Raw genomic sequence first — 144,179 nt, 5'->3', positions numbered from 1 at the left:
TATTGAGTGACCCATGTTATTCATCAAAATGCCTGTCTAGAAAAAAAAAAAAAAAAAAAAGAAGCTCATTGCTGGAAGAAATAATGCTTTGGTGTTCATACCTCCTCAAAGGGAAAATGTCCAAGGCTGCCAGATTTAGAAGCCTCTCCTTGGCCTGACTCTAAGATCCCCTAAGCCTATAAGCCGGGACCATGCCTCCATCCTTGCTGGGTCCACATCACGCAGTTGTAGCCAGTCCTTCAAAGTCAGTCTAGTGAAAATCTCCCGCTCTCAATATCTACTTAAGTTCCTCATGCCCCAGGTGCTCAGGTGATATCTGATTACCCCAGACTGACTTTAGCAAGAACCCTATCAAGTCAGTTTAACCAGGACCCCTTTGCCCCTGATGTCACCTTTTAGTAATGTCCCATCCATGGACACACTCTCCTTTTTCCCTGATTCAGCTATATTCAGAATGAAACCCATTTCTACAATGAAATCACTTTCCCTTATTACAACAGGTCCTGAATAAAATCTGCTTCTGACAGATTCCATTTTTCTTTAACATTGCCAATAATCCATCTCCCAGAGCCTCCTGTTCAACGTTAAGGATTCACAGAGATCATGAGAGGTCCTGGGAAAGAAACGAGAGGCTGCTGATTTCTACACAAAACCTCTATTGAATTGAAATGGCATTTACTTTAAAAAGCATGTTGTATCGTTTGACAATGACATGTTTTTTTTTTAAATTACTTAAGACCAACATACTCGTTTAAATCTGCGCTCAATATGATAGATGAAACAGTAATTCAGAATGCCCACGCTCTTTTCTACAAAGTAATAAAAACTCTTTTTAGCATGCAATAATATTACCGCTAAATGGCCTCTCTAAATTTTTACAAAATAAGGAAAAGAAAGGATATTAAGGAATAAGATTGGTCAAATTATGTTATGTACATGCACAAATATGGAATAATGAATCTCACTATTGTATATAGTTATAATGAACCAATAAAAGAGAAAAAATTTCACAAAGTGAAATAATGGAGGGAGAAAGAAATGGAGAGAAGAAAAGGAGGAAAAGAAGAAAAAAGAAAAGTAGGAGAAAAGAAGATACAAGGATAAAAAGAGAGAGGAGAGAAAGGGCAAAATCACATGTTAATAATAAATACAATGCTTGGTTAATCATGTAGAAAATTAGATCAATTAATCATCTTTGTGGGCTTTTCCCTGTGCAATCAAAATACTAAATGATTTTGATTGTGTTAACCATGTCCATTGAAAAACTACTAACATCACTCTTTCCATAAATTTTTATTAACAAGTCCAGGGAAAATACAGGATTATTTGAAAAGTTAAATAAATGCTTTCCAGGTAAAGGATCCTAATTTGAAATTCATTGCATCTGTGATTTTTATTCCAAAACACAATCAGAAAATGGGATCTTTGTTGCCGTCATACTATTTCAAGTGCTCTCAGGGAGGCAATCATGAGGTTCTCCAATTCTAAATTCAAACCCCATACTCCCAAGGGAGACCTGGAGTTCTCTGTTTGCTAATAAAGACACAATTTACTCCCACAGTCTTATTTCTTAACAACCACAGCAAAATGTGCCTAGTATGTGTCCTAGTACTTCCTCAATGCTCCTCATTATGTTGAAAGCAATTATTGTCTGTGCTTTGAAATATTCCTCATGAACTATAGATGAGGGAGATACTCTAATGAAAACAAAAATAAAACCAGTAACTACCAAAAAAGGACTACAAAAATTCAACTTACATATTAATATTTGTTTTGTGTATTAACAATATATTAATATTTGTATTTAATATTTGTTCATTTTTCAAAAAAATCTGTATTTGTAGGAATTTGGAGGAAAAGTCAAAATGAACCTGTATACCAGGAGTTTGTTGAGTGTCACAGGGAGCATTCTCATGGAAGTGGAGTTGGAGGGGGAGATGTTCATGAGGAACCAAAGCCTTTGAAAGGTAGGAAGAGCACTGTGCAGAAGTCACTGTGGTATGTAGGAGCCTCAAAGATGGCCCATGGGCCTTGCTTCTGCAGAAGGAAATATCCTAGGAATGCTTTGGAGACATTGTATTTTAAAAGTTGGGATGGATCCTTAAAATGTCCCATCTCATTCAACTTTCTTAAGCAATATTTGTAAAACGTTTTATTTAAAAAAAAAAAAGCTTTTCAAAAGAAATTTTTTAAAAGGAAACTTTTCATGCTAAGTGCAAATGAACCGTGACTGTGAACCAAGCAAAGATTCTCTGCTTGGCCAAGCTTTAGTGAGGTTCCTGAACCTTCCTTCTGCTAAGCCCATCTGTGCAGTTTTTTGTAAAATCCAGTTTTAGCAGTAAACAACCCTGCTAAGTCAGTTGAGTAAAATTCCACGCCCCCCTCTCCCCAATAGCTGATTAGGCTCCCCTCCGAGGTAAGGTTTGCTTACCCTGGCCTGTCTTCAGCAAGAATCTTATTATCTCAGGTTAGCCAGAATCTGCCTTACTCTTTGGGGTTTTTTAAGTGCTAGGGAATGAACCCAGGGCCTTTGGGAATGCTATGAGGTTACCTCCTGGTAATTTTCCATCCACCCTCTTCTTTGGCTATAGGTTCCACTTGTCCATGCTGTATTTGCAACTGAGCCTAATCTACCTTCACAGCAAAATCCTCTTGCAGTGATCCCTATACCTATTGCAATGATACTGAATAAAGTCTTCCTTACCACACTTTACAGAGGGTCATTGAATAATTTTTTTCTTTAACAATTTGTAGGAAAATGCACAAAAATACAGATGATCCTTGACTTACAATGGTTCAATTAAAGATTTGGGGACTTTATGGTAGTGTCAAAGCCATAAGTATTTGGTAGAAAATGTGCTTTGAATTTTGATCTTTTCCTAGACTACCAATATGTAGTAGTATTTCCACATGCTGAACAGCAATGGCAAGCAGCAGCTCCCAGACAGTGAGAAACCACCAACATTCACCAGTGTACTACTGTGTTGCTAAGCTAGAATGTATTGAACAGTAGGCTAGGTATATTCAATGCATTTTTAACCTGTGATGGGTTTCTGGGCTGTCACTTCCTGGAGATGGAGAAGCATCTGCATTAACATTTTTACCTGCTTCTGTATATTTTTCCTCATTTATAGGATGATCTACAGTGAACATGTTGTAATTTGTAAGAGAGTTATAAATATATAATAAAATCCAGCACTGAAAAGGATGGGACATTTGTATTAGGAGAGGTGGTATGGGATGACAAAGTTTTGATTAAAATAAATAAAAATTACCAATGGCTCACTTTGGTTGAGTGTAACCATAAGTGATTTTTATTTTCTTTTTACTCTTCCAGCTTTCCCATAATGAGAAGTTTCATGAAAAAACAAAGCAAGTCCCCCAAACCCTTCTGAGTTTCAAAATAATATTTATAACACAAGCTAATGAACCTGGCTGGAGAAGTTAACCTGGAGAATTGGGGACATACTTGTCTGAGCTGAAAGAAGGAATTTAAAAGCTGAGACAGGCTCCCTGGAATGCAAGGTGCAGTAGGAGGCAACACAGTTTCCAATAGTAGGAGGAAACAGCATTGGGGTGAGGAAGAAAGCTCCAGTGCAATGAATAGATAATATTTCAGGATTCTCAGGACTTTTGATAATGAAAGTGCCTTACCATACCGGTGCTCCCTTTGAAAGAGACATCAACCTATCTTTCTTCCATGCAGGGGGCTTTCCAAGAGCATCATATGAAAATTGCAGTAAGCGGCATCTGATTGAGAGTCCTGTTAACACCACTTTCCCAGTGAGTCATTCTGGGGCTCATCACACCTGCAGACCCTCCAATCACACCCTCACCTCTCACCTTTGGGAGGTTTTGTGTAAGGTGCCACTAGCGGCCTACTGGATTCTCTCCTCATCCACCGATGTATCTCTTAGCCACCTGGCCCAGCATGGTGTGAACCACCCCAGGGCTGCATTCTGCCCCAGGGACTCAGAGACTCTTAGAGGTGGTCACAGAATTAGTCAACAGGAACTTGACTCTGCTGGGGGAGCTTTCCAGGCCTTCTCTCATCTCTCTCAATTCCAGAGACCGAATTTGAGCAACAAACTAAAACTTCACAAGTATTGCTGCTGTAAAACCAAAAGGAAAATCACAAATGTAGGATGCAAAACTTGAAGCCATTTCAAATGCCAAAAAATACCATGTTTCCGGTCAATTGCTTGGTTATATTCTATCTCATTCAAATCAAGCAGTGGTAATCTGAATAGGACTGCATTCTACATTAAAATACTCCTGAAGTAGAGATTAAATGGATTCTTTTTTGAATTTTAGAATCTTGGAACAAATTAATTACCTCTAAAATATATACCTCTTTCAGAAAATGACTATGACTAAAACTCTCCAATGAAAGAACTACAAGTCTGTGCTGTGACTGATATTGGAAATTTCTGATTGGCTGTGTGATGTAATCTGTTAATAGTCTTAATTATAATAAGTGTTTCCTTGTTCTAAAAGTCTGCCCTTTCATTTTTTAATTTAGAAAATTTAATCATCTTATAATTTAAGTATTCTAAAAATCATTTTAATCTAATATTTGATTTTATGGAATTAATTTTTTATTTAAAACAAATTGAGTCTTAACTAATTTCAGGAAGAATTGTCTGTATGTTAATTTAACCCTCAAATTAAAATTCAAATAGTTATAAGCCTTTAAATGTCTGCCTCATGAGGATATGGAACATTATTTATGAAAGAAATCTAGTGGTCAAGCCCTAGAGACCTGCCCTTACAAGGACACAAAATTTCTACTAACTGAAATGAAAAATATATTAATGAGAGTATTAAGTGAGCCAAGACATAATGGGTAGGGGGTGTTCTTTATTTTCTGCAAATATTAATTCATATTAGTTGTACAAATTAATGGTTTCACTGTGACATTTCCGTACATACTTTAATTGTGTCCACTTTCCCGATTACACTTTTGTGCCCTCCTCCATTCTCCACCCCCAATCTCCTTTCTTTGGGGATGTTCTTTAATAAAATTCAAAGGAGAATTGTTCTAGAATGTACATATGATTTGCCAAATAGAACTGGGATCTTCCAGTGGGATTTTGAGTGGTACACATACTGATGCCAGGGAAAAGGGTTTGAGGAGAATGAAAATATCTCCACCCAAGAACATGGGGTGCAGGTGGGTGGGCATGACCCTGCAAGAGAGTTAAGGGTTTATTCCAGGTTTCAACATTTTCTGGCAAATAGAGGAGGAGAATAGTGTTTGGCATGCAGTGGGTACCACATGGTGTTATTATTGACAGGTTAGAAGACAAAAAGAACATTATGCAGCAGGGGCTAGGACATCACTCAAAAGTAACACCAAGTATACTTGAGGTGATGATTCTAGGTATATCCAGAGCCAGTCTTCCAAGATATTTGTAAGTCAGGTGTGGTTCACTGCTAAAAAGAAAGCAAATATACTTTTCAGTAGCCTTCTCCTTAATTTAAATTTGTCATCGTTAATTGCATGAAAGTTATTTGTAGCATAGACACAAGAGCAGGTGGCCAGGTACAGAAAGACAAATGCTGCACAATCTCACTTATAAATGGAATCTAAAAAAGTCAAACTCATTGGAAACTGCTGAGGGTGAAAGGAGAACCAGGGAGATATTGGTCAAAGGCTCTGACATTTCAGTTAGGAGGAATAAATTCAAGAAATTTGTTGCACAACATGGTGACTATAGTTAATAACAATGTATTATATACTTGTAACAGCAAAGAGGGTAAATTTTAGTATTCTCAACACACACACACAAAAAAAAGATAGGTATGTGAACTAGTACACATATTAATTATCTTGATTTAGCCATTCCACAACATACACGTACAAAAACATTATCTTATATATCATAAATATGTACAACTTTTATTTGTCAACTAAAAATAGGAAGAATTCAGTTAACACAAATTCTCATCTGAGACACTATCCAATTGAATTCACCGTTATTCACAGTTATATCCAGCCTTGAGGTTTTGCTGTATTCTTAGGATGAGTGATTTCAAATCCCAGAGCCACAGAGCCCTGGCTTGAAGGAAAAGCCCAAGGGGAACCTTGGATTTAACAGTGAGGGCAACAGACCCAGAGAGTCTAAGGGTAAGACACAAAGAGCTGGGGAGAACAAGCAGGCCAGGCCAAAGGTTAGCTTTAATGGGAACCTTTGATTAAATCCTATTGCATGTGATGTGACCATAAAAGAAGGAGGAAGATTTGTGATTGAAATCAGGGTGCATGAAGTTCACTTTGTGTTCACACTTATGTGTGTGATATTAAGTATATTTATTGCTGTCTTCTTTCTACAAAAGGCAAGGGACCTCTTTTTATGAACCTGCTTAAAAATATATAAAAATCCAAGGCAGCTTTCTTGATGGGAGTTGCTTTATAGCTATTGAATAGAGATGATCAGTCCAGTGGAAATTCTGCACACAGGTAAGTTTGAAAATTTCCATTGAAGCTATATGTAAAGTAAAACAAAGTTCCTCTTATGTCTTATAGTCCTCAAAAATGTAGGTAAATTCGAGAACATGGAGATGATATTGTTCTTTCCTTGGGATGGATTTATGTTTGAATATTTAAGCATCAACTAAAAAGACAAACTTTTTAGGATTCTAAAGCAAGATACTGGTCAAGAACTTTTAAGAGTGCTTGGAATTTTGAGGAAAATAAAAAATAAATTCTATAACTGCAAAGAAATCACAGTCTTCTCCAAAAATGAACTAACAATTCAAAATAAAAGTTTCAAAGGCAAGTTTTGAACTATTATCTTATTTTTCTTTGAGTTCCATGTTTACCCATTTCATTAGTAAAAACCACCTGATAGTGTGAGGACTAATTTTCTGTGTGCACTGGACTGGGCCATAGGGTGCCCACATGTGTAGTCAAACATTATTCCAGGTGTGTCTAGGAAGGTGCATTTGGATGCAATTAATATTTAAACTGATAGATTGAATAAAGTGGATTTCCCTTCCTACTGCAGGAGGAACTCATCCAATCAGCTGACATTAGGGACAGAACAAAAAGGCTGATCATTCCACAAGTAAGAGGGAACTCCACCTGCCTGACCACCTTAAGCTAGGACATTGATTTTCCAACCCCTCTGGATTCAAACTGAAACAAACATTGGCTCATTTTGGATCTTGAGTTTGACAACTACAGACATGCAGGCTTCACAGCCTCTATAATCATATGAGCTAACTCTTCTGGAGAATCCTTGTTAATAAAACAGTTACCCCATGATCTTGATGAAAATATTGGGCATGTGCCCAGATGAATTGCCAAGCTCTAGTGATCTAACCCAACCCAGTACCTGTGTCAGCATTTAACCTATTTCTTGAATGCAGAGGTAAATGGATACATGAATAAATAAACACTTGGCTGCATAAATAAATAAATTATTAATGTTAAAGTGATAGAGTGGTTTCTGAGAATAACCATCTGTGATACTTCAGTCATTCAGAACTCAGAAGTTTACAAAACCAGTGCTCAGTGAACACCTCATTTCCCTCATGTATAAAAGAAACACCAAATAACCCAGAGTGGTTTCTGGAAACTGCAGGTTAGCTATGTCCATGTGAATCAAATATCCTGTTGAAAATTCACTAATACAGTCTATCTTCCAGATTGTTGATATCAATCAAGAGCAGCCAGTGTGTTCCATCAAAGAATGGTTCCCAGAGGTAACAGCAATCAAAATCTGGGCCTTGTTAGGCAATTCCTGTCCTCTCTACTAGCTCAAAGTTGACTTGCTCCTGTTTTATTTGCTGCATCCTTTCTTGCCTATAATAAACGGCCATCTCTTAAAATCTCAAAGTGTGAAACAAAAAAATGGAAAGCACACACAAAAACCTGAAACACAATTTCCATCATACTAAAGAGAGGAGAAAAAGACTTTCATTTTTTAAAATAAGATTATCATTTCCATCATACTAGAGACCTGGAGAAAATGAAATCATTGCATTTAAAAAAATGAAATTCAAAACCAAGTGGAAAGCCATGTTCTTCTTACTATAAGCTCTAGTATATGCGTCTACATTGGTTTAAAAGTGTTAGAAATAGAAACTTATGTGTCTGTGGGTTCCACGTCCACAGATTCAACCAAACAAGGAACCAAAACATTTAAATTGTGTGTGTACTGAACATGCAGAGATTTTTTTCCTTGTCGTTTTTCCTGAATAATATAGTATAATAATCATTTGCATATGATTTACATTTATTAAATAATATGAGAAATCTAGATATGATTTAAAATAGACAGGAGGATGTACATAGGTTATATGAAAATACTACACCACATTTTATAAGAAACTTGTGTACCTGCAGATTTGGGTTCCCCATGGATACTGAGGGATGATTGGAACTGAAAAAATTCCTTTGAAAGATTCCAAAAGTTATTGAGTACAAAATTTGTGTCAGGTAATTTCATATTTCTTTTCTCATCTAATCTTTAAAATAATACTTTTCAAAAAATATCATTAGCTTCATAATAAAACCAATATTTTCCCATATTTAAATTAATTAGTGTCAGGGTCCAAATTCATCCTGGTCTCTTTGACTCCTAAAATTTGAATTATATCATTCTGATTTTAAATACAGTTGTATAGTAAGGCTTTTGTTAAAGTTCTAGTACAAATGTAACAATGATTTTGACCTCTGCAGATGCTACTATAGATATTCAAGCAACTAACACCTAATAAAAGGTTTTCTGCGTTAAGCAATTTGGAACTGTGTCCCTTACCATTTTCTAATGCTTCTGATGAAATCCTTAACTCATTGAAAACCTGCTTTAGGATCCTAGGTAAACATTCCTAACTACAGGACCAACATCAGACAGTCAGACACAGAATTCAAGCAAAATTCATGACGCCTCCCTCATGGATTATATCATGGGTCTGAGTCGGGAAGAAAATAGAAAAATTAAATTCTAACCTTTTGAAATGTTGATCTGTTTGAATTACTTCACTCTTGCTTCTCAAAGTCACACCAAAAATCAGGCCTTCAAGTGTCCTTGGGAGGTCTCCAAGTATTGTGTGCATGCACGCATACACACACACACACACACACACATTCATTGCTCAACCTTTTCGTTATTTCATTGTCTAAGTGTGTGATCTCCAACTTGAGGACACTCTCAGGAATTTCAAGCAGTTATTGACTTCTGAGTCTTTGTTAACCAAACACAATGAAATAAAACCACAGCTTCCTGCCCCTGACACTTTACCACATGGTGTTGGTGCAGTGCCTAGCCACAAAATGCCAGATGGCTCCGAGACATCAATTGTTGAAGAATAACACGGTACACACTCTGAGGATAGGTAATTTTAATGTTGTCTCTTTTGCTATTATGGGCAACAAGTCTGATAGCCGCTTCATTCTTGAGCTTTTGTAACTGGCACAGATCAGAAGCCTCTTTAGAAATGCTTTCCAAAAGGTTTGTACTACTTGGCATTTATTAATTTTTCCTTGCAGCACTGAAGGTTTATGCCCAAGGCCTATGATCAAATATTTATTTTAGAAAAGTAATATTAAGCACTCATGTCATGAGTCATCACCTTGACAAACTCCAATTATACAGTGTTGCATCATTGAAAATTTTAATGCTAAAACATATCCTACCAGTATCTCCAGAGGATGCTAAACTATCTAAAGATCAGAGTGGAGAGGACATTTATCAGTGAAACTACCTAAGGAATAAAAACAACTACAAATTCAGGTAACACTCATTAGATAAGAAAATTTGCTACCAAATGGGACTCATCCTGGTAGGTAGTTTATTATACATGGTCCAGATCAGGGATTTATTTCTACAAAAACATTAATTAAAAGCAGAAATCTAGTGATCTGTTAATTTTTATATTGAATAAGATTTTAAATAAAAATAGATAGTCTGTGGTATATTACTTACCACAAATCTACCACAAGTGACTTTATGTCCTCAAGAAGTAACCAACAGACCTTGGGCAAGAATCAATATTGAATTTTTAGCATACTTCCAAGGGATTCCAAGCCTGGATTGATGTAATCTCCTTTATAAAATGAGCTGTAAGAACCATATCATTTTAATATACTGTCCCTCTGATTTCAGTTCCATGATGGCCAGGCACTAACATCTCTGCCAGCTAATCTGAATTTTCAGCAGTTGAGCTAGAGATATTTGAGCAGAATTTTTCTCCCAGGCAATGAGCATGAAGAATGCATGTGAATATAAATGTACTGAAGTGTGTTGCTGGAGGAAAATGACCAAGTCAAAATAACAAATGTCGGGTCTTCATTCATTCACACTTTGTGGAGCAAATTGCAAAGTAATGCTTCTGCTGTTGTCAACAGATGTTAAAACGTAAAACAGATTTTTCCCTGAATCTCCCACTTTCTCTTTCCTACCTGCTCAGCCAGTTCAGACAATTTAGTGCATTCTGAGTTATTTCCTGAGAATGTGGGTGTGACAGAGTGGGGTGGAAAACCAAAACTTCCTATTAGTCTCTGGTTTATGTTTTCAACTTTAAGGGGCAAAAATGAATCTGGAGAGAAATGATCAAGATGTACACCGGGAGGGATTTTCCCAGAAGATTATGAAAAGTACTGCACCAGATTGGGGGATGGCAGAAAAAAAGAAAATGTATGGTGGTTTAAGAAAGAGAGAACATTGGCTCTACTTTCCAGATTAGAACTTCAGGGTGGGGGAAAACATGAATGTGTTTGGGGAAATAGAGAACAAATTTGGATATTTGTTCCTCTCCTTAGATCATAAACCCATAGAAGTTATAAAGCCACAAATTAGGTATCAGGGAAAATGGGATCACAGAGATGTATAGGAAGGTCCCTTTCCAGGGAGCAGAATGGAAGTAATAGAATAATACCCCAGTTCTCAAGCCTGGTGTGGAAGTAGCAGAAAGATTCGCTGGACCTGATGCCCTCTTAGATGAGAATAAGAGATGTCTTAATAGCTTATTGCATGGATCAGTGAGCAAGGACCAAATGGCACAACAGATTGGACAGCAGATACTGGTGTGACAGAGCACTCAAGGACAAAAAGGGTCACACAAGCTTGCAATTATGTAAATATCTCTTGAACTGAGACACATTCAGTGAAAAAAAAAGTTTTAGCATCTGATATGTTGGAGGAATGAAGGAACCAAACACAAAGTTAGTTAAAATACAAAAAAATAAAGTTATATTTTTTACACATTTGACATATTTTGTACTGAAATCTGTGCCTGTTATGATAAATAATATAATTAAAATTCATATCTTGAATTACAACTTATAAATTACCTTCAAAATACCCAGTCCTCTCGATTCCCCTAATATTGTGAACATATGAAGCCTTTATTCAGGACCTGTAGGCCCAGCTAATTTACATCATGTTCTTGTAGCTTCAAATATTTGCTCACAGAGCATATGTCACTTCTCTTTTATTCCTGCTTCCCAGTTTTAGTGCTTCCCAGTTTTAGTGAACACCTACTATGTGCAAACATAATAGTATAATAGTCTTCAAAGCCTGTAACCTACTAAGTCTTTTATATGAGCTATCACTTATTGCACATCAACCATATCAGCTTTACAAGACTCGCTCTTCTTTATAAACAAAAAATGCACTATCAGCATAACGATCCTCTTTTTACAGAGAGAAATCACAGGCGTGAAAAATAATAATTTCCTCAAAATAAGGGAAGCAAACTTCAAAATATTTTCCATCTCTGAGGCTTTAGCCTAAATTGATCTCTACATGGTAACCTAGTGAATGCATTGTCCATTCTACCCAACCATCACCTCAATATGTACGACTTCCTTTTCTTTCCTAATATGCCAAGACACTTAATAGAAGTTTCTTTGTCCTCGACATTATTTAATATTAAATTTGCCTTTCAAACCAAATTGGAAGTAATTAAAGTTCACAGATGAGGCATCATTTTAGAAAATGTCTGTGAGGATGGCCTTAGGCCTCAGCCTAAGCAACACCATTTTAAAAACTCCAGTTTGAAACCTCCAGTCTCACCAGGCATGCCTAACAGAGCCCTCCAGTATGGCTCTCAGGCACAAACAAGTCACTTCTCTCTACCCTGATAAACTCAGAGTAAAGCCTCTGGCTGGCTGTCCTCATAAGAGGGAAAAGCATAAGATAAAAGAAAGTAAAAAAGATCAGGGTGGGGCCCACCAGACCAGATGTTTTAACCCCAGGGTAAATTATGTCACTGAAAGATCCAGTGGCAGCTGATAAGGATTGAAATGGGAGTCAAAAGCTCCAAAATTTGGTATAAATAATAGAGCAAATGAACAGACATTCAGCCAGCCGATACTGATGTCCTCGTACTGAGAGTCTGATGAGGACTTGCTGATCCTCTGCATCTTCCTCACCACTCTCAAATTCTACAGCCACACCTTGACCCTGGTGAGAGCCACAACTTCTCCCTAGGACCCTCTCCTCAGCCAGCTGTCAGCTCCACCCCAGGAGAAGCCTGCCTTGGTTAATGACCTGATCACAGCAGTCTGAGTGAGTGTGCATCTGCTGGACTTAAAGCCTAAGGCTTGAGACTTTCGATCTGACACTTGAACTTAGCACGCAGAGGGAATGTCTGCCCTGAGCCTGTCATGATTAAGTGTGTTTGCAGTGCTTAGAATGAATCTAGAATTGTTTGCTGTGAATTAATTAATCTAGAATTGTTTGCTGTTAATTGATTATGTCTATTGCAGTGCCTAGCATCAAGGATTGTCATTTTCTTGGTTAAGAACCTATAGAGTGATGTTGTATTAAGTGATTTGAATGAATAAAGCATTGAAAAGGGCAGAAGCAGGTGGACATTCTTTATTTCTTCCCCTCGACTGCATAAGTAGCACCTTTTGCCCATCACAACAGCGTCTTTCCTTTATTTTTATCCTTTTCCCTAAGTAATAGTGCCCTTCCAACAATTTGCCACAGTCTCCTCTCTTTTAAAAGGAAACTTCCTTTACTTCTCTTTTCTTCTAGATGCTAATCCTCCTCCTCTTTCACCCTCTACAGTAGGAGTGCCGGCATTCACTAGCTCACCTCTTATATACACTGCAATCTCACTTCCTCTCCCACGTGCCACCAAGGGCTTTTCAAGATGAACTCCTGTTGCTCAACTCTGCTGAGAGCCATTGTCAAGTAGGAATGACGCGTGGCAATTTCTTTGTCAGCCATGTTGCTTAGAGGGAGGACTCTCCATTGTGGAAATGGGCTTGCCTTGGACCCAGGTCATTTGCAGTGACATTGCATGAATGTTTGAGAAATGTGACCCTGCTCAAGGACCAGGGTGGATCCGGGTTTAGGGAGGATCCTGCTGGATTAGGGTGGGTCCAGGTTTAGGGTGTATCCTGCTGGGAATAGGGTGTATCCTGCTGCCTCAGGCGCCCGCCCGCTCCTTGAGTTCCTGTTGAGTTCTTGCGGGATTCAGAGAGTATTTGGGATGTAGAATGCCGATGAATTTTCCCCAGAACGTGCATGTAGAGTGCCTGCTGTTTGAATCTACAAGGCTGTGAGTGGCTCGTGATTTTGTGCCCAGCCAGACTGCGGCACAACTCATTGAACATTTTTTGCCTTTGTGTACTTGATTGTTATAGCACAAATACATAGTTTTTGGGGAACAAGAGGGATTAGCTGCCTTGAACTGTAAGGGTCCCGCGAAACGTCGGAGAAAGAGACCACCAAGTGACCACTCATGCAGTTGGCAGAAGGGGGATTTATTGAACCAGCATGCTGGGGCTCCGTGCCCACTCAAGAAGGGAAAGCAGCCAGAGCCCGGAGCAGGGGCTGAGCACTGCTTAAGTACACTTTTTGGGTAGGGCGGAGGGCTTTGTATACATCAGAACAAATCATCATTAGGCGCGGGAAAATTGAACAACAACTCCTAAACATGATTGGTTCATTCATTGGCGGGAACAGATCAGGCTGGAGTGATAGGTCATTCCTAAGGAGGGGGTTACATTTAAACTGATTGGTCCAGGCCCTGCAATGCCTATGTGCGACCACACAGAGCCCTTATTACTGGGCAGTTCCAAGCATTGTCTTAACAGCTACAGAAATTTAACTCAGACCTTGCAGCTTAGAAACTTTACAACACCCAGTCTTTTACTCTTTAACTTTTACGCTTTAACTTCAATTTCTTTTACCCTTACAGAACACTTTTTCCAAAAGTGAAAACTTTAAAGTATCTGATATTGAAGTAATATGATCACATAACTAGGACATTTGTTAAGAAACGATGGTGCAAAGAAGTAGAAGAAACAGTGTGAAAAGTAGATAGCCAGACACAGAAAGAAGGAAATTAAGGGTTCAGCTCCTTTTTGAACATCTGATTCCCCCATTACCATAGGGTAGCCACCATTAAACTTCTCTGTTGATGCAAGAACTTGGAATCCTCTTAAACACTGTCTGTCCCTTGGCTCTGGGACACCTCTCAACCACAAGTCTTCCCCGTGTACCACTTCCATTGCCTGGACCTCTGTTATCCTGGTTAATTTCTACTCATTTTTCAAGTCTTCACTTTGACATCTCTACATCATAGAGCCTTCCATGATTCTCTAGGATTAACTAATTCTCCTTGATTCAGATAGTTTTATAACCTCCTGTGAACACACATCACTGTTAGAATTACTCATTGAATGTATTTGCTGACTGTAATCTTCAAGAAGACAGATACAGACCATCTGTCCTGTTCACTGATGTAGGCCTAAGTCATAATAAAGTGTCTGGCACCTTATAAGTGCCTGAACCAACATCTTAAATAGACTTTGCCATCACATTTCAGAAGATACATTTGTGATCTAGGTAGCATGTTAGTCACGCTGGGCTTCCATAACAAAGAACTATAAACTGGGTGGCTTAAACAATCAACTTTTATTTCTGAGTTCTGGAGGCTGGAAGTGTGAGATCAGGTTCCCAGCATAGTGGGGTTTTGATAAATACCCTCTTCTGGGTTACAGACTGCCAGATTCTACTTGTACCCTCACATGGTGAAAAGAAAGCAAGCTAACTCTCTGGCCTCTTTTTTAAAGATACTAATCACATTCTTTAGAGTTCCACCCTCATGACCTAATCACCCAAAAGGCCCTGTCTCCAAGTAACATCATAATGGGGATTAGATTTCAATATACGAATTTGGGGTGGGGAAGGTTACAGAAGCATTCAGTCTATAACAGTGCTGAATAAAATGCTTAGAAGTACTGTCAGCATAGAATAGTTGAGGGGCCTGGGAATATTGAACCCATAAGACGAACAGGCATTTAAAGCTTACATGTGTTTATCAAAGGGTACAAAATTTCAATTAGACTTGAGAAATAAGTATCAGTGATTTATTATGCAGAAAGTCTACTATGATATTTTGTACATTTCAAAATTAACAAAAAAGTAGATTTTAAATATTTGCACCACGAAAAATTGATAAATATGTGAAGAGATGAATTTTTAGTTAGGATGACTTTATCACTCCACAATGTAAACATATATCACAGCATCACATTGTACCCCACAAATACAAAACATATCCCAACTATTATTGTCCACTAAAAATATTTTTTTGGCTAGTGTATATGAAGCCTGAATTCAATCCCCAGCACTACAATAATAACATAATAAATAATAAAATTTTAAACATGCTTTAAAGAAAGTGTTTAGAGACAATTGAACTACTGAAAAAAGGACTGTGTATTAGAAAACAGTATTCTATCAGTGTTGAATTTCTTGAGTTTGATTACTGTACTATAGAAATGAGAAGAATATTTTGTTCTTTTGAGAAACTCACTAAGTATGAAGGAGTAAAGTGTCATAAACTATGTAAAGCTACAGTGACAAATTCTTCAATGATTAAGTAAAAAAATATGTAAATGTAAATGTAAATAAATAGAACCCACCAAATAGAATAGATCTTGGAAAAGAATCACTCCCTAAGATAAAACTAGAACAAGGAGGAACAATTCAGCTCAATATGATGAAAGACTTTCCATCAACCTTGGTGGAGACAAAAGTGGCATGCATGGAAGAGAAGCAGTTCCTGGCCTCTGCCCCAGCTCAGACAGACATGACTTACGAAAGGACTTCCTCACTGGACAGGCCGGTGAAGGATATGAGTGCTAAGGTCTTTCCATGCTTTTAGGTTTCCTCTGTGAGTGAATGAAAACTAATATACCAATTCTTCTTCTTAAGCAATTCCAAGTTTAAAAGGAAAAGTTGCACAAAGAGAAAAGATAGACAAGACCTTTTAGACAGAACTGTTTAACACACACTCTGGCTCATGATTCTTTTTCCTCCAGGCAAACTGGACTTGTTCTAAGATAGAATGAATTTGTTTCATACTCAATTTGTTTTCGTTTGAGGTTTGATTGGCTGCTTGGTTGGCTGGTTTGTCTGTTGTTTGATTGGTTGGATGGTTGGTTGGTTTTTTGTTCCTCTGGATGTAACGGTTGGTTGGCTGGTTGGTTGGTTTTTCTGTATCTCTGTATGTATAATCCATTCAGTGACTTCATGTATTTTGCTCTTTCTTCTGAATTCTTTAGCCCCAGTTTGTGTTCAGCTAGGAGCAATTGCTCAACAAACATGGAAATAATGATTGTTTATTGTTGGTATATAATCTTATTATTCAAAAATTCAATAAACATTTTCATAGAGGTTCAAAATTTCCATTCAGTTCACATCCCTTGAGACATGGCTGGTAGAACAATGAGGCTTGACAGAGATAGTTAAGAGAGAAAAAATTATTTTTGAAAGAAAATCATGGAGCCATAATATTAGTGTAATTGATATTAGGATTCTGGGGTTAAACACACTCTGTGCATTAGTATCCATTCTGTTTGGCATCCTTTTTGTATGTCTTTTATTGACTTCCAATACCCAGAAAAAAATGGTTAATGATGGTGAATATTGAAGGATCTGGAACTAAAAATAATTATACAAGCAGTTTTACTAAGACAGAGACAGCATTTAAACTGATATTTTTTCATGTATTTTATTATTTAGTGTTTCTCTACTATTAAGCAATAAACTGCACATGTATGTATGTGCGTGCACACGCATGTATGTGCGTGCACACACACATTAGTTTTCTCACAAAGAGATTTAAAATTTTTTATTTTGAAAAAAAATAGCTATTTTGTAAAATTCAAAATAAACCCATTTGGAAATAAAACCATTAAATGATAATTTTAAATTTTACATAAATATGTATGCCAAATTATAGCATAATTTAAATTATTTTTATCCTTTTTGGTACTCAGATCATAGAGAATTTTAATGCAGACCTTGCAATACAGGGCAGATAGAGTGGACGTACAGGCCAATACAGGGTAGATGCATAGGCAAGAAGAGCACAACCCTAATACTGCCAGATACCCCATCATAGTTCACAATTGTCCTAAAGTAGTCACCAGCCAGAAAGCAAGTGTGCTCAGAGCCTACTGAACTTCCACAATCCCAAAGGATGGTTAGATGGGGTGTTAGCCCAAAGACTCCAAACCACTCTTTTTTATTTCCACATTTTTATTGGTGCATTTTTAGGTGTGCATAATGATGGAATTTGTTGCTACATATTCGTACATGCACACAATATAACAATATAATTTGGCCAATGTCATTCCCCAGCACTTCCCCCATTCCTTCCACACCTCCCAACCCTTGTTTCCTTTCGTCTTCTGCCTCTCTTCTTTGATTTTTAGATCACTCTCCAACTTTCTTTTCTTTTTTCCTATCTTCCACCTATGAGAGAAAACATATGACCTCTTGACCCTCTGAGTTTGACTTATTTTGCTTAGCATGATGGTCTCTCTCTCCTCCAGGAAAATTTGGTTCGTTGAAGTTCATGCTCAATTTATTTTCAGTTGAGGTTTGTCCATTCATCCATTGATGGACACCTAGGCTGGTTCCATATTGTGAATTTTGCTGCTATAAACATGCATATACATATATCATTAGAGTAAGATGATTTAATTCTTCAGGATAAATACCAAGGAGTGGTATACCTGGGTCATATGGTGGTTCCATGTCTAGTATTTTGAGGAAGCTCCATACTGATTTCCATAGTGGTTGTACTAATTTATAGTCTCCCCAATAGTAAAGCACTCTATCTTTAAAAACATCAGAGAGAGAGTTCCATTACTGAAAAATGCAGTGTATGGACCTTTTTATATTCTTCTAATAACTACAAGATTTTTTTTTAAAAAAAAGGCATTGTGTACAAAATAAAACTGTGCAAGGTAAAAAGAAGTTAGACTGCCTAGGGACTTTGCAACCCACAGAAACATTGTAGTGAGTTTACTAGGGTTTTGTTTGGAGGGAGGGAGGGAGGGAGGGAGGGAGAAAAGAGGTTCTTGGCTTCATAATGGGCACCCAAACCCTCCCACCAGAGTGGTATCAGAAAAGACTGAGGTGAAAGCAGGGATTTTCATTACGGCAGGCAATGAGAAGACCTCACCTCATCCTCTGGACTTGCAACCCTCCTTTCACCCTCCTATTGGGTGACATCAGAGGAGGCTAAAGGAAAATTAGGACTTCCATTACTCCTTAGTGGTAAGCAGGATCCCTGCTTAGGATCCTGCTTACCATGTGAGGAACAGTGATAGGGCATTCCTGCCTCCCCACGCCAAGAGTGATATCAGCAAATAGCTAGGGGAAAGTCTGCCCTCCTCCCACACCCAGTAGTGATAAAAATCACCTGCTTCCTGGGGCCTGGGAAGAAGAGGCTATGACTCTCACCACCAGAGTGAGGTCTGGGGAGGTCTATTATAACACAGATGTAAAGAAGATGCAGAGTCTCAGAACATAATATCTCAATTCCAGGATTCCGCTAAGAATCATTCATCATACCACACATCATACTCAACATAAAAGAAAAGATCATCAACAAACACCAACACCAACATGACAGAGGTAGAAATATCTAATGATAGTTGTATAGTAAAATTTCTAAAAATGCTTTAAAAAAACAGTGATGAATATGATAAAAACTAAGAAAACACAGAAAATCTCAAGCTATAACAAAGAACCAAATGGACATTTAAAAATTTAAAGATGTAATAATTAAAGCAAATGAAAATAAATGAATGACCTCAACAGCAAAATGGAGAAGATAAAGAATCAGTGAACTTGAAACTAGAACAATATAAATTTCCCAGCTTGAACAATAAAGAGAAAATAGATTGGAAATAGGAAATTGAACAGAGCCTCGGGGACTTGTGGGACTATAACAAAATATCTAACATATGTGTTTTTGGAACTCCAGGAAGGAAGGAGAAAAAGAGTGAGGCTGGAAAAGTATTCAGAGAAAGAATGTGAGAGTTTGACTAATACTATGAAGTTCTCACTCCACCTAGCCTCAGAAGCTACAATCAATTTAGGAAAATTATATTGACCTTCTGATGGAACATCAGGAGGGCACTCAATGCAGCATCCCAAGTCCAATCAGAGACATGTTATTCTAAAGGCTGTATAAATTTAAAAATCCCTCTCTGACTCAACAATGTCAGTTCACTCCCTAGTTTGGTTCCTTACTTGGAAAATCACCAGAGGCAGAGTGGGGTTGTCAATGGGGCCACACCCCAAATTATGACTATGGAGGAGAAACAGGCAGGTGGGATAAATTATCCTCAGATTTGATATTGTGAGAAGGATTTTATAAAGAAGGTTGTTGCTATCCTGCTTCCTGTAACCTAGTGTGGGAACCATAAGAATTACTTCAACCTTGAAATCCCGAAGAATTTTGTCTTTAAACAGTTAAAGAAATTTCAAAGTTTTTACCAGTTCTTGGGTTATTAAATATGTGTCCCAAACTGTCAGTTTGTTTGAAAGAACATATTACTGGGACTTTTTGTTATAAAGGGTAAAATCTAGGTTAGAGTCTAGAATGAGAAGGTTGAAAAAAAAAAGAAGCTAAACTTATTCCATTGAACAAATTATCAGTAAGACAGTAATACCAAATGCAGTGATAGTGTCCATTTGGGATTGTTTCCAAATTTGTGCTATAATTGCTTGCCACTGCTACTGAGCCTTCAGATGATTTTCTCTGTAACTGATCTAGGCTGATGCTACTCGAGAATTTAGAGGATGGTTTTCTGGCTTTGAATGAACTGGTATGGACAGGTACCAGAGGAATGATAGACTTAGAAATAATAAAAGTGAACTAGGAAATGGAAACTAGGAAGCATGAAAAAACAGTTGAACATATGAGCCCAAAGCAACCTGTATCCATTCCCTTTTACCACCTTATTCCAGGAAATTTTTTATATCATTTTTTAAAATTTGAACTCAATATACCAAATTTCTATTTGGAAAGACAGGGTAACTGCAGAAGGCTGAGGACTAGAAAACATTTAGCTGCATATATCTTCTTCCTGAAGATTCTTGGAATCTTATAACTTATTGTACCAACCACTGAGCATCAAAAATGTTTCCAAGATCTGGGTGATATCTTCTCCCTCAGGCTATTGCAAGGTCTTGTGTTTTTTTCTTGCCCAGGTTTCTCTCTTGACAAATGACACAAAAGCAAAAATGGCATAAATCTTGCCTACCTAAAAAGGAAAATATACCCCAAGACTTTAAAAAAAAAAAAGATGTTAGGTTATCCTTGACTAAACCTAATCATCAGTCAGGAAGTACAGGCAAGCTTTGAGGGAGCCCATCACAGGTGGGTACTGTGTGGAATTCTAGAGTAGGGAAAGTATTAGGTTACTACCTAACACCTCTGACACGAAGGCTGCTCTCTTGGTTTGACTCTTCTTGATAGCCCAGCCTCAGATGGAAACAGACTTGAGTTCACGTGGTTATTGGAATGAAGATCACAGCAAGCAGGGATGAAGAAGTGGAAAGGTGAAAAGAAGGAAAGAATTCTTAAATGGGGGTATCATAAATGGAGTTTGATTCTGCCAGGCCCACTGAGAAATGGACCAAATACCCCACAGAATCACACTCCCAAAAGATAGGAGGCTGAAATATTTCTAAAATTGCTTGTCAATGTCCTTGGTTAAGCATTGCTCCCAGACACAGAAATCCCTGCCACTTCCACTAGGTACTCAACTGAATCATTGTAACCAGGTTGGCAGAGAGATAATGTCTGTCACTGCCCTCAAGAAGTATATGATTCATCAATAGCAACAGACACATAAAGAAATCATTTTTAACAACATGGTGAACACAATGAAAGAGATATATCCATGGGCATAAGAAACTAAAAGAGGGCAGAGATGGGCCCTTTAGCCTCCTTGCCTAGGGATTGCAACTTTGCTCAGTGAAGTCTCCCTGAAGGGGGCATTATAGTTGTATGGAAGAGCATTTAAAAGAACATATGTAAAAACAAACCACCAGTTACGATCTGGACAAGGTTTGAACTCCAAAGGTCCAAGTACTGGACTCTGGTTCCTCATTATGCTAGCATTGAGATGGTAGAAACTTCCAGATGGGGCCTAGTGTAAGGAAATTAGGTTATAAGAACTCCCCCCTTAGGAATGGGTTAATTGTATCTCATGGGAGTGGATCAGACCTCATGGGACTGGGTTTATTCTCCATGAGAATGGGTGTTATCAAGTGAGGTTAGCTTTCGGGGCTCACTCCCTTGATTCTTCTCTCATCATGTGATCTTCAGCATGTACTCCTGCCACATGATGCCATCCATCATGTTGTAATGCAGCCAGGGGCCCTCTCCAGAGGCCAGCAGCAGGCCAAAGAAGCCTCTCTGCTTTATACATTCATGGTATCATGTTACAACAACACAAAACAGACTAAGCCACCACCATGCTCTGAGCTTCTGGTTTCCTCATTTGCTCCCTCCAACATTTTTTTTTTTTTGACTAAAAATTGTACATATTGATGGTGAGTTGATTTTGTTACATATACGCATTATGGACCAACTAAATCAAGCTATTAACATTTAACTACCTCACATATTTTTTGTGTGTGATGAGAACACATAAAGCCTACTCTCAGCAATTTTCAAGTACATAATACTATGTTGTTATGAACTGTAGTCACCATACTGTACAATAGGTCCCTTGAGTTTATTCCTCCTATTTAACTAAAATTTTCTTTCCAATTGTTGCATCTAATGAGAGCTTTCCCTCACAACGATTTTTATTTATAATAACATTTCATTTCATTCTAGGCAGTCAGGCCATTTTTATCCTTTTTACTTCTCTACCCACTTTACAAACCTAAAAGACTCTCAATATTCGATGAATTATTTAAAGAATGAATGAATGAGGAATTTTCTTAATCTCATTAAATTCTATAATCTATAAGGATATTAAATGCACTTCTTCATAGACAAGACACAAATTCATCAATTAAGGGCAAACAAGTTACACAGGGGGCCTAATGTTACATCTCTAAGACATTTTATTATCTACCTTCTCTGGAACAGTAGGGAATTAATGTTCCAGGAAAAGTTGTCCACTTTATAGGCACTTTCAGAATCTAAAATATGTAAGTTCTAAGTGGGTCTTTGGAATCAGCTGAATATATATGAATATTAAGCCTTTATCCATCACAAACTTCATCTCGATATAGAAATGAGGGTGGGTATACAAGTCCAGTAACTCCTCCTAAATTATTAGCCTCTTTCGTATGTGTTTGTTGGTCCTTGAGCCTGTATGTGTTTTATGGGGGTAGGTTGTAGGCACGTCCATCTAATCAGGATTCTCAACGCACAGCTTATGGGCATTGATTGTTGAATTAAACTGACTTGGCAAGTATTGTCAACAGCACAATAGCATTTCTGCATTCTCAATTCAATGACAGCCATTTGCAATAAACTTAGGTGTTTTATTTTCTCTCCTAGTTTTGTATACTTTGGTAAAGTTTATTTTCTATGTGTCCCTTACTATTTAATTTGAACACCAACTAATATATGATATACTTATTCACAGAAAATAATCCTTGGTCAATTTTTAAGTCATTTTTGTAGAACTGATGATGAATTAGTTGAGATACATCAATACTTAAGAGGCCTGAGTTAGAGCAGAAAACTGAAAAATACTATATAAGTTTAGGAAAGTTGTCTATTTTCATGGAGCAAATTAAAGCTAACCAATAAATTTGGAATGGTTGATTTGAAAGTTCTTTGCACATTTAGTAGTTGACCAGACTACTGGTCAAATATTGTACTACCTGTCAGTTCCAAACATCAAGAGACTCACAATTAAATTTGCTATTTATATTACACTGGAAAATATTATGAAGCTTCTAAACTCATGCTAGGTCTACAAATACACTAGTATGAAGGACAATAGTCAGACAATATGAAATCCATTTTTTGTATTCAACATCTGATTGAACCAGGGAGGAAGAAAGTGATGTTTGAATTCATCAATATGCGCTATGGTTTGTCTTCTGTAGCTCATGCTGAAATTTGATTGTCACATGGTGTTGTTGGGAAGTAGGGCCTTTAGGAGGTGATTAGTTATTAACAGATTGGTGCCTCTCCCTTAGGAGGGGGTTTGTTCTGACAGAGACCAGCCTTTGTTTATCCAGTCCTTGTTTGTCACTTCCAGTTGTGCCCACTTGTCCTGCTTGCTCATCTTTTCCATGATGCTGCATAAGACACTCTCTAGAAGCCATACAGATACTGACGCCATGCTCTCCGACTTCACAGCCTCCAGAACTATGAACCAAAATACACTTTTCCTTATAAATTACCCAAATATTCTATTATAGCAACAGAAAACAAACTAAGATGATACGTTACATATCTGTAGGAATCAGAAATGAGTTCAGTTCCAAGTCCTACTAGCTTAACACATTACAAACCAGAGAAAGATCAACAAAGGAAAATTAAGTAGCCACATGCAGAGGGATGAAACTAGACCCCTATCTCTGTCCAGCTACAAAAAATCAACTCTTCATGGATTAAAGACTTACATGTAAAACTCAAAAACAATTGAACAAGTAGAAGAAAATATAGGTGAAATATTTCAAGACACTGGAATGGGTAAAGATTTTTGGACAAACACTAAAAGCACAGGAAATAAAAGCAAAAATAAAAATAAATCAGATTGTGTCAAATTAAAAAGCTTTTTCCCACAAAAGAAATAATCATCAGAGTTAAGAAACAACTTACAGAATAGGAAAAAATATTCTCACACTACTTATCTGACACAGAGATAATACCCAGACTATATAAGGAATTTAAAAAATTCAATGGCAAAGCAGCATGTAAACTGGCTTAAAAATGGGTAATAGACATTACAGACATTTCTGAAAAGATGTACCACAGGTATATGGCCAACAGGTACATGAAAACAAAATGTTCAACATCACTAATCATCAGAGAAATGCAAATCAAAACTACAGTGAGCTGTCATCTCACTCCAGTAAGAATAGCTATCCTCAAAAAGACAAAAGATAACAAGTGGTGGCAAGGATGTAGAAAGGGAATGATTCCATGGAAATCTAAATTAGTTCCGCCATTGTAGAAAAACAGTATGAATGTTTCTCCAAAAATAAAGTTACCATGTGACCCAGAAATCCCACTTCTGGGTATACACTGAAAGGAGATCAGTATGTCAAAGAGACATCTGCATAACCATATGTATTGCAGCACAATTCATAATAGCCAAGAAATTGAAACAGCATAAGTGTCCATCAACTGATGAATGGATAAAGAAAATTATATATATATATATATATATATATATATATATATATATATATATATATATTTACATATTATATATATATATACACATATGTGTGTGTGTGTGTGTGTATATATATATATATATATATAATGCTATTCAATTATTTTTTAAAAAAAGAGTTAAATTCTGTCCTTTGCAGCAACTTGGAATTATATTATTATGCTAAATGAAATAAGCCAGGCACAAAAAGACAAGTATCTTCTGTTCTCACTCCTCTGTGGAATCTAAAAATGCTGATCTCATAGAAACAGAGTATGGTGGTAACTATTGGAGGCTGGGCAGAGCAGGAGACAGAGAGAGATGGGAAAAGATATGCAATGGGTACTAATTTTCAGTTAGACAGGAGTAAGGACTTCTAGAATGTGATTGCCCCGTAGGATGCATATTGTTTACTGCAATTGTGCACTGTGTTTCTGAAAAAGCTAGAATAAAAGATTTTGTTTTCATCATAAATAAATGATAAATGGGTTTTCTGGTTTTGATTTGTTTTGTTGTTGCAGTGCTGGGGATGGAGACTCATGTGTGTTAAGTGCTCTACCACTGAACTACAGCCCCAGCCACATGGTAAATGTGTGAGGAGATAGATGTTTAAGCTGACTATACAATAGTACATGTATCAAAATATCACATGGTACCCAATTAATATGTACAATTTTATGCTTTTATATATCAGTGTAAAAATAAGTTTTTAAAATTCAGAGAAAGATTTTTAAATTTTTAATGATTTTTAAATTTTTTTAGTTGTAAATGAACACAATACGTTTATTTTATTTACTTATTTTTATATGGTGCTGAGGATTAAACCCAGGGCCTCACACATGTTAAGCAAGTGCTCTACCACTGATCCACAACCTCAACCCAGAATATGATTTTTATAGGAAAATAAATGTATTCATACAAATTTTAATGTGAAAATAATAGTTTCAAATTTGGCACCATCTTGGCCCTATCTCTGTAGTTACTTTATTTTTCATTATTTTATGGTAAAACATTCAAATAGCTTTACTCTTAACTACTTTAAAACTTTTTAGAGAATTATTCTGATCTAATTCATTGATCTAATATTATTATAAATAATTACATCAATGTTACTGAATCATTTTTAGCAACAGAGTGACCACTTTCATAAATGAAGGAAAGCACAGTCATACAATCTAAATAGTATTGAATTGGGTTAAAAGTCTGTGATCAGAATCTATTATTTCTTGTTCTATGTAATCACAGAGCTTTTAAGGGAGAGGAAAGAGAATGTTTAAATTATTGTGAAAAACCCTTCCCATCTATTTCTTTCTCCTAAATATTCATTCAGAGTCATTTTTTTCTCTTTAGGATTATTTTCAGCTGAATTTTATATTTTAAGTGTAGATAAGCATTTTTTTATTCACCAAAAACTCTCCTTTCTCCTCCCTCAAATATTCCTCTCTCATTCTCCTATTCTCCTCCCCCACTTTCTCTCTCTCCCTCCCTCCCTCCCTCCCTCTCTCTTTCTCTCTCTCTCTCTCTCTCTCTCTCTCTCTCTCTCTCTCTCTCTCTCTCTCTCCCCCCCACCCCCCATCATTCTTACATGCACACATACCGGAGTCCTATGATCAATGAACCATGAAACATTTCTTCTTTGTCACTTCCCTTTTTCACTTTTTAGAAAAAGAGTGTGATGTGATTCTACGTCAGAAAGGCAGTGGAAATTTGAAGCACATCTCTAGATGACTATCCATAGTACACATTATTAAAAAAAAAAAACAGGAAACTGAAGCACGTGTCAATTTTCTACCATTCATTGTTCAAATTTTACCTTCGTTATGCTTACACAAAGGGACAGTTGTGAATCACAGCAACATTTTTAGCCCTTCTTTTCAATTATATCTTTATTATGGAGATGCTAGAGAGGGGGACAAAAAGTAGTACTTTCTAGTTCTTGAATCCAGATTTCTTCTCTCAAAGAATTTTTTCGTATTGGTTGCCAAGGTGATAAATTCCTGACATCCATTCAGCCAAAAAAAAAGTGCAATTGACAGGAAGAACTAAAATTTTTTCAGAATTTTTCTGGGTTCTCCCATTTCTATTTAGAAAGTCACTGAAGTGTCAAGATTTCAAATAAGGAAATCCCCCTCTGATGGTAACTTACTCTGGGTCAGAAGAACCTAGAGGAGTTGAAATGGGCTGGGGACATATACTAGAAGGTTTCCACTTATATGGTAATTGCCAATGGGAATACTTTGGACTTCCTGCGCCACAACAAAAAGGGCCACAGATCCCCTTTTTCCTTCTGTCCTTCCTATCCCTAGCCTCAAAGAACCAACCTATTTCCAACCAAGTCACCTTTCTCTTATTTTCATAACCTAACTATAACAGGAAATACCATTCTGCTGTTTATTTTTGTGTATATTTATAACCACTAAAATTTTTAAACTTTGATAAGAAAAAAAAGCAATAGATCTTTGAAAATACACAGAAAGTAAATTTTAAAAGAAGGAGAGAGAGAAAAAAGAGACAGAATGCAGGGAAAACAATAACTGGAATTAAAATGTTTTACTGAAAATAATGTGCCCATCCATAAAACCACTTCTTCTGTCATTAAAGACTAGCTTTTGAATAGAAAAGGGCAAGCCCAGGATATCCATTGGAGTAGGAAAACATTACTGAAACAAGATTATACCTCTTTTCTTTTGTTTCCCCTTCTAAATCTCAGCTACCACCTAAACAAATATCACAACCTCCTTAAGCATAGTCTTAGCAGGTACCACACCCACACAACAGGAATACATGGTGGTCACCTTCCTCTCCTCCGGCAGGATGTGAGCTATGTGAAAGGCATTCCAGACTTTCCAGTTTCTACCAATTTATTCTGAATCTCTTGGTGTTTCCTGCACAGAACAGAGGCAACAGAGAAAATGCAATGGGTCAAAAAGTCAGAAGCATATTTTCCAAATACATGACATCCATGGGTCCCCACACTCTCCAAAATATGAAACACATATCTTGTAATTCCTGCAGTTGGTCTCATCTTGGAACACAAGGCCTGGGAAGGGGTGAGCGGCAAGAGCTTAGTGAGAGTCAGAGCTTTAACTTCATTGCATACTTCAGTGGTGGCCCCCATCATTGGCAGCTTGTGACAGAGCTGGGATTTAGAACATGCCTCTTTGATAGAATACAGAAGTGAATCAATAAAGCACAGAAGTGGCACATCAAAAAAAAGCTAATGTCTGAGACAGAAATATGCCCCTGGGTCATTTCTTTCAGGTAGACTAAGATAAAACACTCATGCCATTGACTTGTGTTAGTTTGAACTCAACCACATCTGCCGCTTACTTTGTGTGTATTTGTAGCCACTAAACTTCCATAAGGAAAAAAAGAAGCAATAGATCTTTGAAAAATACAAAGAGAGTAAATTTTAAAAGGAGGGAAAAGAGAGCCCTCATCCCTCACCTAGCAAAATTCCTGCCAGATTTTATTAGTTTCAATTTTTATCTCTCTTTTTTATTTTTTACTTCAAAATTTTCTCCTTCTTAAATAATTTATTATATTTTGGATCAAAATACTCAATTGTGATGAAGAAATCAACATGCAAAAATAAAATTCTTTTTAGGAGCACTTCAAGGACTCAGTTGCTGAAAAAATTTCAAACCAGACTTTCAATATTCTGACATATAGCCCCAAATAGTATCATAATTATTATTTGACCACCAAGAGGCCTCCCAAGTGATTTTATCCAGAATAGAACTTAGTCATTTCTTAACCAGACAATACACAAACAAGTCTGTGTACATTCTGGGATTGAGCTTTGTAGTAGGTAGGAATAAGGGAAATAAATTACTTTTGCTCAAATCTATGAAAAAATTGTTCCCTTTTTGTGTAGATTCATACCAAAACAAAATTTGTTTGTTTGTTTTTATTGAGTAGTCTTTATTTAGGATTCAGTTTGGATCTTTTGAAATAAAAACCATGAAAGTTTAAGGAAACTTTGCTCAATACCACACAAAACATTTCTTCAATACAGAATTCACCATTCCAGGATTCTTTTTCTAATTAATTGCACAAATCTAACTGTAGTAGATTTTAATGAAGGTAATTATATTCAGAATTAATGACATTCTTCAAATTGTGAGTCATGAAATGTTTGCTAAACATCCCATTTAATAGTTCCATAAAAAATTTTCCTATTCATTTCTTAACCAGAGTTATGAAGAAACACTTTAAATAAGATTAAGTTTAAGTGCTAAATAATTAACAAACAAGAAGAAAAATATTTATTTAGTATGTTTGTTTTTTTATGCCCCACAATATTTAATGCATTTAAATCTCATATTCTAATTATGAATACTAACATTATTAAATAAACTTAAGCTGACAATAAACACAAATTCCCAAATAAAGATTGCACCACTCTGGAGTAGTACATTGCTATTTCTACTCTGTGTTTATCTATGTTTTGGTTTTTATCTTCCACACTGATATTTTTTAAAAGTGGACACAATAATTATAAAATATTTGATCTTCACACAAGAAATATAAATCTAGGTGCTGTCTTCACAGTACACATGTGCTCCTGGGGGATAGTGTTTTCACACAGTTTAAGGGAGTTACCGATCTGAATGATTCAGCCTAAAAGAAAGGCTGAAAGGGGAGAGGTCCCTGTTTGCTGAAAAACACGAAAGTTCAAGAAAGGGTATGAGTTGAGCCTGTGGGATGACAGCAGAGCTTCAGTGGGTTGGGGCTCCGGGGGCTCCAGAGCACACTTGTAGATATGACGCACTTCATCACCAAGGTCATGGGCAAAACTCTTAAGAAGCTAAAGCCCTGTGAAGGGATTAGTGTAAAAAGGAGAAGAGAAAGCCAAGGACTAATCCTTGAGAAACTCCAGTGACTAGGATGTGGGAGAAAAAACAGGTAGCGATGCCAAAAAGATTGAGGATGTTGTGATAGTCCAGAAAGGAAGGGTAAGAGGTTTTTCAAAGAAGGGGTTCTCTCAACAGCAGCATCACATGGGGCTGAATAGTCCAAGAGGGGAGGATTTTTAAAGGCCATTGATTTTCACTAGAAATAGGTCACTTGTCAGCAACAACTTATTTCAGGAGTCTCAAGTTTCAGGAAACTAAGATTCAATTTCAAAGTTTACAAACAGAACAGATCATGAAAAAATGAGTGTGAGTATAGACTACTCATTGGAACATTTAGTCAAAAAGGAAGGAAATACATTCAAAAATCACTAAATAAGCATCAGGAACCAAAGAAAAAAATGTTGATTTATTTAAGTCAAGAGAATGACTGATGTCAGGAAATATCCAAAGAGGGAAGGCTGGGGACCCTAGGAAAGGTGGAGCCTAGAGAAATGTGGAGCAAATTCTGAAAAGCTACAACCAGGGATAGATCACAAGGCAAGGGAGTAAAGTTGACTTTAGAGATTAGAAATAATGGTGGTTAACCTCTATTGAGCAGTTATTATGTGCAAAGAACTGTTCTAAATGCTTCATGTACATTGTCTCCTTAAACACAAAAACCTCATATGGTAGATATCCTATTCCAGTTTACTATTATGAGGAAATCAACAGTGAAAGAAATTAAGTAAATTGTCCAAACACAGGCCTACCGGACTTCAAGTTCAACCACTGAGAGTTATTATTTCTCATAAATGGTCCAAGGTCATAAGGCAAAAGAACATAATTCTGGTTTTATCTGATTGGCAGAAGTTATGTTCTTAGAACTAATCTACAAACTCACAAAACTTGGACCCACACAGATCCTGATGCTGAAAATACAGATTCATCAACCCATGTTTGTTGCACAGAATATGCTCAAAGAGGGTACCAGAGACGAGAAGAGAAAAATTCTTATTCTTATGGCAATCTCTTCTATTGAAGAAAAATCCCTTGATTTCCTTGAGGGGGGTACACTAATAGAGAATTATACAGTGATCCCCCATTATTCACAATAGACAGACCCCTGGTGGATGCCTGAAGCTGCAGACAGTACCAAACCCTTTAGGATGCTTTTTCCTATACATATGATAGTTTCATATTTACATTAGGCACAGTAAGAGATTCATAATAATAATAATTAATAATAAAATAAAGTCATTATAATAATATACTATGATAAAAGTTACCAATCACCATAAAATATATATTCTATGGTATGAAATATTTTACTTGTCAGAGGTAAGAAACACAATCCTTCAAATACAATTCATCTGTGGATTCAGACATCTACCAGGGGTCTGTTCACTGAGGTTAAAAGGGGATTGCTGTTGTAATTCCCTATTTGTGTACCCCACCCAAGGAAATTAAGGGATTCTTTCTTCATTAGAAGGAGATTGCCTAATAATAAGATTTTTTTTCTCTTTCCACTTTCAGTGCCTCCTCTGAAAATAATTTATGTATGCATTGAGCCTCAGAAACAAAAGTTGTCATTAAAATGAAGAGCTTTATCTCAGTCATTACCCTCTTCCTCAACGTAAAGGACATTTTTCAGCTTTCTCTCAGTTCTCTGCAGAATGGAAGCTGTTCCCCACACACCCCTCCGGGAACTTCTCACCTCTTATGATTTTGACTACAGTCAACTGAATTGCTCTCAACCTGCCTCACTTTTCCTTTTCTGTTCTTTTCACAACAGGCTCTTCTTCTTCCCTTCCTCTAAATGTTGGAACTTCCTCTGTAACTCCTCTCCGTTTTCTTTTTTTTATACTGGCTCTTTAGGACCTCGTCCTCTCTAGGGATTTGAAGCACCAGCTATATACCAATGAGCTCCAGAAACACAGCTGTACCTTGGGCCTCTTTGCTGAGCTCAAGCTTCATATGTGCAACTCCAGGGCCCCTCTCTGAAAGATCTGCAAAGATGACCCATCATTTTCCCAATAGCCTTCCCCCCATTTGAAGTGACTTCTTCAATGAGGCAGTCAAAGTAGATTGGCCATTGTCTTTGAGTTTTTTCTTTATTCATCTCCTCTTCATAATCAAGTTGACCACGGAACTCAGGAAATTCTGTTCTCCAGTATTGCTAAAGTCTCCTCTTTATTCACATTATCACTGACTTATTTTTGGATTCATCTCTTCTTGCATAAACTACTTTTTAACATCAAACTCGAGTCTCCCTGGCTTCAGTCTTTGTCACTTCCTATCTAATTTCATTTCTAAAATTAGAATCTGAACATGCTACTCTTGTTCATGAAATCTCAAACTCTTCCTATTGATTTATGGAAAAAAATTCAATCCTTGAAGGATGCCATACAATGGTGCCACACCAGGACCCCACCCACTACTCTCATCCTGGATCACTCTCCAGTTTTCATTCTGGGTCCCAACTCCACCAAGATAGTGTGTCATTTCCAGCTTGTGCACATGTCCTTCCTGGTGCCTGTAAAAAGATTTCCTTCCATTGCTCCTGGCTGGTGATTTTTAATCCAGTACAGTCACCTTCTCTAGGATAACATAAACCATCCTATCAGTTCTGTTTAAGTACCTCCCCCAGTATCCTCCTAGAATCTAGGCTGTTCTCCACCATAACCTGCTTGATTGATCACTGACAGGTTTACCAGTATCACTAGAATTTTAGTCCTTAAACACACACACACACACACACACACACACACACACACACACACAATAAATAAATAAATAAATAAATAAAGGTATTTAGAAGCAGGGAGTACATTAGTTAAGGACACCATATTTGGAATGAAATACATTTAGATTTGAATCCAGAAATTTACATTTAATAATGTCATTTGTATGGAGGGGGATAGGCTATTTCACCTCTTGGTACTCCAGCTTCTATATCTATAAAACATATTCAATAATACTTTCTCTTTAGGAAGTTTTTTAGTATTACAATGAAATAGTATGTAGCAAAGCCTTGACCAGTGTGTGATATGATAAAATGACATATTTTTACTTCGTTTTTCACAACATGTAGCTAACTATTACTTAGTAGGTATTTAAAATTTATATGTATTTGCTACTAGTGCCCCTTGTTGATACCGTGCCTGATGAATTTGTAAAGCAATGGAAAGAAGATGAAGAACCAGTGGAGCTTTCCCAATTCTAACATGCTTTACTGATTGTAGAGGGACTGAATGACTGCAGGCATTAGCAAGAGCCATGCAAAGTCTCAAGGTCAGCTCTGAAGAACACAGTCTGATGAGGATTTTGCTTTTATTCCTGAATAAATAGTTCCTTTTAACTCAGTCACTTTCCAATCACCATAAAAAATCTATATTCTATGGTATGAAATATCTTACTTGTCAGAGGTAAGGAACACAATCCTTCAAATACAATTTTGCTTCCAATTCAGAAATTTTTTCTTAGGGGCTCTAAATAAGAGATATTGGATTTGTATAGACTCTTGATGTCATTTCTCTGCTGGTCCTTTATCTCTAGTAAAGGTCTGAATGGCTCTGGGCCCTACTGATAACTAGTACAGAGGAGAACACATGAAAAGATGAAGATATCTGCCCTGGATAAGCTGAACAAATATTACAAAAGGAAATGTGGGTCACCTCCAGATCTCCTTATCCACAGATAAAGAAGTGCAACGCATTAAAAATCTATGAAAAGGTGATGTTCAGAAATAAAGACACATCTTCTGATTTCAGATGTTTATTGCTTAAGTTCAGCTCCATCTTTCTTAAGGCCTATGAAATAACTTGAAACAAAATAAATGCATTTATAATATTATCCAGTATGTTCCTAGGCCCTAGGAGAAAAACTTTTCTACAAACACTTTGTACAGCTACAGGGCTTAATCCTTGTCATATAGAATGAGTCTCCAGGTGTAGACCAGTGGTTTTATGGCTGCACAACTGAAGTTTGAATTGTGGTTAGAGGTAACTTCTTCAACATTCTATTTATAGGAGGGGCTTAAATGACTCCCTTCTGAAAAGAGAAAATCCAGATGAATGACTTCTAAATGCCTGCATATTGTGAATGAATAAAGTTTGCTTATGCATTTATGCTGCTTGTCTAAGTCCCATTTAACAGATATATTTCAAACCTCATTTATTTTTCCTGCTGGGCTACTGGCGTTTTACAGTCAATCCAATTGACCAACATAAAATATATTTCCATTCTGAAAGTCAAGTTTCATGAAAGAAAAAACAATTCTCTTTTCAAACAGCCTCCTCTCCTCATCTTTATCTATGTAATTAACAAACAACAAAAACAAATTTTATTAGACATTTTCCCGTTTAATTCTTGTCTTAAGACCTGTCTTGAGAGATTGTTTAGGGATGAGGAGAAGACTTTTCCCAAATAAAGGAATTTTTAAAAAATTATCAGAAGACTACAAAGGCAATTTAATATGTAAATAGGTGCAAATTAAAGTATGGCAGATCCAAATTAAAGTATGGCAGACTGGGGACTGGAAATTCAGAAGCTCTAAATTCTCTCAGTTGGTATGATTTCTCTTTCCTTCTCTCTACTACACTTTACCTCCTGATTTCTAGTCCAATACATTGTACTCATTGTTCTCATTTAATGTGGGTCAATGCCAAGAGCCACAGCCAAGTTTTCAGGAAGATACTGACTGCTTCAGGCCATTTTCTCTACAGAAGAGCTGAAGGTATGGAAGTTCCCCGATTCTCCATAAACTCCTCCATCCTATTTAGAAGACAAGACTTCATGACCCTTGGGAGTTCATAACCCACTTGACTCTAATGTATGAAATATGATATGTCAAGAGCTTTGTAATGTTTTGAACAACCAATAAAAAAAAGACTTCATGACCCTTGACAAATAGCATATTTCCTCCAACCAGTCCACAACTTCCAAAGGAAGATAGTCATATACAGAAAAAGAGATCGACATTCTAGTCAGCAGACTCAACAAGTCAGTCTTCCTTCAAAGTGTTTCCTATGACCCAAAGAACAAATGAGCAAATCTTCTTTTTTCAAGGATTGAACCATAAGGAAAATCTCTCTTGTGGTCACAAATGGTCAAGTAGTAGAAAAATTTATGTGGCCCAACTTAACGAAAAAGGTTATAACTAGACAAGTGATCATAATTATTAATAGAGACAGTAAAATTTTGTCAAATATTTATTTATATACTTGAATTAAACAATCTTGCTTTTGACTTCTTCATTTCTACAAAATATATTTATTTAATATATTTATCTTGAAGCATATAGGGAACCATCTTTTTATGCATTCATGAAAGTTGTTCTCAATTTCTTAAACCTATATATTTCTTTTATTTAATCAGAAATGTCCAGAGTTCCCAGTTATAGGATCATCAGAGGTTATTTTTTTCTTAATCACATTTCATAAAAATTAGTCAATGTTTAAAAAAAATGCATTCTCAGAGGCAAATAAAATCACATAAAACTTATATTTCCAAGAAGAAGAAGCAGCTAGTGAGGGTGGGAACTTTCACGTGGTGGTTGTTTTCCTCTTAAGAGAAAATAATGTATAAAATCTAGTGTGGGAGTGCACAACACAAGATCTGATTTCAGCTCCAAGTTCTTCCACTTTCTAGTTTTGCAATCTTGAGCATACTGATAAATCAACTGAACCTCTCTGGGTTGATATGAATGTTAACTGAAAGCAAGCGTTCATTTGCCAAGCTGGTATTTTATGCCAACATCTTCCCAGGGAGAAAAAAGAAAGTGAGGGAAAAGAAAGACAGGCCCTTGGGACTTCTTGGCATTTGGGTGAACACAGAAAATAGCCAAAGAGTCACATAAAAATAAATCCCAAATTTATGAGACATTTGGAATGTCCCATAAATTCTCTGAAGAACAGTTCCCTGAGACTATGGTGGGTGAGAGACAGACAGAAAGCACATGATAGGAACAAGGAAGTGACAAAAGACCTGTGTGGCCAAGTGAAGAGAAATCTGATGAAATGGGGCTGGAGTAGAAGAATGGATCCAGAAATTATGACCTTGCCTTAGGGTTCCTAAAGCAAGGATGTTTCAATTTTATCCAATAAACACAAGAAACTGCTGAATATTTTTAAAGGAGTAATGATATGATGTGATTTGAAATGCAAAAAATACTAACCTGGATACAATGTGGATAAAGAAATTAGAAAGAAATGAAAAGTATGAAAGGAGCTAATTCAATGATCCAGATGAGAGAAAACAGCAGCTTTGGATTAAGTGGCACGAATCTTAGGTATTGGTAGGTTGGATTTGGAGAATAAAGAAAAATAAGAGATAATTCAAAAGTGTCTGGATTTGTAAGAAGATGAAAAGTGGAAACCCTGAAAAAGAACAAGGTGTATGTAATAGGGGCTTGGAGATTATGAATATGTTTTGGGACATGTTGAATAGGAGATACCCTAGAGACATATAAGAGGAGGCCATCAAGTCAGTGTCTTGTGATTCAGCCCGGAACCCAGTGGAAAGCTTGGACTGCAGATGCGAATCTGTGAGTACCAAGTGGCGCCTGTGATAACATTTTGAAAAGAAGGATCCTCAGCAGGTCTGAGTGATGCTGAGCTCTGGAAAAATGAGCAACAGAATTGGCACCCAGCACTGTGTGTGCCAGTCACCCACCAATCACTCACCAATTAATGCAAAGTCAATCAAGCTGGCTGAATGTCTTAGCCAAAGAATATTCTGAGATCCTCTTGCTGATCTTCCTGGGGAAACACAGAAGACAAAGCCCTGGGAAGAGGGTTTGATGTTCCTTTCATAGGAAATCATCCCTTTCCAATGAGCTCTTAAGGATCTGTCCTGCCCTTATTTGTCAGGATTCTTCTCAGACATGACCTTCTTTAACCAATATGTACTGTCCAAGCAGTATTCTCAATGATAAATGGATTTAAATGGATTAGATCATTTAACTCTCATCACAATCCTATACAGAAAGTTTAATTACAACTCCATTTTACAGATGAAGAAAACGAGATACGGAAAGGTTAGGTTTCTTGCCGTGAGTCACCCATTTAGGAAAACATCAGGAAAGAGATTCAAACCCAGGCATTCTGACTTCAGAATTTGTGTCTTAAGCATTTGTCTTTCCTCTTTAAGAAAAGAGTCTGTGTTTATTTTATTTGTTTCCCCAGCCTGGTGCATAGCTAAGGACTTAATACATGTTTGTAGAATCAACAAAAGTTCTTACGTTACAGACTTTATCAACTTTTTGGTTTATATTTCCCCTTGATAAATCAAAGCATCTGTAAAAGCCTTCCCCGTCAGCCCTGAGCATATCTCTCTGTCTTTCCAACATGCTCCCTTGGCACTTCATGCATTCATGTTTTATGAAATTGGCACTCTGCTTCAATGCATGTCTAGAACAGCAGGTGAGTGATGCATATCAGGCATCACTTTACATTTTTGAGTAGCCACATTTTATAAAGTAAAAATAAATTTTATTGAATCCAGTTGTGATTCAATATTTCATGTCGACTCAACTAGTCTATGGTGCTGTCGAACAGGAGTCTTAAACAATCAGCAGACACAGAGTAAATCATACTACCTTCCATGCTGGCAGGAAATAGAGGGGCGGGGGCGTTGGGGCACAAGCTCATTCAATTATTGGAGTCTCTAGAGCTAAAACCAAGGTTTCCCAAAGAAGGAACTTGCCCTCAAGATTATAACATGCAACTCTGCCTATAGTTGACTGGGGCTATCATAACAAAATACTGAAGGCCGGCTGGCTTAAACAAAGGAAACTTATCACAGTTCTGAAGGTTGGAAGTCCAAGATGGAAGCACCGTTGGTTTCCCTATAGTCTCTCTTCTAGGGGTCTCACTGTGTCCTCGTGTGGCCTCTTCTCTATGTGCACACACGTCCCTGGTGTCACATTGGATTGGGAGCTTATTCTTATGACCTCATTGTCTTAATTACCTCTTTTAAGGCCTTACCTCTAAACATACTAACATGGAGGGTTAGAAATTTAATATTTTAATTGCAGGGGGGAAGGGACAATTCAGTCCCTAACACTGCCTTATTTGCCGACCTGCCAGGTTTTGCATTAAAAACTGGAACACCAACTTTCACCTGAATCTCCAGCCTCTGTATCTGTTTTCCTGTCTTTTCTCTTTAAGAAAAGAGTCTGTGTTTATTTTGTCTTTGTTTCCCCAGCCTGGTACATAGCTAAGGACTCAATACATGTTTGTGGAATTAACAAAAGTTCTTATGTTATACAGAGTTTATCAACTTTTTGGTTTATATTTCCCCTTGACAAGTCAACTTTTAACATGCTTGGGCAGGATTTGCAAGTTATGGAGCTCTTGGCATGGTAGTGGGTGGTCCAGTGGAGAGATGAGTCAAGGTTCAAGTTTGGGGATTTGAGGAAAGAGCCTATTAAGCCAAAGGAAATGTGGCAGCATCACAAATGACACAAACCAGGGAGGATGCACCACAGACATCTCTGACATAAGAGTACACCAAAATTTTAAATTCATTTCCATGTGTGATTTTCCATTACTGAGGATTAATTGGACAAGTGTTAATGAGATGGGATGTGTCCTCATTAAAGAAAAAAATAAGAAACACATTCACCCTGATTTACAAAACAGCTAGTTCAGATGAAAACAGTTTTCCCTGCCAGAGAGTACATTAAAGGCCTCATTCATTTGCAAAAGTAAAATTTCTAGTAATGTGCCATAAAGACACCTAATGTATATAAGTCATGGGTCTCCAAAAAAGCAGAACCAATAGGATATGTTATATCATTTATTATATGGAAATGGCTCATCCTGGGTCAGAGGCTGACAAGTCCCAATATCTACTGTCATCAAGCTGGAAACCCAGGAGAGCTGAAGGTATAATTCCAGTCTGAGGGCCAACAGGTTTCAGATCCAGAAAAGAACAATATTTCAGTTAGATTCTGAAAGCAGGAAAAAAAAATAATGTTCTAACTCAAAACACACATGAGGGAGGAGCTGTCTTTTATTCTGTGCTATTTGGCCCTTTTACTGATTAGATGAGGCCCATATACCTGTGGAGGTCACTGGCTTTATTCAGTCAGTATACAATTCAAATGTTGACCTCATCCTCACTCATCCAAACATATTCAGAATAATGCAAGATATTTCTTTTGGAGTTTAAGATAACAGTAAATCATTATCTTCAACAAATGACACTCTTTATTTTTCCTACTCTGCTTCTTCTCAAACACACAATTTCTTTTCCCTTTTTCTATGAGTTATTGCAGGGATTGCTTTGGGATGGGAACTGTTCATGATAAGCCACTGACTTTATCAAGTGCTGGTCACACTGCATCCCCACAAGTAGGGAGGACAGGAGGATCCTTAAAAGCAGTGATGCTTTAGGGAAACCACTGCAATCCAAAATCTGTGGCTCAGGTTTGTCAGTTCAAAACTTAACCTTGTCAATGCACCAAACTTGGTCAAACTTGGAATGGTTATTTACACAAATTAGATTCAGGAGCCACCTGAACAAACCAGGAAAAAACTTTCATTAATTATCATAAGAGATAACTGCCAAGGCACTCTTCAGCCAAAGTGTTCCTACCTTGGAAAGTTATCTCAGAAGTGAAATTATAATCAAAATATCTTACTGAGCATGAGCTCAGAGTAAGTGGGAACTGATTGGACAAGATCTTCAATGGCATCAAGAAAGAAAGAAAAAAGCTATTGCTACAGTCTCAGCAAGCAGCATTAAAAAATCTGTACCAAATTTCTACAGAATTGTACATCAAGAGTACCCCCATAGATTCTTTGTTATCTTCTTTCCTATGCCAGGCTGACCAACTCCTTTTCTGCTTAACACATAATTTTTTGAAAAAAATATTTAGCTGGTTACAGGTCAGATCATATTGGTTATAAGCTGCTTTATCTCATGAAGATAACTTCCATATTGCTTAAATTTCCTTCAAAATGAATCTCACTGGTTGACTTTCTTCTCATTGGTATCCATTTAATCATCATGACACTTGCTGTTTGATTATCGTAAAACATGGTGACCTAACTAGTTTTATCTTAGTGTCATTGCTCTTCTCTGTATGTCCTTAGTGTCATTTTCAGTTCAGGTCGTTGGTGTAACTGACATTGAGGTGTTCTCATAGTTGCAAACGGTGTTTCAGGGATGTACTGTTAATTTAGAAGGAGTAGTGTTCATCTTTTTCTCCTGAATATTCTTCGTACCACACATGCTGTCCTACATACATTTTTTTTTAACTCCTTAACTCCTGTGTTTTGAACTCTTAGGAATCCAGAGTGACTGGCTAACTGTTCCGTCTTACAAAGTTAACGATGGTCAAGAACAGAGAGTCCTAGCAATTACGGAAATGTAAATCAAAACTTCTCTAAGATTTCATCTCACTCCACTCAGAATAGCAACTATCAAGAACACAAGCTGGGACTGGGGTTCTGGTTCAGTGGTAGAGTGCTTGCCTAGCATGTGTGAGGTAGTGGGTTCAATTCTCAGCATCAAACATAAATAAATGAATAAAATAAAGGTCCATCAATGTCTTAAGAATTAAAAAAAAAGAATACAAGGAATAATAAGTGTTGGCAAGAATATGGGGAAAAGGGTACACTCATACATTGCTGGTGGGACTGCAAATTGGTGCAACCACTAAGGAAAGCAGTATGGAGATTCCTCAGAAAACACAGAATGAAACCACCATTTTACCCAGTTATCCCACTCCTTGTTTTATATCCAAAGGACTTAAAATCAGCATACTACAATGATGCAGCTGCATCAATGTTTATAGCAACTCAATCCACAATAGCTAAACCATGGAAACATAGATACCCTTCAACAGATGAATGGATAAAGAAAATATGGTATATATATATATATATATATATATATATATATATATATATACACACACAATACTACTAGGCCTTAAAGAATAATAAAATTATGGCATTTGCAGTTAAATGGATGGAGCAAGAGAACATCATGCTAAGCAAAATAAGCCAAACCAAAGAATGAATGTTTTCTCTGTAAGCAGATGCTGATCCATAATGAGGGGTTAGGGTTTAAGGAAGAATGAAGGAACTTTGGATTGTGCAGAGGGGAGTAAAGGGAGAGGAGGGAGTGTGGAGATGGGAAACACAGTGGAATGAGATGGACATTATACCCTATATACACACTACCTGTGTGACTGCACCATGTACAGCCAGAGCAATGAGAAGCTGTGCTCCATTTGTGTACAATGTATCAAAATGCATTCTACTATCATGTATAACTACTAAGAACAAATTAAAAAATAAATAAAAATAAAAGAACTGAGAACCAATACTAGTTATCAGTGAGAATAACTTCCAATGCTCAATAGCACAGTATGGAAATCACGGTTGACAATTAAGTGTGTATTTCAAATAGATAATAGGGATGACTTTGAACCTTTCCTAACACAAAGAAATGATAAATGTTTGAGGCAATGGATAAGACAGTTACCCTGATCTAACAATTACACTTTTCTTATGTGTATCAAAATATCACACCATATCCCATAAATATGTGCCATTGTTATGAATCAACTACATTAGTTATTTTTTTTAATTCACCTCACACATACAAACAGAAGGTGATATTCTTTCTCTCTTTGATAAGAATATTTGTAATGCTTTAACCTGAAAGAGTTGGTAAGTAGGAAACAGGAGCAACAGTTGATAAGTTGAAAAAACGCTCTGGTCTGAGAAGGAGAAATTCAAAGGCAAGGAGTTAATTCTTTCCCAGGAAAAGTCAGAGTGACCCATAACATAATTCTTTGACAGAAAGTGACATTTGATGACAGGCAGTTTAAGAGGAAAATTATTCTTAATAGAAAGCTATTTTAAACCCTTTTAATTTTAAAAATCATGTTAATCTTTACAAGGAACTCATAATCTCTGACAAAATTCCCAATTAAGTGCTAGGAGTCATGGAGTCCTTTAGTTTTAGACCGCACACATAAGAATCACTATCTTAAGAATCCCATAAGAGAAACTCAGAAGATTCCCAATATGTCATGATTACCAGAATGCTGACACCTCAGAAGAAATTTTGTTTTTTTCTTGTAGATTTCCACGAAAACCCATGAAGTCCAAGAATTTGTCTTTAGGTTACTGTATTCATTTATTCAACAACTATTTGTTGCGCGTTGCTATGTGCCAGGAACTGCGGTAAAAGATATGCCACACTGAGCAGGCGTGACCTTTCCTAAGGCAACTTGCATTATGAATAAAGTCTCTCCAGACCCAAGCCATGCTGAGACCTGTCACATTTTTGTCTGTCTGTCTGTCTTTTCACCTATCATCAAATTGCAATTGTAATGCACTGATTAAGAGAACAAATTCCAGAATTGGAATTTGTCTATAACCCAGTTCTGCTAAGATAAAGAATCTTTAAAAGAGTCACACATAATTAATCAATAAGTAAATGCTGGAAGAAATCATTACCAAAGTTCTTGAGTGAAGCAGAACTCTGACAATAGTCACTTAAGTATTAGAGTAACTTTCTAAGAGCTTTTTTTTTTCCCGCATAGTCTTTCCTTAAGAGATGTTTTTTTCAATATTCTCACATAACACCCCCAAAATATTTTAAATATTTTGTAAATCATTCCTTTCGACCTCACTTTTTCCTCTCCCCTGTGAACTGTTGGCCAAAGAGACAGTTTCATTTTCACTTTTTCAAAATGATAGTATAAAAAAACAGAAGTGAAAGTATGAATCATAATATAATAAGGAGCTCACAGCAAGATATCCATTTATAACTCAGAAAACCATGGGGTATTTCCAAACTGATGTCATTCATAGAAAGAAGGCCATGTGTTGTGGAAGAATAAGAAAATTTACCTAGGCCCATAGGGGGATTTAGAATACATATGGGATATTCCCAGCTAATTATTTTTATTTTTTAAAAAAAACTTTTTTTGTAAAATTCAATCAACATATCTTAAATACCCACAATATTAGTCATCTTAGAAATCACACACTGAATTCTGAATTATACTTTTAATTATAATAACTGTGATAATGTACACTGAGATTCTGCTTTAGAAAGCATAATACCAGTATATAACTCAAGGTTTTCTTTTATTTTCTTTAAGAAGCTGTATAAAAGCCAAAATTACCATAAAATCACATGCATTTATTTTACATATAAGGAAGAAATTATATAGAAAAAAAGTAGACTCTGTTCAAATTATTAAAATAAACCTCATATTTTCAAACCAAAGAATTAAAAGAGGATTTTTCCCTTCTCTCCACTATATTCCACTACATTAGTTGTGGTTTTTTTAAGAATTTTAAAGATTCGGGTATATGCTAAGTTAATGTTATATTACAGAGAAGAAAGAATTTTTCCTTAGGTTGTCTACCTGAGCTTGCAAAATGCTTTGGCTATTAATTTTGCCATATTTGCTGCCATGTTTGCTGATTGATTGCTGTTTTGATACAGATCCTGATATTCAGCTGTGAGGCCAGCCAGTTCTACCTCTATTCAATTAATCAATGTTCTAACATGAGGAAGAGGTCATTCCACTCACTTTTCCTGGTAATATGCTAGTCTGCCCTTCTTCTCCCGCCACCCCTTCTCCTTCTCCTTTCTACCAGGGGTTGAACGCAGGGGTGCCCATCCACTGAGCAACATCCCTAACACTTTTTATTTTTTTTTATTTTGAGACAGGGTCTTGCTAAATTGCATAGGGCCTCACTAAGTTGCTGAGGCTGGTTTTGAACTTGAAATCCTTCTACCTCAGCCACCCGAGCTGCTGGGTTTACAGATGTGCACCACCATGCCTGGCTGCCCTTTGGTTTCTAAGGCTTATTCATGAGTTCAGTGGCTAACCCTGAATGTTCTGTCCTGACACCTGCTCTGAACTACTTTGTCATCTTTTAGTGGAAGCATTCATGCATCTGCCAAAAAAAAAAAAAATTGTTCTTTAGTCCATATGAATGGGGAACAAAATTTAAAGTGTTTCATAAAAGTACCTTCTCATTCCATAAGCAATCAGAAATCCACGGGCTATGAAGATTTAAAGACTAAGAGCAACCCCTAAAAGTTTCATAAGAAAGCATAGGAGACTGTCTCACAACAATAAAGTAAGAAAAGATTTCCTAAGATATGAAGAGATTCATCAGTTTCAACAAATGTACAACAATGACAATGAGAGAGGCTAAACATGTGTGGGTGATATACATGGGAAATCTCTGTATGTTCTGCTCAACTTTACTCTGAAACTAAAACTGCTCTAATAATATAGGGTCTATTCAAAGGTGCCAAAAACATACATTGAAGAAAAGATAGCCTCTTCAATAGCACTATTTAGTGCTGGGACCTCCTGAACAAGACTACTAAAGCACAAGAAATAAAATCAACAATCAATAAATGGGATGGATTAAAACTAAAAAACTTCTTTTCAGCAAAAGAAACAATCAATGAGGTAAAGAGAGAGCCTATAGAATGGGAACAAATTTTTACCACATGCACATCAAATAGAGCACTAATCTACAGGATATATAAAGAACTCAAAAAACTTAACACCAAAAAAAAAACAAACAACCCAAACCATAAATGGGCCAAGGAATTGAACAGACAATTCTCAGAAGAAGATATAGAATCAATCAACAAATATATGAAAAAAATGATCAACATCTCTAGTAATTAGAAAAATGCAAATCAAAACTACCTTGAGATTTCATCTCACTCCAGTCAGAATGGCAGTTATCAAGAATACAAGCGTTGGCGAGTATGTGGGGAAAAAGGTACACTCACACACTGCTGGTGGGACTGTAAATTGGTGCAGCCAATACAGAAAGCAGTATGGAGATTTCTTGAAAAATTGGCCATGGAACCACCATTTGACCCAGCTATCCCTCTCCTTGATCTACACCCAAAGGACTTAAAATCAGCATACTACAGTGACACAGCCACATCAGTGTTTATAGCAGCACAATTCACAATAGCTAAACTGTGGAACCAACCTAGATGCCCTTTAGCAGATGAATGGATAAAGTAACTGTGGTATATATACATGATGTGATATTACTCAGCATTAAGAGAAAATAAAATTATGTCATTTGCAAGTAAATGAATGGAGTTGGAGAATATCACACTAAGCGAAGTAAGCCAATCCCAAAAAACTAAAGGCCAAATATTTTCTCTGATAAGTAGATGCTGATCCATAATGTGGGGGAGGGGGCATTAGATGAATGGAGGAACTTTGGATTGGGCAAAGGGGAGGCAGAGGACAGGAGGGAGTATGGGGGTAGGAAAGATGGTGGAATGAGATGGACATCATTACCCTAAGTACATGTATGATTGCACAAATGGTGTGACTACTTCGTGTACAGAGAAGTGAAAAATTGTGCTCCATTCGTGTACAATGAATCAAAGAGCATTCTCCTGTCATATGATTAGAGCAAATAAAAAGATAGTCTATTAAGAAAAATAAATTAAATAAATAAAAGAGAAAAGCATTACATATAAACTGAAAGATGAACAGATTTGATTATGCCAACATTTTAAATAACCATACATTAGATATCATAAACAAAACTAAACAGCAAGCTAGAGACAGAGTAAATATTTACAAGGCATTATCATTGCAATCTAGAATAAAAAAAAATTTCCATAAATAAGGAAGAAACAAAAAGCCCAGTAAAAAAAAAACGGATCCAAACCTTCAGTTTACAAGAGAGAAGTTCTACAAGACCAATAAAGTTATAAGCAAGGAAAAAAACTGTAACTTGGTAGTAGTGGAAACACACAGATTAAACCAGATATTCTTTCATGTCCTCCAGACTGGAAAATTTTCAGAATTCTGACAATGATGAATCATGGTGAAGAATTAGAGGAAATAAGAACTTTAAAATTCTTAATGTTAATTACTGATGATTAATGAACATCAAAGTTCTAACATAGAAAATATATCGTAGTCTTGAGAACAAAAATATGAGTGGTTGAGAGAGTAAATTGGTATAATCTGGAAAACATTTTGGCCATATGTATCAGTTTGAAGTTGAAGACCCAGCAAGTCCATTTCTGAAGTATAAATTCCAGGAAAATTCTTGCACAGGTACAGAAGAATGATAATTGCAGTCCTCCCGACCCCAAATCCAAAATGTCCACGCTTGGGAGATGTATCCTCTTAGTTTCATTTGCCTTAATATGAAGCATACATTTCATCTTCAGGTTACTCTTTCTTTCTTTCTATAGTTGAAAGTCAGAGACTGACCCTATCTACCTGACCCTGACTTCCCCTATCCTTCTCCCTACACTTCCCTATTCCCATAGGAATAGAGCTTGGAATGTTCTCTTCTGATCCTGTCTCCTATCCAGATACTTTATCTAGGCCATAAATTCTCCTTTATTTTGCCTTTTCTGACAACCTTGTCTAACTTCTCTTTAGATTTAAGTTAATGGAAATTGGTAGCCAGAAACATCATTTGACTCACACTTTCCGGGGTCAAGACCTGTTTGAATGAGGAGGAACACAGAGAGAAAGACCTATATAGAGACAAGAAAAGGTCTAGATTAATAGCTTCAAACATTACCCTACCAAGTGTTCTCCTAGAAAGTTACTGGTCAGTAACACTCTTTTATACAAATTGATACCCGGCTCTGTAGGTAGGTTGAGGGAGGAAAGCCTGGACATCTGGCAAATTTCTTGACTCATCTGGGAGTTTCTCCTCATTCGTAGAGTAGCTTTGCCCTCATCCATCAACATCCCTTTATTCTCTTCATCCCCCCACCCTAAGATCTCAAGCTTGTCACAGGTAAGGGAATAACCTGCATCAGGATATTACTGTAAGTTTCCACATAACTGGGATAACACTGTCCTGAGCAACTTTAAAACAATGGTATATCTTCCAGCCATCTTCTCTTTCTCCTTAGATAACATTCACTTCCAAATCTCTGCTCAGTCAAGGCAGCCCCAAGCTCCTATGTAGGGGGATATCATAAGTTTGGCTGCCAGTTTGGTATCTAGCCAAACTCTCACCCAACATCTTTCAACATTATGGTATTCCAACCTCTTCTTTTGTTCTCTGTGTCTTCCCTCTTCTGATTTAATAGGTGAATGAATGAAAAACTAAAAATCCTCTCATACCTCCTATAGGTAACAAATGTAGAAAGTCAGATATGTACTTGATAAGACACATACTTGTAGTCATTCACATATTTTTAGGTTTTTACTTTTTTTAACACATCAATATTATTTCACTCTGCATTTGCTTTTTTCCAACTTGCTCCATATTGTGAAGATTCCTCCCATACATATATTTGTATGTCCCAAAATATATACATACACAATAGAAAATCAGTGCATTCTTCTTAAGAGCTGCATCCTTTTCCATGGTGTATGTATGTGGGGGAGGGGCACACATGTGCACATGCTATGATTTATTCAATTATCTATTAATAGATGTTCAAATTGCTTATGGTTTAATGGCACTATAAACAATGTTATATGTAGCATTTATGTCTATTTATGTTCTTTATCAAATGTGATTTTTAAATCTAAATTAGAATTCAAAACTGGAATTTGCTGTACAATATGTTGTAGTTTTAATTCAAAGAGTGACTAGCTAGATTTAGTTACCAAAATAAATGAAGGAATTCACACTCCTACCACCAGTATGGGAATATTCATACGCCTGAGTATTCGCCAGCAGAGGTTGCTATTGCTGGTTTAGACCATTTGCCAGACAGGTGAAAATATCTCATTATTGTTCCAATTCTGCATGGAAATGGGGTAGAGGTAATGATATAAATTCCAAAGAGAAGAATTCCTGAGAACCTGAATTATGTGGTTGACACACTGGTATTTCTTTCTCTATCTGATCCTGGTATGAGACCTACATTTCCTCCATACAGAGGTCTGAGAAAGTTGGAAATATCTAATGTTTTCCTTAGAAGTGTTTTCTTGCAGGCAATAGGATTATGTCAACTGTTATTACAAGGAAAGGCCATCAACATACCACTATAAAAAGGAAAAGGTGTGTCCACTGGCTAAAATAAATAAAAGGGCAAACACAAGTTTTAAAACCTAACAGCCACAATGGTATTGAGGAAGTGGGTAAGACAAAGCCAAGCTTGATGCTTATAAATCAGGGTGTCTCCTGAATTTTTACATCCAACTGGGGAAATTAACCACAGGACATCCTTGAAAATGACTGATCATGGCACTGATATCAGAGGGTTTCAAAAGTGTATTAATTACGATCCTAACTTTAGCCCCATGTGATCCCAATGATTTCAGAACTAGTAATCAAGCATAAATTACACAACATCCAGATATATGGACACATCCAATTTCATTTTACATCAAAACAAGAAAATGGATATAAATGTAAATTTTTAACTCTTGTTTAATTTTAATTAGAAGTCTGTGAGAGAACATGCTCCATAATAAGAAAGTGATTCTGTTCCAGTTAAAATCATTCCTATGTTGGTGTGCGCTATGTAAGGGGTAATAAACCAACTCTTAGAGAATGTGAAGAGAATCTAGGCATTCCTAATCACATTGCTCGCATTTAAAGAGAAAGAAAAGGTGGTGCCACACTGACGAAAACCAGCAGAAACTCTTGTACCAAATCCTACTCAGTGCAAGAATAAATAAATTTTACCTACAATAAAACATGGTTGGTTGTGGCTATTGGACAGTTCTTGTCACACTGGGGATGAGAGCAGAAAATGGACTACTACTATGTAAACAATTTTTAATTTTAAATTAATAAATATTTATGGGAATATAGTATTAAAAGACATTCTTCCTAGAACAGCATTTGCATGCTTCTGTTTACCTGTCACATAGTATTACAATGTTTATTGGTGTACATGTCAATCTTGACCAGCCAGCTATAAACTTAAAGGCAGGACACTTTTTTATTCATGCTTATAAATGACCCAAATCTAGCACAGAATAAGGTACAGAATACTAAATGTATATATTGAAATGTATATACAGAATACTAAATATATGTATTGAAATGTGGTACACAACACTAAACCACTGGAATATTGACATAGTTTTTTCAATGTATTAATGCTATGAACTCAATTATGTTGCCCCTGAAAACTTGTATATGTTAAAGCCTAACCTCCCATATCGCTGTATCTAAAGATAAGCTTTTCAGAAGGTAATTAAGGTTGAATGATGTCATAAGGTGCTAACCCAATAGGATGGAGACCCAGTAGTAAGAGGAAAAAAGAAACATGCACACATCTCTCTCCGCTCTCTCTCTCTCCCTCTCCCTCTCTCCCTCTCCCTCTCTCCCTCTCCCTCTCCCTCTCTGTCCTTCCCTCTCTCTCTCTCCCTCTCCCTCTCTGTCCTTCCCTCTCTCTCTCCCTCTCCCTCTCTGTCCCTCCCTCTCCCTCTCCTTTCCTCTCTCTGCCTCTCCTTCTCCTTCTCCCTCTCCCTCTCCCTCCCCCTCTTTCCCTCTCTCAATGCCTCTTTCTCTCTCTGTGAGTCCAGAAGAAGACGGTCACCTGGTTACCTGCAAGTCAGAAAGCAGACCTTCACCAGCAACTAAATTGGACAAAACCTTTATTCTGTACTTCCCAGTCTCCAAAAAGGTGAGAAAATAAATTTTGTGTTATTGAAACTACATAGTCTATGGTATTTTTTTTAGCTGCCTGAATAGACTAATATAATCACATAACCCAGTAAAAATACCAATGCTCTTAATTGGTTTCAAGACAATTAACAAGATCAAAGAAAAATGACTGTTTTCAAGTTATTCTGTATTTTAGTGATCATCCAAAATAGACACAGGCACAATATTTGCTATGTATGCATTAAAGAGAACCCAAAGGCTTGAGAATAAATGTAACAAAGTAGGAAAGTGTTGAAGTCTAGATATGACTTGGTCCCCAAAAGTTCCTGTGTTAATGCAGAAATGTTTCAGAGTTAAAATTATTGGACTGAGAGAGCTGTAACCTAAACAATCCGTCCTAGTTTGAATGGACTACCTGGGTGGTAACTGTAGACAGGTGGGATGTGGCTGGAAGAGGTGGGTCACTGGGGGCATGCGCTGGAAAGGCTCCTCTTTCCTATTGCCCCTACCCCTCCTCTTCACGTCCTGGCTGTCTTTAGCTGAGCACCTTTTCTCTGCCACACCTTTCCACCAAGGTGGTCTGTCTCACCTTGGACCCAAAGTAATGGAGTCAGATAACCATGGACTGAACTCTGAAATTATGAGCTCAAGATAAATTTTTTTCTTCCCTAAATTGTTCTTGTCAGATATTTTGTTCATAGCAGTGAAAACCTGATAAACATAGAGAAAAAAATAAGGAAATATGCCTTAAGATAACTTTAATAAAAAGGATTGTGTGCTATAGTTATGTGAGAACTTTTACTAAGGCTGCATCTCACTTGACAGAAAGTCTTTAAACTGGTTAACTTTGACATGGTTTGAGAAACATTTTGACCTAATGCCAATCTTCTGTTCTCAGATTTCTTCAAAGATTGATCACATAAATGTTATTTTCAAGCCATACCCCAGTGCAGTTTCTAAATTTGAGAAAGGGAATGCTTCAAATGAACTTTATGAAGTGTAGAGACTCATAGAGGAAAAAGGTCATCTATTTCTCATATTTTCCTCAGGAGATGACATATTTTTATGAAAAGCTGGTCATCAGAAATTTGCAACCCCAAATTAGCAAGAAAGCAGTGTGCTATAACCTCATCCTCCCTGCACAGTCCTTAACTGAAGGTTGACTTTACAGAGTAAAGTGATTAACTACGATGCATGCTTTAGATACTTGCCGTGGGGACACCCCAAGTGAACATGCTGTTGTAGAATCAGAAATCCAGATCTAAGGGACTTTCTCACATCTACTAACTTTTTTAAACAATTTTTAACTGTATTATTTATTTATTATTTGTATGTGGTGCTGAGGATCGAACCCAGGGCCTTGCACATGCGAGATGAGCGCTCTACCGCTGAACCACTACCCCAACCCCACATTTACTAACTTTTAAAATAGTAAATAGGAGAAGGCTCTAAGTATTAGCACAGAGTTACCTGACATTTCCATAACAACACAAGCAATTTAAGAGGGATGTGCCATTTGTAATAGTTTGGGTTCTTTGAAAATAATGACTTCTTGGTTGTTTGTTTGTTTTTTTTCTTCTTCTTCAAAATTCTAATTTTCCTCACTGAGTTGCTAGACTGATAGATATCCTTTAGAGCATTCCACTGTATTTGTCATCATCTTCTCTCCAACCACTCTAAGACTTGTCACCATGATAAAGGAAATTTGAACACTAAAACTTAAAAAAAAAATTTGTTTTTCTTTATATGCTTTTTATTGATAATTCTGAGCATTTTATGAATTGAATTTTCCTGTGGCAAAAACTTTGAAAGTAAAATTTTGAGCTTCAATCTTTATTATATCATTTTACTCTAAGACAAGTTCAAATGGATTTCCCATACTGTGAAGCACTGTAACATACAGAGAATATTTGTATCTAGGTCAACATACACTGTTTCTAGGCACCACCAAGGAAATAATATTGTTGTGCCCATAATGCCATAACAGAACATTACCAGGTAACGGGACTACAGTGACTCATCGGGCCCTTTGCTGGGATGCTCTGTGATGTAGATGGTGTCAAATGGAGGCTCAGAAGGCAAGTAATTATGAAAGTCTCCTCTGAGAGGTCAGAAGTGACTCTCTTACAAAACACAAACTACCAAATGGGACAATGTGTTGTACCTAGAGAAAGATGTGGCCCTGTTTCTTCTCTGAGAATGGACGTGTTGTTCAACTGCTCTGTGAGTCGTAGAGGAAGTAAAAGAAGCCGGTCCACACAACAATGTCTTGTCCTGCATGATCTGGGAGGGTAAGAATAACCAATTGCTGCCTGTAGACTACAGTGCCAATATGAGAATGACAGAAGGACATCTGAAAGAAACCTGGAACTGAAAAGGAAGAATCCATGCATCTTCTACCACAGTCCATGAGGAAAAGGACCTTCACACAGATCAAGAATTTGGTGGCATGGAAAGAGGGGCTCTGTGTCTAATCTGAATGTTTTGTTCACTTACCCTTACTAATTATTGCTGTCTGTCAACTAAATACTAGAAAAAGATACAACACTGAGCAGGCACCTATAGTTCCTGTCCTGATAGAGCTGACCAATGAAGAGACGTAAATCTGGACAACATACTTTATTCAGTTCCTTCTCTCACACACTTTGCAGAAAATTTGTCATCAAACCCTATTATCTTTATCTTTAAAATAGATTTGACTGTTAATCACTCAACTGCAACTTGGTCCAAACCCAATTGTTTTTGCTTGCATTATTGCAACTGCTATTTTTCTGTCCTTCTTGTTTAATAGGTTTGTCCAGCTTCAGCATACTCTCCCAAGAGCAGTCAGGGAAATTCTCTAAAATATAACCCCACTCCTCTACTCACAGTCTTCCCATGGCTTCCCATCTCAGAATAAAACTGAAAGTCCTTCCATGAGATACAGAGACCTCTGTGATTTGGTCCTCATTACTTCTCTGACCCTGTCACCTAAACTAAACTGGCCTCATCCTGCTCTTTAAGGACATGAGGCAGTCCCCATGCTCAGGACTTTGCACTTAATGTTGCCTCTACCTAAATGTCCTTTGCTCCTCCGATACTAGACAACCTCAAAAAACAGTGCACATGGAAAAGTTCTTTTAAAGTGTTTACAACTCAGACTATTCGTTATTTGGTATTTACTTTATACTTAATTTGGTAATATTAGCAAGATTCTCTATATACAAGTGCTTTGTAAATACTTTAAGTCTAGCTTTAAACCTTTTTCTCCAATTACATCCAGGGGAATATACTTTGGTTCTAATTCTACCCATCAACATTGTGTAGTTAACATGCATTTTTGCCAAACCCCCAATTTAACAAAAATCCTAGTTACTACAGCCTAACCAGTGGCATTAATTAAACGCATGAAAGCCAAAATTGAAATAGTTTGCTTCAAATTCTCTCAAATCAAAGTGGCAGACTTTGAGAAATCAGAATGAATGGAAATGAGTTCATGAAACAAAGCAGGGAAAGCTTGAATAAACAGCCAAGTAGCTACAAAGTCAAAAGCTAATCACAAAGAGGGAACATCTTGCCATGGTTTCTTTAACTTGTTTTCCCAGAGCAATCGTTAGCTCAGCCCCTTATTCCTTCACAAAATGTGCTGATTTGGAAGACAACTTAATGACTATTATGTCTAAGAGCCCCCAGAGAAGTTTTGGACTTATAACAAGCAAGGAAACAGATACAGGTGTTCTAGAAAGAACTCTTCCCCACCTGGCAACCTTAATCAACTTCCACTCTGGGGGTGGGGGACAGTGTTGAGAAGCACAAACACAGATTTGGCAGCTATTTACATGGAAACTAGAGTTGAAGACATGGAATTAGATGGCCAGGAGGAGAGCTCAAAAGAGTGAAGAAAGGAGGTAACCAGGGACAGGTCCTCCTAGGACACCAACATCTAAACAGGTGGCACATATCAAGGGGAAAAAAGTAATTGAAGGAGTAGCATAAGAATGAGAAAATAAAAAGAAGTCCCTAAAATTTTGAGATGATGGCCAATCTAAGTATCTTGAGCTGATCCATATACAATGTATTAAAACATCACATTGTACTCTGTAAAGATGTACAATTATTATCTGCCAGTATAAAAAGGAGTAAAGTATCTAAAGAGATGCAAAGGAGAGATTTGATCAAAGAAAAAGGGTTGGGGGTGAGTTGATGAACAGTGTCCATTGGTGCAAGAGGTTAAAGAATATGTCAACTGAGAAATTAGCTCTTGGATTCAGTGAATAGCAAATTACTGGGGGTTTGAAAATGCAGTGTGAACATTATGAGGACAGAAAATAAATTAGTACAAATTTAAAAACACCTATAGGTGCTGATGAAGTGAGTATTTATGATGTTCATAGGTAAAGGGGAAAAAAGAAATAGAGAAATAATGTTTCTTAGAGGGGAAGCCATATATATTTGTAAGTTACTGTGAAATTCAACGGGAGTAATTGAACATTTTAGGAAGGAGGGAAAGTTTGGAATTAAAAGCACAAATGTTTAGTTTTGAGGAATACATCATTCTTCAAAATTGGAAAAAAGTATAAGATGTAGTGTAATATGTGGTAAGAAATGATAAATTTGAGGATGATTCTCTAATCACTGAAGAGTATATGTGCATTTTAATGTCAAAAATGTTCATGCAGAGAAGAGTTCTTTTGAATAAGAGTTGACATGATTGCCTTATTCACAGGAACACTGGAGAAGAGAAACCCCTTTCTTCAGTCTGCAGAAGAGGTGTTCATAGACTAAGGCCAAACTTTTATGATGGACTTTGTTATTTTTGTTCACACTACATTTCCAAGACATCCGCATATGCTCAGTTAAATACAATATGAAAACACAGTTCAAATAGAGAAATTTTATTTGGGGATCATCCATGGACTGTGGTCTATTTATACTTCTATATTGAGCACTGATGGCAAGTAATTATTTTTATTATAGTAAAATGTATTTTAACTGCTGGGTTTTTATTAGAGCATTATAATTATATATAGTATTTGGATTCATTTTGGCAAAACAATGCATGCAAGGAATTTGATTTGAATCCCTATTTCCCTTCCCTTCTCCCTCCCACTATTTTCTCTCCTTTCCTCTATTGATTTTCCTTTCCACTCCTTTATTTATTTAAATAAAGTGTATTTTTAAGTTCTATAATAATTTATGCTGCAAATGCCCAAAATTTAGAATCAAGAGCAAAATAAGAAAAATAAGTATCCTGGAGAGAAATACTATGTAATTTGGTCTTCATTTCTTGAAATCTCTGAAGAAAAAAAAAACTGACAGCTTCTCCAATTCCCTGGTGTCTGTATTTCCTTCATATACTAGTGCAAGAATTAAACTGAGGAATTTTACGTTGAGAACACTAATATAAAATGTCAGTGAATCATAATGTGAATTATACAAGACAGGCACGTATTTTTTTTTTACCTTTTTCTGAGCATCAGGACAGTTTCCCTGCCTCCAGCTTCATGCTCCCCAAAGAGCATCAAGAGAAAAATATGGGAGGCTGGCAAGAGAGAAGGAGCATGGTCTGAGGCTTGGCTTTTTATTATTGGGGCGAGTTATTCCATGGAACATTCTATCCAAAAAAGGGCAAAGGGTAGGATTACAACAAACAGGTGGGTATAATTCAACCCCATCGAGCAATGCCTGCTCCCAGAGCTGCACCTTTCTATCCAAGCAGAGACAAGTTCAAATGCATTGCATTGGATGCAATGCCACACCAGTACCTTCAGGACTTAAAGATGTGTGCATAACTCCTGTTATTTTTCAGGGTGTCCCCGAACAAATCTATGAAAAATTGTTATCATTATTATTATTATTAAACCTAATGTTGATGTAAGCATGGGGAATCAGTACCTTAAATATTGATGGGTAAAAGTAAGTCAGTAGTATTGTTTAGGACAGTGATCTAATAAATTATTTAGGAAACTTTAGAATATTATATTGCATTGACACAGCAATGACATCTCAAGGAACTTATGCCAAAATAATCTTTATGTATAAGGGCTGGGAGCCAGGTGCAGTGACACACTCCTGCAATATCAGCACCCAGGAGACTGAGGCAAAAGGATTGCAAGTTCAAAGCCAGCCTCAGCAACTTAAGAAGGCAGGCAAGATTTTAATACTCCAAAGGTTATTTCCATCCACTAAATAACAGGAAAGCACTAGTATACTTTTTGCTTTGTTAAATTACTGTCTTTTTTGTCTAATGACAATTACTATTATAATTGGAAACTTAATTAGTTCTCACAAATAAAGATATTTTCTTCCATCTAAAGATATTTCAAAACAAAAAGTAGTATGTTAACAAGTAAACCTATCAAGATGGGAAGAATATTGATAATTATTGAAGTTAGATGATGGGCACATGGACTTCTTTATACTGTTCACTCATATACTTTCTGTATATGTGAATATATTCATTTGTAGATAAACAAATAATAAATATTTTTTTCAGATGTTTGTGAAGTCAGCTTTTAGAAAAAAAAATCCTGCTCTAGAATTGAGGAATGTGGCAGACAGACCAAATACTGAAGACTTCTCACTGTGTGGTAGGCAGCATGAAGTGTGATCCCCCTACAGACCTCTACACCCTGATTCCTGGAACCAATAAATATGTTACCTCCTATGGCAAAATGGGACTTGGCAGATGTAATTTTGTTTTCAGACCTTAAAATAGGAAGGTTAGCTTGAATTCTTCAGGTGGGCACAATCTAAACACATGAGGCCTTAAAAGTAGAGAAATTTGTCCAGCTAGTGGCAGAAGACATCGGCAGAGAAGTGGTGGAGACCCAATGTGTGAGAATGAAAATGGCAGAATTCCCGCAGCCTCAGAAGCTGAGGGAGGCTCTTGGCCCCAAGCCTGAATGGAAATAGGGACCTCACCTCTCAGTCCAGATAACTGGATTCTGTCAACAAACTGAAATAAGCTTCGGAGCAGATTCTCCCTCTGAGCCTCCAGATAAAGAGTTTGGCTTGCCAACAACTTGATTTCAGCCTGTGAGACACGGGCCAGAGCATACAGCTGAGTTCACCCAACCTCTGAGCTGCAGAACTGTGAGATGATAAATTTACATCGTTTAAGTGGCCAAGTTTGTGGTAACTAAGAGGCAGCAACAGGTAAGAAATACTTCCTACTTTATAGAAAAAGACCCAATAGCCAAACAACATTTTAAAAGGCATTTTCTTAATTCAGAAGGAAAGACAATGAGAAGTAATTATAATTGAATGATTTATCTGTCAACATGGGAAAAATATACAAAAGAAAGTTCTGATAGAGATGTGTTGTATCCTGGTACTCCCAGGATATATCAGAAGAAGCAGCTAAACAAATACTTTTCTGAATGTTATAATCTGATACAATGGTAAATATAAGATGATTTTGGTTGTATATAAAGTATATTGACACCAATTCATGTCTTTATACATGTACTTTGGATAATGAATACCCAAGTTGATACTCCAAAGAAGTTCAGATGGAACTTTCTGTGATTATCATTTGTCATTATTTAATTTCTCCATCATTATTATTTCTGTTTAAAGTATCTATTCTGTTTTGGTGCTGGGGATTGAACCTAAGGCCTCATGCATGCAAGGCAAGCACTCTACCAACTGAGCTATACCCCCAGCTAAAGCATCTATTCTTTTAAGAACAATGTCTATAGTAAGAAAACAAGAACATTCATAAGCTCATGGTGGGCACAAAAATTGACCCAAGGCTCTGGGAGAGTAATTGGTAACATGTTTAAGAAGTCTGAGTAATGTATTTTTGAGAAAAATAATCTTAAGGAAATAATTCTATCAGCATTTCTTACCTGTGACCCAGTAACTCCATATTCACAGACTAAGGACATAATATTAGACTTAGCTTATATGAAAATAAATATTAAAATATAAAGAAAAGCTATAAAAATGGTCATCACAGCACAACCTGCAATAGTGAAAGTTGGTAATGAGCTAAACATTCAGTGAAGTTGGTTAAATTAGGGTCCACCCACATAATAAAGTGCTATGAAGCCAGGGAAAAGGAAGTGGTAAACATATACTTATAGATATGAAAAATTATTTCAAGGGAAAAAATCAGAGAACAAAACAGCATTACTAGAAATTATCCAAAAGTATTTTGCATGAAAATGTCACCAATTTTAGGACCTTTTTACTGATCTGTATCTTTTGATGTTTTTATTATAATCATAAACTTAGTAATAATAAACCAACAAAACAAGTGTTTTTTTAATAAATAAAATTTATATGCCTGTGCTTTTATATAATCATCCAGGAAGTTGTCTATTCAATTAGGACAAAGACAATAGCATATATTTAGGGAAAATGAATATATAGTTCAAGAAAATAATAATTTATTTTAACTTGGAGTGAAGATTAAGACAAAGAACATCTTCCAAATCCTTAGATGTTTGTGGCTATGGAGTAAGAAAATTTATTATTAGGTTTATCACTAATCAAAAATACATCTACTACCACTTGACTAACATCACATCTTTAATTTTGTATATTTGCCAAAGTTCACTAGTCAGACTCTTTCACGAGAACTCAAATGTAACACCGTTTAAGAGCTTTCACAGAACTGAAACGTCAATAAGATGCACTCATACATTTAATCCTCACTGCTCCCTTTATCACTACAGAACTTTCTCTGAGTTCCATTGGCCAGTGAACCAAACATGATTCTATGACTCTGAGGATATTAAAGACTGTGTAAAATTTGGTTTCAAGGGAGAAAGGGAGTGAAAATTGAGTTTTGGACAGATAACCACCTATCTGAGACAAATCTGAAATGTATATTTTATGAGATCTTTCTCAATTTCAACCTTCAGTTCCTGTATTGACTCTCATAAGATGACATTTTACCAAAAAATCAAAAGGACGTCTACTGATCCAAGGGAAAGTATGTGAAATATGCTGTGTATTTAATGTTGCTAAGTTTCTAAATGTTACTGAAGCATAGGAGCAAAAATTAGGGCTCAAGGCTCATGACCTCATCTAAATCTAATCACCTCCCAAAGCCTCACCTCCTGAAACCCATTGGGGTTAGAGTTCAACAATCATATTGGGGGTAAGATAACACAAACATGCAATCGATAAAACTATCTAGTGAGCTTGCTTGATAATTAAATCAGGTAATGCATATAACCTAGAATGTGATACAACAAGTGCTTGGTACTGGGTAGCAATGATAACTGCTAGAGGAAGCCAGTATTAGAGAAGTGACAGAGGTGAGACTGGACTGTTTGTGTTCAGAGAATGCCAAGCAGTCAGCCAAGCCAGGATGTAATAATCATGTTGGGGAGGAGGAACATATCGGAGGACCTGAATGACAACTGGAAAGAACCCTGATTTCCTTGGTACTCCTTTCTTCCTAATTTTCTAATGTTTCCAGTAGTTATTGGCCTCTAGTTCCTCTCAAAAACGCCCACTATTTCTAGAAGAGCAACAGGAGTGCTCAAATAACTAGACAGCAATCATAAACGTGGAAATTATTTTAGCTGCTCATTCAAAGCATGTCCTAAATATAATTGAGCAAAGGCAAGTTCGGTGTTCCCCAGGCAGAAGATCAGTGAAAACTCTATATCCAAGAACTCTATTAATGTCTCAGGAGGACCCTGACAAAGAGGATACAAAGGAACTATATTATAAAGAGGCTCTTAAGCTTCCTTTTCATTAAGCTCAGGCTGAGAGCTGCTTACCTTTTTGCTTTGTAATTGACCCTTAGTGATTTGCAGTTGATTTTAGAAATGCCCTTTTTAGTAGATAGATCTACCCTTCCAGCTCTTTTTTGCTTTATGATATTATGATTTAATTTGGTAGAATTATGCAGTAAATAGAGCAGGTATGGTCACCAAGTTTCAAACTGCTGAAGTACAAGAAAGTCAGATAAATTTATGATTAGGAAAGCAATACCATTTGTTGGTGCAACTGACCAGATAACAGTGTTCTAAATCCTTGCCACTTGAAGTACTGAAAGTTTGCAACTCATCAGCAACACCATGTGACAATTATTAGAAATGCAGACTCTCAGGCACCACACCCACACCTACTAAATCAGAATTTGTATTTTAACAAGGTCCCTCGATGATTCATATGGACTTTGAGAAGTACTATTATAGGCATTCAAGTTTTTTTTATTGTTGCTTTAAAAAAGTGTTCCCAACATCTCCCTGCCCCACTTCCACTTTCACTCCCACCCACACGTGCGCACACGCATGCACGCATGCACACACACACACACACACACACACACCCCACCACTCATCCCTTGGGATTTGTATTCAGCTGCTAGTAACAATCCCTAGTGTTAGTGGCTCAAATAAATTAGGGGTTTCATCTTCTGACATATGAAAGGTCAGTAGTTAGTGCAAACCTGAGACAGAAGCCCCATAATGCCATCAGAAATTCAAGTTCATTACATATTTATACTCAGTTCTTAGCATGCATTAGTCACTCCATGGTCAAAAAAGGAAAGTTCCTCTTCATGTCTGGGTTTCAGACTAAAGAAAAGAAGAGGAAAATCACAGCACCTGATTCTGCCTTCTTCTCCAGGGCATCCCTAAAAACCTCCCCCAGGGATGTTGACTTTCATCTCTTGAGTCCACAACCAGACTTTATGGGTTCAATGCCACACCAAACAAATCTGTTTTCTGTGGATAATAAAGAAAAGATAAGTGAGGATCCAGTAGGCAAAGATCAGTGTCTACCACACTGGGACCCCCACTCCTTAAATTTATATTTGCAGCAAATCTAACACAATTATTGATCCCACAATATGTTTCCTGTTGCTTTACACAGGACAGTTCAAAAACAAGGATGAGGTTCTGGAATTATCATGGTATTCATTGAGCACTTGCTGTGTATCAAGTCCCAGATTAAATACATTATCTTATATAACAATGTGAAATATAATATTTGCTTTATGATTTATCTGATAACAATAAGGAAATATAATAACTGCTTTACGATTTATCTGATAACAGTAGGGACTACATTTCCCAGAATCATCTTCTTACCCTAAGTTAGAGTTGGCCAAAAAGAGAACTTGTGAGAGATTTGGGGGCAGAAGTGAAAATAATAAACCTCATTCTTTGAAAGTCTTTTTGTGGTCAGATGCAGTGGCTAACAAATGTAGAGCTGACCTTGCTCTCATCTGCCCACAACCTTCTTCCATTCTGGTCAAGAGCAGCCCCAGCGTCTCCACGGATGCTTGGCCGAGGATTCACACAAAAGGCTGCTGCATGGAGGGAAAAGCTTTCCATTGACTTCTCCTCACCTTCTCCTTAGGGTTCCACCAGGGATGGACATGCCTGGGATTTTGGCTTTCCCCTTTAGGATATTACTTGTCCACTGACACCAGAACTTCATGAAGGCTAGTTAATGAATATGACGCTCATTCTCCATTTCCCACTTGGGGGCCAGCACTACCCCAGTTCTCCCACAATTGGTAAAATCTAGTTCCTGTCACGGATCCCCTATTTCAGAACACCTTATTTCAGAATGCTCCCCTGATGGAGCACTGGCTGATATAATCCCAACAGTGAGGTCTTTCAAACCCATTGTAAAACCAACTCAATGCAAATAAAAGTTAGATAAGCATATATTCAGGTATGAAAGAAATTGAGCACAAAATTTTTATTTTTTATTTAACTTCAGTGAAACAAAATCTTCCCTAATATTTATATAAAGTAATTTTCACTGTGCTTAGTTGTATACCATCTGTTTTGATCTTCCTTTCAGAGGTATCTTCTCCCCACTCAGGTGTATCCACCACCCATTGCCAGGATGACCTAAAACTGGTCAGTCCATTTTTTAAATCCTTTGATGGCTATACACTGTCTAGTGGATAGAATTCAAATTATTATATGGCAAAGAAAGGTCCTTCCCTGAAACTCCCAATACTCTTTAGAGCAACAGTTCCAATGACTGCTCCCAAGAACTCTGTGCTCCCCCGATTCCAGGCTCATCCCTCTTTCCACACATCTTGCATCTCCCCACCACCATGATTTTGCATGTAACATAGCATGCCTTTTGCTTAATCCTGCTTCCCTTCTCTAGTGAAATTCTAATTTGTACATGAAGGTCAAATCCAAATACTAACTTCTCTGTGATTCTCTAACTTCTCTCTAGGAGTATAATAAATATTGGCTTCATTAGTTAATCTACTTGGACATTTTGAGAAAATGTTCTTCTTCTCTAGGAGTGTTTCTTTAGCTCTTTGTAGACCATTCAAACACATGGTAGAAATTGTGTTCAAATATACATGTGTGGTTTTGAATACGTAAAAATGTGCACAAAAGTTTAAGAAAATGGATAAAAACTGTAAATATATGCTATGCAACCATAATGGAGAGGTCATTTTTTTAAAATGTGATGAGGATGAGATTGAATAGACTTACTCCATAATTTAAAACCTTTTGACAAAGAAAACCCCAGGGCTAGAAGAATCCTTACCAAGCAAATATTCAGGTATGAAAGAACTTGAGCACCAATATTTAAGAAATAAATCCTTACCAATATTTAAGGAAGAAATAATAAACTCACAAGCTCTTTCAGAGATTAGGGGAAAGGGGATATTAAACTCATTTTACAAAGATGGCAAAATAATGATAGATTCGGGAAAAAAACGTGTAGGTCAGTATCTTTCATAAACATAGAAATAGAAATTCTTTTTAAAAATTAGCACATAGAATCGAATGATATATAAAAAGTACAATAGAAAGAGAAAGTGCAGTTTATCCCAAGAATACAAGGTTATTTTCCCAACACTGTTTATTGAAGGAAACCATCCTTTCCCCATTGTATATTCTTGACACCTGTAGAAAATCAACTGACCACAAATGCTATTTTTTTTCTGTGTTCTCTGTCTGGTTCCATTGGTCAGTGTATCTGTTTTATGCCAATACAAGGCTGTTGTAGAACCTTTGCTTTGTAACATATTTTATAATCAGGCAGTATGATGCCTCTAGCTTTTTTTTTTTCTTTAGTTCAGATTGCTTTAGCTACTCAGGGTCTTTGTGATTTCATACGAATCTAGGATTTGTTTTTTCCTATTTCTATGAAGAATGTAATCGCCATTTTCACAGATATTGCATTGGGTAGTATGGGCATTTTAACAATATTAATTCTTATAATCCATAAGCAGGGGATAGCAATCCACTTATTTATGCTGTGTTCAATTTCTTTCACTAATATATTAGAGTTTCCAGTATACAGATCTTTTACCTTCTTTGTTACAATCACTCCTAAATCTTTTTTGTTGAATTCTAAGTGAAATTGTTTTCTTAATTTCTTTTTCAGGTAGTTTGTTGTTACTATTTACAAATGTTCCTGATATTTCAATGTTAGTTTTGCATCCTGCAAATTTACTGAATTTATTTGCCAGTTCTAGCAGTTTTTTGGTAGAGTCTTCAGGGTTTTCTAGTGATAAGATCATGCCATGAGCAGAGATAATTTGAATTCTTCCCTTCCTGTTTGGATGCTTTTTTCTTTCTTTCTTTTTCTTTCTTTACTTGCTCCAGCCAGGACTCCCAGTACCGTGTTGAATAGGAATAGTGAGAGTAATACCCTTGTCTTAGTTCTGATCTTAAAAGAAAAGCTTTCAGCTTTCCACCACTGAAAACAATGTGAGCTGTGGGCTTCATTGTGTTGAGGAACTTTCTATTCATACCTAATTTGTTTTTTATACTGAAAGAATAAAATTAGGATAATTAGAATTAGAATTTTGTCAAATACTTCTTCTGCATCTATTGAAATGGTCATAGTTTCTGTTTCATTATTATGTTCCATTTGGTGAATCACATTTATTGATTTGTACATATTTAGCCACTGGAATCCCTGGAACAAATCACCCTTGATTCTGGCAAATAATCCTTTTAATTTGCTATTGATTATGGTTTTCTAGTGTTTTGTTGAGAATTTTTACATCAATGTTCATCAGGGATATTGGCCTGAAATTTTCTTTCTTCTACTGTCTTTATCTGGCTTTGGTACAGGGTAATGTTGGCTGCATAAAATGAGTTATGGAATTATTGATTAAACAACATATCAAATAAATATTGATAAATATGATACAGCAAGCAAAACAATGATCCCCAATGATGTCCACATCTCAGTCTCCCAGAAGCTGTGAATGTGTTAGGTTTTATTGTAAAAGGGAATTAAGGTTGCAGATAAAATGAAGGTTACCAGCTTTGAACATGGAGAAAGGGAACACAATCCACAGAAGGCAGTCAACCTCCAGAAGCTGAAATTATTGCCTTCTCTTCATTATTTTGGAATAATTTAGAAGGTTTGTTATTAGCTTGTCTTTAAATGTTCAGTAGAATTTAGCCATGAAGTCATCTGGACATGGATTTTTTTTATTATTGATTGAATCTCATTCATTATTAATACATTCCTTTTTTTAAAATTCATGATTCTATCTTTTTTTTTAATTTTTATTGTTGGTTGTTCAAAACATTACAAATTTCTTGATATATCATATTTCACACTTTGATTCAAGTGGGTTATGAACTCCCATTTTTACCCCGTATACAGATTGCAGAATTACATCAGTTACACATCCATTGATTTACATATTGCCATACTAGTGTCTGTTGTGTTCTGCTGCCTTTCCTATCCTCTACTATCCCCCCTCCCCTCCCCTCCCCTCCCCTCTTCTCTCTCTGCCCCCTCTACTGGCATTCATTTGTCCCCCTTGTATTATTTTTCCCTTTCCCCTCACTTCCTCTTGTATGTACTTTTGTATAACCCTGAGGGTCTCCTTCCATTTCCATGCAATTTCCCCTTCTCTCTCCCTTTCCCTCCCACCTCTCATCCCTGTTTAATGTTAATCTTCTTCTCCTGCTCTTCGTCCCTACTCTGTTCTTAGTTACTCTCCTTATATCAAAGAAGACATTTGGCATTTGTTTTTTAGGGATTGGCTAGCTTCACTTAGCATAATCTGCTCTAATGACATCCATTTCCCTGCAAATTCTATGATTTTGTCATTTTTTAATGCAGAGTAATACTCCATTGTGTATAAATGCCACATTTTTTTATCCATTCGTCTATTGAAGGGCATCTAGGTTGGTTCAGGCGGTATAGCGATACCAGACTTCAAACTATACTACAGAGCAATAGTAACAAAAACAGCATGGTACTGGTACCAAAACAGGTGGGTGGACCAATGGTACAGAATAGAGGACACAGAAACCAATCCACAAAACTACAACTATCTTATATTTGATAAAGGGGCTAAAAGCAAGCAATGGAGGAAGGATAGCATCTTCAACAAATGGTGCTGGGAAAACTGGAAATCCATATGCAACAAAATGAAACTGAATCCCTTTCTCTCACCATGCACAAAAGTTAATTCAAAATGGATCAAGGAGCTTGATATCAAATCAGAGACACGGCGTCTGATAGAAGAAAAAGTTGGCTACGATCTACATACGGTGGGATCGGGCTCCAAATTCCTCAATAGGACACCCATAGCACAAAAGTTAATAACTAGAATCAACAAATGGGACTTACTCAAACTAAAAAGTTTTTTCTCAGCAAAAGAAACAATAAGAGAGGTAAATAGGGAGCCTACACCCTGGGAACAAATCTTTACTCCTCACACTTCAGATAGAGCCCTAATATCCAGAGTATACAAAGAACTCAAAAAATTAGACAATAAGAAAACAAACAACCCAATCAACAAATGGGCCAAGGACCTGAACAGACACTTCTCAGAGGAGGACATACAGTCAATCAACAAGTACACAAAAAAATGCTCACCATCTCTAGCTGTCAGAGAAATGCAAATCAAAACCACCCTAAGATACCATCTCACTCCAGTAAGATTGGCAGCCATTATGAAGTCAAACAACAACAAGTGCTGGCGAGGATGTGGGGAAAAGGGTACACTTGTACATTGCTGGTGGGACTGCAAATTGGTGCAGCCAATTTGGAAAGCAGTATGGAGATTTCTTGGAAAGCTGGGAATGGAGCCACCATTTGACCCAGCTATTCCCCTTCTCGGTCTATTCCCTAAAGACCTAAAAAGAGCATGCTACAGGGACACTGCTACATCGATGTTCATAGCAGCACAATTCACAATAGCAAGACTGTGGAATCATGATTCTATCTTGGTAGGGTGTATGTTTCTAGGGATTTATCCATGTATTCTAGTTTATTCAAGTTGTTGGTACATAATTATTCATACTTCTCAAAATCCTTTTTACTTCTGTAGCATCAGTTGTAATGTTTCTCATTGAACCAGAACTGTCAGCCAAAATAAAAATAACATATTTTCTTCGTAACTTATCCAGTCTGTGCCACTGTGTTGTTAACAACAGAAAACAGACTGACACTATAGTTTTGTTCCAATTGCTCTATAAATATAGGTTCTGACTTTGGAATTTCTTCTCTTTATTCTTGTGTGAACTTTCTAAGGAAACCATTATAAATTACCACAAACTGTGTGGCTTCAGACAAAGAAATATATTTTCTCATAGTTATTGAGGTTGAAGTCTGAAATCAAGGTGTCAGCAGGACCATGCTCTCTCCAAAACCTCTAAGAAAGAATTCTTTCTTTGCCTCTTCCAGATCTTGGTGGTTTCAGGCATTTCCTGGCTTGGATTATTAATCCAGTCATAAAACCCCAATGACCTCTTAAAGTTCCTACTTCATCCTTAACAGCTCATAATGGGGATGAAACTTCAGCATGAGTTTTGGAGGAGATAAATTATATTCAAATTATGCAGACAGCAATGCAATTTAGCTGAGAAAAGATGATTTTCTTCATGATTTGGGGTCAACAGAATATTCATAAGGGAGAAAATGACCCTTATACATACTATGCATGAAGTTATTTTATATGATTCATTAACCTACCTAACCATGAAATCTAAAACAATCAAAATTATAAATGAGAATATCAAAGAAAATATTAATAAATATTATACAGTAAGCAAAACAATGGTCTTCCCAAAGATGTGCCCCAGAACCTGTGAATGTGTTAGGTTTTATTGCAAAAGGGAACTAAGGCTGCAGATGGAATGGAGCTTACCAGCTTTGAAGATGGAGGAAGAGAACAAAAACATGCCAAAGAAAGCAGTTTGTGTCCAGAAGCTGGAAAGAAGAAGAGATGGTTTCTATTTTAGAGCTTCTAGAAAGGATCCTACCTGCTGACAAGTTGGTCTATCCCAATGAGACCCATGTCAGGCTTCTGATGTAGAGAATTGTAAGATCATGTTGTTTGTAGTCGGTAGGTTTGGGGGTAATTTGCTACACCAGCCACAAAAAAACATATGCTCATATCCTACAATAGATTTTCTATCCAGAATACAAAGGGAACTCAAAAATCTATAATAAAAAGATAATGACCCAGTTTTTTAAATGGACAAAAAATGTGAATAAGTTCTTCACAAAAAAAGAAATCAAAATGGGCAATCAAATATGATCAGGTGCTTGATATCATTACTCATCAAGGAAAGACAAAAGACAAGATAAATCCATATGACACAAATGAATAGACACAAGGTTGTCTAAAGTTAAAAAAAAAACTGACTGCCAAGGCAAGAGATAGGGATTCAGAACACAATTGAGGGGGACAGGTGTATGATAGGAGCGAGGACACCGCTTCCATTGTGACAAGATGGAAGTCAAAGAACGTAGGTTCAGATGAAGACATGTTGTTGAACGTTTGTGATGGAACAATGAAGGTGTTCATATCAAACTGAATGATTTCTCTCTATGGAGTGTGGTGAAAACTTACCCCAAGAGTATGCATGTACAAGGAACTGTGGAGATTTGAGGATAAGATAAATGGAATAAACAAAATGTAAATAAATGTGTAGATAATAAAATGAAAAAGACTGAAATGTAAAATTTTGGCAAAGATAGGCAACAAATGGAACTCTCAAACATTGCTAGTAAAGTGTAAATTTCCACTTTGGAAAACTGGTAAAATCTGCTTAGGCTAGACATATTTTTATCACTAATCCCTAAAGTTTACATGAGGGATTTGTTCCCAGACCCCTAAAAGACACCACAATCTTTGAATACTCAAGCCCTTTTTATAAAAAGTGGCATAGTTTTTGCACATAACCTACCTACATCTTCCCATATACTTTAAATCATCTCTAGACTGCTTGTAATACCTAATACAGTGTAATGCTATGTAAATATATGTTGTATTGTTAGAGAATAATGACAAGGAAAGAAAGTCTATACATGTTCACTCATTTTTCTGAGAATTTTCTATCTGAAGTAGGTTGAATTCACAGGTACAGAGCCCAAAATTATTGAGACCCAAATATAATACCCAAGAGAAATTAGTATATGTGTCCATAAAAAATAAGAATATCTAATACAGCTTTATTCAAAATAATGAAAAGTAGGAACATTCCAAATGCCTCAAATAAGGAAGAAATAAATGTTAGCATACTAATACAATAGAGCACTATACTGAAATTTTAAAAAAGCAAATACACACTCAGGGCATAGATAAATCTGATGGCCATTATGTTGAGTTAAGTAAGTATACGGCTATTCAATATAGTTCTCGAAATACTGGCCAGAGCAATTAGACAGACGAAAGAAATTAAAGGCATAAAGATAGGAAAAGAAGAACTTAAATTATCACTATTTGCGGATGACATGATCCTATACCTAGCAGACCCAAAAGGTTCTACAAAGAAACTACTAGAGCTAATAAATGAATTCAGCAAAGTGGCAGGATATAAAATCAACACGAATAAATCAAAGGCATTCCTGTATATAAGTGACAAATCTTCTGAAATTGAAATGAGGACAACCACCCCATTCATAATATCCTCAAAAACAAAAAATACTTGGGAATCAACCTAACAAAAGAGGTGAAAGATTTATACAATGAAAACTACAGAACCCTAAAGAGAGAAATAGAAGAAGATCTTAGAAGATGGAAAAATATACCCTGTTCATGGATAGGCAGAACTAACATCATCAAAATGGCGATATTACCAAAAGTTCTCTATAGGTTTAATGCAATGCCAATCAAAATCCCAAAGGCATTTCTTGTAGAAATAGATAAAGCAATAATGAAATTTATCTCGAAAAATAAAAGACCCAGAATAGCAAAAGCAACTCTAAGCAGGAAGAGTGAATCAGGCGGTATAGCGATACCAGACTTCAAACTATACTACAGAGCAATAGTAACAAAAACAGCATGGTACTGGTACCAAAACAGGCAGGTGGACCAATTGTATAGAATAGAGGACACAGAGACAAATCCACAAAATTACAACTATCTTATATTTGACAAAGGTGCTAAAAGCATGCAATGGAGAAAGGATAGCATCTTCAACAAATGGTGCTGGGAAAACTGGAAATCCATATGCAACAAAATGAATCTGAATCCCTTTCTCTCGCTATGCACAAAAGTTAACTCAAAATGGATCAAGGAGCTTGATATCAAAACAGAGACTCTGCGTCTGATAGAAGAAAAACTTGGCTCTAATCTACATATTGTGGGGTCAGGCTTCAAATTCCTTAATAGGACACCCATAGCAAAAGAGTTAAAAACAAGAATCAACAAATGGGACTTACTCAAACTAAAAAGTTTTTTCTCAGCAAGAGAAACAATAAGAGAGGTAAATAGGGAGCCTACATCCTGGGAACAAATCTTTACTCCTCACACTTCAGATAGAGTCCTAATATCCAGAGTATACAAAGAACTCAAAAAAATTAAACAATAAGAAAACAAATAACCCAATCAACAAATGGGCCAAGGACCTGAACAGACACTTCTCAGAGGAGGACATACAATCAATCAACAAGTACACGAAAAAATGCTCACCATCTCTAGCAGTCAGAGAAATGCAAATTAAAACCACCCTAAGATACCATCTCACTCCAGTAAGAATGGCAGCCATTATGAAGTCAAACAACAACAAGTGCTTGCGAGGATGTGGGGAAAAGGGTACACTTGTACATTGCTGGTGGGACTGCAAATTGGTGCGGCCAATATGGAAAGCAGTGTGGAGATTCCTGGGAAAGCTGGGAATGGAACCACCATTTGACCCAGCTATTCCCCTTCTCGGACTATTACCCAAAGACCTTAAAAGAGCGTATTATAGGGATAAAGCTACATTGATGTTCATAGCAGCACAATCGACAATAGCTAGACTGTGGAACCAACCTAGATGCCCTTCAATAGATGAATGGATAAAAAAAAATGTGGCATTTATACACAATGGAGTATTACTCAGCACTAAAAAATGACAAAATCATGGCATTTGCAGGAAAATGGATGGCATTACAGCAGATTATGCTAAGTGAAGCTAGTCAGTCCCTAAAAAACAAATGCCAAATGTCTTTTTTGATATAAGGAGGGCAACTAAGAACAGAGCAGGAAGGAAGAGCATGAGAAGAAGATTACCATTAAACAGGGACGAGAGGTGGGAGGGAAAGGGAGAGAGAAGGGAAATTGCATGGAAATGGAAGGAGACCCTCATTGTTATACAAAATTACATATAAGAGGAAGTGATGGGAAAGGGAAAAAACAAGAGAGAGAAATGAGTTACGATAGATGGGGTAGAGAGAGGGGAGGGGAGGGCAGGGGAGGGGAGGGGGGATAGGAAGGGGATAGGAAGGGCAGCAGAATACAACAGACACTAGTATGACAGTATGTAAAAACGTGGATGTGTAACTGATGTGATTCTGCAATCTGTATAAGGAGTAAAAATGGGAGTTCATAATCCACTTGAATCAAATGTATGAAATGTGATATGTCAAGAGCTTTGTAATGTTTTGAACAACTAACAATAAAAAAAGAAAAAATAATATAAATATAATAGAGATGAAGCAAATTTTTAAAAATTGTTTAAGACTATATATAAAAAAGTTATCTTCAGGTTAATTTTGTGCATGAGAACTGCAATAAAATATCACTTTTCTGAATTTAAAAAAAAAAAAGTAAGCAGTGGTGTACACTCAATGATTCCATGCATATAAACTTCAAAACCAGAGAGTTATAGAAGTTGAAACAGTAAATGCTTCTTAGAAAGGAGGCTTATTTCAGAAAAGATGCAAAGAAAATGTATGGGGTATTTAAAATATTCTGCATCTTGATCTGCATCATTAAAAAGTTCAGCAATTTAACACTAAAGATTAATTTACATACTTTACTCTGTGTATATTATATGTTAATTGAAAAGATACAAAAGTGAAATGAAATATTATGTTCAAATGACTAGAATATAGAAGACAGGTACCTGCAATCATGTAAAGGCACAGGCATGGAATAGATGGGGCATGGACCATAATAATAGTGTTCAATTGCCCCCTTCGTGCTTCAACCAATAGAATAAGAGAAATTAATTCAGTTTTGATCAAAAGATAGAGTACTTGAATTCTTTACAATTTAATCCATCTGCTCCCAGCATAGCCAGATCTTCAAAGAGATTATTGTGAATAACAGAAAACATGAAGTATTTATATACTCTCCATTAATGGCTCGTACTTTGACCTTCAAATGTTGCTTAGCATCCTTGAAACATCCAGCTTAACCTGGACCAACTATGACTCACAGGAAGCAAAGATATACCAAGCTTCCTGCCCTTCCATCCCTTTCCTCTGGACCCAGACTGTTTTCTGCTTGTCTTTCTAAGTACCAGTATTCTTCTGAAGTGGAATGTGGTCCATACCTTACCTGAAAATAAAATATTTCCAAAATAGAGAATATTAAACAAAAAAAGAAATTATCCAGATTGGAAATGAGAGTATAAAATAGAGCAGGCTGCAGGGGTAGCCCAGTAGTAAAGCACTTTATTCATATACAGGGCCCTGGGTTTAATCCCCAATATCACAAAAAAATATAAAACAAAATAAGACAGAAACAAAAAAGAAAACTTTATGCTTAAAGTATGCTATTTCCTTTCTTATCACCCAAGCCCCAATAGGTGACTTTGTTTTCTTCACTATGTCACACACCTTTCTCCTTGTACACAAATTGAGGTGGCAGAGGGGAAGAGTGTTGCATCCCTACACGAGTTAGAATATGGGGTCAACAGGAGCTATTTTATAAAGCGCAACAGGACAACCTAATAAGCTGCAGAGTCAACAGTTCAACTCTACATTTCTGGTTTTACAACCGTTCTTTTTTTTTTTTTAAGAGAGAGAGAGAGAAAATTTTTTAATATTTATTTTTTAGTTTTCGGTGGACACAACATCTTTATTTAATTTTTATGTGGTGCTGAGGATAGAACCCAGCACCCCGCGCATGCCAGGCGAGCGCGTTACTGCTTGAGCCACATCCCCAGCCCAACACAACCTTTCTTATTGTAAATAAGATTCAAAAGTATTGACCAAAGTTATACAAAATTGCCTAAAACCTAAATCCAGTGACACATCACTAATCCTGAACTTATTTTCCAACCCTATATACTCATGCTCCTTAGGTACTTCCTAACCTTTCATCTCACAATATCTTATTGCCTGACAAACAATGAGAGGGCTCAATGAAGGTTTGTTGAATAAATGTATGACTTCAACATTCTCTCCGGATGCTCAGCAAATCCCATATTATTGGCCTCCCCATCTACACCTTTAGAAATATCGCTTCTTCCTCAAGGATGCATACATTGATATCTTCATGGAACATCTCCTGACCCCTGAGTTAAAATTCTCTTTCTCCTATGAAAGCTTTTATAATACTAGTAACAACTTGCTATATTCTTCTTCAAGATCCATGTTTGTATCATCTCATCTGATGAAAAAAATCATCCCCCATGGTTATCCACAGAAATTGATTTTGTGTGTTCGAAATTGTCTTCATTTACTGACAGTATTTTTTTATGCTTCTCACCCTATATCATAACTCCCTTTGTTTGCTGGGAAGGAAATGGCTGATTTTTGTTTTATGTTTTTTAAATAACTGGTATTTCATGGTATACTTTGCATTGCTTACTACAACATCTCTTGTTTTCAAAATGTGTATTGAAATCTCCTCCCCCGTATATTTGACTCCTGAGTCTGTTTTTTTTTTTTTTTTTTTTGTAATTATGAGACCTTCCCTAATCTTTAGATTCAAAAACAAATACCCAGAAAGATTAGGAGAATATTGATTTTATATTCATATTTCAAAAGAGAGTATTATTAAAAAGTGCAATAGGAAAAGGAGTCTTTGGCTGGGGCTGGGGCTGGAGCTCAATCCCCCTCATTTCTCCTTGTGTTCAAAAATTTGAATCTTTGGGCTTGTTTCCACAACAGTCTGGTAAAGCTAACAGAACCTGGAAGAACAGAAACCCTGATGACAATGCAGTGGGCTGTGGGATTTCGGGTTGTCCTGCTTTCATGGTCCCCTCCATATCTGTTCTTCCCTGCTGAGGGATTTCAGAAATAGCTCCATTCTCAGGCTGTTTTTAGTTCAGAAGGACTATTGCCTTTTCAGATGAGGATTATAGCTTGGGCACACTTGTTTTTCTCAGCTTTATTGCTGTTCTCCACTTCAAAAAAAAAAAGGAAAGAAAGAAAGAAAAGAAAGAAGGAAGGAAGGTAAAGGAGTCAAAATGAGGATAAAGTTTTTTTTAAAAAAAATAATACTTAAGTCACACATATTTAACAGTCTTCCTGATAAACAGAAGCTCCAGTAGCAAAAAGAGCATTTAAATAAATGACAGAGAGGAAATCAACCCTGTGGACTTGGAGAATCTGCAGAGGCATGACATTCAGGGACGCCCTCCACTCAGCACCCACTTTTATGTCGTGATTGAGAGACTTCCAGAAGGCTCCAAGTTCCCTAAGAGAAGGGAGGCTGCTTTGCTGATCAGGGACAACCAGTACTCAGTCACAGTGGAAGCCCCTAGGTTCAAAGGAGAAAGGAAGGAATGGAGAGAGAAAAGGAAGAGAGGGAGAAATTGAAGTTATTCTGTCCTCTTTCTGAGTTGGACACTATATTTTTCTTTTGAAAAATATAGCAGCACGAGATCAGACTTTGGTAATCATTGCAGAGGTGTATTAATTTATTTTTCATAACAGAAGTCTTATATTTTAACCAACCTCAAGATAATTCCCCACTCTTTATATTTCATATTTTCCTTCAGACAGTCTTTATTTCCTTGATAATTTCAATATATCTGTTAATATTTTTAATAGTATTTCTAAGGTCACCTCAATATATCCCTGAACCTTTCAGATACTCTCTTAAAAAGCCCTCCCTTCGCTCTGTAAGGCTAGCAGGGAAAGGGTAAAAATGTTCACAATTTCCTCCAAGATGTAGAGACTCTTCTTTAGAAACTCTCTGAACAGAGAGTTTGAATGCCTGCCATAATGGTTTGGAAATGTACATATTTAGAATATGCAACTTAAACAGCTGCTGATTGGAAAAATTCTTTGAACCACATAAATTACGTTAATCATTTGAAATATAATTAGTATTGCTTAATGATTATTTTCAGTTCTCCTGAGGAAATAAAAAAGAGTGATTCTCCTTGTTTCTGATTTTAAGCTTTATAAATACCAAGGACAAATGCTTTAAATGCTCATCCTACATGAAGTGTAGAGTTAAAATTTAAGACCACTTAAACAGAAAGAGTTGTGGAACTCAGTGAGGCAGTTTAAAACTGAAACCATCTAAAACCTTAATGTCGGAGTTTTACAGCTCGACCATGTCAGCTCTGTTTTCGATGCAGTCCTGAATCAGCGCAGTAAGATTTTTTTAATACCAACGTGGGCCAGCACTTATCCTGAAGCACATAAAGCATTTTTTGACACATATGTTCACAACAACAGTCTTCAGAAGAAAAGGGAACAGTGAAAGTTCTAAGAAACTGGGCAGGAATACTTCCTAACGTTCAGTGGTTTAGATGAGTTGCTAAATTCTAAGTTGCAACAGGGTATGTAGTTTGCATGAAAAAAAAATAATTTTATTCACTATGCAGACAAAAAGTCCCTTTGAACATGCTCTATTTGGGGGCAATTTTGTGACTCAAAGGGTTTGTCATATTTCCCCAAGGATGCTTTAATCATTTCTCTCTTTTAACCTTCAAAGACCTCAAAAAATCCAGTTATGTGTCATAAATGCACACATGTGCCAGATACATTCAGAACATACATTTCCCACTAAATAATTGGGAGTGGAAGAGCAGGTCTCTGAGAGCTGAATGATAGCTTTCTCTCATATTTGAGGACAATTTCTTAAAACACTATTTCACAATAACTAATATTTATTAAGGGGTCCATGTTCCAAACAAAGTATTATGATTCTGGGGATTTTCTTCTTTGCACGGCTCAGCCAAAGGACACCTTCTGGAGAAATAGCTGAAAGTTAGAGACGTTTACTGGGAAAACATATATATATATATATATATATATATATATATATATATATATTTTTTTTTTTTTTTTTTTTTTTTAATAAACTAAGCCAAAAAGTTCACAAGTAAGCCAAGCCAGGATGTGTCTGAATTTAGACACAGTTACTGCAGTGCAAAGCGGTATTTAATGAAGAGTATAAGCAATTTCTGTGATCTCTGAAATCAGGAGTCACTTATAACATCTTTTAAGTCATTCCCAGATGGAATTCTATATTTGCCCTTATTTTTCTGACATTTCCTTCTCTCATTCTCCATATTGCAAAGAAATGAACAATTCCCTCCATTATCAAATCTTTCAATTATTTCACTAACTTCAATGTATCTTTAGCCCAGCATGGTTGCACATGCCTATAATCCCCACACCTTAGGAGGCTAAGGCCAGATGATCACCAGTTTGAGGCCAGCCTGGGCAACATAGCAAGGCCTTGTCTCAAAATTGTAAAACAACATTAAAAGGATAGGCATGCAGCTCAGAGGAAAAGCACTTCTGGGTTCAATCCATCCCCAGTGCCACCAAAAGATTTTTTTTAAGTGTATTTAGTGTGTTAACAAACTCATATGAAAGAGCATTCATCTGTTTTGTTATTACATGCACTTGTTGCTGCTTATCACCTTTACAGTCTGGTATTTACTTCACTGAATGGAAAATCTAGAAATAAAATGGTGGAGAAGAGGTTTTTATTCTTTATGTCAACTACTATATGATGCTAACTCCCAGAAGTGGGGGGAGGTGCTTACTCCTTGTTGGTTTGTATTACTGTTTTCAACTAAAGGTCTGAAAGTCCTTGTGACTGTTAGAATTTTTCTAAGCCACAGTTCCTGCTGGTTGGATGTGATTCTTAATGTTCATCTCTCACATTCTACTTCTCCAAGAGACTGGTCCCCTCTGTCAATATGTTACTTTTTCTACTAAAATTTAAATACATCCAAGGGCCTCTTGGATTCTCCTCAATTCTTGTTGGCAGTTAAAGGTGTTTAGAAGGATTCTCCAAATCCCTCTTGAAGAATCAAACCACGTTTTTTCCTCAGTGTGTTTGAAATTTGCTTCATGAAAAGCCAGGATGATATTGATGAGTGCCTTCCGGGAATCTGCATTCATTCAGCGTTCTTCTGTTTTGTTTTGTTATTTATCAGTTCTCTTTAATTATATATGACAGGAGAATCCATTTTGATATGATTATATAAGCATGGAATATATCTTATTCTAGTTAGATCCCATTCTTATGGATGGACATGGTGGTGGGATTCACTGTGCTGTTTTCATATATATTCACAGGAAAACTATGTCAGATTCATTCCACTGTCTTTCCTTTGCTTATCCCCCCTCCCTTCCTTTCATTCCCCATTGTCTAATCTACTGCACTTCTATTCTTCCCCTCACCCTCCTTTATTGTGGATTAGCTTCCACCTATTAGAGAAAACACTCAACTTTATTTGAGGGGACTGGCTTACTTCACTTAGCATGATAGTCTCCATATCCATCCATTTGCTGGAAAATGTCATAAAGTCATTCTTCTTTATGGCTGAGTAATATTCCATTGTGTATAGATACCACATTTTCTTTATCCATTCATCTATTGGGGAGCACCTAGGTTGATTCCATAGCTTAGCTACTGTGAATTGAGCTGCTATAAACATTGATGTAGCTGCATCTCTGTAGTGTGCTGATTTTAAATTCTCTGGTCAAGGATGGGCTATTCATACACTCTTTCCTTTGCCCAGAATGTCATTCCACCTCTTCCTTTTCTGGCCAATTCTCCATCACCCGCCGGGAGACTATTGCACAATTCTATTTTCTCTGAAGCCTTCCAGTCCTCCAGCTCTGTTCTCCCACACTTTACATGTGCCTCTACTATAGCATTCAACACATTTCACTAAAATTAATTATGCAGTTTTGACTTTGAAGCCCCCAGGGCCTTATATATTAAATCCATTCATCTATTTATTTACTTATGTAATCATTCATTTAATCATATTTTTCAATGCCAGCACTATATTCCAGCACTCTTTAGGGCTCCAAATATCAGTAGTGAATACCAGAAGTAAGATCTCTGCTCTCTTGAAGCTTTTGTTTTAGAAGAACGAGGCCTAACAATGAGCAAGTTAACAAATAAGTGAATAAGATAATTTTGTTATCAATACATTCTATAAAACAGGCCACGTAATAGTGTCATGGAAAAGGTAATGCAGACAGGGTGGTGAGATAGCATCTCTGGGTGGTGATATTTGTGCTGCCATCTGCATGAAATGGAAAACCAACATTAATAGCTCTACACAATTCAACAGGCCATACAGCGTCGGCAAGTCCAAAGAACAGAACGAGGTCTGTGTGGGTAGGTCACAGCAGTATCGATATTGGGGATGGAACCCAGGGCCTTGCATATGCTAGGCAAGTGCTCTATGTCTGAGCTACGTTGCCAGCCTTTTTACTTTATTGTGAGACAGGGTCTCATCAGTTTGACCCAGTGAACTTAAACATGAGATCCTCTCCCCTCAGCCTCCTGAACAGCTGTGTTAATTTTTAGATCCTGTTTCAGCATTGGGAGCAGGTAGAGAAGAACCCTGACTTCCTCCTCCCGATTTGCTGGTACCCCTCCTCCAGAGTCTGCGCTTGCTTTGTTGTTTCAGTCTACATGGGTGACCTATTCACCTACTGCTCCCTCTGCCCGGAACACCATTTCTCTTCTTTTTCTAGCCAACTGTTGGTCATGCCCTAAAGAGAAATACTGAGTAATCTACCTTTGAAAGTATAACACATCACCTTGTCCGTGAATGACAGCCAATTGTCCATAACTGTTGACTGAGTAGAGCTAATATTTCAAACCTTCTGCAAAAGAGGGATTTGGGGTCTTTCTATAACTTCTCCCTACCTATGATTGTCTTTTCTCCCCACCACTACCCTCCAGAGCAAGACAGCAGTCTTAGTTGCATTTAAACTTTCCTTTAAGGATTAGACTAGGACCAGGAATCTCTTCATGGTCCTCTATCGAAGTTACAGACTCCCATCTAGATATTGTGAATTAAAAAAAAAATATTATACTTTGGCCCCATCTTCCTGAATCTCATTTCCACCTTACAACTAGTTCTGAATTCATAGCAAAAGAGGAGAGAGAGATTTGACATCACTGGAAGGCATAGTGTGAAGTAGTTGGAAGATGCTAAATTGGAAATTTGAGGACTTGATAGACTTGGAATCTGGTTACAACTCTACACTAACTAGCTGTGGAACTTTAGGTCAGTCATTCAGAACCAATAACACTTGCTCGATGAGAGAAATTTGTTCAGAGGAATATCTGAGATGACAGAGAGAGAGAGAGATACACACATATATATCATTTAATCTTTAATACAATTTTGAGATACATACAATTTTTATCTTATTTCACAAATGACAACTTGGACACAGAGAAAGTCTGAGCACTGGGATTTAAACACAGACAGCCTGCTTCAAGAGCCTGACTCAGCCTCTGAAAGATTCCATAAAATAGACACTCCAGGGCTGGGGATATGGCTCAAGTGGTAGCGCGCTCGCCTGGCATGCATGCTGCCCAGGTTTGATCCTCAGTACCACATACAAATAAAGATGTTGTGTCCGCCGATAACTAAAAAATAAATAAATAAATAAATAAATATTTTAAAAAATAGACACTCCAAGGTGTCTTCTAGTCTTGAGTTTCTCTGGAATTTAGTCCCATTTCCTCAAAAATGAAATCTCCATCTGCAGTGCTCTGATTTTGACAAAGGTAGCCTCCTTTTCCTGTCATTCCTTTGTGGAAGATAAGGAAGCCCTTTCATACTCGTATTGTTTTGTCACTATTTACAGATGACACACTAATGAACAAAAAGCTAAAGTCAACAAGCCTGACCTGCAATATTGTCCTCAATATTCACCCCTTCAAATTTCTGTCAAGAGATGTTTGCCAAAAGCTGATGACTCTAAAGATCAAGTCCTATAAACTGGCAATCTCTGTTCCTTCAACAATTATTTCTCCATATCTCTTTCTCTTACAAGGAAAAACTTCAACTTTGTTTCCCCTCCCAGAATTTAAAATCACCAGAAGCACATTGCACTTTATTGCCTATTATGTGGTCTTTTTCCAAGTGTGATACACGCTATGTACAAGTAGAATTATTTGGAACCACAGTCATATCCATCTTATCAATGATCTTTGCTCAAAATGACCCAACCTGGTTCCCATTCAACATTTTGTTCTATGATGAGTGGATGGGTGAGCTTTAGCAGACTCTTCCTCTCAAGCAAACACCCCAAAACCATCTTGGTCTGCTATGGGCCATTCATGTTCCTCACCTTACAACTATCTTAACAAATTCTCATCCACCTGGAAATTGTAGCAAAATCCCCCCCACCCCTGTACAATGTCTTTGTTCCTTCTTTTAACTTATGAGTTATAGAATCCACTTTATTTTTTGAAGGTACATGTTCAAAAAACATGGGATGAATTAGCTAGCTCTGCCAAGTTCCAATTGCTTTTTCATTTATTTGTTTTGCCACATTTTCTCACACTTGACCTTGGTCTTTAACACACACTAACAACTCAAGATTTCCACTTCCTTCTAACTAGTCCATTATGCTGCATTGTCTCTAGTGTATATAGTGGTTAATAAAAATAACTAACGTTTACTCAACAAAGACATGTCCTAGAACATTTAAGACCACACTATTTGTAAATGCCCCAAACAGGAAACTACCCAAATGCCTGTCAACAGTAGAAAGGATAAACAGATGTGATATATTTACACAACGTACTACATTGAGAATGGACAAGCTTATGTGCATGCAATAATATAGATGAATCTCACAAATATAATTTGAGAGAAAGAAGGCTGACACACACAAAAAAAAACCCAAAATCCTTGCTTCTGAAGAATATAATGCTAAGTGAAATTAGCAATTCCCAAAACCCAAGTGCTGAATGATTTCTCTGATTTAAGGATGCTGATCCATAATATGCTGTTGGGAGTGGGGATAGGAGGATTAAATGAACTCTAGATAGGGCAAAGGGGGAAAAGGGAGGGAGAGGGAGGGAGAGAGAGGAAGGACGGATAGGGTTAGGAAAGATAGTGGAATGCAATGGTCATCATTATCCTAAGTACATGGAAGAAGACACAAAGGATGTGACTCTACTTTGTGTACAACCACAGATATGAAAAATTGTGCTCTATAGGTGTAATATGAATTGTAATGCATTCTTTTGTCATATATAACAAATCAAAATTTAAAAAAAAATAAAACCCACGCTTCTATTTCTATTATAAAGTAGAAATCCAGTGAAAGCAAATTAATGTTGCGGGAAGTCAGCTAGGTGGTTACCCCTAGGGGGTGGGGGATCATGCCTGATGGTGTAAAAGGTATCTCTGGGTCCAATTCATGTTCCATTCTTGATCTGAGGGCTAACTGAAAGAGGGTGTTTGGTTTGTGAAAACTTGGTTGTGCTACACTTTATGATATGCATCTTCTCTGTAGATATTTTAGGCTTTAATTTTTTAAATTTTTTATTCACTTGTCCTTTTTAGTTATACATGACAGTGGAATGTATTTTGACATATTATACATACATGGAGTATAACTTCCCATTCCTGTGGTGGTACATGATGTGGAGTCACACTGGTCATGTATTCATATATGAATATAGGAAAGTTATATCTGATTCATTCTATAGGCTTTCATTTTCAAAAGCTTAATAAATTTAATTTTAAAATATAAAAAACATAATCACTGAAAAAATACTAAAAAAACAATAGTTAATCTTTATTAAGTACTTGCTTTTGTGCCAGATGGTATTTATATAAGTGACATTTACATGATAACTCAAGCTTCAGTAATGAAACTAAATCCAGGATCCTAATGCAGATAGTCCAATGCTGGAGTCAGTGTGCTGGTTTGAAGCTTAATTCTGCTCAGTTCTAGGTGTTTCCCTTTATTTTTGCAATTTTTTCATCTTTTATGTTCACCTCTTTAATCTCAGTTTCCTCATTTTTAAAAAGAAAGCAATGACAGTAGCTAATGCATAGGTTAAGGTAAGAATTCAATGAGTGAATGCTTTTTAAGTACTTAACATACTGCTTGATGAATATTAAAGGTTCAATACATGTTTAATAAGTTAGTTTCTGGGTTATCTTGCTTAGAAATTATATACATCTGTAAACTGAAGCACTATAAGGCACTCAACAATTCTTTTCACCTTCATATTTTAGGAATTAATTAGAGCAGAATGTCATGCTCTGTCTAGGAATGGACAAATGAATTTTGTGCTAGAGGAAAATGTTGTCCCCCATGTGAAGATGGAGATAAATAATAGTAAGAATGGGCACAGACATTACCACTAAGTTTCTAAAAGAAAAATTAAGATAAAGGATAGGAACAATTATGCTCTTCTCTCTGAATTCTGACATTGCCTGTATATATTGCATCATATATACATGGCAGGTAATATGTGTGGTGGTGACTCAGAGATAGAGCATCTAGATTCAAGTCATAACTACTGTCATTGTCTATTTTTATGTGGCTATAACAAAATGCCTAAGGCCAGATAATTTCTGAAGAATAAAAGTTTCTTTGGCTGACAGTTCTGGAAGCTGGGAAGTCCAAAAGCACAGTGCTAACATCTGCTCAGCATCTGGGTAGGGTATTCTTGCTGCCTCAAAACATGGCAGAAGGCATCACATGGCTAGAAAGATTAAGTGTGCTTTATCTTGAGTCTCTGCCTCTTCTTACAAAACCACAAATTCCATCATGGAATGGAATGACCTCATCTAGTCCTAATGACCTTTCAAAGACTCCACCTTCAAATACCACTCACACATAAATTTAGGGATTAAGCTTCCAAAACATGAACTTTGGGTTGAAACTTCAAACTATAACAGCTGCTCATATCACCTAGCCAAATACTTCTTCCTCCCTCAGTTTTCTCACCTGTCTGATGAAGATACCATTAATAGTATGTATCTCATAGTTTGAGATTTAAAGCAATTAACACTTGTAAAATATTTGTAACGATTAGTTTATAGGAAGTACTAACAGCAATTTGTAAAACACAGTAAATGAATTAAATATTCATGATTTATTTGGGTAAAATCATAAAGTCAAAAAATTCTCTCCTAGCCTTCCTCATTTTCCTCAAAGTACTTCTACCTTGCTCCTTCCACGGCCCTAATACAAACAGCATTGCCTCTGGTAATTCAAAACCTCCCTGAATAGTATTACCCCAGACCAGCCTCCTGCCATTGCAGATTCTCTCCCGGGAATATCTTTTAAAATTTACTTGTGCTATGCTTCACTCCACTTAATGTGAAAAAAAAAATGCAATCCTTTTAATAGATAATAATGAATGAATTTTTCTAAGATAACATTTCCAATCTTAACGGAGCTTACTGAAGTCTGCTTTATTGCCTACGGAAGTGACGAAAATGGTAGAAACTTGGCACTATATCTTGCCAGATGGGAGATATTTTCATATCCACCAATGGTGAGAACAATCTCACCATTCTCAATCATAACAACTATATGACAGCCTACTATTCCCTGATTGTTTAGGAGCTGTAAATTGCAAAATAAAAAACAAGTCTCTGTTTTCTCCTCTTTCAAGTCCAAATAAAGGACAAAAAAGTTGGGGAACTAAGAGGAATATGTTATGACTCTTCTGTTGAGCTTTTATTTCCCTTGGGAATGGTCTGGAAGCTGCTATGTAAAACCCATCCTTCCCTGTGTTGAAACACTTTCTATTTCCCAATACTCTGTAAGCCTGGGAGATATTCCTTCCCCAGACCCCACCCTGAATTTTCCTGATTTATTCCAGGAGTGACCACATGTCATACATGTTTTTGCCATGCACACATTCACAGGAACACATACACATGGAACTGCACTGCGTTCCTGTTTCTAGCCTTACAGCTTATTTCCTAAATTTAAACAAACAAAGAAAAAAAAATTCTAATGACCCAACATAAAAACCTGAACTTCAGGGGCTGGAGTTGTGGCTCAGCGAGCGGTAAAGCACTCACCTAGCATGTGTGAGGCCCTGGGTTCGATCCTCGGCACCACATAAAAATAAATAAATAAAATAAAGGTATTGTGTCCCACTACAACCAAAAAATAAATATTAAAAAAGAAAATAACTGAACTTCAGCAGTAGCCTTGGGATCACCAAAGAGTTCTATTAGAAACAGACCCTTTCTGAACTGAAGAATCTCAAGTTTTATTAATCACACAACATACAGGCATCACAGAAATAAACAATATGATATTCAAAACTCAGTGCAGAAGACCAGTCATCGTGTAGTAAGCTGTTACACCCTCTAGAATGGCTCACATAATCTGCACTCATACTTCAGTTTGAAATGGCGATGGGAATGTGATAAGAAGGCAGCAGCGAATTCCATCTTTGTCTTTAGGAAGTTACTAAGAGGTTCAAACGCTTGACCTTCTCTTCCTCCAGAGGCATCTGGCCTGCCAGGCACTGATAATAGAACGGACCTATTAGGATGTGACCGCCCCTCTCCCTCTGGTTCAAGGTGTTCCAGCCATTTCCTTGGAACTTAGGGACACTCCTCCCCAAAACCGGCATCATCACATCTAGAATCAATACCAACTTTCCAGAGGAATCACTCACATGAGGCCAGGAAAGAAGATAAACTGACCATAACATAACCTCAAGAAACGACTAGAAACATCTGCAAGGTTTTTTTAAAAGGTGTGTCTGATGATGCAAACCTGCACTAATGAGTGGCTCAGAAAGGCCCAGAAATCAACGATCACTCACACATAGAAAGCATTTAGAAGGCAACTGAACCAAGTCAAGACTGAAGGCTAGTTCAAGACATCCAAGACAGCCCTTTCACCTCCCTTGAATCTCGGGGTAGAAAGGATAATTTGAAATACTTCTGTGGTTTCATGGGTATTCTTTAATCACTAGACTATTTGAAAAATACAAGTCCTTAGAGCCCCCAAATGGACAGCTGCCCTAAGGTGAGCTCACTGGACAAGCGTTAAATGCCATTAAGCTCAAGGAGCACATCCAGTGCATCCACACCAATCAGGGGTCCTTCTTCATCAGCTGTCTAATTCAGTCCTGGCAGAGGTCCATGACCCATCTTGGGCCTGCTCACCATGCTCACGCACAACCCTCAGCACTTTCCACCAACTTTTGCCATCCAGTCCAACCCCACAGTCTCGCTCTTTCATGGACCCCAGCAATGGGAAGAAAAGTGAAGGACAGGACTCTGGCTGATGAACTTGAAGGGGGAAAATAATAGGTAGAATTTCTGAATACCCACAGCTACAGGCAGTACTGCCATTGCCCTGGGCAAGAGAGCCCTGCTTGGCACACCGTGCCTCAGAGGGTTGACTCTAGCTTTCTTCCTCCTGTGCCTCTGCCCGACTGGGCAGGAAACTTACAGAGCAAAGCTGCCCATATGGAACCCATGTTTCCCCTGTAGGCCCAGATCTGGGTGTATGAGACCCTGGGACTCTCTACCCAGACATCCTTGAGCCCACCTCCAAGGTCAGAATGGAACGATTCACCAGGTGGTCCTCCTGAAAGTGGGTGGCTCTGGTCATCTGGTCAAAGGAGTGGCTTGGGGGCTGATTTACTTAAGGACTAGGGCACAGGTCTGAAGGACTACTTGGGATCTCACCAGAGAAGTGTGAGGAGATCCCTCAGCATACGAGGGTGCTGGTGGATAAAAGGGGAGCACACAGGGTCTGGAACCAGCTTTCCCCAAACTGCCACAATTTTACCATTTTACCTCTAACAAGTCTGAGAGTTATGATTTTACACCTAGACTCCCAGGTCAAAATGAAGGATATTTGTCAAGGTAGTGTGAAAACTGAACAGGTTTTATTTAATGGATTACTAACTTTGAGTTCTTTTAATTTTAAACCTCTAAACATATGGGTTGTATTTCTCTATTTGTATCCTTTTTCTAAGGACGATATTAGAGACAGACCTGCTGAAAGCTATGTATGCTTAAAGTTCATTGTCTCCAGAGCCTCACTTCTGCCAGGGATCCACTCCTAAGAAGCCTGAAATTCACATTTGGACTCGGTCTTTCTCTAGGGTCAGCAACATTATTCTTTATAAGATTAAGAACGTAGTTCCAAATAAGCATCACTCCCATCAATACTGAGCTCAGATCCGTCTCAGTTTCTAGGACTCAGTCCAAAATCAGTCACTTTCTCTGCTAACCCTCCCCCTTGTCACATTCTAAGCATCAACTGGTGCCATATGCAATTGAAACCAAAATCAATTCCCATGATGTTATGCGTCACGCAAACAGATACAACAGTAATAAAATTAATAATCACATACACTATTCATCGTGCATTATTGAAAATCCTAATAAATTAATGATTTATTACGAAGACCAAGTAAAGGAGTAATACTGCATAAGTTAAAAAGCTATATGAGAGGGTATAGACTGTAAAGGAGAGGAATATACTGGGGGAATTAAATGTGTGTAGGGAGAGATATGAGAGAAACAACTTGAAAGGCAGAATGGAGAGAGGGCAGAGTTGGAAGTGCAATGGGAGGTTGGGGAGCAGCTACCATGTGTCTGAGATATTGAGAAAGATAATCTATAGCAGATTAAAAACAACTTAGAAATGATCCTACTATATCTATCAAGAGACAGAGTGTCTTAGTCCATTCTTGCTGCTATAACAAAATACCTTAGAGTGGATACTTTATAAATAACAGAAATTTTATTTCTCAGAATTCTAAAGATGGAGAAGTTCAAGATTAAGGGGTGAGCAGCTTATGAAGTCCTATTATTCACAGGCAGCAGTATTTTGTGGTGGCCTCATATCATAGAATGAGAAAAAGGGGCAGAGTTTTCCCTTCAACCTTTTTTATAAAGGCACTAATCCCATAAAGCTCTACCCTCATGTTCCTCCAAGTTCCTATTATCACATCGGGTCTTAGGTTCCAACACAAATTTGGAGGGACCCATTTATATCATAGACGTCTCCTTTAACTCCTCTGTATCTGGGACAGCCCAGTGGATTGCTTTGGTCGATAGAATGTTATGGAACATTCTGAACAGTGTGCCTCTTCTGAAGCTGGACCAAAAGAGATCTGAAGCTGCCTTTTTCTCATGTTTGAAGCACTCCCTCAGAATACAGCTGCTGTGCTGTGAGAAGCCCAAGCCTTGTAGAGTGGCCACAGAAAGGAAAAGTGAGACATTTTGACAATCTAAGCTGATAGCCAACACCAATTGCCGACTTTGTAAATGAACCATCTTGGTTGTTCCAGAACAAATGAGCCTCCAAATGACTGCTGCCCCTGCCAACAGCACAAGAACAGAACACCCAGCCAACCTCTCATCAACCAAGAATTGCCAGAGATAATAGCCAGAGACTGATGCTTTCAGACACTAATTTGAGGGTTTGCTAACATAGCAATAGAGAACCCAAACTAGGCATTACGGATATACTCTCTGTCTTGTGTTCTCAGGAGGCGACACAGAAGAGCAATTTGCTTTTCAAGTATTTTTACATGTCAGTTTAGTACTGACATGGAATGAGTGAGACACACAGGCCTTATATGGACTATGCATGTAACGTCAGTTAGATGTTCACAATAATTAGCATAAAATCATGCTCTTCATGTAGAAAATACAACTTGGCAAAAAGTCTCCAGTTATCAATAAAATTTTCAGTAACTAGAAACGGTCAAAATTCCATAGTTAGCTCCGTATTCCTCTCTAAAGAACACTATCTAGTTCTTTCTCTATAAAGCATATAGAAACTAAGGATCCTCAAGTAGTATACTACCCTTCACAGAACACTCTGATTTCGGCATCTAGACCTAAGCCAACATTGTGGTCTATTGCCAAACTCTGGCTCTTCACCACATGGGTCTCCTAATAGATCACATGTCAGGATAATTGGGAAAAGTTTCGAACACTAAAAGAGCCATACTAATTTGGGTGACTATAAAACCCTGTAGGATTGCTGTCCCTTACCCTATCCTTTTGTTCTCTTGGAAATAACCATAGCTTCTGAGGTCTAGTCAGAGGTCGGAGGGTTTTGTTGCTTGGATTGGGTTCACCATCACACTGTAAGAGGTAGGTGCTGCATGGGTCTTGGGGGTTCGCTCCAGGCCCTGCCACAGTCTGGGCTCCACCTTGGCCCTCAGCCTTTCTTCCTGAATCTCCAGACCTTCAGCTTCCTGCAGAGTGGTGGTGAGCTGGTGGCAGACGTTGAACCGCAGTCCAGAGACCCAGTGGGTAGGAAAGGCTGGTGGTAAGGTAGGCATCCATGTTTGTGAAAACACTACTTAGCAATAAAGTAAAGCTAGTGAAGACTACCTCCCCACAAAAAAATAATAGAAATACTCATAACTGCTTTGAGCAGTTCCTTTTAACAGCAGCATGAAATCCTTCCAAGTTTGGAGCAATGGAGTTGTTATTTGTTGTATGTAATTCAGATTGTTGGCTTATTTGCATCCTTGACTGTCCCACCCACACATTTAAAGACCATTCAGTGTTAGCCATGGCAGAGCCAGATAAGCACTCTGACATATCTTCTTCCAAGTAGGAATTGTGTCAATTAATTATTGACTCAATTTATTTACCCACTCATCAGATAAACCACTTTCTAGTGTCATGGGAAATACTGCCTTTTTTCTCCATGAGCAGAATGGCCAGCATCCCCAAACCTATTACTTCTGTATCATGTGCACTAGAGCTGCTGCCCTCTGCCTCCTCAATCAAACTCTAGGACCTGTAAGGGCCAGATATTCTCTTATGTGCTGGTTCCTGCAAACAAAAATGAACCAAATTCTTACCTCAGTCAGCTCCAGGAAAGCACTACAATGCCTGGTTCATGTCTTCCGACCACAAGCCAAACTCCCTCTTCTAGTGTTAGAAATACTCAGTGCTTGCTTTTCAAGGATTTCTGACTGTTTTGTTTTGTTTTGTTTTTCAGGGTCTCTATCTCTCTCTTGAAGTAATCCTTTGCTACCTGTATTTGCTCTCTTATTTCATTGTTGGAGTGATCAATTTTGGGGTTGTATTTGCTCATTTAGGTCATTCTTTAATGCACAGATCATTTTAATTATGAACCTTCTGAACTCCTTCTCTGACATTTCATCAACTTGGCTGTCTGTGGGTTCTGTTATTGTAGTGTCCTGGTTTGCTTGGGGCATTTTCTTCCCTTGTTTTTTTATCCTGTCTATGTATCTTCCTTTCTTGCAGTGTGAATCAGTTTCTACCCTATATTCTTGTATTACCCGTACAGATTGTCTGTACCTCACCTTGATGTTGGGCTTCCAGACCCTGCTGGTGCCCCTCAATGGATGCTACTGCATCCTGGATCTGGGACCTGTGTACGTTGGAGTTGGTAGATCTGGGCCACTGGGGTTGATCTCCCGTGGTAGTCTGCTGGTCAGAAGGGGCAGTCCTATACCAGAGGCTAGGCTCTGGCAGTCTCTGCCCCACCAGGGGAGGGGTGGACCAGGCGTGTTGTGTGCTTGGGCCTTGCAGTGGCCAGTGTGGGTGGGTCTGGGCAGCTGTGCTTGATCTCCCGTGGAGGTCTGCTGGTTGGAAGGGGAATGGCAACTATTATGCATATGAACAACAATAAGTATTGGCGAGGATGTGGGGAAAAAAGAACAGTCATACACTGCTGGTGGGACTGCAAATTGGTGCAGCCAATATGGAAAACAGTATGGAGATTTCTCAAAAAATTGGGAATGGAACCATTATTTGACCCAGCTATCCCTCTCCTCGGTCTATATCCAAAGGACTTAAAAACAGCATACTAAAGGGACACAGCCCCATCAATCTTTATAGCAGCTCAATTCACAATAGCTAAATTGTGTAACCAACCTAGATGCCCTTCAATACATGAATGGATAAAAAAAAATGTGGCATATATATATATACAATGGAATATTACTAAGCAATAAAAGAGAATAAAATCAAAGGCATTTGCAAGTAAATAGATGGAGATAGAGAAGATTAATGCTAAATGAAATTAGCCATTCCTAATAAACCAAATGCCGAATGTTTTCTTTGATATAAGAAGGCTGATTCATAGTGGGATAGGGAGGGGGAGCATGGGAGGTATAGACAAATTCTAGATAGGGTGGAGGGGTGGGAGAGGAAGGGAGGGGGCATGGGGTAATTAATGACTGTGGAATGTGATGATCATTATTATCCAAAGCACATGTATGAGGACACAAATTAGTGTGAGTATACTATGTATACAACCAGAGATATGAAAAAATGTGCTGTATATATGTAATAAGAGTTGTAATACATTCTGCAGTTATATATAAATAAAAAATAATAAAATTTTTAAAAGAATACCTCAATGCATGTTGTCTTATATCAACAACCTTACTTAACCCCAGTTCTAGAACAAGGTAGACAATTTGTGGTTTCTATTTAAATATTATCCCTGCTTTACAGTAGAAACTGGGACCTCAACTTTACTGATTTTGGATTTACCAGGTTAATTCTCCATCTTCTAAAATCATATATCACTTACTTACATATGCTAATGGTATTATCCCAATGAGACAATATTGAAACACAGATGAACCATTCAATATGTAAATAATAAAATAAATGGCATTTCCTTGTTAACTTCACTACTGTGTGAATATATTGCAATATATATAACCTCTCCTTCACTGCAGCTTTTTAACAAGTGAATTAAAATCCAGCAACTAAAATCACTCATATTTGTCACCTTTTATATCAGTTAGGACTGTATTTGATTGAATGACTCAATTACATTATGCTAGTTTTTAAAAATAACTTAATGAGTAAATTATTTACAAAGCAGGTTCAATTATACAGTGTGTTGGTTAATCTCAGTCTCCCCACACCATTACTAATGTCTGCCCTCCTCTGTGTCTCTAGATACTGACCTCCATGGTTAGCATCACCCAAGCTCTTCTGCCCTCTGGCTTTCATGAAAAAGAAGGGATCACATATTTTTTTCTCCACCATGTCCCCAACCCAGCACTCCCACCCCTCACACTCTATTCCCCACCCCCACTTCCATAGCAGTTGCTCTGGGAGTTACTTTCCTTTAGAGCCACAGGTCACAGGACCCTTCTCTGACTCAGGCTCTAGGTAGCTCCAATGAACACAATTCCCTTCCTTGAAACTTTAGCCTTTCCACGGTTTCTAATCCTTAAATGCTGCTTTATCTCTTTTTAGTTCCTATGACAATTAGTTGTGTGTGTCAACTAGACTGGGCCAGATGTGCCCAGATATTTGGTCAAAGATGATTCTGAGTGTTTCTGTGAAGGTGTTTCTGGATAAAATTAACATTTAAATTAGCAGATTGCAGAATAAAGCAGACTGCCCTACCAATAATGTGGGGGGGGGGGGTGCACATCCAATCAGCTGAAACCTGAATAAAATAAAAGGATGACTCTACCCAACTAATAGAGAATTCTCCTGCCCAATGGCCTTCAAACCAAAACATCAGCTCTTCCTGGCTCTACAATAAGAACTGGGTCCTCAGTTTTTCAGATTTTACATTTACCAGCCTCCAAAATTATGTGAGCCCATTCTTTATAATTCTTAAGTTTCCTAATGATTCTATTTCGCTGGAAACCCTTAACTAATGTAGTTCCTTTCTCCTTGCTCATGCCACTGTAAATAGTCAGTCTCTTCCTTAAATCATGTTTAAATGTCTTTGGATACACCATCTGCATCTGTCGGAGCCCTATATGATACACAAGGTGTTTCTTCTGTTTTCACCTCACAGTGTCCAGAGGTAGGCACTCCGGGCTCCATGCAGGAGTCCACCTTGTTGCAACTTCTGTCTCTCTGTTATGCCATTCTTACTAAGTGACTTTCATCATCATGTTTCCAAGATACTCATGATCCACTGGGGTAGAAGGGAAGGGGATCAAGAACTTTGTCCTGGCAAGGATTTATTCAGAAAAGCAATTTTCACCTCCCTATAGACTTTAGTCCATTTCCCACTGGCCAGAATCATGGCCATGGCCACTCCTACTTGCAAGGGAGCTGGAGATGTGCAGTGCTTTGTTTCCCAGTCTTGATGCTAGGGAAGGGACGAAGGAGCTGGGTAGGGTGTCAGGAGCTGCCTGCCACGCTTGCACTCCCCGAACCTCATTTCCACTTCCTTGCATGCCACAGCTGCCCTCAGATCTCTTCCGTACACATTGACTTTTAAAAAGAAGGGATAAAGAAAAAAAAAAAGATATCCCCCATACACACACATCTATCTGTAAGACTGCTGTCCCTTCTGTCATCTATCTGTCCTTGCCTTTTAATTCTGCATCAACAAAGTCAGAAAAAATCCTCTGTGAAGGCAGCCCCCTAGAAGGGTGTATCTAGGAGCTTCATGGACCAGCAAAACCAGAATCCTCTTAGCAGGTAGAAGAAATGATTAATGACATATTAGCAATTCGCAGACATCATATTTGCTTTCAGAGTTGTGCTACTGACTTCTACCAGCTTCAGGCAACTCCCAACTTGAGCTGGTGACACCATCTAGTTACATTGTATAATTTTCACTGACAGCACCAAAATTCTAAACAGCTATAGAAAAACATTCATATTAAACACACACACACACACAGACCACACATACTCTTTTTTTAAAATTTCTTATCATTGTGTCACAAAATGGCTTCCTTGCTCTCCAAGCATTGCATCCATTTTCAAAGATCATTGCGTGACTCCTACTCTAATGACTGAGGACCTAGGAAATAAATTAGGTTAGAGATCTGAAGCCCTTGGCAAAGGGATGTCAAATTTTGTAAATAAACATCTGTTGATCTTCCCATTAAAACATCTTTACATCAGATTGCTCTGATGCAACAATAGAGTTGTCAGTCATATCAAATAAGTGTTCAACCAAAATAAACATCTTTAAATAACTGCTGTCAGTATTTCATATTTTCAGTTGTATTTCATAAACTTGATCACAACCTTTGAATCCAAACAACAATTATTAAGTTACTTAGCATAAAGCTTGTACTTATTAAAATTTAATAAACATTTGTTAATATTGTTATATTAGATAGGTTGCTTTATAAAGAGGAAAGAATCCATGCTATCTAAATCCATCCCTGTTCCTTCAAATCTGTACCTCTCCCTCTATTTAGCTTAAACACTCTAAAATTTGTAAAGCTACTAAAGAACAGCTGTTTCTGTGCAAATTCCCATGACAGTCTTCCTTAAATCAGTTACAGCTTCTTCTAATTAACCAGGGGTAGAATGATTCACTATGTTAATAAATATTCAGAATCACAGACACAATGTAATGGACATGGCAGACAGCCATTGCTATGGTACTTAAAATCATATGGAATTTTACAAACATGTACCCAGAAGTGTGTGTTAGTCCCTGGACAGTTAAATTACAGTGGTATCGTTTCTCTCACTTAAAATTTACATTATAATGGAAGCATTTTTTGTAATCGGTAAATCTTTTCAGGCTACTGCCAAGATTCATTGCTTTGCAATCACATACTGCTTTAGAGACCCTAATCCACTATATTAAGGTGCACATGAATGTTAAGATTTCAAGAGATGAATGAATAAAGAAAACGTGAATATTACTCAGCCATAAAGAAGAATGAAATTATGGCATGTGATGGTAAATGGACGGACCTAGAGAATATCGTGCTAAGTGAAACAAGCTACTCCCAAAAAACAAAAGGCTGAATGTTCTCTCTAAAATGTGGATGTGAACCCACAACAAGGGAGGGTGGGAGGGGAAAAATAGATTAGACAAAGGGGAATTGAGGGAAGGGAAGGGGAAGGAGAATAGGAAAAACAGTAGAATGAATCGGACATAACTTTCCTATTCTGTATTAGCATACATCATATTTGCTTTCAGAGTTGTGCTACTGACTGAATACACGACAAGAATAACTCCACATCCTACATAACCACAAAAATAGGACCCTAATTAGAATAACTTACACTTCATGAATGTATAATATGCCAAAATACACTCTACTGTCATGTCTATCTAAAAAGAACAAATAATAAGATTAAAGAAATAGAGTGTACATGTTAAAATTTAAATATTTTAAATAATCGGGAAGCATTTTCTCCTTAGCAATACTAGTTTTGACACTTATGAATCATTCATAAAAAAAATTTACAGGAGAAAAAGTGATCCATAAGAACAACCAGAGAGCTTTTCCTCAGTTTATGTAGAGGGAAGAACATTCTAGCCTCAAGTTCAAGGTTGCAACTTCTCTGAAATCCAGGAGGAATCATTCTAGCCTTGGTTGCACCATAGCATTGATTGGTACATTGTTACGGTTTGGCTCTTAAAATCCCCCCCAAGTGTTCCTCCTGTGCTAAAGGCTTGGTCACCAACCCCTGAGAGTGTTGGGAGGAGGTGGAACCTATAAGGAGGTGAGGCCTAGTGGAAAGAGATTAGATCATTGGGGGCATGTCCTTGAAGATGTTATTAAGACCCTATGCCCTTCCTGCCTCTCTCTTTTTCACTTCCCTGCCATCATGAGGTAAACAGACCTCCTCCACCATGTGCCTGCCCCATCAGCACCCCACTATGATATACTGCTTTGTCTCAGTCCTAAAGGTATCAAGGCCAACCAACCACCGACTGAAACTATGAGCCAAAATAAATCTTTCCTCTTTTAAGTTGTTATCTCAGGTGTTTTGTCACAGTAATAGAAAACAAATACATACATCAAAATCATAACACTGATTCCTATTGCTTGGAAAAAGTAGTTGTAAAACTTTCAACACTGATTCCTATTGCTTGGAAAAAGTAGCTGTAAAACTTTCATCACAGAAGTTAGATGCCCAAAACTCCCCATCTACAACCAAATCATCAAGAGCAACACTAGTGTCCCAGTGAAAACAACATCAGAGCATCATCCCAGATCAGTAAAGAGCATGACAATGTAGGTAGCATGTTCTTGTGCCACCTATAATAAAGCATCTACATCAATTCCTTAATAACTCCTTTATGGTAAGAACTATCATGATCCCTATTTTCTAGATTAAAAAAAAAAACAGCTAAGAGAAAGTTAAGTAACATTGCTCAAGGTCAAAATTCAGAAATTAGTAGTCTGTGATCTTACTTCTTATGCAGCTAAAGGTATATATTTCACCATCAAGAAACTTAAGATCATACTGGAAGGGGGAAAAAAAGGCACTTGAGATAAAGATGATGTGAATGTACTTGCTAAGTAATGGATTAGATCGTTCAGAAAATAAAGAACTGCTAAGTGATAGAGTGCTTTGATAAGGAAAGCATTTTAATTGGAGAACATCCTGATCCTGCTTGCATTAAATACAAAAGATGTACATAAATCTAATATTTTTTAAGAATCCTGGACTGAATTTACAAAAAACAGTAACTATAAAAGCAAGTACATCTAGGATGAGGTATTTTTGTTTTTTAGGGTTTTAGGTTTGTTTGTTGGGAATGTGGAGAGGAGGGTATCTACAGCATGTGTCAGTGTCAATTTAAAAAAAAAAAAAGTCAATTCACTTAACAGCATTTATTTGTCAAAACTCCATATTAACTCAAGCTCAATTGTTAGATCGTGCAACATTTTACTCTTAGAGTTCTGAAGGTATGCTACAGACTCATAAACAACAGGCTGCGTCCTCCCTGTGTCCAGAGCTGGTCAGCACAGCTGTCCAGATAGCCCAGGAGATCTGAGTTACTTACACCCTCCTGACTAGAGCTCTGGCCTCCCCCATGAAGGTGATTAGCAGGAACAGGGAGCTTCTGAAAGAAGATCATGGCCTTGCCACTACCACAGTACGCACGAGAGCACGCCTATGAATCAAGCAACCATGTCACCTGGGTTTGCCCAAGACCTCCTCGGGCAGCACTGAAAGTCACACATTCAATCCAGGAACCCCTCCTTCCTGGAAAAAACTGAAACAGTCATTCTAGAGCAGAGCCCTCTTGGTCATGGGCAAGGCAGCTAAGAGCTGAAACGAAGAACTGAGGCCTCAGAAGTCACACTTCGATTCCAGTTCTGCCTCTGCCACTTACAACATCATTTGGGACACATGTTAATCTCTCTTAGAGACCTCAAATTCTCTATCTGGAATATGAGAATAATTGTCCCATGACTTTTTTTTGACAATTCAATGAGAAACTGGAAAATTCTGGAAAAGTAGTTAGAATAAAATAGTTGCCCAGCAAATATGGTATAAGTTGGTACTATATTCCTAGAATTGTAAAATCAAAAGGTTAGTATGTAAGCAACTCTGTCTAAAAAGAGGTTTTTGTGTATTTGTTTTTTCAGAGTGGGGAGGTAGGGTACTATGAACATGAATATTTTGGTTTTAAAAAAGTTAATTCACTTAACAGGATTTATTTGCCAAAAATCACACTATCATGTACATCCATAAGAATGGGGCCCTAACTAGAATAAGAAATATTCCATGCTTGTACAATTATATAAAAATGAATTCTATTGTCATATATAACTAAAAAGAACTAATAAAACAAATTTTTTAAATACTATTGACTCGTGCTCAATTGTAAGATCATGCATGTTCAAAATTTCATTTATAAGTAAAATTCAAATTTTCATTTCTAAAGTAAACATTTAGGTCAAATTATCTTTTCTAAAGTAAACATTAAAACTATAATGACCTATTACTCATAAAAGTGTTTTCCTTATAAAAGCATTTTCCTTTCTGTGGTATTTTAGGAAGCGAGAGGCATGCAGAAACAAAATTATTTAAAATGTCCAACTATCTTTGTTAAACTATAAGTTGCTTAAACTAACAAAAGCTAACAAAGCTCTGGTTTATACTAAGTACATTTTGAAAAGCTCATTAGAAAAAAACCAATATGCAATCCTGTCCTCTTAATATACAAGATATGATAGGTTTACCAAAATAAGGTCTGTTAAATTCTATGATTTTGATTTTATATGTGATTTTGCTACTTATATGAAACAATTTATTTTTAAAGCAGTGATTCCTTTTATGTCTTATGATGTTCTCTAAATACTTACCAAAGTAAATATCATTTGCTCTACTTGAATTTTAAATTACATAAAGAGAAGACATTTTGATAAACTAAAAGTCCAATCAGGAGTTATTCCATCAGGAGTTCCTATTACATGAGGCTTTAATACACACTCCCCAATGTGGATGGAAGAGATGCTTTCTGCCCTGGGATCTGTTTTATCTATGGAGGAAGTCTTTTTGCTTCCATTTGGTACTACATTAAAAAAGAATTTTCAAGTATCACCCCAAAATTTTATTATCATCAAAATAATTTTGTGCTGTATATTTTTAAGAGTCATTTTGTATTTGAGCTCATAAAATTTTCAGTTTATGACATGATACAATTCAGACTAAACAGTGACAAGATTCTGAGAAGGAAACTCAAATTGCTCAGAGAAAGTGTGAGATCCCATGTGTTACTAAAATCAGGGGACTGTCTTGATAAAAATTTTCTGAACACGTTGCAAGTGGATAATTCATTTTTTAAAAACTCCCCACCCACATTGTTCTCTGAAGCATGTCTCAAAGTCCCAACCAACCCTCCCATTCCTTAGCATAGACTACATGTTGGTTTCTTTTTCTCAACATGTGCTTTCTTTAAAGTCAAATATGTAACATTTAATCTTGGGACATTACAGGAAATGTGATTTAGATTCTTCTCATTACCATGACATAATGAAAAAAAAATCCCTTTGTGTGACTTATGTTCCTTTTCAAATATCAACAACTTAGGTAGGTGGATTTTGTCACTATATTTCACTATATTAACAGATAATGGACTGCCTTCTCTATTTATATTTCTTTATACTTCACATTGTATCTTATTCTCTCTCCCAGATTTTTGATAACTCCAAGATGTATGAGATGAACCCAGATCATCCTGGCAGTGGCCAATCCAAGCGCTCAGAGTCACAGAATGATTCACTTAGACTGATCTTTTGAGTATGTTTCAAATTGGGTAAAGAAGATTCTGAATAGAAGTCTTAGTCTTTCTAATATAATACATGTATAAAGAAGCACATTAGCTCTTTCAGGTAAGTGAACGTTTACTAATCAAATTTCTTGTCAGTGTTATCAATTATTTTATAAATGACTGATTTGACATTTCAGAAGCATTAAGGATTACTGAAGTTTATTCAAATGCTCTTAAACTGTGTGTATTTCCATGCTGCAATTCCATCTACCCAACTGAATCAAACAAAAACAAAATCACCTGAATTCCTAAGACAGAGAGCTCATCATAAATCTGTAGTTCAGTTTTGATTCTCTGAAGAAAAATCAAAACTGATACAGTAGATGGCTCTAATTGTTCTCTAACACTCTTGGATTTCAAAATTTTCACTAACATCAAATACCTCCCACCACCACCAAACAAAATTCTTTTGTTGGCTGGGTTCCTAAAAAGCCACGTTTAGACATTTATTTTCATTTCTGAGGTTGAATTTAAGTCTTCTCTGAATTGCTACTTACTGGTGAAATGAACTAAAAGCCACTGAAGACTCTATATCCTTGTATTTTCTGACTATGAAACTTGGCCTTGGAGTCTTAGAAATAATTCATCCTGAGAGTAGTTAAAAAGACAAAACCAAACTGACTTTTTCAACTAATATTTATTAAGGTGTGTACATTTTTTCTACCAGTACTGCAACATGTTAAAACAAGAAAAATTCCCCCAAACTGCCCAGGCACAAATTATCATTTTCCCCCTTTTATTACTTTTCACCAATGTATTTCATATTTTAGAGAATATTGAAACTGAATTAGCTAATAAGAGAATTTAAATGTCTCTTGATGTTTAATTTCAAAAACAACCTAGAAATTAAAATTGCTTTAACTGTTGGGAAAATGTTAAGGAATATCTATGGGTATATCTATTTTTAAACAGAATGAAAGTAAATTATTTACTCTGCCATTTTAGAAAGTTGGCATTATCAGTGTGCCCTTGGCCTATTTCTCCCATTTATTTATTGCACATCCAAGGTTTCTAATCAAATTAAATAAAATATTTAAATTTTATTAACACAATATCCCCATACCACTAGAACTCCTTTCACAATGAACTTTGAATATTACTTTGTAATATTTTGGAGGAAATTTTCACCATGTTTTTCATGAATGTAAGTGTCAGCTAAAAGTTTCTTCAGTGTTTTCACGTGATTACTGGCTTCATTGGAATTTTTCTCTTTAAAAATGTTTTCCTCTACTAATTTTCCTGTACATGCTGCTCTATTTCTGTCGAAAAGTAGCTTCTTTGATTTTTAAGTACTTTACACACTTTATAGAAACACAAAGTGATCATGAGCCCAGCTTCTCACATTCTCTGTTTCTATGATTCCTTGTTTCCACCTCTAAAGTTGTTCTGACTATGGTAAAGCTATTTCAAAAAATAAAGCAAAGAGTGATCAAGCATTGAAACTGTAACTCAGCTATTACTATATAACACCAAGTCGAAGGGCAATGTCTATCCTCTCTCACTGCCAGACACCATGGGGCTTATCACAATCACTCACTATAATCAACTCTATAGTTTAGTAACTTTCAACATTAGGAAGAAATTAATGGTTAGCTTGCCCAGCGACAAAGGATAAGTGCGTAGAATTCAAAACTGCAGTTGACAATAGACCATAGAGAAGAAACACCAGAAAATGTCAGGTCTGGGACTCATCCAGGCTGATAGGGACAGGGATATAGAAGTTGCAAAAGAAACTATAAAACAGGGGAGGAACTAATTATGTCAAAGTTATGGTGGAAATGGATGTATGAATTCTCCCATGTTCTATCATAATGACTATGATTTCAAGGCAGAGTCACCCATACATAAGTTAAGAGAGAAGGAACAGCAGGGCAATGTGAACTACAGAGAGGAAGGAAAGAAACAAGAAATGAAGGAGGTAGAGAGAAAAGAAATTAGCATGTATAAAACAGAAAAAAAAAACAATACCTGAAGGATCGAAAGCTCCTCACAAGTGCTTCAAATTATTTAGAGCATTAATTAACAAAAATGTTCAAATACTGATTTAAAATTTTAAAAGAATAGCACAAGAAGACTGGAAGCTTTAATGAAACAATCTGAGAACCTAAACTGTATTACCAAAGACTTAACAGATGAATCTTTTACAACAGGAAACATAACACATATAGCTGCAGACTGAATTACTGACATGGGAGAAAGATAGAGATGGTCACAGTTAATACAGATGGAAAAGATTAAAACTAAACACTGATAGAATCTAGGCAAAGATAGCTTAACATGATTGATGTCTAATAAAGGAAGCTCCCCCCAAAATGCTGGTATGACTTCATTCCCCTTACCTCATCTTTCCATTAATAGGAGGGAAGCTCAACTCAACCTTCCAAAAGAAAAAAAAAATATGGAACAGCAATTTTTTCTTTACTCTGTCCTTTCATTGAGTTTTTCCCCCAAAACAAACTGAGCTATCTGATAGGTGAACTTGGAATAAATGATTGGAAATGGGTAGATCAATGCCCTTTGGCCTTTGGTTCTGATCTGTCTTCTTATAGAGATGTTCAGTCCCTTCAGTCTCACAGTAAGTTTGGTGAGGCAGGCTGAGGGCCTGAGACATAGGGGGTAAATCTATGTAACAGAAAGAATAGCATAAATCTGTTTGGCCTCAGCTCTAAAGTCATATTTTCTAGCTTTACAATAATAAATGTGACATTTTAAACTCCATTTATCTTACTCTTGGGATATGTTTCTTTCTTGCTTTCTAATTTGGCAGGAAAAGAAATGGGTGATATTTACTTGTCCTTCTAAATTCAATGAAATGTGTTTTACTAAGAAATACTCAAAGATATAATACAGAAAAAATTTTCTAAAATGAAGAAAGAACTTGAATATGTCAACTACATATATGTTTCAGTTATGCTATAGTTAAAATGTTTCCCAAAAAAATTTATGTGTTGAAATATAATCCTCAAATTAATATGTTGATGATATTTGGAGGTGGGGTCTTCAGGGAATATTTAGGATTAGATGAGGTCATGAGGGTGAAGCATCCATGATGGCACTAATGGCTTCATAAGAAGAGAAAGGGAGAGCCTAGCTAGGATACTTACTTTGTCCCAACATATGATACCTTCTTCCACATTAGTATGGAGCAGAGAGGCTTTAACCAGCTGATACTGGCACCATACTCTTATCTATATAATTAACCAGCGTCAAGTGCTGATTCATAGTAACAGAAACAAAGACAAGTTATTTCTGCCTAAGACTCCTGCTTACTGATAACTGCCTACTCACTGGTTGAACTCAAGGATAAATAAAAATTGTTTATATATTCACACAGAAAAACCAAAACCATACATTTATATGCTGTTGGTGGGATCATAAATTAACATGACCAGTGTGTAAATCAACATGGAGATCCCATAAAAGACTAGAAATGAAAACACAATATGACCCAGCTATGCCACTGCTTGGATTTTTTTAATTTTAACTTTGCCCCCTGTGACCCAAAGACCTGACAAGAACAACTTCAAGGGGGAGAAGATTATTTTGGCTCACCATACCTGCCTATGGTTACCACCCAGTTAATACATTCAAGTAGATGAATCCATAAATTAGGACATAGCCCTCATAAGCTAATCATTTCACCTCTGAACATTCTTGCAATGTCTCACATATGAGCTTTTGGGGTACATCACATATTCAAACCATAACACTATTTACCCAAATGAATTGAAGTCTCCATACTATAGTGATAAATGCATACCCATGTTTATAGCTGCACAATTCACAATAGGCAAGTTATTGGACCAGCCCAGGTATCCATCAATAGATGAATGGTAAAGAAAATGTGATATAAATACTCAATAGAGTTTTTTTCTTATATGACTGTGGAATGCATTACAATTCATATTACACATATAGAGCACAATTTTTCATGTCTCTGGTTGTATACAAAGTATATTCACATCAATTTGTGTCTTCATACATGTACTTGGTTAATGATGTCCATCACATTGCACCATCTCAATGGAGTTTTATTCACCCATAAAGGAGAATGAAATTGTGTCATTTTCAGGAAAATAGATGGACCCTGAGAGCCTTCTGTTAAATGAAATAAGCCAAATTCAGAAAGCCAAGGGTTGTATGTTATCTCTCATATTTGGAAGCTAGAAAGAAAAAAAGGCAAAAAAAAGCAGGGGGATAGAGAATCTCATGAAATTAAAAGGGTGACCAGTAGAGTAGAGGGAGAGGACTAAGTGGAAGGAGGAGGGGAGGGAAAGGGTGGGTACTAAGGATTGAAATTGACCAAATTATGTTATCTGCATGTATAAATATGTTACAATAAATATCACCATTATGTATGACCATAATGCAGCAATAAAAAATGTTTTAAAAAAAACAAAAAGCAAATCCTTGGAAGAGAGAGAGAGAGAAAGCAGGCTGGTGCAAATTTCCTGAATGCAACTATCTACAAAGTCCTAGGAGGCAGGGCATATTCCCAAATGTTTAACTAAAAGGGCAAAAATCATGTCTTTTTGCTTCCTTCTTTGACATTGTAGTCAGAAAAACCTTTCCCATTCTTCTTGCTTACAAAAATACTTGCTTTTATTGTTTTTTAATATCTCCAGGGTTTTTTATTTTAATTAAATAGTTAATCCAATTGACATTAATTGGAGTCATTATGGAAAATGGGTATGGAACTTCATCTTTTTCCTAAATTTTTAACAACCATCTCAAGAGAATCTTCAAATGATTTTTTTCTATCATACATTAATTTTAAACAATGATTTAATAACAATGAAGATAATAAAAAGCTACTTGAGAATAAGGTGAGTCTGATTCCCTATTCTCTTCAATATATCATTTATCATAATTAATATGCACAAATACCCATACATTAATTTCTGGACTTCCTACTATTTCTTTAGGTTACCTATGAAATACACTATTTTTGTGTCTGTAATTTAACAATATATTGTTAATATCAAGAAGTATCAACTCTATTCCTAAGTTCACCCAACCCACCTCCACAGATACACAGATTATTCTTTTTTTTTTAAGAGAGGGAGAGAGAGAGAGAGAGAGAGAGAGAGAGAGAGAGAGAATTTTTAATATTTGTTTTTTAGTTTTCAGCAGACACAACATCTTTGTTTGTATGTGGTGCTGAGGATCAAACCCAGACCGCACGCATGCCAGGCGAGCACGCTACTGCTTGAGCCACATCCCCAGCCCCACACATTATTCTTTCATTAAAAATTTCCACTAGCTACTCTCATTCACTAAATTTTCATAATGGACTTTAGGTGCATGAAATTAGGTTAACCATAATTTTTGGTCAATCATAATTATTGGAATGGACATTTTACTTAATGTGTTCACTTGGAATATTTATTAACAACTAATAGATACCCATTAACTGACCACTCAAGAATATATTAACTGACCACTCAAGAATATAGCAGCACAATTCACAATAGCAAGACTGTGGAACCAACCTAGATGCCCTTCAATAGACGAATGGATAAAAAAATGTGGTATTTATACACAATGGAGTATTACTCTGCATTAAAAAATGACAAAATCATAGAATTTGCAGAGAAATGGATGGCATTAGAGCAGATTATGCTAAGTGAAGCTAGCCAATCCCTAAAAAACAAATGCCAAATATCTTCTTTGATATAAGGAGAGTAACTTAGAACAGAGTAGGGAGGAAGAGCATGAGAAGAAGATTAACATTAAACATGGATGAGAGGTGGGAGGGAAAGGGAGAGAGAAGGGAAATTGCATGGAAATGGAAGGAGACCCTCATGGTTATACAAAATTACATACAAGAGGAAGTGAGGGGAAAGGGAAAAAAAACAAGGGGGAGAAATGAATTACGTAGATGGGGTAGAGAGAGAAGATGGGAGGGGAGGGGAGGGGAGGGGGGATAGTAGAGGATAGGAAAGGCAGCAGAATACAACAGACACTAGTATGGCAATATGTAAATCAGTGGATGTGTAACCGATGTGATTCTGCAATCTGTATACGGGGTAAAAATTGGGGTTCATAACCCACTTAAATCAAAGTGTAAAATATGATATGTCAAGAACTATGTAAAGTTTTGAACAACCAACAATAAAAATTAAAAAAATAAATAAATAAATGAGAACTGGATGATGTCACTCCCTTCTAAAAAAAAAAAAAAGAATATAATAACATAACACTAATTTATATGTCCTCCCATCCCCATCTCCCACCTCTCCTTCCTACAGATACCTGAACATAACCACCATCCTCAATTTCACGTTTATCATTTCCCTACTTTTAAAATAACTTTTTACATATCAGCACGCTTAATCAAACACTTTATTTTACTTGTTTTTTAAAACAATAAAGCACAGGTTTCATAAATGACTTAAGAATCATTTTTGTCAAATATGCCCTCCAAATAGTTTTACAACTTTAATTGAAATATATTATATTATTTCCCTCTGTTTTTCTATTATGAGAACTTTTTTTTTTTTTTTTTTTTTTTTTTGGATTTCAGACCCATCCAGGAATATCTCCTCATCTCAAAATCGTTAACTTAGTTATATCTGCAAAAACCCTTTCCCCTTTCCCCAGAAAAGGTAATATACACGGGGCTCTGGGGATTAAGATGTGGATGTGGGAATATCTTTGAGGGGGGCCACCATTCAACCCACTTCATTATCCTTGCTTTCACTATGGGTCAGCCCCTTTCAGCCAGTTGGATTACTTCATGGATGTGTAGTCTTCAAAACACTATATTTTCCTTTTAGCTTAAAAACAGAATACATAGGCTATTTCTTATAATTTCCAAGCGACTATGGCTCAGGTCTAATATCAATGGTCTTTGGAAGATAAGAAATACAAAACATTCAAGGTACAACACATTTTCAGAAAAAGAGGCAAAGGTTTGAATCATAGAGATATTTAAAAAAAGAAGACATAGATAATATCTTAATAATTTCTGAGAAGAAAATACATTTTAAAATGGACTATAATTGCCAAATATATTTAGGTTATGTCTTAGCTTTTTGTTGTTGTTGTTTTGTTTGTTTGCTTTTTGTTTGATTGAACCCTGGGACAGGTAACCACTAAGCCACATCCCCAGCCCTTTTTATTTTTTATTTTGAGACAGGGTTTCACTAAGTTGCTTAAGGCCTCACTAAGTTGCCAAGGCTGGCTTTGAACTTGCAATCCTCCTGCCTCAGACTCTAGAGTTGCTCATGTTATAAGCATGCACCACCATGTCTGGCCCAGGATCTAACACATTTTAAAAGAAGTCAGTCAGAAGCTTCTATAAATGTGTCTGCATAAATATATTTCTGAAATCTTTATGATTTATAGGCTATGAGGACTTTATTAAAAGAGAAAAGTCATTAAATTATACCATTTACGAATTTGAATGTTCTGGCTCCTGCTTGAAGGTGGTTGACTAAGCATATAGGTTTCCTTTTCTCCCCACCATAAACCCTTTTGAAATGTCAGACTATAAAGCATGAACACAGCAATGCAGGGAGGCTTGGGCAGAAACAATAAAGATTTGAAAACAGAAAGGGATGAGATGGATGCTGAAACTTGAGAGCTGCATGTCCTCAAAGCAATATGTGAGCAAATGAAGCCTTCACCCAAGAAATCCATTTTCCAAAAGAAAACTTAGAAATCCCTAAAAGCATAGGCAGCAAAATTGGGGCCATTTATTAGGTTTTGAGTTGGTTGGTGAGAAAATTAAAGAAGAGGCCTTTCAGTTCAAGAATCAGTTGAGTACGTGTTAATCTCCTCTATCTGCCGAGGCCCTGTGGTAGCACAATAAACCTACAAAAGAGAAATCAGGAGACGGCTATAAATAAAGTTCTGGAAGACACAAAGCATGAGAAGGAGTAGATACTGATGATACAGAACAGAAAAAAATTGCAACCTAAAATACACCCAGGGAAGCAGTATCAATGGAAAGAGCTACATGTCAGCTGGTAAGATTCAGAAACACTAGATATTGCATGACACACTGCAGAAGTGAGGTGCAGAGCCTAACAACAAGTGGTTACTAAACAAATAACCCTCTCCTGACAGATAGGGGTTTATCCTCAGAAGGAAAAATTATCTGATTCTTCTATAAAAAAATTAATGAACTCCTTAATGGAGAAAATTGAGCCAGCTGATCTAAGAGTTAGCACTATACAGACTCCTTTTTCAGGTTCCAGAAATAATGTTTTCTCAACTATCTGGGCATTGGGCATCCCTTAGTCCAGTCAAGTTGACACATAAACATACTCATCAAGTGGGACTTGAGATATATATATATATATATATATATATATATATATATATATATTATAAATTTATATGCAAATATACATACATTTTTATATATACATAGATTTTTATTAATATATATCAATGAAATATTTCATTCATCAAATAAGAAACATATGGTTATTACTTTAAGGCCCAGGGGCTATTTGCTACACAGCACTATTGTTGCCATGACTAATTAATGTAAACATATGAGCATATTATCATTTGTTTAAATCTGATTTTGAGTCTTTGAGGAGGGTATTGCCTTATAAGATTCAGAGTATTATCAAATAATGTTTTAAAATTTCTCTTACATATTTGTTTCTATAAGCTTTAAAAAGTGTTTAATGTTTGCTCAATAATTCTTTCATTTAGTAAACATTCACAGAGTATTCATTTTTACTGGGCAATTTTCCTGGTGCTGGGAATACATTTACAAATACATTTACAAGTCCCTGCTCTTATATAGTTTACATTCTAGTGAGCATTCTCTTTCTCCAGTAAACAAACTCCTGACTCCTAATCATGGCTATAAGACCTTGAGATTTGGTTTTAACTGTAGAATTCATGGTTTAGCCCCTAAAGATTACTGAAGACTCCCTTGGGAAAGGAAGTCTCTAAATATATGTATGTACGTACATACACATACATACATATATTTAGAGTCTTCCTATATGTATGTATGTATATATATATATATATATACACATACATACATATATATTTCATTCATCAAATAAGAAACATATGGTTATTACTTTAAGGCCCAGGGGCTATTTGCTGTAAAAAAAAGTGTTTAATGTTTGGTCAATAATTCTTTCATTTCTATATATATATATATATATATATATATATATATATATATATATATACACACACACACACATACACACACACATATCCCTCAGTAGGGGTCCTACCATGAAGCTACCATAATAATCATCATAATGTGACACCACCAAAACATACTATGACATTAGAGATATGAACAGCTTGTGAAACGAAGCCTCTCCCTATTTAGCCACTCTGCTGAAGAGTGACCTCAGTTTGGGCTTTTTATGACACTGCCTTCTAAAGACATTCCAGAAATATGATGTTGGTGCATAGTGTGGGGAACATCAAAGACCTTCCCTACCAAAATAATCCATAACCTCCACGTGAGCCTATCTAGCAGGCTCTCCTATCGCCACCTTGGGAGCCTTTATTTTAATTGGGAGGCAAGAAGGAATACCAAACCCTTTAAACTGGCTTTGAGAGAAGATGTATCCTGCCTTTACCCAGGAGATGGTAATCAGGAAACAGAACATTTTACATACTAAACTTTTAGGGAACAGACACTTTGTAAGAACTAGGTAATCTTAGCAGAAAGATAATTTTTATCTCTGAGCATCAAGGGATTCTGTGAGGTTTCAGACATATTCCCTGCTGTATAAAATATGCCAGTTTCTAGAGTGGAGAACTGACTCTGGGAATAGCACTGTCCTGGGCCCTGGGAACTGACCACCCAGCACCATGAGTGTTAGTTTGCTGTGGTTTGAAGAAGACGGCGTGAACTAAGTACCTCAGATGTCTCTCACTACTCACACTTCACCTCCTTGGGGGGTCACCACGACCTCACAAAAGAAGCCAAACTATTTGTAAAGATACACTGAACAGCTTATGTTACTTTTGGAAAGTTTCCTGGATTTTTGCCTGGCTTATCCACTAGGGGCAGAGAACTACGAAGTTGACTTCACTAGAAGATCAGGATTAGCAAGAGCATTCATTCCACAATTTTGTTTGCTGGATTTCATAGAAACCTCCCCCTTGCTGGTTAGAGAAGTTAGAGTCAAAAGGAGCCCAGTGGCCATTATAGTGTAAATGTTCAAGATGGAGGCAGGATCATAAATTTCCAGGAATAAAAAACAACAAGGCCATTGTGGCTGAAATGTAGTAAGAAAGGGAAATACATAGATGAGGTCTGATAGGACTCTACAAACTAGGTTAGAAATATGTAATTTATTCTGAGAATAGTGGCAAACTATTGCAGAGTTTTGAGTAAAGATATAATATCTGGATTACATTTTTTTAAAGACCACCCTGGCTACATATGCTTTGGGGTGAGGGTTAGCTGATCCAGCAAAAGATCAGCAAAAGAGGACATTGCCTTGAACTATGGTAGCAGCAATATAAATGGACTAGAAGTAGTTAAGGTCAGGCTATTGTTCATATGTACAATCTATAGAATTCTCAATAAACTGGATATGTAGGTTGAAGAAAATAAAAATCAGAGGTGCTTAAGCAATAAAATTGATGGTGCCACCAATCACTGAGATGGTCAACATCAGAGAAGAATAATTTGACCACATAAATTAACAGCTTTGCCAATTGCCAACTTGGAAATCAATGTCGGTTATTCTTCAGGGAAGGCTTCATGAGTCAATGCAATTTTGTCAATCAACACAAACCAAAATATACTAAGAATTTTAGTATATGCCAAGTACTTTGCTAAAATCTATAGACCTTCAATTCATTGAGTCAAAACTGTGCCCCTGTGGAGGTAGTATTTGGACTATATACACTTGTTATCCTTCATCCTCCTGTATGCTAGAAATATGGACACTAATGGTGATCTTGGAGAGTTCTCAAGAGTAAGCTTCTATCTTATTGGTGAAAACATAAATAATTGTGAAGAGAATGATGGTAGGTAGGAATATGGATTAGAAGGCTATTCTGGTGAGGTTTCAGATAAAACTAAGAAACATGTTTTTGGAAACTGGAGGAAAAGCTGTCCTTGTTAATAAAGTGACATGAGCTTGGCTGAATTGTGCTTGTGTTCTACTGTTTTGCAAAAAGTAGAACTTGAGAGTGATCAGTTAGATATTTAGCTGAGGATTTTTCTAAGGCAAGCACCAAAGGAGTGTCTTAGTTATAGTAAAATGTGAAAGGAGAGACATGAAATGAAGAAGGAATTGTTAAGCAAAAAGGAACCAGAAGATCTGGGAAAATTTTCGACCTGTCCATGTTGGAGGTAAAAAATGAGAAAACACCTTCTGAAGGTAAGACCGAGGGTGTAGCTAGTCTTACTAATAAAGAGCTAATTTCACCCAATAAAGAGCTCACGGTATTAGGTGAGCAAACTGTTGGTTTGAACTAAGAGAAACAAAGAAAGGACAGGCAAAGGAAGGCTATCAGATTCCTTGAGCCTGACAGGACAACAGAGTTACTTGGCTACAAACATATGCTATTCTTCAAGAAGAGGAAAAAATAACCTCAAAGGTTATTCAAGGGTTGTCAAGACCACTGCATTGGTTTCAAAAGGCCAGATGGCCTTCACCCAAAGCAGGACATCCCCTGAGAGCCTTGGGAGTGATATGCCACCTCAGTAGTTCTGGAACATAAAGCATTAAACCAGAAGATTATTCTTGAACCTTACAACATAATGTAATGTGGTTTGCTAGGTTTGGAAGTTGCTAGGGACCTGTCCCCTCTTCCTTCTCTCTTACTTTTCCCTTTTAGGAACAGGAATATTTACCCTATGCCTGTCCCACCATTGCACATAACCTGTCTGGCTTCACGGCTTCACAGCTGGACAGAAATTTTTCCTTGGGATGAATCACACACCTGGAGTCTCACCCATATCTTCTTAGATGACATTTAGCTGAGCATTTGCACTTTAAAGTTGATGCTGGAATGAGTTAAGACTCTGGAAAGTGTGAAAGGGGACACATACATTCTTCATGGGAAACAGACCTTGAGAGTGGCAGCAAAGAGCAAAATGTTATGGACTGAACTGTGCCTCCCTCCCCAAATTTCTATATTGAAGCCCTAACTCCAGTGTAATTGTATTTACAGATGGGATATTTAGGAGGTAATTAATGAGGTCACAAGTATAGGGTCCTGATCCAATAGGATTGGTGGCATTATAAGAAAAAGAAGACAAAGCAGTCGCTCTACATGCACACACTGAAGGAAGACCATGTGAAGATATTGTGAGTGATGGTCTATAAGCCAAGAAGAGAAAACCTCAACAGGAACCAAGTCAACCAGCACCTTGATCTTGAGCTTGCCAGCCTCCAGACTGTGAGAAATAACTTTCTGTTGTTTAAACCATGCTGTCTATGGCACTTTGTTACGAAAGCCCTAGGAGACTAATATAATGAGCAACATCAGAGTACCACTGGGAGGTCAGGATGGTTCCAGCGCCTGATTTATACAATGCTGGTCTTCAGGCAGAAACTGAACGCAAGAATAGACAGAGCTGGGGCTCAGAGAAGTCTCCCCAGTCATTTCAAGGAGGAAGGAAAAAGAAAGACAGTGGAGAGTGATTTACTACAAGTGACTCATCAATTCACCAACTGAAGCTGAGAACACTGAACCAGGCCAGTTAAGATAAGAGCATGGCAAGGGTCAGATATGGAGGGAGGTGAGTACTGTGGGGCAGGCAGAGGAATTCTGTGTACATGTGGTCATGACAAACCTTGAAGCAGAACAATTCACACTCAATGTTGTTCATGAACCAAAACGTCCTGAGAATCTCCATCCAGTCCCCAGAGCCTAACTCTTCCTCCATTGTAGGAGAATTTCCAGCCATCTGTGGCAACCTAACCTCTTAAAACATTAAAAGAGAAAAGAAAAAAATGGGTCAAGAGAGAAAAAAAAAAAAAAAAACCTTTGCACTACCAAAAAGTTTAAACATTGAGTTTATAAAAGAAGTTATCTACTGAAAGCAGTACACATACAGGAAAAAAAAAAAAAAAAAAAGATTCTTAGGAAGCATTTGATTCAACAATTATGGCACAGCCAATCAGAGCCTTAACTCATTGCAGCAAATACTAGTCTCCTGTGCAGAGGTTTGACTTAATTCCTCTTTTCTTTGCAAAGGGATGAATGGGAAAGATAGTTTAAAACATTAATTCTATCTAATTTGTAGACTTCATCTATTTGATGGAAAGAGAGCAGAGAGGGGGAGAAGAAAAAAGACCACTCCTTCCTTTATCCTCTGAAGTCATCCCAGCATTTAAGAGTGTCACATAATACTCTAAGCCAATAACCCTTTTACAAAGGAAATGTGGGTGAAAAAATAAAACAACACGGACTTCAAATTTGGGCTTCCAAAATGTTATAAACAGTGAAAGGAATAAAAATTAAATTATGGTAGGAAAGAAAAAATCCTTCTGATGCTTTGTTGATGAAGAATAACATGAATGCTCTTTATTAAGTCTGAACATCTTATGAAGGCCACATTTTAGCCTCTGGCATTAATTATGGTTGCACCACTGATGGGGTCCAAAGGAAGCCAATTCAACCCGCTTCATCCTGAGGGACAGAGAGCATCCACAAGTTCAGAGAATAATTAATGATCTCCATTTTATTGTCCAACAGAGTAAACAGGGAACTGAAACCTTGTGCTTCATTAAATGAGTTGGTCAAGCCTGAAATGTGGGTCTATTTCTTCACCCACCATCAAAAATGCATTATCCACTTTGAGAAACGTGTGTCTCTTCCATTCTTCCAAAGGGCTGAGATGCGAGATGAGTTTAGTAATCATTAAACCTGAGTTTTAGTACTCGGTAAACATCACGGAATTATTTTTTACTTTTCTACCATTTGTTTTTTAAGGAGAGATTAGAAGTTGGTTCCTAATCATTCCCTGTGATTACTGTGGTTTCTGCAGAATTTCATAAGCTTACGGTGTTTGCAGCAAGACTTCTTCATTGGTATGTGGTTGTGCCAGTTGCCATAATCTAGTTATCATTATCAATACTAAGTAATATCAAGAATTAACAACTTCATCTAGGAGGTCATTGGTGTGAATTGCTCAGCCTCTGGTGGATATGAGAAGCCATGAGACAGGACAAGAACCCTGAAAAATAAGACCTGTGGACACATTTGTATTACCTTGAGCAGGCTACCATAACAGGATACCACAAACCGGACGGCTTAAACAACAGAAATGTATTTTCTTATAGTTATGGAGACCAGAAGTCCAAGATCAAGGTATTGACTTACAGATGGCCAGCTTCTTCCCGTGTTTCTTCACATCATCTTCCTTCTGTGTGTTCTATTTCTCTATACATCACAATTTTTTTATAAGGATGCCAGTTATATTGAATTAGGAGTCCACCCTATTCTAATGCAATTTCATCTTAAAGTTAATTGCATCCACAAGACCTTATTTCCAAATAAAGCCACATTCTTAAGTACTGGGTGTTGGATCTTCAACATGTGAATGGGTGGGGATCATTTCAGCACAATATCCATGGGATAACACTTGTCCCTCCAAACAGGTGGCCCTTCCTTTCTGTTTATATATATGTTGTAGATGGACACAATACCTTTATTTTATTTGTTTATTTTTATGTGGTGCCAGGGATTGAACCCAGTGCCTCACGCTTGATAGGCAAGTGTTCTACCACTTTGCCACAATCCAGGCCCCGGCCCTTCCTTTCTTAAGCTATCATTTGAAGCAGGCAAGTAGCATTCATCACCCTAATTAATCACTGTATATCTCTCTTGGTCTACTAGCGCTGCCATAACAAAACAGCATAGGCTGGATGTCTGAAACAAAAGAAATTTATTTCCTCACAGTTTTGGAGGCTAGGAAGTGTAAGATCAAGGTTCAGTAGATTTTAGTTTCTGGAGAGGACTCTCCTCCTGGCTTGTAAGCAACCACCTATAAACCACTATGTGCTCAGGTGACCTCTCCTCTGTGGAGAAAGAGAGAGGAGAGGGAGGAAGGAAGCGAGAGAGAACTCCAGTATCTCCAAGTTCTTCTTCTAAGGGCACTGGCCCTACAAATTTAGGACCCCAAGAGGTCACTTAACCTTTATGACTTCCTCACAGGCCTCATCTCCAAATACAGTCAATTTGAGAGTTAGGTCTTCAACATCCAAATTCTAGGACACAATTTAGTCCACAAGAATCCCAGATTGAGGAAACAGAGGCATACAGAGGTTAACCTCCAGGTTCTACAACTAGAACTAGTATGAAATGCAAGTGAGGTCAACTTCAAAATCCATTCTCTGCCCTATATGCTGGGTGTACCAAACTAGGACCTAAAACGGGGAGGTCTGCACATGATCTAATTATTTCTTTCACTGAGACATGAAAGGAGAGGGTTGAAAAATATAAATCCAGCTTCTATTATACTAAATTATACACACTTGTCCTTTTGGAAATGAAGGGTCAAATATGGGTCATATCATATAGTGCAACCAATAATGAAAAAGGAAAAATTTTTAAAGGCCTTTCAGGCATCTATAACCAGCAGAAGGATATGGCCTGCCTCCTTGCCATATGCTGACTGCACAGCTCTTTCCCAGGACCCGGACATCACAAGGATCCAAAAGGGAGACTGGACTAAGGACCAGACCCCCTGGGCTGAAACTGGCTTTGAATCTCAGCTTGACTACTCATTATGATCTAATGTAAATTGGTTAATTGAACTCTCTGAGCCTCAGTTTCCTCATTTGGAAATAGAGATAATGTTCCTCTCTGTATGATCATAGTGAGCACCAAAAGAGTTAATAAACATAAGGACTTTTAGGACAAGGCCTGGTACATGGTAAATGCTTTATAAATATTAGTTTTTATCATGATAGTCATTTTTTAAATTTATATGGGAAAGGGGAATAAAAGCTTTAAGAATAGAAGGTCTTGCCCAGTGATGCGTGTAATCCCAGTAACTCAGGACTCTGAGGCAGGAGGATCTCAAGTTCAAGACCAGCCTCTGCAACTTAGACCTTGTCTCAAAAATAAGAAGGGCTGGGGATATAGGCAGTGCTAGAGCACCCCTGGGTTCAATCCCCAGTACCATGGGAAAAGAAAAAAAAATAGTGTCTTAAAATGTTCCCAAGTTCCTTAAGCTGACTAGTTAGCTTCATGATTTCCAACTCTGCTATGCATTCAGGGGTTCTAGAAACTAATTTTCATATATCAATTTAATAAAAACTATTCCCAAATGTATTCTGATGTTGGCATGGAAGATCCAAGTAGGAGACACCTGTGTTGGAATCCAGCAGTGACCTGTCTTATCTATAAAAAGGCATGAGTATGAATCAGGCTCGGTCTATTTCCATCCCTGCCCCCATCATCATCCATCTTTCTTCTATCTCAAAGTCTAAAAGTTTATTGACCTGCAGCTCATAAAATGAATTACTCAAGTAGCCTTGCAGTGTCAACTTGCCAGCTTTAGATCTCTGTTCCTCTCAATCCAATGTATCAAATGGTCTGCTCCAATGCCACCCTTTTGGTAGAGGGTGGGAGGGCAGAGAGGGGTGATGAAAGAAAAAATTACAAATGACTGAAGTCCTATGTGCTCCTGGAATATGTCCTGAGGGTGGGAGCGGTGGGCCAGGAGGGAATGTTGGTGAAGTCAAATTTAAAAACTTCAAGCCTTATAAGTATCCTTGGCATCCCCAGGTATAAATCCAGGTAACCGGTAAGGTCCAAATTCTCTCCAACCTGTCACACATTCCAAATCAAAGGCTGACCCGAAGGGTAATGAGGGAGAAGGGCCACAAGGAGGATCCCTCCAAGACGTTTCTTCCTTTTAGGGACCCGCTTGCCTCCAGCTGATTCGGTCGAGGAGGACCCTTCACTAACTCGACTTCACTAGCTCTACAGCTGCTGCTTCTTTCCCAACTGCAAGGAAAGCTATAGACTCCCTACCACCCGGCTGCAAGAAGCAGCCACTTCCCCTCCAGCCGACCCAAAGCTCGGCGACTTCTGGCCGTCATTTGAATGCGTTTCCTTTTCAGCACGAACAAAGGTTGGAGCCCGAGCCCCGCCGCGCGGGTCAGGAAAGTACACGGCGTGTATCAGGAGAAAACACTCGCCGAGTGACCCCCGAGAAGGCAAAGGGGAAAACACCAATCCTCGGGGCGCTGGACTTTTTCGACTTTTCCTTTAAAAAGAAAAAAAGTTTTTCAAGCCGTAGGTTCCAAGAACAGGCAGGAGGGGGGCGAGGCGGGGGGTTTTACAGAAAAGGCGCCTGGTCGGTTATGAGTCACAAGTGGGTTATAAAAGGGTCGCACGTTCGCAGCCTCGGGCTTCCTGTGCGCGGCCCAGCCGGGGCTCAGCGCTGCCGGCCAGCGCGGGACCGTCGCCAGCCTCGGGAAGGAACCGGATCGCGAGGCTCCGAGCCCGGGAGAGGAAGCGCGGGGAAAGAAGGAAGCCGCTCCGGGCCGGCAGGTACGCCGATTTTGCCCTTGCCCGCCAGCCCGCCCTCTTTAACGTGGCAGGGGCGCCGCGGGGCGCGCTGCGACGGTCCCCGCGGGCCAGCGGGGCAGGGCGGGAGCAGCGCGCACGTGGCCGCGGAGCCAGCCCGGCCCGCCCGCCTGCGGGTGCCCACCGAGGGACGCCGTCCAGCGCGACCCGCCCGGGCAAGAGTTCGGCCCACGCGGGGGCAGAGGTCGCTCCGATGTTCCCAGGGGAAGAGAGGAGGGCAAGGAGGGTGTTAAGAAAAAATACTCGTGCTCTTGGCAAAGCTTCCATAGATGATAGAGGAGGTACCTTGGTGCAGCCCTGGAGAGGCAGGGAAGAGCGCGAGACGCCAGAGGGCCAGGGTGGATCAGAAGACACTGCCTGCAGAACATGTGTCTTTTCTGTTAGTTTTTTTTTTTTTTTAATAATTAATAGCCTATCTTAATTTTACAAAGTTGGAGTCATATCATTTTAGATATCAATGTGTTTGTTTAATAGAAATGAAGCCTGAGCAAAGCTCTCCTGTTATTTATTTGCTCCCATTTGTGGCAGGGTGCGGTTTTGCTCACAAAACTCCTGTGAATGTCTATGACATTTTACAGCCTCTAAAGGGTGGACCAAGCGTTTTGAATTTTATATCATCGAAAGCAGGCGTATTAGGTTCATTAAGAATAAAATTTAACCTGTAAATCCTGACGTTGACAGCTGACAAAGATATGTGAAAATCCAAACGATTTTAAAAAGAGGAAAACCCACAGAGAGGTGAAGTAATCTGCATCATACAGCACCAGCAGTATCTAATGATGCTCATAATTTAGTTTACATATTGTGTCAAATAGATGAAGTCAAGTAGACATTGTATTTCAAAGCAGTTACTGCTTATTTCCATTCGTTTGTCCAAAGAAGTCTTCTTTTATATAACTTTGACATAATGTATAATCTAAGTAAACTAGGGTACACGAACTTTTAATAACCGTACGATTGATATTTTAAAAATAGATGTGTAAAGTACTTAATTTGTTTATCTATGTGAACAGTAATATAAGCTAAAAAGTTTTCAAAGCAATTCCCTGCCTGTCATCAAACTTTATAGTGAAAATGGCAGGAAGTTGGCAGGGTAGGTGGTGTTATCCCCATTTTGACCATTGAGGATTGTGACTCAGAGAATTTGAGTTTTCTCTGGTAAGGTCACTCAGTCCTTCATGCAAAGGCTGCTTTTAGGTACGGATGTGGGATGTGGGATGGTTGGGTTGGTGGGGGGAGACCGCAGGCTTTTGACTCTCAGTTTAGGCTCAGTTCCATGATACCTTGCTGCCCTCACTCCCTGATTTCTGCCAAGGATCAAGGCACATTTAGTAATTACTTCTGCTAGGGCTACTCCTTAATGAGCTGTAATAAGTGAGTTTCCTCACAGGTTGGGCCAGCTCACTCAGGCCATGGGTCCCAGCATCCATGCGTGTTAAGAAAGAGACACATCATTGCTAACATATACCATAGCCTCAAAGCAGAACAGTGGCATTTGCACAAACTTCCACTCTTGTTTTAGCCTAATCATGTAAAAAGTATACTGTTTAATTTATTGATCTTTACGCCCCCCCCAAAAAAAAGTGCCATGTTATCTGTTATCTTCTGGGATGGTCGTCTTCACATTCTGCTGCGCCAGACACTTCGCTTGAAGCTGGAGAGACAAAGGTGAGCCAGATAGGCACAGCCTACCCTCACAATCCTAAAAAGTGCTAAGAAAGGCTAACAAGACATTGCTATACAATTAGATATCATTTCAACTGTGGTAATGTAAATGCTTGAACTAATTAGAATATACCAAGGATTTTATCACTCTTTACTTTCCATTTGCGAATATGATGAATTCATAACTTTCCTCTTTCTTCATATCTTATGAAATCAGTCTTTGGTGAATCAGAAATTCCATCCATAAAAGCTCTAGGTTTTAACTTCTGAAATTTTCTCATCAGCTATTCTATGTCATGACTAAGATCTACCATCCAATTTAAAGAAGTTTTTTCATTATAGAGCAATACTCCATTAACCCCCCTTTTCCTATCTCTTTGGTTTCTAACAGAAGTTATGTATACTTTTCCCAGAATTGCTTTTTTAACATGCTTCCTCATAAACAATTTTACATTCACTATCAGCAAGTTAGAGGCTTCTTTGACTCTTCTTTTGACCCTACAGGGTGGTCCAGTTTCATATTCCCTATTCTAAATAACTTGATGGAGGAACATGATGTGCAGACTTCTTACTGAGGAGTCCGACTTACTACTTGGTGTCTCCATTTTTGTAAGCTATTTCTTAGCTGAAGCTATTGATCAGCCTTAACTGTTCTGATGTGAGGCCTCCAACCCTTCATAAAAAGAGCACCAATCTGAAAACCATGGCAAGTTTCTAGTACCAACTTTGTGCAAAGTCCTGTGACTCCTTTTTCTTATCTCTCAAACAAGTGGCCAGAACTGAATGATTTCTAAAATCCCTTAAACTGATGAAATTCTGTGGTTCTGGCATGACTGTCAGACTCACTTTCACATAGCTCCTAAGGCACAGCTATGTGAATTCATATTTTCCATGTTCAAAGAAAGTCAGAGTAAGTGCTATTATAATTCACTATAGAATGTATTTTTGTCTTTCACTGGTCTTACTGGGTCCAAAACTGGCACACATTTCCTGAAACTGGGTATAGCAGAAAATGTGTAAACGACTTTTTTTCCCAAGGAAAATATTAAAATTCAAAAACCTCTTTTTATTCCACTTTTGCACTGACTACAACTTTCTTTGATATATATGCATATGTAATATAAGGAATATAGATATAGTAAGCAGTAATTTCATATATATATATATATGTGTGTGTGTGTGTGTGTGTGTGTGTGTATATGCTTTTATCTCAATACTTTTAAGTTGATTACTGCTGTGTAATTCACACTTGCCATGAAACACTTAAGCCCTGTCCATCACTCAGTGTCTTTGAGCTTGTAATATCCAGGGCCTCAAGCAAAACCACCTCAAAAAGCACATTTACCCTCAAATTATCACACCACAAATCAGAGAAGTTCAGTGTCCTCACTCACTACCTCAAGGCTCTCAGCGATGTGAGATTTCTAAAATTACTACCCTTACACAGAGCCAGAAAATGAGGCTTAACGTTAATCAAGTGGTTGTGATTTAACATGGATTATGACTATCTGGGCTAATTCTGAAAAACAATAACCATATGTGGAAAGGCAAGATTAAGACACTGGCAGACGGAAAGATTAGTGAAGAATATCAAACAGCTGATTGAATCAAACTGTGAAGCCATTTAGATTATGATGACATTCAGTGATTGTGCCATTTCTCCATAAATGAGAGTGTTCTACACAAAGTGTTATCTCCTGTCTTAACAAAATGCCTTTGTCTTCTATATGCTGGTCCACCGTCAGGTAGGCTAAAAGTATTTAGGTGAATGTACACTAGAACCAGACTGCTCAGATGTGTATCCCAGCTGTGCCCCTCCTCACTCATTGTTTAACCATGGGCAGGTTACCCCTGAGCCTCAGTACCCCTCTGACATGCGAGAAAGATATTCATTCCTTAATTCCCAAAATTGTGAAGAGGAATAAGAAGCAAGTTAGTATTCACCAAGTACCTGGAATAGTGCCTGGCACAAGAGTCCCAATTGAGTGTTTTGTTTTTATTATCTATAAATGGATGATCTTGTCTTCAAGAAACCAACTTGGAAATTAAGATAGGAATGGAGTCTAGAAAGTAAAGAATATAGGTACAAAGGACTATGTTGACACAGTAAAACAACTGTTAGGTTTTAAAGTTTTTAACAGTTTCAGAATTTGTCTATTTCTTTCTTTATTTATTTAGTACCAGGGATGATTGAACCCAGAGGCACTTAACCTGCACATCCCCAATTCTTCTTCTTCCTTTTTTTTTTTTTTTTTTTTTGAGATAGTCAGGGTCTCTCTAAGTTGCTTAGGACCTCACTAAGTTGCTGAGGCCAGCTTTGAACCTGTGAATTCTCCTGCCTCAGGCTCCCAAGCCACTGGGATTATAGGCATGCACCACCAGGCCCAGCTCTCTATCTCTTTAACCAAAAGAATAATTAATAAAACACTCCTGAATTAGTACATTAGTTAGTACATTATTGTTATATATAATACTGGGATTCATTTTTTTTTAAAGAGAGAGTGAGAGAGAGAGAAGAGAGAGAGAATTTTAATATTTATTTCTTTTTTTAGTTTTTGGCGGACACAACATCTTTGTTTGTATGTGGTGCTGAGAATCGAAACCGGGCCGCACGCATGCCAGGCGAGCGAGCTACCCCTTGAGCCACATCCCCAGCCCGACTGGGATTCATTTTGACATAATCATATATGTGCCATAAAACCTGCTCCATTTGAATTCTCAAGAATTTTTAAAATGTGGCTCTTGTAGACTTTTAGATAGTTACCAAATTATATAATGATTCATGTATAGACTAGTAAATATATCTGGACATGAACATTTAAAATGGCAAATTAACATGTGACAGACGTTCAGGTGCTTACAAGGTATCCAGCAAGTACTGATGACAGTACCATCATCAAAATCCTTTGAGCTCTAATTGTAAGCCTCTTATCTGAGTAGATGCTTTGTATGTACTGTGTGACTTCATCCATACAATGACTTTTTAAGGAAATTCTATCCTTATCTCTATTTTAGAGAAGAAACTAAGGTTTGGAAGAAGTTTATTAACTTGCCAAATATCACACAGCTAATAACATTGGTCAGATCAGGATGAAACCCAGGCAAGCAGAAAACAGAACAGTGAACACCCCTAGACCTTTCAGGTCGATTTACTAATTGTTGCCATTTGCCACATTTGCTTCATGCTTCCCTGTCCCTATGCATCTATTTTCTTTTTTCTATATATCTATATGAATCTCACCTCTAAATGCTTTAATGCATACCATCTAAGAGCAACAATATAGTCCTAACATAGTGAAAACACACGATTATGGCATCCAAGTGTGGTTTAAAAAATAGGGTTGAAGCCCAGTTTTTACCTATAAGTCCAGAGATTATTTATTCTCATATTCTCCAGCTTTTCTCTATGATGATTATATTTTGTGGACTGAAAGTCAAGCCTGGAATCCTTTAAAAGGTTCTATTCTAATCTAGAGTACTAACAAATCTTATTAATGTCTTTCCACATTTATAAATTTCTACACTAATTCTCCAAGAACCTGCCTATTAATTAAATCCTATTAAAATACTCCAGTGCCAAATCTAAGCCATGATGCAGATAGAAATGCCTTTGGAGAATCTCCATTCTTTATTCAGAGTATTTACTGAGTGTCAGCTTTATATCCAGCACTAAGGTAAGACCCAGTTTCTGCCTTGAATGTAACTCAGCACTATAGAAGAGACAGAAATAATTACCATGCATTGCAGTAAGTCTTCTGATGGAGGATGTAGGAAGGACTAGCCACCCTGGGAAAACAGACAAGGAAAGGCATGTCAGGCATAAACAGAGCCCAGCCTCCGGGAGGGTACTGAGAAAAGGTAATAAAAAAGAAATTAAGAAAAAAAAATAAGGCAAAATGGGAAAGTCCACATTTGAAGAGTAAATGGAGTAGGTATGCCTAGTGCGCAGGTATGTAGCAACCCAAGATGACATCTTGGGGAACACCAACCACATATGGTGTGTTAAGGCATTGGGTAAATGCTGTGGGGTACAGAAAGTAAATATATAGACATTGCCTTGTAACTCAAGGTATCCAATTTGAATAGCATCGTAAGACACCTAACTTAACAAGACAAAAACCAAAACTTTCATTCACAGAACTTGCTCAGTTTGTCTAATGTAATTCTCATTACACAAATTCTTCCTTGCTTGAGGACATGGTGTGTTGAAATGGAAAAATATGAATTATGGGGCTTGGGGTGTAGCTCAGAGGAATAACGCTTTCTAGTATACATGAGTCCCTAGGTTTGATCCCTAGCAGAAGGGAAATGAAGAGAAGAGGAGAAAAATATGAACTGAGACTTGTCAAAGTAGAAAAGCAAAATTTTCCTGTCATTTAGACATATAATTAATAAAAGATAACACATAAGTTCCAAAGGACATTTTGTTCACGATTAGTGCTGAGAATTAATATTGAACTCAAGTACACAGAGAAGGCCTGGTAGAAGAGGCAACTCAAAAGGTAACATGATACCCCAGAGTTGATAACTCCTATCACATTTTCCTCAGGTTGTGGGAAATAAAAGGATATTTAAAATTATTAATGAAAAGAAAATATTAATACAATTCTCTTATGGAAGCATGATATTAAAAAGTTTTAAGTTTTTAGGCACATGAAATACCTAAATATGAAATAAGAAAGAATGGCCATCATTAAAGCAACAAAATTCATCTCTCACTTTCTTTTTCTTTTTCTTTTTTTTTTTTTTGATCCACGTTTGTTTTATAACATTTCAGAGGTTTGGGACCAGCAGCTGAGCCAATGTGAGGTCAGGATATTGAAGAAGTCAGCCCCTCCCTGGGACACACTGGTCCAAGGGAGAGAGACAGGCTCAGGCTGACTGTACTCCTATTTCTCCTAATTACTCCTCAGACTTACTCTGGGGTGGGGGGGAATCCTAACTTGTTTTTTTCCAATTTTTATCTGAAAAGTGAAGGTATTAATAACTGTCCATAATAAAACTAAGAAGGTTATTTACCTCATAAATAAGTTCTACAAATCATTTTGGTAAAAACTGTCTGGTTTTAAAATTAAGAAAAGCAGTATAATCCTCTAAGGCCAGTATTCTTTTCTCTTTTGTGTACTCACAAATATCCAATGTGATATTTTCATAGATCCTGTGATATCCATATCAACTTTCTTCTGAGACAGTTCATAAGACATCACAGTAGTCAGGTGCAGTGGCACACACCTATAATCCCATATAACCCCAGTGACTCGGAGCCTGAAACAGGAATATCCCAAGTTCAAGGTCAGCCTCAGCGATTTAGCAAGGTCCTAACCAACTTAGCAAAACTTGTCTCAAAATAAAAGAATTAAAAGAGCTGAGGATGTAGCTCAATGTCCGTGTTCTATCCTTAGTATAAAAAAAAAAAAAAAAAGTAGGTACATCACAGCTTTGCTTTAATGTATTAAATATCACTATTGGCAAATTCTCAAAAATACATAAAGAATTGTTGGATTAAAGCTGTTTCATGTGCAAGTGGCTCTTTTCAATAGGAGCTATTAATTTAGAAATAGGTGTTTTCAATGGAGCTCTTAATTAGAAATAGCAAGAGAAGGGATTTAGAATGTTATAAAAGAAAAAATATCATGACATAATGAGGTTAGAGTTCTTTTCCCAGCAATAGCTTATATCAGAAATTTTTCTTAAATGCAAAATTAATGCTGTGAGAGGTAATCCTGACATTCACCAATACTTCGGGATATGGGTTATTCCTATAGAACAACTGTCTTACTTCAAGGAGATGCATTTGTGTGCTTTAGAAGATGTGGCTGCCAATGCTCACCATCTCAGTTGGTGGCAAATCAAGCCATCAATCCCCTTTTATGGTAGAACTAAGGGTTCAAGAGGAGGTATAATACTCTTTGCCCCATTTCCTGACAGCAGAGAAGTTGACTAATCTCCAAAACCAGTTACTGAGATGTAACAGAAAAATTATATTCTATACAAAATGTGACAAATTTCACCAAATAAACACACTCTAGAAAAACAGTATTTGAAATTTATTTTTTGCCAGAGAATATTGAAGGTCTTTACCATGAATTATTGAGAAGTTACTTTATATGAATTTTGATAACATGCAGAAAGTTTGAAACACGGAACAAATGAAACTTAGTTGATACTGTCAGAAGAGATGTTTCTGAAGAAGGGTCTAAGGAATTCCCAGAGAAGGAGAAACCTGACCCAGCAGCAGTAAGGTTCCTGGCATACATGAAGAGAATGTCTCTTCTAGTCAAAGGCATACACTGAGGTTTGTTTAAGCAAGTAGATACATATTCAAGGGAGAACAGGGCAATCTCAAGAGAAAGATGCCTTTGGGGTAAAACAAGGAATATACATTCAAGAAAGAATGTGGGTCATCTCCAGAGGGAGAGGCAGCAATCTGTTATGTGGGGTGTTTTTATAGAGGGACAGTTCCTAGGGACTGGACTTCAGGTAGTGCCAGGGTGCAGCTACATGGTTTCCCTCCAGTTTTCCCTGCACTTGCACATTGCCCTCAAGTTACTTTTCAAGAGCACAAGTGCAGTGCAACTATTCATGGGAACTTTGCATTTCCATGGTTTATGGGTGTGAAACTCTGTATCTCTCATTCCCAAATTCCTATCTCAATACTATTTAAATACTTAATTTGTGGCTGTTTTATGATGAACAAGGAGAGTATGCACTCTTGAACAATTTTGGATATACTCATCTTTTCTCTAAATCACCCTTTATTCCCATTAAAACCTATTTGCCCTGGGATGACTAGCTAACTAACCTAGTAAACAAGTGTAAGTTTACTTTCCACCCAGTTCCTCCTTCCCCAAATAGCTTATTTGCATTTCAAGAACAGCCTACCTGATACCTTACCTATTACCTTGGTTCTCCCACCCAAAGGAGAGGGTTTTATTTTAAGAAATTCAGACTAAGAAGAAGAGAAGAGAAGTACTATAATAGAATAGTTTTTAGAGGGGTAGGTCTTTGGGACATCATGTTTGCAGTCACCCTTCATGTTTTGAATCTAAGTTAAAAAGTAACCTAGAAATTGTTGTTACTTCAAATATTAACTGTAAGTCCAAAATTTCTCAGGATCTTATATCAGTCTTCACTGCCTATTTCTATGATCTAACCCAAAACAGCAGTTACAGAATACAGAGAATCAGAATAAGTTCTGAAGGGAAAGTCTGATACTGCTTCCACATATCCAATTACATGATTTCAGTAAATGAATTCATATACATGAATATGATATCCACATTAATGATTATGTTTTTGACAGGTACACAAAAAAAATAACTGGGAAAATATTTAAAAGAAATTATCTAAACTAAACCACTTAAAATTTCAAAACCTGACATTTCTTTTCACCTATTAAAATGGCTTTCTAGCTAGAATTTATATTGCTATATTGATAAAGATATATTCAATAGAAATAGATGAAGATTCTTTTTATAACAACAAATAAATAGTTTTCAAATATTTGCATACTTCAGAGTGAATTGTTAGGACATCCCCTATGAAATGCAACCACTGGTTAAAGAACACTTTATAGAATGTGGTTCCTTTGATATGGAAATATGAAATAGTTAATGCTGAAAGTAAATAGGAAAATATGGAGACATAAAACTGTGGAAAGATAGAACTTATCATGATTCTTTTATAAAGAGACCCTTATAAGATGAATAGCATGTATAGAGGAGGAGTAGTGATTGTTGAAGAACATTAATAATGTGTTAAATACCACTGAACTCTAAACTTAAAAATGATTAAGATGGTAATTTTTATGTGTATTTTACCAAAAAAAAAGAAGAAAAAATATTTTCCTATTCTTCTCTGAGTATACAGCAGATAATATCTTTTCCAGCAAATCACTCAGGTAAGATTAAAAAGATATTTTGAAATCCTGTTTTCCCCATCCCCCCCAAAAAAAATCATCCTTCAGAAAAGAGTAATTTAAAGGAAATTTTCCCAAAGTGCACCTTTAATTTAGATCTCACTACAAGAGGAAAGGTAACTTGCCATATAATGAAAAAATATTTGGTATTATTATTTGATATATATAGTGATTTATCTTGGTAGATTTTTATGCAAGGTGAAAAGATTGTTTTTCACACTCAAATAGTGAGGAGTAATTCTTTCAAGATCTAACATAGAGCCTATCCTTAGCCACTAAGAAGAACTGTTGATAGTAAAACTAATATTAATGTATATTTCATGTGGTAGGCCTGAAAAGAACTGGGAGGGGGGGTTTGAAATATAGCCATAGAATTAACTAAGTAAGACCCCAATCCAATTTATCTTATACAATGCACAAATTCCTCTTGTATTGTGATACACTGTACATTTATGGTCACCATATTCTTATCACTTGGTTAACACTGACATCACTGATTGCCTAATCTATAATTCTGTATAATCCTCCCTCTATGGCTCTGCCAGCTGGGTACCTACACTGCCTCCCAAAAAAGCCAGTTCATTTCTTTTGACCTTACGACATCATCCTCTGCCCAATGACTTAGCCAACAGACTACACTTTCTTGTCTACAATTGCTAATTTCCATTCAGGCACATAGAACTCTTTTGTTAGTTAGCCCAGGTTAAAACACTAAAAGTAAACACTGCTTCCAGATTAATAAACAAATAACCTTCTGTTTATTCTAAAGGCTAGAGGTCTACTGAATATGTTTTTAACACAATTCTTGGATATTTTCTCCCTTAATCTTTCTGTTCATTGGAATTAATGTTTTCATCTATTATTGTGGTTTAAATAAGACTTAAGATTTTATACTATATTTAGATAAACTGCTCATTTCTCTGAAAAATTAGGAATTAATCAGAACTAGATCACAAAGCTTGTGTTTGAGCATTAGGAATAAAAGAGGACCTGTGTGACTCTTTATTTTAATATACCATTTGAGTTTGAACCAATGTGGAATTAAAAGCTATTAAAATTTTTAATATAGTATAACAGCATCAAAATACTGGTCAATTTTCTAAATAATCAGGCAATTCATATGTATGGTAAAAAAGATAAAAAGAAAAGGATCTAATTAATTACATTTAATACTTATATATTAACTTTAGAGAATAGGAATAAGTAGAATAGTAGACAAACAATTTGCCTTAAATACAAACTACATATGTCTTTTTAAAAGAAAGTTCAATTTTATTGGTTGGGGTGGAACTAACACTAGAATATTACTGTGTATTCACTGAGCATTAACTGTATCCAAGGCACTTTGGAGGGGGAAATCCTTATTTTTACAATCTTTTTTGAATGAAATTCTATAAAATGAATTAAGATTCTGAATTGACACTGTTTAATTCAAAGCTTTTCATCATGAAACTAATTCATCTCAGAGAACAGCAAAGTTAAAAAAAATACTATCAGTAAGTATGATATATGTCCTTGGTTTGGAAATTTCCAAACCACGATATTCTGCCCTGTCAAAATACATTCATTGGGGAATTTTTAACTTTAAACATTTCTTTTGAATGTAATCACATTTTTACATCTAGCTGGTTTCATTATTAAAAGAAAAGGTGATTCCCCTTTGGTACTAAAAGGGATCACATACTTGAATGATGCTCCAACTTCTAGGTTCTGCTATAGTAACACTGAAACCAGAAACTTGTGGGAGAAATGTCACTTTATCTGTGAGGGTAAAATCTGACTCTAACAGGAAATAGCAAATTCATCTTTTTCTTTTCTCTAATCGACTTTGCTGAAGACAAGTCGTTTGAACACAGAACATTCTTTACCATACTTCCTATGTGTTGATCCAAAACAAAACTACTGAATCCTGCTTTCCCCAAAGGAATCTCTAAATAGCAGATGGGGACATTTTCACATGTATTCATTTATAGGCCAGACCTGCATTACCTATAACATATTTCCTGAAAGAATAAAAATAAAACCTTAATGACTTTACAGAATGAAAATCTAGACCAAATTCTACCTTTGTAAAACAGGCTAATTTTGTTTTAACTTTCATAAATAAGAAAGTAATATTTTGAATATCTGGGCCTTTGAATTATCTAGCTCCTAGATGAGTTACAAATCATAAGACAGAATACTATGTTGGAACTCAAGCTCATTACTTTGCATTTTATTTTAGCATTTGGGGACTTCGATAAGTGTTTTTTGTTTGTTTTAAAGATGATATATGTATACATATAACTACAGAATAGAATTAAAATACAGTTTTTAAAATAGTCTTCAAATAGGTCTAGAGGTACCAGTACCATCTTTTAATTTCCAAATTCTCTACCTTTTTTCAACAAAAGGCTTCTTGGGATTTAATGAACACTTTCAAAAGAAATAATAAGACTAGTTTACATTCAGATTTATGTTCTACTACTCCATCTTTATAACTGCATGTGTACACAACCATCTCTCTCTCTCTTTGCAGGTGGCACATACCAGGAAGGGGAAATCTGTGGTTTACATTCTGTATGCCTCATCCTCTGAATGTCGGAAGCCTGCTGTAGGCTGTATGCTGTTAATGCTAATCGTGATAGGGGTTTTTACCTCTGACTGACTCCTACATGTTAGCATTAACAGGGTATGATGCCTGTTACTAGCATTCACATGGAACAAAATGCTGCTGTGGGAGGATGACAAAGAAGCATGAGTCACCCTGCTGGATAAACTTAGACTTCAGACTTTATCATTTTTTAATCTGTTAATCATAATCTGGCTACTGGGATATTCCACCGTAAATTTTAAGAATAAGGTCATTTAAAAGATTTATCAGCAGTATTCCAAGTGCAAAATTGTTCACTTTAATCTTCTAGTTCACGTATTTTTCTCTTTAATAGAAAATGCATGTGCATCACTTTTAATTCAAAGTTACGGTTGGTTTGCTGTAACTCTTCATAAGCAATTTTAATGACTACTAGAACATAGGCTAAATATATTATAAAACAAATTTATTTATCTTTATAGTTAAAAATTAGAAGGAATACTATTCTCCAGTTACATCATGGATTGTCTTGAAACATTTTTAAAGGATTTAGAAATTGGCATTTTCCCCCGGTAACAATTTCTGATATAAACATCTTTTGTTTGAATCTGAAGGGGAAATTGAAGTGATGCTAAATGTTTTTTAAATAAAATATTATAATAAGTAACATGGTGATATCTGAGAAGTATGCACCTGTTTTTTCCCTATAAGATATAAATATTTAATTTGAAATTTTTCATATTGGAAATCAGGTCCCAAATCTAGGTTCAAGTTCAATAGCTTAGACATATAATAACGTTGTCGAGTTAGAGAATCAGTCTTTCCATTCTAGTCCTGTTTCTTCATCCATAGAATGGGGATAAAACTTACAAGGTAGGTGTGAGGCTTACATGAAATACAGAACTATTGTGTAAGATAACAAAGTACACAATCAACATTGAAATAAAATTAATATGAGATGAGTTCCCCTACTTTGTTAGAGAAAAGCCAATGACTTGATTTACAGAATTCTTAAGGTTTGGATATATATGCAGTTTTTCCCATAACTAATTATATCACTTACAAATATATAGTCAATGTAATTGTTAGCACATTTTGTACTTAACACTTTTCAACATTTTGTCATTCAGTGTAACCAAATAAATCTCATGAGTTTTAAGTTGACTTAAAATAATTTTTTGTCATGGCCCTTTTTCTTTTGCAAAGCACAAAATGTAGTTTCAGAAGATATTTGTACAGAAAAAAAATTATAAGGATACAAAAAGGAAGGTTTTAAAATTTTTATTGGTGCATTATAGCTTTACATAATGGTGAGATTTGTTACATATTCATAAAAGCAATATAATAATATAATTTGGCCGGTATCATTCCCCTGCACTAAGGGGACTGTCTCTGACTACTAGACGATAGTATTCTCATGTAAGAGCTTCCCTTGGTTTTACCCCTTTAAGATGCGTGTCCTGCCAAGATCAATTTCTCTTAATCCTTGGAATTAACTTGTTACTCCATGAAGCTCCACTGTAGATACATCACATTCAGTGGTGTTCCTTTGAACTATTAATTTGATCTGATACTGTACATCCTCAAAGAGTCCTTGTTTTGAGACCCAATTCTTCAAAATCCTACTTGCTTCCTACAGCCACAAAGTCACAGAATGTTAGGACGGGAATAGACAATTCTAGTATTACTTTCCTGTTATTATAATAAAAAGCTATGAGCATCACAGAGACACTTTAGGAAAATGAAATACCCTGTTTGAAAACACTGACCTATACTAAATGAAGCTTAAGCAAGTTACTTGATCTCTCTCCCCCTAAGCCTCAACAATTTCCTCATTGGTAAAATAATGTATGTATTTTATAAGATTTAGGCTTAAATGAAAATAGTATTGTATGTAAACAGCAATATCTTTTATGCATTAAATGATAAATAAATACAAACCTTAAAACTTTTACATTTCAGTCATCTAAACCAAATGATCTGCCATAGCAGATATCCCCAAGGACACTCTAGTGTCAACCTAAACATAGTCCATTCCATGGTTACAACCTATAGAACCTAAATACTCCCAGGATCACTGGGTTTTCTCTGATGCCCAACTCTCCTAAGCTTCTGTTTGCTGATTTCCTGGTTTTACATGGATTCCTCCTGACCAACATATCCAGTCATTCCAAGAATTCTTTGAGCACAAAGAAGACCGGGTATGTGTTTGGAATTAAGGAAGGAGAAGTAACAAGAGTAAGGTTGTGCACTCACAAGTGCACCTCCATATGGACACCCCAAAGTGGCAAAACTAGGGTGGTTTAAGTGAAAGGGAGTTCTCTGCAGGTTGGAAAACATAATAGCAACCCAATTTTGTACAGAGAAGATTAAATTAAATTAAAAATTATTTAAGAATTAAATGAGGCACTAAATTATGCAGGACATGATTTTTTCTAAAAAAAATTGTAGACTCTCAAGAACTACCTAGGATTTAACATACACCCCTAGAAATTTGCTGAATTAGAAACCAGGCCTTTCCTATTTACTGTCCAGCCATTATATGGACCCAGTGAAGAAAAAAAAAAAAAAAAGTGGAACCTAGTGGCACATGCGTACAATCCCAGCGACTCAGGAAGCTGAAAGAGGACCACAAGGTCCAGGCCTACGTGAACAATTTAGTGAGACCTCCTGTCTCAGAATTAAGGGCCGGAGATATAGCTCAGTGGTAGAATGCAGAGACCTGGTAGACTGTGCCAGGACCTGGGTTCCATAACTAGGAGCAGACACACAAAAATGCGGGGGGAGGAAGGAAGAAACAAAGTCAAGATATTGAAATTTAGAAAACGTGGCATATTAGAATTTTTCTGAGAACAGAAGATGGCCAGTAACTCAAAGAATGTGAGGAAACCTGAAGAGAAAAGGAAGCTTGAAAAATAAATAAATAATAAGAGTCCATAAAGGGAAAACTCACATAAAAACTAGCCCAGCATGTGGCTCTATACTAATACTGACTAGAAAACAGTGAAACCAACAGGTAAAGCTTGCACAAGTTTAGCTTTCCTCTTTGGGTTTCATATCTTCTCATAGCAATAAGGATAAGGGAAACATGGTTCACACTTGATCTTAGCTAAAAGGCCAAGAAGCAATAGTAATATGGTTCACATAAGTTTTTGTTGCTGTTGTTGTTGTTACTGTTTTAACAAATCTCATTATTTCAGTGTTACTCTTCACCTGTCTAAACCATATACTTGTAACTATATACTTGTAACCCAAGTGCCATCACAATGATGTCTGCTCCATCTTCACTCTTCTATCTTTCTCTACAGTGCTCAGGGATTTCCCAGTTCATCTGCACTTGACTTACTACATGATAACCTGTTGTGGTGTAAATGACTACATTAGAAGTGATAGATACCCTTGACTGTGACTGAATCACCATCTTGCATATTCATATGCCCATCCAGTGTTTACTGATTTGATCACACCATTTTTATTACAAATGAAATTCTAAAAACAGGAGTTTAAATATAATGAACACTTTATTTAAGGATGGACTGAGCTCAAAGAGGTGATTTTTGATAAATAAATGTTCATTACAGCAAACAAATGACTAAAAAGTTCTACATACAACTGAAAAGCAAGAGAAGTGATTCTTAGTTGGAAAGCTTATCAGGGTGCAAATTCCCAGAATCCCACTTCCAGAGATTCTGATTCTGTAATGAAGCTTGAGGAAATTAAATTTTTACCAGACTGACTAGTTGATGCAGATGCTAGTGGTTGATAAGTCAACTCTAGAAACAGTAGCTTATACACAATGCTACTGTTGATGTGATAATTAGGGATATGCTCAGCAGAAATCCTATAACATACAGATCTAATGTCTGTTTAGATATTGTTCACTCCACATAATGGGAGACTGCAATGTGGGCTGAATGATAAGAGAAATCCTGTGGTTCACCTCTTTTGGGACAAGCAGCAATAGGGCTCCAAGTCTCATCATCCCTCTTCACCAAAAACATCCTACTCAATAAAATCCTCCTGACCTCAAATTCTGCCACAGAAATCAGTTCCTCTATGTTATACCACCAGCTGACATGATGTTAGCTGCAAGCTATCATCTGCTGCTCAGAGCAGTAAAGAGGGAAAGTCAATAAGAAGGGTCTGGATGTCAGTTCCTGCCCAGCAAAGAGTGTAATAACAGAACAGTCACAAATGTCACTGCCATCTCCTCATACTTGTACCACCAAGATTTCAACAATCATTATACCTAGTCTCCACTTAGGGACACCTCTTTCCCAAATCCCAGTAGTTCAATAGTAGTTCTGATCCCTTAACCCATGCCGAGCACATAGTAAAGAACTGTGAAAAGGGTTACACCCAGAAGGGAACTTTCTCCTCTTCCCTCCCAAAGCTGTTTGAAGCAACCATGTAGAAGTTTTACATTGGTGCCACCTTTGGTCTGTTATTTGCATATATTCTATCCTTTCTAGACTAAGCTCCTAAAGCAAAGGAGTATCATTTTAAACTTTTCTGTACCACCCCAACTCAGGGCCCTGCTCATAGCTACTTAACTTGAACAGGAAAATGTATGCAAGTTTCACTGACACTGAAAATTCGAATTTTTCTGCTTTTGGAGCCTGTACTGGCATATGTGTGTTTCAATTTGAGGAACTATTTTTCAAGTTGATACGTATAGGTTCTTTTTGTTTTTCGTAGTTGTAGATGAACAGAATTCCTTTATTTCATTTGTTTATTTTTTATGTGGTGCTTAGAATCAAACCCAGTAACTCACTTACACAAGGCAAGCGCTCTGCCACTGAGCTAAAGCCCCAGCCCCTATTTGGATTTTTTTATAGACAACTCAAGCATCAGTTTGGTTCTCTCTAAATTCTTCAGAAAAGCAATCTCCAAGTTCATTTTAATAAAATTCTATTATTTAATATCCATAAATGAAAGTCTGTCCTTAGCATTATCTCTACAGGCAATTATGACATAAGACCAAACTCTGATGTTCCTTAGAAATAATGCTGCATTATTAGTCTTCCCTAAAACAGTTTTGCTTTTCTTCAATATTTTTAACTATATATAAAATATGTAATCTGCTTATTGGATTAATTTATCTTTAAAAGGATTTTATATTTGTCAAAATTAAAATACACAACTTTTTGACCAAGAATCACCTATGAGAGCTTATTTTATAGACCTACAAGCACATGTGTAAAACCATATGTATATAAGACTATTAATTATAACATTGTAATAGAAAAAATTTAAAAATTGCCAAGCACAGTGGTGCATGCCTATACTCCAAGCAACTCAGGAGACAGATGCAGGAAAGTCACAAGTTCAAAGCTAGTTTCAGCAACTTAGTGAGCTGATCTCAAAAAAGGGGGAGAGAGGGGCTGGAAATGTAGTTCAGTGGTAGAGTGTTCCTGGGTTAAATTCCCAGTATTATAGAAAAAAAAAAAATTTTAAATCAATCTTCAATAGAGAACAGATTAAATAATGGTGCATCTATAAATAGGATATAATATACTGAAAAAAAACAGAAGTGAATGTGTAATTAAAAAAAACTTAAAGTAATGAAAAATAAGGACAAGATTAATCCAATAAGGGAGGAAAGGACAGATACAAAGAAATGATAATCACAATAAAGTGTATATAAGTTAAAATCTGTTTATTATTCAAGACTGAATTTTTAAAAAAAAATTAACAATTTTATGTTGTTTACAAAAGAGAAACAGACCTAATGACATAAAAACGTTGAAAATAAGTATATTCCAGGTAAACACTAAAATAGAACTAGATTAAAGAAAAACTAGAGGGTGGTGCAAGATAGGAAGCTCTGATCCTCCAACAACCATCTCCCTAGTGACTCATCAATTTGAGCATCTATTAATGTACCAAACTTCCTTCATAACAGCTAAGGAAGCAAGTCTGGTTTTAGTATAATAATAAGAAAAAAATGCATTGAAGAAGGCAGAAAGGAAAGAATTGAGGAGTGCTAACCTCATTTACTGAGTTAACCAGGCTGATAAATGACTGCCTCCACCACTCTTCTCCCAGCCTCAGGCAAGAAAGGGGAGAGCAAACTCTACCAATGGAGAAAAACGGCTCAAAAGCTAGCATGGGACTTTGGGCTTAGTGCTCAGTCTGGACCCACTGCAGACAGAATAAGCAGCAGGCAGAAAACAAAGGCCCCTACACCCAGGCCAGAGCTGCCAGATGGAACCTTTAGACCTCACCTGGCATCAAAGGAGAACTGCACCCTGAAGGGACAGACACATCATTGTCAGTCCATCAGAATGGGCCTGGGTCACACCACTCCTGCAAACTGAACAAGTCTCTGCATATGTGAGAGAAAAGTGCAAACCAAGATAACTTCAGGCATGGAAGTCAAGGGATTATTTCCTCTATACCTCTCCCAACATCAAGAAGAAAATTTATCCCTAAACCAGTCTCACAGACACAATCTCTAGACCTTCACTAGCACTAGGTGGAGACTTGCACCCCAGTGGGATGGTCTCATGTTTTGGACCATATCACAAGAGCTGTGATGTAGGCTTGGGCACACTCCTGATACTGTACAGACCCATACAACTGTGAGACTGAAATGTAACCCAGTTTAGCACTGGCCTTGGTGGTCAAGAGATTGCCTTTGGCAACACTACTCCAACCTCAGGCAGCACAGGGTGGAATAAAACTCCATTTGCTAAAGGTAGGACAGTAGTAAGCCCAGGATTTCCCTTGGAATTCAGTGTAAACTGGTAAGACCTAACACTAAGGAGACCATAATGTTCCCTATTCCTAAGTTAATGCCTGCAGATGGGACCCTTGCAATAGCTTCAATGCCAGGGCAGAGGCACAAGGTACCAGTCTATATCAGACTCCTATTCTAGTCAGCAAGAACTGTGGCTGGTGTTGGGCCACAAATCTGCCTCAGCAATAAGCAGTCCATAACAGCATGGGCTTTTGTCCTACCCCAGCACTGCACTGGTCTCTATAGAATGTGAACTGAGAGTATGCATAGTACTGCAGCATTGGTAACCACAGGCATAGCACAGGAGCCTGGAGCTATGACCTCCCCCAATGATTCTGTCCAAAGTCAGCAGAATCCCACAGTGCCTGACCACAGACAGACCAGTGGCTATGGCCACAGAATCTAGGCCTTCCCCAACCCCAGGCAAGACTACTCTTTTTTAAGTACTCTCCAAGTTAAACGATACACTAACCACAGATTTAGGATAAACCTGGGCTTGGATTACCTTCTAATACTAAAGCAGCAAGAATACGCCAGCAGCAGACTCATGCAAACCCAGGCTTAGAACATACTCTAGTGCTGAAGCTGCAGTCCAGCACTACTAGCTCAGAAAAAACACCAGGATCAGAGAAAACAGGCAGCCTGCTTAGAATTTCTGGAAAGAAAGGCACAAACAAACCATATTACAAAAACTGGAATAAATGCCTAATTCTTCAAGGTGAAGATGACAATGCAAACCAACACACATTAAGAACTTCCAGGGAAACATGAACCCACATAACAGTCAAAATATAAGCCAGAAATTAATCAATGACGAATAGGCAAACTCAGGTGAAGAATTTAAAACAGCTGTTTTAAGGAAACTCAATGAGCTTTAAGAGAAATGATTCAATACTCTGACAGAGACACAAAGAAGCAATATTTTAAAATCAGAAATCCTTGATCTAAAAAATACACTCAGTGAAATTAAAAATGTGATAGAAGGCATCAATAGCAAAAAAATAAAAAAAAAAGATTAAAAAAAAGAATTGGTGAACTCAAATACAGGGTATTAGAAAATACACATTTAGAGTACAAAAAAAATATATATGAAAAGGAATGAAGAAAGCTTATGGGAACACTGGGAAGCACTAAGAGAGTAACTAGGCTTCAGAAAGGTCTTGAGAATGCCAATGGTATAGAAAGCTCAAAGAGATAATAACACAAAACTTTCAAAAGCCACAGAAGGACAAATACCCAAGTATAGGAAGACCAAAGGCCACCAAATTTAACTCCAACCAAATCTACCCCAAGACATCTTTTAAGCTCTCAACAGTTAAAGACAAAATTCTCAAGGCAGCAAGAGAAAAGAAACAAATAATACATAACAGTGTCCCAATTTGCTTGACAGATTTCTCAGCAGAAACCTTATAGGCAAGGACAGAATGGCATGAAATTTTCACAGTACTGAAGGAAAAACACTGCCAACCAAGAATACTGCGCCCAGCAAAACTTCCATTAGAAATAAACAAGAGGAAAAAATATTCCAAGATGTATAAAAAGTGAGAGAATAATCTCCACCAGACCTGGCCTATAGGAAACACTAAAGGAAGTTCTTCAAACTGAAAGAAACAAACGAGTAAGAAGAAAATATTGGAAGAAATAAAACTCACTGGTAAGATAAATTCAGAATGCTCTGATATTTTAAACATGGTATATAAACTATTCATATATTTGGTATGAAGACTAGAAAAATTAAAATAGTAACTACATTAATATGTTAAAGATATAGGCAATACAGAAAGGTGTACAATGGGTATCAAAAATTCAAACTGTGGAAAAAAATGAATTTCTTGTGTGATTTTTTTATTAGTATATTTTCTTCTTTTTGTTTCTTTAAATCATATTAGGTTGCTATCATTTCAAAATAGCTTATTATAACTTTTCTTTGAGAGAGAGAGAGAGAGAGAGAAAGAATTTTTTAATATTTACTTTTCAGTTTTCAGTGGACACAACATCTTTATTTTATTTTATGTGGTGCTGAGGATGGAACCCAGCGCCCCGCGCATGCCAGGCGAGCATGCTACCGCTTGAGCCACATCCCCAGCCCATAACTTTTGAAAAATGGTTTTGTTACCCTCTTAATAACCACAAAGCAAAAACTTACCATAGACAAATCGTAAACACAGGCAAGAAATCATAACACCCCACTTTCAGCAATGCACAGATCATCCAGACAGAAAAGCAAAAAAAAAAAAGACAGAATTAAACCACATCTCAGAACAAATGGGCCTAAAAGACATCTCAGAATGTTCCAGAATATATATTCCTCATCAGCACATGGAAAATTCTGCAGGATAGACCATACGATATAACAAGACTCAACAAATTTTAAATTATTAAAACCATCTGGGATATGTTATCTGACCAAAATGCAATAAAAACTAGAAATCAATCAAAAAAATTTAGAAACTATATAGATGCATGGAAATTAAACAACTTACTCTTCAACAACCAATAAATCAAAGAAGAAATCAAGAAGGAAATTTAAAATCTTTTAATTTTTAGAAACAAATTAAAATGGAAATACAATATACCAAAACCTACAGAATGCAGCAAAAGCAGTACTGACAAGGAAGTTTATAGCAATCAATGCATACATCAAAAAAGCAGAAATAAACAAGTAACCCACTGCTTCATCTCAAAAAAACAGAAAAACCAGTACAACTGAAACCCAAAATCAGTAAGAAAAAGAGTAAAGGGCAAAAATAAATGAAAAGTAGACTAAAAAATATTTCATTTCAACAAAATGAAGATAGTTTTTCAAAAAAAAAAATAAACAAAATTGGCAAACCCCTAGCTAGACTAAGATAAAGACAGAATCAGAGATGAAAACAGAAACATTACAACTGATGCCACAGAAATACAAAGGACTATTAGAGGTTATTCTGAACAATTATACATCAACCAATTTGATGACCTAGAAGAAATGGCCAAATTTCCAGACACATACATTTTACCACAACTGAATCATGAAGAAACAGAAAACTTGAATAGACCAAAAACAAGTAACAAAACTGAATCAATAAGTCTCCCATCAAAGAAATGCCCAGGACCAGTTGATTTCACTGTTAGTTCTAGCAAATATTTAAAGAGGAACTAATATCAATTCTTAAATTATTACAAAAATTGAAGGAGGGAATTCTTCAAACTCATTCTATAAGGTATTATCCTGATACCAATATTAGTCAAGGATACAACAACAACAACAAAAACAAAAACAGATTAATATCCTTGAGGACTACAGATGCAAAAACCCTGAACAAAATACTAGTAAATCAAATCCAAAAGTGCATTATGTATATATGCTTCAATATCAATAAACATGATAAAACGTATCAATGGAATGAAGGACAAAAAACATAAGATCATCTCAATTGTTGCAGAAAATGCATTTGACAAAAGTCAGTATCCTTTATGATAAAACTCTGAATAACTTAGATATAGAAGGAATATACTTCAACATAATAAAGGCCATTTATAATAAACCAACAGCTAACATCATACTGAATTGGGAAAAACAAAGTTTTCTAAAGTCTAGAACAAGACAAAGATTCTCACTTAAATCACTTTTATTCAACACAGTACTTAAAGTCACACCCAAATCAATCTGGCAAGAGAAAGAAATAAAGGGCATCCCACCTGGAAAAGAGAAAGTCAAATTATCACTGTTTGCAGATATCATGATTTTATAGATGGAAAATCCCAAAGACTTCACCAAAAATCATTAGAACCAATACACAAATCCATCAATGTTGCAGGATACACAACAACAACAACAACAAAAACCCATTATTGCCATTGTTATACAACAATAACAAATTATCTGAAATAGAAATCAAGAAAGCAATATCATATATAATAAGCACAAAAATTAAAATAAAATACTTAGGAATAAATCTAACCAAAAAAAGTGAAAGATCTCTATAATGAAAACTATAAAATACTGATGAAAGAACTAAAGATGAAAAAATGGAAAAGCATCCTCTATTCTTGGATTAGAAGTATTAATATTGTTAAAATGTCCAGACTACCCAAAATGATCTAGAGTCAATGCAACCACTACCTAAATTCCAATGGTATTTCTTCACAGAACTATAAAAAAAATCCTAAAATCTCTATAAAACACACACACACATTATGGATCCTTTTTCTTCACATCTTCACTAGACTAAAGATAATGGAAGTGCTGGCAAAGATGTGAAGAAAAGGGAACCACACTGTACCCTGCTGGTGGCAGTATAAATCAGTATAGCTATTAATAGAAAACTATATGGAGGGTCCTCCAAAAATTAAAAACGTAACTACTGCATGATCCCACTTCTGGCTATATATCCAAAGGAAATAAAATAAGCATGTCAAAAAGATATTTGCACTCCCATGTTTATTTCAGCACTATTCAAAACAGTCAAGAAATGAAGACATTTGCAGGTAAATGGATGGTACTAGAGAATATCATGCTAAGTGAAATAAGCCAATCCCCCAAAACCAAAAGCCAAATGTTTTCTCTGATAAGCAGATGGTGATCCATAGTGGGACAGGAGGATAGGGAAGAATGAAGGAACTTTGGTTTGTATAGAGTGCAGTAAGGGGAGGGCTGGAGTAGTGCAGAGGGGAAGGACTGTAGAAAGAGTCAGACATTATTGCCCTATATACAACATGTATGATTACACTACTGGAGTGACTCGGAACCATGTACAGCCAGAGAAATGAGACGTTGTGCTCCATGTGTGTACTATATGTCAAAATGCATTCTACTGTAAAATAAATCAATTAATAAAAAATGGAAACAACCTAAGTATCCATCAACAAGTAAATGTGGCACATACACACAATGGAATGCTATTAAGACATCAGAAGGACAGAATCCTGCCACTTGCTACAATATAGATATAACTAGAAAGCAATGTGTTAAATGAAACAATTCAGGCACTAAAAGACAAATACCACATTACCTTGCTCATACACAGACTATAAAAAAAGTTGATCTCACAGAAATCGAGATTGGAAAGGCTGTTACCAAAGGCTAGGTAGAGGTGGGTAGAGGGGATAGAGAAAGATTAGTCAATAGCTATTAAGATATAGTTAGACAGAACACTGATACAGCATTTCAAAATTTCTGGGACACTATGAAGGCAATGCTAAGAAGAAAGTTCATTGCATTGAGTTCATTCCTTAAAAGAATAAGAAGTCAACAAATAAATGACCTAATACTACATCTCAAAGCCCTTGAAAAAGAACAAAACAACACCAAAAGTAGTAGAAGACAGGAAATAATTATAATCAGAGCTTAAATTAATGACATTGAAACAAAAGAAACAATTTAAAAGTTGACAAAATGAAAAGTTGGTTCTTAGAAAAAATAAATAAAATTGATAAACCCTTAGCCACGCGAGTAAAGAGGAGAGAGAAAACCCAAATTACTAAAATCCGCAATGAAAAGAAACTATTTTCAAAATTTAAACTCCAATAAAATACAAAATCTTGAAGACATCGACAAATTTCTAGAGTCATATGATCTACCCAAACTGAATCAGAAGGATATATACAATTTAAACAGAGCAATTTCAAGCAATGAAATAGAAGATGCCATCAAAAGCCTACCAACAAAGAAAAGCCCAGGACCAGATAATTCACATCCAAGTTCCACAAGACCTTCATAGAAGAACTAATACCAATAGTCCAACTTATTCCATGAAATAGAAAAAGAAAGAATACTTACAAACTCATTCTATGAGGCCAACATCATCCTGATACCAAAATCAGACAAAGACATCAAGAAAAGAGAACTTCAGACCACGCTCCCTGATGACCACAGATGCAAAAATTCTTATTAAATTCTGGCAGACTGCATACAAAAACATATTTAAAAGATACAGTTCATCCCAGGGATACAATGCTGGTTGAACACACAAAAATCAATAAACGTAATTCATCACATCAATAGATTAAAGACAAGAATCATATGGTCATCTCAATAGATGTAGAAAAAAGCATTCGACAAAATACAGCACCCCTTCATGTACAAAACACTAGAAAAACTAGGGATAACAGGAACATATCTCAACATTGTAAAAGCTATCTATGCTAAGCCCAATGCCAATATCATTCTAAATGGAGAAAAACTGAAAACATTTCCCCTAAAAACTGGAACAAGATAGTAATGCCCTCTTTCACCACTTCTATTTAACATAGTCCTGGAAACTCTAGCCAGAGCAAATTAGATAGATGAAAGAAATTAAAGGAACATAAGTAGGAAAAGGAGAATTCAAACTATCACTATTTGCTGATGACATGATTCTAAGAGGATCCAAAAAATTACACCAGAAAACTTCTAGAACTTATAAGTGAATTCATCAAAGCATCAGGATATAAAATCAACACCCATATATCAAATGCATTTCTGTACATCAGTAACGAATCTTCTAAAAGAGAAATTAGGAAAACCACCCGATTTACAATAGCCTCAAAAAACAAACAACAACAACAACAAAACCCAGGAATCAACCTAACAAAAGAAGTGAAAAACCTCTACGATAAAAACTATAGAACACTAAAGAAAGAAATTCAAGAAAGACCTACAATAAAAACTATAGAACACTAAAGCAAAAAATTCAAGAAAGACCTTAGAAATGAAATTAGCAGCAAAATGAAATTAAACCTATATCTTTCACCCTGCATAAAACTCAACTCAAGTGGATCAAGGACCTAAGAATTTGACTAGAGATCCTACATCTAATAGAAAAAAAAAGCAGGCACAAATCTTCATCATGTCAGCTTAGGACCTGATTTCCGTAACAAGACTACTAAAGCACAAGAAATAAAATCAACAATCAATAAATGGGATGGATTCAAACTAAGAAGTTTCTTCTCAGCAAAAGAAACAATTAATAAAGTGAAGAGAAAGCCTACAGAATGGGGGCAAATTTTTATCACACAGACATCAGATAGGGCACTAATCTCTAGGATATCTCTCCAAAAAACACCAAAAAAAAAAAAAAAGAACCAAATCAATAAATGGGCTAAGGAAATGAGCAGACAGTAAACAGTTCACAGAAGAAGATATACAATCGATCAACAAATTTCTGAAAATATGTATAACATTTCTAGCAATTAGAGAAATGCAAATCAAAAGTACTCTAAGATTTTACCTCACTCCAATCAGAACAGCAATTATCAAGAATTCAAGCAACAGTAAGTACTGTTAACGATGCGGGGGGGTGGGGGGGACACTGATTCATTGCTGGTGGGATTGTGAAATGGTGCAACCACTTTGGAAAACAGTATGGAGATTCCTTAGAAAACTTGGAATGGAACCACCATCTGACCCAGCTATCCCACTCCTCAGTCTATACCCAAAGGACTTAAAATCAGCAGGCTACAGTGATGCAGCCACATCAATGTTTATAGCAGCTCAATTCACAATAGCTAAACTGTGGAAACAGCCTGAAACAGCCATGAAAACTCCTGGTTGCTTCCGCAGTCCTAGATGCCTAGATGCCCTTCAATAGATAAATGGATAAAGAAACTGTGGTATATATACACAATGGAATATTATGCAATTATGGCATTTAAGGATAAATGGATGGAGTTGCAGAATATCATGCTAAGCGAAGAAAGCCAATCCCAAAAAACCAAAGTTCAAATGTTTTCTCTGGTAAGTGGATGCTGATCCTTAATGGGGGAGTTGGGGAATAGAGTAACTTTGGATTGAGCAGAGGGGAGGGAGGGTGGGGGAGGGAGTATGTGGCAGGAAAGATGGTAGAATGAGATAGACATTATTACCCCTAAGTATGGGTGTGATTACAGGAATGGTGTGACTCTACATCATGTACAACCAAAGAAATGAAAAGTTGTGCTCCATTTGTATAAAAAAATAAAATAAATTAATAATAATAATAATAAAAAGACATGGGAGTAAGAATTTCTGGTGTGGTATTGCACAGTAGGGTGACTATAGATAATGATAATAAACTGTATACTTCAAAAAGCTAGAAGAAATTTTGAATGTTTTCATCATAAATAAATGATAAATGTTTAAAGACTAATATATTTACCAGATTTTAAAATTATACAATGTATACATGCATTAAACATCTAATTATCCCATAAATATGTATAATTTTGTATGAGTTAAAATGCTAATTTAATTTGAAAACAGAAAAATAAGAGCAAGAAAACCAGATTAAGAAGAAAAATCATTACTACACATCAAGAGAATCATTATTTAATGATAGAAAAAATAATAATTTACCAGCAATTTATAAAAATCCCAAACCAGATCCTAGCTATTTAGGAGACTTTAGTAAAAGGATCACAAGATCATAGTCACCAATACCATGTCTCAAAATAAATTTAAGAAAAAGGACTAGGGATGTTAGCTCAGTGCTGGAGCACCCCCAGATACAATCCCCAGTATGACCAAAACAAAACAAAAACCCCAAAGCAGAATACATAGTACTAAAAAAAAAATCTCAAAATAAGCAAATATTGATTTAATCACAAAGAGAAATTATAACATTCACAACCATTTTCCAAGAATGAGTTGCAAATAATTGTTTGTGGCACAATATATGGTCTATTTTAGAGAAGGATCCATGTGCTACTGAGAAGAAAGTGTATTTACTCATTGATGGATGAAATAGTCTATATATATCTCTTAAGTCTAAGTTATTGATTGTATTATTGAGTTCTATAGTTTCTTTCAGCTTTTGTTTGGAAGATCTATTCATTGGTGAAAGAGATGTGCTAAAGTCACCCAGAATTACTGTGTTGTGATCTATTTGACTCTTCAACTTGAGAAGAGTTTGTTTAATGAACAACGTAGATGCTCCATTGTTTGGGGCATATATATGTACAATTGTTATGTCTTGTTCATATATGGGTTCCCTTAAACAGTATGTAATATCCTTCTTTATCCCTTTTGATTAACTTTGGCTTGAAATCTACTTTATTTTACAGGAGGATGAAAACCCCTGGTTGCTTCTGCAGTCCATGTGAGTGGTTATGTTTTTTCCCAACCTTTCACCTTCAGTCTGTGGATGTCTTTTCCTATTAGATGAGTCTCTTGAAGGCAGCATATTGTTGGGTCTTCTTTTTTATTCCAATCTGCCAGTATACGTCTTTTGATTGATTGAATTTAGGCTATTAACATTCAGGGTTATTATTGAGACATGATTTGTATTCCCAGTCATTTTTGTTTATTTGATATGTGGATGCTGATCCATAATGGGGGTTGGAAGGAAGCATGGGAGGAATGGAGGAACTTTAGATAGGGCAAAGGGGAGGTAGAGGAAGGGAGGGACCATGGGGGATATGAAAGACGGTGGAATGAGATGGACATCATTACTGTAAGTATATATATAAAGACACAAATGGTGTGACTCTACTTTGTGTACAACCAGACATGAAAAATTGTGCTCTTGTATGTGTACTATGAATCGAAATGCATTCTGCTGTCATGTATAACAAATTAGAATACATAAAGTTTAAAAAAAGAAAACAGACTTTAAGACAACTCAATCAGAAGTTGCAAACCAGATCTTACAATAACCACAATTGTGAAAATAATAGAGGTGGGCACGGTAGTACATGCCTGTAATCTCAGTGGCTCAGAAGGCTGAGGCAGGAGGATTACAAATTCAAAGCCAGCCCCAGCAAAAGGAGGCACTAAGCAACTCAGTGAGACCCTGTCTCTAACTAAAATACAAAATAGAGCTGGGGATGTGTCTCAGTGGCTGGGTGCCCCGAGTTCAATCCTCAGTACCAAAAACAAATAAATAAAATGAGAGAGAAGGATTCATCATACCAGAAATCACAACATGTTACAAAGCTATCATCATTAAAACTATGTGATGGTAGCACAGGGATAGACAAATGGACCAATGAAGTAGACCCAGGCATTTAAAGGAACCTGATATATGACTGAGTGATATAACCACTAAGAGGAAAGGGGAAAATGCTCCAGAATAACTATCTATTCTGGAGTGAGAAGATCCCTTTCCTCACTCTACATACAAAAATAAACTTGTAATTAATGTAAGAAGGAAGATTTTAAAATAAAATATATTAAAAACTGCCTTATACCTCAAGTTATGAAAGATTTGCTTATATTACTTAAACAAGTCTAAGTTATTAAGGAAAAGGTGATAATTTTGCTCACCTTAAAATTAAAGAAAACATAATCCAAGTTAAAAGGAAAGCCAGAGGAGCAGATATTTGCATTGACAGAGGTTTAAATTTTTATATATGAAGAACTCCTACTAATGAGAATTCAAATTCTAATTTTAAAAAAAAATATAAAAAGTTGTAAATTTCTCAAGAGTAAATCTTACTAGACAAACAAATGAGGTGCTCATCAGTGCTACTATATACTCAGTAGCAAACAAACTGAATTAAATGATCATGTATGTAAATAGGATTATGTATATCCAACCAACAAAATATTTCAATGTCTGCAAAGATGTCTGTGAGGGAGCAGAGAAATAGAAACTTTCATACTACTGATAGGGACTAAACTGGAACAACTATTGTGGAGGCCAATCAATAATGTTCAGTAAAGTGGAAGACACATGGTACATATCTGTAAATACCCTAAAGATACTGACAAATGTGAACATGAAGAAACATGCACAGTATAATTTTCTGTAGTACTGTTTATAATACTAAAAAACCAGTAACATCCTTTAAGGTCATTAGTAAGAAAATAGGTTAGTGATGGGATTAACCTTGCAGTGGAATATTATATGGCAGACAAAATGACTGTACTAAACTAGTACTAAGGTATTTACAAGCTAGCTATTACTTAAACTAGTACCAAGCTTTTTACTGTACTAAGCTATTTATAAGTGGTTGCAACATGCCATACATTAAAATATAATGCTGAGCAATCAAAGCAAATTATAAAAGGACACATTTCATGAAAACAGTATGTTTAGTTTTTAAATTCAGTGAATACTTTATATACTGCAGTAAAAATGTAAAATCATGATAAGTACAAACAGGATAGTGATTCTTCCTGGGAAGGGTCTGAAGTAAATAACGCTAACAGTAGTTAAATATGGACAGTAGCTACATATCAATATTCTTGGCTGTGAACAAAAAGATTTATACTAGTTTAAGCAAAAGCCATATAACATGGGCTGGGGATATAGCTCAATTGACAGAAAAAAAGGAAATCGCTTATACCTCTCAGACTTGAAAAATATCCATTCTCTCGCCCCAAGGCAGATGCCGAGGAAAACCTGCTGAGCAGGCCTCCAAACCTTGTACATGAGACCTGGACCAAAACTGCCTTGAGGGCCACCTGCTGCTCTCCTCAACAAAATGGATCCTGTGTACCATTCTGTCTTCACTGCTTTATTCCAGCTT

This window comes from Marmota flaviventris, chromosome 8 (genome assembly GCF_047511675.1).
Source record: "Marmota flaviventris isolate mMarFla1 chromosome 8, mMarFla1.hap1, whole genome shotgun sequence".
Lineage (NCBI taxonomy): Eukaryota > Metazoa > Chordata > Mammalia > Rodentia > Sciuridae > Marmota > Marmota flaviventris.
Note: the sequence above shows the minus strand (reverse complement) of the source record.